The 143,084-nt window shown below is 41.7% G+C and overlaps 21 protein-coding genes across 21 annotated transcripts in view; 8 read left to right on the plus strand and 13 right to left on the minus strand.

Annotated features, from left to right (window-relative positions):
* Positions 1–531: 531 nt before the first annotated feature.
* Positions 532–1,569, minus strand: SERLADRAFT_432410 (uncharacterized protein; the record flags this gene model as incomplete). Its single annotated transcript, XM_007312599.1, has 1 exon — positions 532–1,569. The coding sequence occupies one exon, from the start codon at positions 1,567–1,569 to the stop codon at positions 532–534; it is 1,038 nt and encodes a 345-aa protein (XP_007312661.1).
* A 6,491-nt stretch (positions 1,570–8,060) lies between these two features.
* Positions 8,061–10,551, plus strand: SERLADRAFT_404796 (uncharacterized protein; the record flags this gene model as incomplete). Its single annotated transcript, XM_007312600.1, has 5 exons — positions 8,061–8,261; positions 8,598–8,877; positions 9,316–9,384; positions 9,444–9,620; positions 10,133–10,551. 5 exons carry the CDS (start codon positions 8,061–8,063, stop codon positions 10,549–10,551), a joined length of 1,146 nt encoding a protein of 381 aa, XP_007312662.1.
* Positions 10,552–10,694: 143 nt separating this feature from the next.
* On the minus strand, positions 10,695–15,911 carry SERLADRAFT_444441 (uncharacterized protein; the record flags this gene model as incomplete). The annotated part of the gene is made up of 16 exons (XM_007312601.1): positions 10,695–10,978; positions 11,029–11,079; positions 11,128–11,293; positions 11,345–11,498; positions 11,552–12,406; positions 12,460–12,655; positions 12,703–12,764; positions 12,823–13,654; positions 13,704–13,909; positions 13,963–14,301; positions 14,357–14,740; positions 14,790–15,014; positions 15,080–15,493; positions 15,550–15,617; positions 15,656–15,775; positions 15,809–15,911. 16 exons carry the CDS (start codon positions 15,909–15,911, stop codon positions 10,861–10,863), a joined length of 4,293 nt encoding a protein of 1,430 aa, XP_007312663.1.
* Positions 15,912–17,914: 2,003 nt separating this feature from the next.
* SERLADRAFT_339506 (uncharacterized protein) lies at positions 17,915–18,462 on the plus strand (the record flags this gene model as incomplete). Its single annotated transcript, XM_007312602.1, has 3 exons — positions 17,915–18,039; positions 18,095–18,224; positions 18,292–18,462. Coding segments are annotated over 3 exons (426 nt in total), but the record flags the coding sequence as incomplete, so codon positions are not given.
* A 933-nt stretch (positions 18,463–19,395) lies between these two features.
* SERLADRAFT_432414 (uncharacterized protein) lies at positions 19,396–23,204 on the minus strand (the record flags this gene model as incomplete). Its single annotated transcript, XM_007312603.1, has 10 exons — positions 19,396–19,618; positions 19,679–19,728; positions 20,896–21,185; positions 21,666–21,687; positions 21,746–21,995; positions 22,051–22,277; positions 22,339–22,721; positions 22,786–23,038; positions 23,087–23,129; positions 23,182–23,204. The coding sequence occupies 10 exons, from the start codon at positions 23,202–23,204 to the stop codon at positions 19,396–19,398; spliced, it is 1,764 nt and encodes a 587-aa protein (XP_007312665.1).
* Positions 23,205–23,531: 327 nt separating this feature from the next.
* Positions 23,532–26,097, plus strand: SERLADRAFT_404800 (uncharacterized protein; the record flags this gene model as incomplete). The annotated part of the gene is made up of 13 exons (XM_007312604.1): positions 23,532–23,600; positions 23,662–23,697; positions 24,095–24,145; positions 24,181–24,234; positions 24,257–24,551; positions 24,608–24,800; positions 25,022–25,128; positions 25,193–25,246; positions 25,302–25,369; positions 25,462–25,510; positions 25,566–25,588; positions 25,766–25,825; positions 25,882–26,097. 13 exons carry the CDS (start codon positions 23,532–23,534, stop codon positions 26,095–26,097), a joined length of 1,275 nt encoding a protein of 424 aa, XP_007312666.1.
* A 7,430-nt stretch (positions 26,098–33,527) lies between these two features.
* Positions 33,528–35,412, minus strand: SERLADRAFT_404801 (uncharacterized protein; the record flags this gene model as incomplete). Its single annotated transcript, XM_007312605.1, has 10 exons — positions 33,528–33,696; positions 33,747–33,853; positions 33,902–34,024; positions 34,080–34,103; positions 34,253–34,339; positions 34,397–34,507; positions 34,572–34,636; positions 34,694–34,896; positions 35,062–35,095; positions 35,271–35,412. The coding sequence occupies 10 exons, from the start codon at positions 35,410–35,412 to the stop codon at positions 33,528–33,530; spliced, it is 1,065 nt and encodes a 354-aa protein (XP_007312667.1).
* A 1,672-nt stretch (positions 35,413–37,084) lies between these two features.
* SERLADRAFT_404802 (uncharacterized protein) lies at positions 37,085–37,611 on the minus strand (the record flags this gene model as incomplete). The annotated part of the gene is made up of 3 exons (XM_007312606.1): positions 37,085–37,383; positions 37,441–37,497; positions 37,557–37,611. The coding sequence occupies 3 exons, from the start codon at positions 37,609–37,611 to the stop codon at positions 37,085–37,087; spliced, it is 411 nt and encodes a 136-aa protein (XP_007312668.1).
* A 7,613-nt stretch (positions 37,612–45,224) lies between these two features.
* Positions 45,225–45,695, plus strand: SERLADRAFT_444442 (uncharacterized protein; the record flags this gene model as incomplete). Its single annotated transcript, XM_007312607.1, has 4 exons — positions 45,225–45,243; positions 45,292–45,395; positions 45,454–45,589; positions 45,655–45,695. The coding sequence occupies 3 exons, from the start codon at positions 45,304–45,306 to the stop codon at positions 45,676–45,678; spliced, it is 252 nt and encodes an 83-aa protein (XP_007312669.1).
* Positions 45,696–49,681: 3,986 nt separating this feature from the next.
* SERLADRAFT_364590 (uncharacterized protein) lies at positions 49,682–50,194 on the minus strand (the record flags this gene model as incomplete). The annotated part of the gene is made up of 1 exon (XM_007312608.1): positions 49,682–50,194. One exon carries the CDS (start codon positions 50,192–50,194, stop codon positions 49,682–49,684), a length of 513 nt encoding a protein of 170 aa, XP_007312670.1.
* Positions 50,195–50,311: 117 nt separating this feature from the next.
* On the minus strand, positions 50,312–51,255 carry SERLADRAFT_404803 (uncharacterized protein; the record flags this gene model as incomplete). Its single annotated transcript, XM_007312609.1, has 3 exons — positions 50,312–50,371; positions 50,411–50,584; positions 50,854–51,255. The coding sequence occupies 3 exons, from the start codon at positions 51,253–51,255 to the stop codon at positions 50,312–50,314; spliced, it is 636 nt and encodes a 211-aa protein (XP_007312671.1).
* Positions 51,256–54,773: 3,518 nt separating this feature from the next.
* SERLADRAFT_455075 (uncharacterized protein) lies at positions 54,774–56,439 on the minus strand (the record flags this gene model as incomplete). The annotated part of the gene is made up of 2 exons (XM_007312610.1): positions 54,774–55,488; positions 55,540–56,439. 2 exons carry the CDS (start codon positions 56,324–56,326, stop codon positions 55,013–55,015), a joined length of 1,263 nt encoding a protein of 420 aa, XP_007312672.1.
* Positions 56,440–60,709: 4,270 nt separating this feature from the next.
* On the minus strand, positions 60,710–61,815 carry SERLADRAFT_404805 (uncharacterized protein; the record flags this gene model as incomplete). Its single annotated transcript, XM_007312611.1, has 5 exons — positions 60,710–60,748; positions 60,838–60,952; positions 61,205–61,360; positions 61,404–61,561; positions 61,612–61,815. 5 exons carry the CDS (start codon positions 61,813–61,815, stop codon positions 60,710–60,712), a joined length of 672 nt encoding a protein of 223 aa, XP_007312673.1.
* A 12,111-nt stretch (positions 61,816–73,926) lies between these two features.
* On the plus strand, positions 73,927–74,507 carry SERLADRAFT_432420 (uncharacterized protein; the record flags this gene model as incomplete). Its single annotated transcript, XM_007312612.1, has 3 exons — positions 73,927–74,072; positions 74,140–74,185; positions 74,262–74,507. 3 exons carry the CDS (start codon positions 73,927–73,929, stop codon positions 74,505–74,507), a joined length of 438 nt encoding a protein of 145 aa, XP_007312674.1.
* Positions 74,508–78,560: 4,053 nt separating this feature from the next.
* On the plus strand, positions 78,561–78,770 carry SERLADRAFT_343533 (uncharacterized protein; the record flags this gene model as incomplete). The annotated part of the gene is made up of 1 exon (XM_007312613.2): positions 78,561–78,770. A coding segment is annotated over one exon (210 nt), but the record flags the coding sequence as incomplete, so codon positions are not given.
* A 24,869-nt stretch (positions 78,771–103,639) lies between these two features.
* Positions 103,640–104,898, plus strand: SERLADRAFT_432426 (uncharacterized protein; the record flags this gene model as incomplete). Its single annotated transcript, XM_007312614.1, has 3 exons — positions 103,640–103,855; positions 103,915–104,257; positions 104,753–104,898. The coding sequence occupies 3 exons, from the start codon at positions 103,640–103,642 to the stop codon at positions 104,896–104,898; spliced, it is 705 nt and encodes a 234-aa protein (XP_007312676.1).
* Positions 104,899–110,589: 5,691 nt separating this feature from the next.
* On the minus strand, positions 110,590–112,057 carry SERLADRAFT_455080 (uncharacterized protein; the record flags this gene model as incomplete). The annotated part of the gene is made up of 2 exons (XM_007312615.1): positions 110,590–111,525; positions 111,587–112,057. 2 exons carry the CDS (start codon positions 111,972–111,974, stop codon positions 110,666–110,668), a joined length of 1,248 nt encoding a protein of 415 aa, XP_007312677.1.
* A 10,603-nt stretch (positions 112,058–122,660) lies between these two features.
* Positions 122,661–122,825, minus strand: SERLADRAFT_343012 (uncharacterized protein; the record flags this gene model as incomplete). Its single annotated transcript, XM_007312616.1, has 1 exon — positions 122,661–122,825. A coding segment is annotated over one exon (165 nt), but the record flags the coding sequence as incomplete, so codon positions are not given.
* Positions 122,826–129,584: 6,759 nt separating this feature from the next.
* On the minus strand, positions 129,585–131,336 carry SERLADRAFT_404808 (uncharacterized protein; the record flags this gene model as incomplete). Its single annotated transcript, XM_007312617.1, has 5 exons — positions 129,585–129,923; positions 130,256–130,384; positions 130,467–130,625; positions 130,811–130,893; positions 130,952–131,336. The coding sequence occupies 5 exons, from the start codon at positions 131,334–131,336 to the stop codon at positions 129,585–129,587; spliced, it is 1,095 nt and encodes a 364-aa protein (XP_007312679.1).
* A 7,009-nt stretch (positions 131,337–138,345) lies between these two features.
* On the plus strand, positions 138,346–140,491 carry SERLADRAFT_432431 (uncharacterized protein; the record flags this gene model as incomplete). Its single annotated transcript, XM_007312618.1, has 2 exons — positions 138,346–138,775; positions 140,196–140,491. The coding sequence occupies 2 exons, from the start codon at positions 138,346–138,348 to the stop codon at positions 140,489–140,491; spliced, it is 726 nt and encodes a 241-aa protein (XP_007312680.1).
* Positions 140,492–141,590: 1,099 nt separating this feature from the next.
* SERLADRAFT_404810 (uncharacterized protein) overlaps positions 141,591–143,084 on the minus strand; it is a gene marked incomplete at both ends in the record, with an annotated part of 2,985 nt that continues 1,491 nt past the window's right edge. Inside the window, 7 exons of the mRNA XM_007312619.1 lie at positions 141,591–141,790; positions 141,991–142,006; positions 142,061–142,360; positions 142,484–142,594; positions 142,656–142,820; positions 142,881–142,977; positions 143,033–143,084. The exon at positions 143,033–143,084 is cut by the window's right edge and continues 24 nt beyond it. Of these exons, the coding sequence (XP_007312681.1) occupies positions 141,591–141,790; positions 141,991–142,006; positions 142,061–142,360; positions 142,484–142,594; positions 142,656–142,820; positions 142,881–142,977; positions 143,033–143,084 (941 nt within the window). The remainder of the gene's footprint in view (positions 141,791–141,990; positions 142,007–142,060; positions 142,361–142,483; positions 142,595–142,655; positions 142,821–142,880; positions 142,978–143,032) is intronic.

The following is a 143,084-nucleotide window of genomic DNA, read 5'->3' on the forward strand; positions in this document are numbered from 1 at the left end:
TTCTGATAAGCCCGTGGACAACGGGTTTGAGACATATTCTGAAGTAGCTGAAGGGTTTCAATATGAATACCAAGTTGCACTGTTGAAGCATACAATTGTATTGGAGATGTTAACTACAATACAAGTGGCTATATATACTGTCCTACTTTAGGGTAGGTGTTTGTATTGAACAAACGACAACGGGTGAAAAACTATAACGAGTAATGAGTGTGGGAAATAGTAACAAGTAGTGGTAGGTAGCTACTCAAAGAAGAAATAAAGTTCGTATGAGTCACAGTTCGTAACATTACCCCCGTTTTATGTTCAGACTGCTCCGAAGTCTCCTAATTCTCCATCTATGTTGTACCGTGCGTCGTTGTCCAGGTCGTTATGTATGTTGTCCAATCCCCAACTATCCGGGGCAAAGGGGTAGTTGCGTTGTCGGTTACATTCATTAGCTCGGTGCCCTGGGGCATCTAACCTGCACGTAGAGCAAGTATGGTAACGACAATAGATGGCGCAATGGCCATATCCTTGACATGCATAACAATGTCAAACACGAGGGCGGTGTCTTCGTTCCAAAGAGGATTGTGAGTGAGTGGAATTGGAATAGTCTGATATGGGCGAGGGCTTTTTGCCTTTACTCCCGGTGGATAAAGTGTCCCCTTCATTGCTCCTCAACAACCTTCCATCCGGAGATTTGTCGCTGGTTGATATCAGGGTCTTCCCCTGGCCTGTGTGCGGTACTTGGGGAGTGCAGCCCGAAGGGATAAGGAGTACCGGCTTGGGGCGCTGTTGGTGTAGGCGGCGGGGGCAATGCGGTTGGGGAAGTTGGGGAAGGGGTGTCGTTGGTCGCGTAGGAATCAATGTGTCCTGCAATGCGTCAACTATGTTGGGAACGGGGGCTATTGAGTCGGTTGTAGAGGAATGTATTGGGGATAATGGAGCGGGCACGGGTAGAACAAGATCTGGTGATGATGGGCGAGATGCTGGTGGAGGCGGTGGTGGAGAGTGAGGGGGGTGACATCCTGGAAATGTGTGTCCCGTGAGACCTGGTAGGGATAACAAATCTGGGGGAGGGGAGGTGAGGTATCCTCGTTGGGCAAGAAGGTTCCTCACGTCTTCACACACCTTCTGGCCCCCTAATTGTAGGAAAGCCTTGACCGCTTCTTTCTCTCCATTCTCGCAGTTCTTCCTCAAGCGTTGTTCCAGGGATTCTATCTGCAAGTGTTCCATGAGCAAAGTCGCTCCAATACTCAATGCGGAATTGTTGTCCCGTGTAAGCTCGTCTACTAACGAAGCCAGTGAGACAGTGACTGCGTGTAGTTCATCGGCAATTAGGAATGATTGTTGCCAGCGATGGAACATGTCCAGAGGATAGGTAGCGTAAGGGCAATTGATGTTAGACTGATGGAATAGATAAAAGTATGCGCGCCTATCTGACATCTGTTCGGTGGCATCTACAATGTTGGTCTGTTCGCAAGTAAGGGCTAGTCGGTGTGTCCATTGGGCTTCGGTGACTACTGGTGGTTCGGTGAGATAAGGAGGAAACTGAGGGGGTTGTTGGTCAACAGGGGTGGTTTGAGACATCTTGTCTTGGGTAAGGATGTAGAAGTGTAGGAGGGAGTTCGTTGTTAGGGATGCTTTTACAATTTGTGCCTCTTTTTATACTCCGTCAAGGTCTTGGAGGCATTCTGTAGGTTTGCTTCTTCTTCCCAGGAATTTTTGGCCGACAAGTAGTCCTTCCATTTGATTAAATATAGATATCCTTTCCTGTTCTTTTTGTGCCGTAAAATGGCTTCTACTTCGTGTTCCTCTTGATTGTTGATTATCTCCACTGGTGGTCTTATGTAATTTTCTCCGTGGACTTTGGTTTGTTTGTACGGGGTTAGAAGGGTTGCGTGGAATACAGGATGGATTTTCCATGCGTCTGGAAGTTTTAGTCGGTAGTTAACCGGCGATACTTTTTTAAGGATGACAAAGGGGCCTTCTCGTTTCCAATTGAACTTTCGGTAGGGTGTTCCTTTCTTCTTTAGGTTTGTTGCTTCTAGCCAAACCTTTTGTCCAGTTGTGAATGTAGGTAACAGATGCTGCGAGTATTTTTGCATGTGTGCCCTTGCTAGTTCGTGTGCTTGTAAGGCTATGGTCCTTGCTTCTAGCAGGCTAGATAGTCTTTTGCTTACAGCTGGTATGTTGGTCGTTATTGGTGTCGAGGGGAGATCTCTGGGGTGGTATCCCATTATTAGATAGAATGGGGATTTGTTCCGTGCAGAGTGGGGTCTGTGGTTGTGGCAGAATTTGGCTGTTGTGAGATATTCCGTCCAAGAGTGTGGTAAATTATTGCAGAAGATCCGCAAGTACGTTTCTATCTCTTGGTTTACCCTTTCGGTTTCTCCATCAGATTGAGGGTGATATGCCGTTGATAGATTAATTCCGGTTTTGAGTAATCTGGCTAGTTCCTTGGTTACTTCTGATGTGAATTGTGGTCCTCTATCGGATATGAGTTTATCATGTAATCCGAATCTTCTAAACACGTGTTGGTGAAATAATTTAGCCGTTCCTAATGCGTCAATAGTTTTCCTGCATGGTGATAGTATTACCCCCTTTGTAAGGCCGTGGTCCACCACGACCATGAGACTGTCATATCCGTTGCTTTCTGGAAGATCTGTGATGAAGTCGACGGACAGGTTTTTGAATGGTTCAGTTATTTTGGGGCCTATAATCGGTTGAATGGGTACTTTGATTGGGTTTGTAATCACCTTACTCTGTTGGCATGTGGCTCACCCTGCAACATATTCTTTGATCATTTGCGTCATACCTGGCCAATAGTAATATTGTGTTACTAATTGGGTTGTTTTCAGTTGTCCAGGATGTCTGGCTGTGAGTGTATCATGTTGTTGTTGAATGCATGCTTTTCTTTCTATTCCTGTGGGAATGTACTGGCGACCTTTGTAATAGACGTCATCGTTTTTGATGGTCCAATCTGTGGGGTCTGAGTGTATTGGCAATTTGGTTCCATCGTGTAAACTGTCCTTTATGCGTGTGAGAAATGGGTCTGTAGTCGCTACAGTGGCAAAGACAGTTTTTGGGAGCAGTGGCATGTCTTGTTTGTCATCTTCCATGTATAGGTCCGGTCTCCTGGATAGATTGTCTGGAATTGTCATTTGTGTCCCTGGTACGTGTTTCAGAGTATAGTTGTACTGTGGGAGGAGAAGTTGCCAGCGTCTTTGTCGTGGTGTCAATTTTCTGGCTTCTTGCCAGTATGTGAGATTTTTGTGATCCGTCAATATCTCTATTGTGTGTGTGCTGCCTTGGATATAGTGTTTCCATTCTTCCAATGCTCTGATGACGGCCAGTAGTTCCTTGTCGTATATCTGGTAGTTCTTTTCCGCTGGGGATAGTGTTTTGGAGAAGAAGGCACATGGATGCCATACTCCGTTGTCATCTGGTTGGTTTAACACCGCTCCGGTTGCATGTTTGGACGTGTCCGCCGCAATTTGTGATGGTTTGTTAGGATCGGGTATCTGCATCACCAGTGATTTGCTAAAGCGGTGTTTCAGCAGCGCAAATGCATTTTCTTCGGCCATTGTCCAGCTCCAAATTTTTCCTTTTTCGAGTAGGGCATTGAGCGGTTTTGCAAGTTCCGAGTAGTGGCCAATGAATTTTTGGTAGAAGTTGCCAAATCCGAGGAACTTCCGTACTTCGTGTGTGTTAGTTGGGGTAGGCCAATTTTGGATTCTGGCTAGTTTTACTGGATCCATTTGTACCTGGTTGTGGCGAACAATCATGCCGAGATATTATATTTCGGCTACATCAAAGGTGCATTTTTGTAGTGTTAAATATAAGTCGTTTTCCTGTAGGCGTTGTAACACTCTTTTCGTCCGTAGAATGTGTTCTTCAGGCTCCTTGCTGAATATGAGCATATTGTCCATATATATGATAAGCCACCCTTCGTCTATCATGTCCGCGAAGAGGTCGTTCATCATGCGTTGGAAGGTGGCAGGGGAGTTGCACATGCCGAAGAACATTACCGTGGGTTCGAAGAGTCCTTTTCTAGTTTTAAATGCCGCCTTCCATTCGTCTCCTTCTTTTATCCGGACATTGTTATATCCCCATCGTAGATCCAATTTTGTGAAATGCGATGTTCCATGGAGTTTGTCTATCAGGTCGGGGATCATGGGTAGTGGATAAGGATCTCGGATGGTTTATTCATTTAGTTGTTGATAGTCCTGGCATGGTCGTAGAGAACCGTCCTTTTTGTCTATGTAAAAGAAAGGGGAAGCCATTGGGGATTTACTTGGTCGGATGTATCCTTTTCGAAGGTTATTGTCAAGGAATTCTTCGAGTGCCGTGTTTTCCTTGGGTGATAAAGGGTAGATTTTACAATCTTTTGGTTTAAATTCTGGTTTTAGGTTTATGGCGTGATCGTAGATCCTTCTTTTGGGTAATCTCTCTGAGGCCTTCTTGTCGAAGACCATTGCAAATTCTTTGTAGGTTTTGGGTAGTTTCGTTATCCGTTTCCCAACATTGTGCTGGATAGCTAATTCCATTGCGGTGTTAGTTTTCGCAAAGATCCGTGTTTCGTGTACATAATTGATCGATAGTTCTGGCTGATCTGTTGTGGTGGTGTGAATCATGGATTGGTTGGAGTGATGTCAGATTGTGCAAATGGCGTATTGGGTGTCTACACTTTTGGATGTCCAGTCTATAGTGGGGTTTACCTTGTGAAGCCATGGGTATTCAAGGAGAATATCTTCTCCTCCTAAGGCGGTGATAAGGAATTTGCACATAGTGTTCCTTCCTCCTGCTTCTACCCACTGATACGTGTAATGGGTGATTTTGCCTCCGTTGCTGACGGTTCTATCTACATTTTTGCATGTGATGGGTACTTCTAATTTGTTAAGGGGTAGGCAATGTTTGATGGCAAACTTTGCGTCCATAAAGTCATCGGTTGCTCCCGAGTCAATGAGCGCTTTGGTTTCCAATGGTTTTTTGTCGTAATGTGGTGTCAATTTGTAGGGAGTTCAAATTAATTGTAGCTATGGTTACAACGGCTATTTGGGACGGTACCAACATTGGGGTGGGTTGTCCTTTCAAAAACCCTCTTTTTCTAATTTGTCAATGGCAGAGGCGCGATCGGCTTCTCCAAGTTCTCTCCACATTTTGAGGATGTGGGAAATTCCTTTTCCATCTTCTACCACGGTCTCTGTGTCTTCTTTTCCTGTGATTTCGGCTGTACAAATTTTTCGTTCCGGCTGTTTTCCTTTTCTTTTATCCGGGCAAAACCGCGAGATGTGTCCTTGTTCTTTGCATATAAAGCATTGCCCTTCTCTTTTGAGCGAGTCTTCTTCATCTTTGGTTAAATGTTTTGCCGAGAATGATTGGCTTCTTCCTCCTTTTTCTTCTCTCTTCTTTTCTCCTTTCTTTCCCCATTTCCCTTTGCTGATGCTGTTTGAATTTGTCCAGTTGGCATCAAGGCCAGCGACGGTGCTCATCCATCCTGCAATGTTCTTTGGTTGGGTGGCAGAATTGAGCACGTTTCAAAGGAGATACGGATGTATGGAGCTTTTGTATACCATGATTAGTCCTTCGTCGTTCAAGCTGCTTTTTCCCGCTTCTACCATAAAACGGGAGTTAAATTTTACTGCCGTTTCTCCTGTTTCCATTTTCATTGTCATAAGGGCCGCAATGGCCGCTCCCTTTACATCCGCTGTAATGAATGTTCCGTTAAAGTCAGTTTTGAAGTCTGCCCATTTCGGGTATTTGCCCGATCTGGTGTATTCCATCAGTTTGGTCTCTTTCCATGCTAGGGCGGCTCCCTCCTTCATGTGGGAGAGGGCTTCGAAGACCTTCTTTTTGTCGGAGTCGTAAATGGAGTCGTTTACGTCAAAGTATGCTTTGGCTGACAACATCCAGCCATTGGCTCGGTCGGGCATTCCATTGAAATCGTCTATTTGTCCAAACTTGGTGGGCTTGGGTGCTGTGGCGTTGGACATGGTGCTAGTTGGTGGAATGGGAGATGGGTTGGGTGCAGGGGGAAGTATCTGAGGTGTGGGATGTGGCACTGGTTGGCCTTCTGCAGCAAATTCTTCAAAGTCTTGTCCGTTGTAGATGTCTTCTTCCGCGACCGGGGGATCGTGTTGGGTTCTGGGTATTAGCTGTGGGTGACTTCTCGCGTAATACTGTAACCAACGTGTTCTAGCTTCAATGAATGTGTTTGCTTGTTCTCTGGTATGAAGTCTGGTGACATCGGGTTGGGGAAAAGGGGGTGGTGCTGCTGTTCTTTCTTGTCTTGACAATACTGGGGGTGTGGCCGTCTGAGTAGGTTCTGCTCTGGTCTGTGCCCTGGTAGTGGGTCTTCTTCCTTGTGACGTTTTGTCAACTTTTTTGTCCCTTTGCTAGAAAGCATGGGAATGACGGTGTAGAATACAATTGTTTTGTTACGTTTGAGATGTACAAGCTTGGTAAGAAAAGGGTTTCTGGATATGGAAATGATTTCTGATAAGCCCGTGGACAACGGGTTTGAGACGTATTCTGAAGTAGCTGAAGGGTTTCAATATGAATACCAAGTTGCACTGTTGAAGTGTACAATCATATTGGAGATGTTAACTACAATACAAGTGGCTATATATACTGTCCTACTTTAGGGTAGGTGTTTGCGTTGAACAAACGACAATGGGTGAAAAACTATAACGAGTATTGAGTGTGGGAAATAGTAACGAGTAGTGGTAGGTAGCTACTCAAAGAAGAAATAAAGTTCGTATGAGTCACAGTTTGTAACACATTGTGCCTCTGACTGCTGTTTCTCAAGCTGTGGAGCTCATCCCATTATATGCACATGAAAGATTCCGCCATTGATGCAAGTAATTCACTGGAGTGCCGACTTGTTTTTTTTTGAACTGTTATTCGGACAAAACAGTGTATTGTTCAATGTTGGTGGATGACTGATGTGGGATGACTAACTCCCAATGCTGCTGCTGTACTAGTCCTTTTGTAAATCTTGTTGCATGATGCTATCATATTTTGTTACTTTTTGTTATTAATTATGAATATGTTACAGCATGATGCTATCTAATCACTGAGATATTGGTTATTGTTGTGAGATAAAAATTATCAGAGCACAATTACAGAGATCTCGCAGCAGAACCTCCCTCATCCTAATAAGGAGACCGACACAACTTTGCACCAATTGCATGAGTTGGCACCAGAATTTCAGAAGCGCCGACTTAGCCGCTGTCAAGTCATTTTGCAGATATTACAGCTAAATTCATATTGATAAACCACCACATGAGAGCACACGTACAGGAAGACAAAACAGAATGCAAATAGTTTCAAGTGCTGGCCACCTGCATGTGGCTCTGTCAGAGTCTAACCACATCAGTTTAGCCTTTTTGTTAAAATTTAGTCTAATATTCCAACTCAATTCAACTCAGTGGAAAGTCAGTCAAACTCCTATGCGTGTAATTTTTCAAAATATTGGTCTATCAATATGAATTTAGCTGTACAAACTATGACTGTACTCCTGACAATTCATTCCTGAAAACTAATAAAACAGATAGTCAAAGAATTATGTAAGCTGTAGAAGTGCTTTTCAATGCTGTGCAGCTGTTCAGACATACAGTTATTTACCGGCACTTGAACCACCACCAACACTTGGACCAAACACAAATTACACATGAATTCCAGTCACAACAAGTAAAACAATGGTTGAGGCAATAAAATACAATACTTTGCTATGCTTGGCCATAAGATAGGCCTCACTTGAGGCCACCATTAAACTAATGATTAGTATTTTACCCTTGAAATCACAAAATTCCATAGCTACTACAGGAAATACAAACACTGTAGCCATTCTAACCAATGGAATATTTACATTTGCTTCTTGGCTTCATGGTCCCAACACCTGATTGGAAGATCAGTGACTCCTCATCTTGCCACTACAATGCCAATGAAGAAAGTCAATAAGGGTGTTAAGTTGTTTATCAGTAAACAAGATATACCTATTATGGAATAGTCATTATTAGGGACTTGAATATTACGGCAAATAAAAATGCTCACTATGTCTACAACGCACTCAGGTTATGGCTGGCCGTGCAAAATCCAAGTGCAAGAAGCAACATACTGCAATTGTTGATAAAGAAAAAGGTCTTGCATATGCAATAAAAGTGTGGAATAATGACAAAAAGAAGCCAGAGGAAGATCAGAGGAGTCTGCAAGCAATTTGTTGTGAGGCAGAAGAAGAGATGAACAAGAGGAAGAAGAAGCATATTACCATTGACAGGGTTACTCTTACGAGACGACTTGGAGGTGGGAGAAGCTGTCAACAAGCAAATGAAGAAAATCATTCCTGGCTTACATCTGAAGAGGAGGAGAGCATCATCAATTATTGCCTTGACCTTGCAGCAAGAGGCTTCCCACTCAATTATAAAAGGCTCAAGTTTCATGTTGACACCCTCCTACAAGCATGACTTGGCAATTCTTTCCCAGAGACAGGGGTCGGAATGAATTGGACTGGGCATTTTCTTAATCGACACTCAAAGTGCTTGGGCACATATTAGAGTTCTCCACTTGATTCTGCTTGTGGGCGGGCAGTCAACAAGCACACATACAAAGCATAGTGCAACTTACTTGAGAGCACCATCAAGGATAATAATATTGTCGAGGACTGCATCTGGGCAGCAGACAAAACTGGCTTCCAGCCTGGGAATGGACGCAAACAGCGTGTCATTGGTCCTGCACAAATGAAAATGCAACATCAGCAGCGGGATGGAAACCGCAAGAATATCACTATGATGGTGACTATCTGCGCTGATGGTGGATCAATTGCGCCAACTATTATCTACAAGGGGAAGTCATTTTTGACAAATTGGCATCAAGACAATACTCTGAAAGCCTCATGTGTTTGCTTTGCTGGGCCTCTGACTAGAATACTAAGGACTCACATAATTATAGAGTTGCTCATTCGCCCAAAGGGTAGACTGATGGTGCAATTGGACAACTTTGGATTGAAGACTTTGACAACAAAACCCACCAGAAAGTGCACGGACGAGCTCATCTTCTCCTTGTTAATGGCCATAACTCCCATTACACAAAGGAGTTCCTAGATTATGCCAGGGAACATATTCTTCATGTTTTGTGCTATCCCGCACATGCCACTCACATCTATCAAGGCCTTAACGTTGTTGTCTTCAGTCCATTGAAGAATTATTGGACGGAGGCACGTGACAGCTTTGAGAGTTCTACATGTCAAAAAATAACTAAAAACAACTTCATTATGATCTATAAAACAGCTCATCTCAAAGCACTCACCCCTGAAATCATTTGTTCTGCATTCAGGGCAACTGGCTGACCGGAACATCATTACCGAAGAGATGATGGCCCCAAGCTTGGAGACATCATCTCAAGGTCAGCTGCCACTTCCACAGCCGAGCCCTGTTCATGTCATCACATCTCTTATGTGTCAGTATCGAAACAATACCGAAGATATTCAATGCACCCCATTTCCATCAACTCCCATGCCAGGACTGTCACAAACTCCCCATATGAGTCAACCCTCCAGCCAGGACAGCAACAACAATCCATTCATCAACTCGGGTTGCGGCAACACCTCAATACAGCGGCATCGACCACTTTGGCACACAGTGGTGACAAAACCGGATAAACCCGGTCTCTGCCAAAGCAGCCATTGTTCTCCATGGAGCATAGCCACCACTCCATGGAGTAACCATTGTTCTCCTAGGAGTCATTATACTGTAGCGAGTAGCACCTCCAACTATAAGTAGTAGGGGGTTTAGTATAGGAATACCTCAGTCGTTTCTATAGCCTCTCGGGCAGCGGCTGAGTTTCACTTAGTTTTATTAAGTGGCAAAAGACACTGTCAAATCACTTGCATCTACATCAGCTTTGTTTCTTGTTGCTGATACCCCACTCACCTCATCTCATCACCTCCCACCATTCACACCATCCCAAATCTCCCCAACACGGCGCAAACACAAACACCCTCTGCTAGATGAAGAACCAGCAAACAAAAAAGAGAAAGCTTACCAAATGGCATTACATGAATCCTATAAGCGAGAGCTTGCATCAAAAAATGCACTCATTGGAATGTAGTCAACTGTTGTTTTGCAGTTGATGTTTTGTGATTGTCTGTTAGGTCAGCTGGCAGCACAGGAGGAAAAACAGAAGAGAAGAAAGAAGGGTCAACTGAACAGTGATGGACTGCCGAGATTACTCACAGGTGATGAATTTTATAACCGTGTGGTTGAGCATCAAACCGCTTTGGATGCAGCAAAAGCGGCACAAGAAGATTGTTGTAAACAAAAGGAGGAACAATCTGGGGTGTTGACAGAGTGGAAGAAGTTAGAAAAATTGCGGAAAACCTGGAATACGGCATGCAGAGAAGCTTACCATGAGGCCATGCACTTGTGGAAGGAGGAAAGTAATCTTGCAAAACAGGAGCGAAGGCGGGTGGGGTGGGGCAAAGCCAAAGCTAGGAAAGCTGGCAGTGAGGATGAGCAAAGTGATGAGAACATTGATGGCATGGAGAGTGATGGTGAGAGCGCAGAGGAGTAACCAGTGCTACCGTGACAATATCGCTAAGATAATGCTGTTTGCTGTCGCTTGGTCACTGACTTACCCGTTTTGGTGATGGTTCAAGTGATGGAGCATCCATGATAAGCAGTCAATCCTTGTGCAAGCAAATCGCAAAAATACAGCATTCAAGTTTTATTTTATTTCCTTTATACTATATGCTCGAGTATATACTGAAGTCATCCTACCAGCTGATCTTAATAAAATGTTGTTGTTGTGAATACAGAAGCAATCAAAAACTTGGTGGTTCAAGTGTCGGTAAATAACTGTAATACTACATTTGTTAATTTACTATGAGTTGATGTTTGTAACTTTTTGAACCCATTCCATAGCCTTTACCTTGACGGCTATAGCACCTTCCCCATGACCGAACTTTTGCTCAAGATCTAGCCACTTCTTGAAAAAGTACCTGGGACAGGTCAACGAAAATTCGGATTTACTTTATGATGTTACACATACTTTGCATTGTGACCCGTCATATTGATTGCAAAAACTCGGTTGAAAATGTCACTGGACCCTTGTCAGAGAGTGGTAACCAGGATAAAAACTGTTGCTTACCGCAAATTTTGCATAGCACACTGACCTGCTTCCATGTCAATATATACTGACCATAAATCCCATCGCTTTGGATGCGAGTCAACCGCGCCTTCAAAGATTGTTTTCCCCCGTTCAGGATCTCCGAGCTTATATTCCATCTGAGCAAATCTGGATATTGTTTTCAAGTCTAGTATGAAACATTATGAGCTTTAATACGTATAACTGGGCTGGAACTTACGTTTATTTATCTCCAAACTATGTAAACTTGCAGAAAGTAATCTGCGAGCCTGTTCTAACTTGCCGCAACGTAGATAGTACTCGGCAAAAAGGGTCCATACTTTGGAACTGTGACTAAATTTCCTGCAGGCTCGTATGTACTGCTCTTCAGCTTTCTATACAGTATTTTAGTTAACATGTAAGTAGTCTCGAAAATGATTCCACAAACCTCATGTTTCTCGCTTTGTTCAAAAATGGCTGCCAGGCGGAGATGAAGAGTTTTGGCATCATTGTAGCGCAAGGCATCTTTAAAAGTGGTTTCCAGCGTATCGTTTGTGCCATATGTGTTTTCCAAGTTCAACATTGCAATCCACACGTTTAACTTCTCCTGTTCTTCACGGAAATTGATTGTTTGGATAGCCCGTCGCCCCAGTTCCCGCGCTCTGTCCAATTCTGATAATTGTAATTGAAAGGAAATATAACGTATCCATAGAAATGACGAATTCGGCGAACCCAATAACAGCTTCTCGAAATCTGCGATGGCCTCGGGGGGTTGGAAGTGTATGTCTGCTGTCAAGTCGCCGTCTTTTACTCCCTTGCGAAATGTCTTCTTGTTCTGCCCAAGATCACCGTCTTCGCTACTTTTAGAGGAAGATTCTGACAACGTTCCAAGGTCAAACCATTGGAATGCTTCCAGATTCAACAGGTGTGCAGAATTTTGGAGTAGCGAAGCTGTATAAAGCTGGGTCAAGGGAGTAGCGATATCAGCAAGCATGTCTTCGCCATCATTTTGTTGCTCTCCGCTGCTGACGTCTTTCCGAGAACTGTGATCACTATCGACAACTTCGCGAATGGCCAACAACTCCCCGTTATCACATACGACGCTCATAGTGCCTTCCCCACGATCTTGAAGAACTATATCCATGTCAGCTTCATGGTCGTCACCAACAAAATAAGAAGGCTTCAAGCCGAATGATATTCGTCGATTTTCTTGGTCGATTGATAGAATAAGGGCCTTTACTGGATCCCCTTCTCGGAAATTACCAAGAGATACTGTAACATCAGCATCTTTGTTATCTGATAACTATGAAAGACAGTCATTACAACACGGCAAACATCTCGTAAATGAACTTATACCTCAGACTTGTGGCATAGTCCACTGAGCGTTGATCCATCAATCTCAATGAAAAGACCATACAATTCGATTCGCTTGACACGGCCCGTGACCTTCTGCCCTTGATGTAGATCAGCAAAAGTGAACGAGTCCGTTCCATCTCTCGTCAAATCCCTTGACCGAAATGTCATCTCTACTTTTTTGGTCAGAACATCCACGCTGCGAAGTGGTGAACATTAATGTCATACTAAAATCGAAATACGTACCTCAGAATGCTGCCTTTAACTACTTGATTCGCCGTAAACCGGCTTTTCCAATCTTTGACAAACTTTGAACATAAGACCTCTTAAGTTAACGATTTAAAACTAAGTTAATGTGAGGCTGACCGTATTGAAAAGTTCCTTGATCTGCACGCGTGCGTCAATCCCACGTCCGAGCATCACAAACAAACCATGCTCTGAAACACTCTTGACGAAACCCCTCACTGTATCTCCGGTTTTAAGTTCTGCGAATGCCTTGATTTCCCGGTCAGTCACAAGTCCGGTCTTCACTGGTAAAAATCTCGATGGGCGAGTAGATAGCGTAGCATGGTTATTGGACTTATCAATGCCGATGACCACCGCCTTCAAGATAGAGTCAACCGGAAGAAAAGAGATGCCAGCGTCGTAATTGTCAGAAACATCCGTGGGATGCAGAGAGCCACTAATCCGTGTCGAAATTTTGACGTGCGCACCACTGTGACAATGGCGAGTCACTCTTCCCCCAACAACCTGTCCTATCTCAATCGTGTCCATTGATACTGCGCCCTTCTTGATCACCGCCCTCCCCCTCAAATTACCAACTACAAGAACAAAATCCTTTTCCAAATTCCGCGAAACAACAACCAGCCGATCAACCCGATCACCAACTTTCAAGGACATCTCGAGCTTAGCCGATGTTGTGCCATAATGATTTGCCAAATTTCTCAAGGAGATGAGAGCTGGCGCCTGAGTGGGCTGCAGTGAGAGGGCTATGTTCCTTGTATGTATTTCAGTAACGATGCCTTCAACAGTACTGCCAATTTCAACTCCAGTGATTGTCGCTGCCACAGACTGAACATTCAATGTTACTTGGCGTATACTGGCCACCATACGTTGATTCTTTGCGTCGATCGAAATGATGCGGACTTTAACAACCTTACCTACCGAAAATTCATCGGCCAGTTTTCCTGTAACTTGACTAAAATGTGTTGAGAAATGATCGTCAGATCAAAAAGACGAAAACATACCCAACCTCCTGAAGAGGTATTATGGCCTTCACGTTGTTATAAAATTCGACTTGTATGGCCTTATCTAAGATTTTGGACACAGCAGCGTCCGTCACCAAACCAATATTGTCGTCATCATAAGAAGATAGAATAGGCAGCGTAGATTCAACGAGGGTCTTTTTCGCAGTAAGCACTATACGCCGCTGTTCAGAGTCAATAGTGAGTACCTACGTTCCATATGAGTAAAATATTATGATCCACAAGAATATCATTTGCTCACACGGCATTTGATACTGACTCCTAGTTTGAATCTCAGTGTCGGATGCTTAATCGCTATATCTGCGTAATGGTTAGGCCAGACTACCCCGTCGACGTTAGCCGATATAGATATGAATAACGCGGACTTGGTCATTTGCTTTATCGTTCCTCTAAGAACTTCGCCGACAAGGATTTCACCAGCTTCCAAGAACTTCTGCTCCAGGACCGATCGGCGCAATGAAAGCTGCAGTATACCGTCCAAGGGGTGAAGACCTGTTACGCGACCTCTGTGGATAGTATTTAATTTCCAGGGTCCAGTAGCTGAAAGCGATAGGACGTGATCATCAGATATTTGAGAGATCTGAAAAATATATCTCAATAAGAGAACAGCTCATAGGAAAGGGAAAAATACTGACATGCACGAATCCCTCTACTCCCGGCTGCACTTCTACTATGAGTCCTTGTTCCCCTTCCAGCTTATTCACTCTGACTGCTTCTAATACCGTGCCTATCGGATAACTTTCGACCTCCTCTTTCTTTTTCAATCCTATTATGTGGTCCGCAAGGCTCACGGCAAATGTCGGATAAGGGCTCGAGTGGACGCTATAAAGCACTCTAGCTTTCACTTTCCTTCCAACTTTATATTCTTCCATTTCACCCGCAGGTAAGTGGAACTCGTTGACTACTCCATTAAAAAAGTGAAGTAGCTTGAGGTTTAAACCAGCGGGCTTTGCAGATATGATGAGCGATTGCACCATTGATCCCGGAAGGATTGACGAAACATGAGTTACTTCTGAAAGCTAAAGAATATATTAGATCACATTACACATTGACTACTGCGATACTGACCGAAGCAGACGCCAATAATTCTGGGTCGACCGATAGTGTGCAATTCCGGCCATCAGTGGACATCTCAGTGACACAAACCTCTACCAAGGAGCCAACTACGAAATGATTCGTGTTAACATGGGCTTTACGGTAGTCTTTAAATGATAGAAAACCAGAAGTATCAGATATGCCTAAGTCAAAGATATACCCATGATCCTCAACACTTCTGAGCGCTGCGGACATAGTCTACCAAAAATTGGACAGTCAGTTGGAAGTGCCCAACCGCATAAGATCAAAATAGGATCACATACAAATCCTGTGGTAAGGTCAGACTTCTGAACCCCAGCATTGACTCTTTCGGGGATGAGACTGAGCTCAATTCGTCGGCTGGCTCTGATGGCGTCGTTTCTGACTTTCCCTAATCCGCATACATCAGCGGACCCCGCCGCGTGAGTAGCAATGACAATAGCCCTGACGTATTGCCCCGGGTAGAAAAGGTGGGCCAGTTCAGGAATATGAAAACTGGAATTCCAGCCATTTTCAATGTGAGAGTACTCGCCCGGCTGAACTGTGTTCGCAGGAGTAGATTCTAATCGCTCTGTGAGCTGTGAGGTGACTTGCGTTACAGGAACGTGTGCCACAATCCGATTCGGTAAAGATACGATCAGGGCCAAAGGATGTATGAACATAATCTGACCAAAAATTTTCATGCCAGGGACGATTCGCTATAAGAGATGTACTTAAGGAAGATTTTTCTAAAAATTGAAGAGGGAAATGATACTTTGTAGTTTAGACATTCTTTTAGCGTTGGATTCTTGATCGAATCGACATTATTCTTCAGTATGTGCCCTTGCTGCAATGATATTCAGCCGAGAAGCAAGAGTCACGAATAAGAAAATTGACCGAAATGAGCTTGACATTAGCTTCATCAACTCCTTCAGCTCGTATAGCTTTCACCTCGAGAGGAGTGAAACTTGTACCACCACCACGAGGAAATTCAACTGCTTCTTCGGTAAATTTTGCAACATGCTCAACATCACTCTGGGTTGCCTGCTTTCCTTGGAGAGCGCCTTCTGAAAATTTCTTCTTCTTAGATTTCTGGAACGAAGATTTATCGTCCAAGCCGCGCTTATGACCAACCATATGGAATCGTCTACGCAGATGTATAGCTAATAAAACAATCGGAATGAAAAGAAAGGCTTGCCTGGGTCGATGAATGTAAGGTTAAGCCAGAGAGTGCGTCGTATAATTGGGATACTTGCGGCCTCCCATGGAAAATGCTGGCATTATGCCTCGAACTTTTTCTAGCCGTGAGAAAATGTGGGGCGGTCAAGCGTGGGATATTGCCGTTTGCACCAATTCGGCATGTTCCTGTGGAAGATGAAGATAATGTAGCTGGTCCTTCTAGACATGACTGGCAACATGATGAAGATGCGGAGGAAAGGGTTGAGGATGAAGATCACACTGCAGGTAATATTATCAGGATGGATTGACTGTATATGTGAAGTGGAAGAGAGTATTTTAGATGGTGATGTTGAGATGAAAGCTAGTGAGGTCAATAAGTTTGCGCCTTTTACATCTGAGGTGCATTGGAGGATTGCTTTCTGGGCCGTACAGGATGGAATTGGGCATAAAGCATTTGATAAACTAATGACTATACCTGGAGTGAGCAACAGAGACTCAAACTATGTCATTGTAGGTTGTAAAGAAGTTAGGCTTGTCTTATCATAATATACAAGGACTTCACAAGGTGGTCAACAATGTTTCTGAACATGCTACATGGAAGGAGAGAAAACTATGGCTCAAGAACAATCCAGAGCACAAACATGTAGTACATATAGTTTATCATTGTGATCCTGTTGACACTACACCGCAGAAAAAGTCGGATTTTCCATGATTAACATGTGGCAAAAGTCTAGACATTTTTGTCACATGTGGATCAGATGTTAATGAGGTGTTGAAGGGAAAAATCACTGCGTTTTGACTTTGTTTACCTTTGTTTACAAAACTTCGGACTAGTATTGCAGAGTCCAGTATTCCTATTCTTTAGTTACTCATACTGGACTGTAGGTACTGTACACATTCTGTACTCTCTGATAATAAAGTTACTCATACTGTACTCTAGTTCTGTCCCTGTTAGCTCTCGGCAAGTGGCTAGACACTTCGCAGAAGTTCTCAATTGGACAGAGTGTACCCTTCAGACTCTTCCGCCAGTGCCAAGTGCACCATTTGTGATACCGCCCTATTCAAATCCATGGACCTTTTATTGCAGCCTCAGTCTGACTCAAGGAAACCTTGCCCATGGTTACAGTGTCCTCAAAACCCGCTTTCTAATGCTCTGCTTTGATTACTCTGGCAAGATGGAATGGAAGCACATAAGGACTCTTGGTGTGAACAGGTGTTACAATTGACATACTAGCACCTACTTACGCTTCACTTTTTGTACTTTTACTTTTACTTTTCCCAAGTCACATGACCAGTTATGTGACCATTTACTTTACTTTACATTTTTGACTTTTCATAGTCACATGACCAGTCATGTGACACATCACCTGACCGGTGTCTAGGCTCACCATGTGACTGGTCACATGCTAAACATCGGACTTTAAACTTTAGTTACAACTGTACAGTACCTCATGTATTTTAGTATATATACAGGAGCAATACATAGGGAAGGACTCAGCGAGTCCTCCTGTTGTCTAGCACAACAAACTTGTTGAAACCTGAGGGGTGATCCCTCCTTTCTCTCTTCTCCTTTGCTTGTCTAAGTTGTGCACCAGAGTAAGAAACTCTTGGTCATTACAAGCAGAGGATCCACAAACTCACGGTTCCATGTTCGTCCCTGTAATTCTCGGGAGTGACAAGACCACTGTCTTAGTTGCAACTGGACAGAACAAATAGTATCCACTCTATCTTTCAATTGGAAACATTCACAACAATGTTCGTTGTGCCCACAAAAATGGTGTTGTATTAGTAGGATTTTTGGCCATCCGAAAAAGTAAGTCCTTTACTATGTTTTATTATTGTGCGTACACAAAAACCTATTAGCTGACAAGAAATACAGCAATAATGATAAGTTCCGCAAGTTCCGCCGCCAACCTTTCCATACATCATTAGCTTTTATGCTTCAGGATATTTGGCCAGGAATGACCAGTCCCGAGGTAGCACAATACCCTGATCAACATCTCCGACAAGTCATTTTTGGACCATATATAGCTGATTACCCAGAACAAGCATTGCTGGCTTGTATTGTCCAGGGATGGTGTCTACGGTAAGTCCAGTTTAATCCTTATATAGTAATTCATGCTCAAATATTTTTCAATCAGCTGTACAGTGCTACCAACCAACCTTGATGGAGAAAGCAAAAGACGTTCAGAAGAGCATACAGAAGTGCTTGTCAATTGTTTGGATTTAGGTGTATTATGGGATGAGTATGGCATTGTAGGGGACCTGGTAGTAAGTCCTCTCTTGTGTTTTCAATGTATTATCTGATCTTTAATATAATTTGTCCGGTTCCTCTAAGCCTTTTACCAATGACTTTCCACATGCTGATATTCATGAGCTCTTGGCTCCCAACTTACTTCATCAGCTTATCAAGGGTACCTTCAAGGATCATCTAGTCACCTGGGTCGAAGAATATATCACACAAAATTATAGCTCAGCTTGTGCAAACAAAATACTAGATGATATTGACCAAAGGTATGTTGCCTTTGTGAACTTTATATATAGACTAGCTAATGAACACTGTGATCCCTCCTTTTCTCTCTTCTCTTTGCTTGTCCATGTTGTGCGCCAGAGTAAGAAACTCTTGGTCATTACAAAACCTTCAAACCGAGAAAATGACACATGATACCACTCTCTGCTCCAGAAAGAGATGAGGTATGAACAGCTTAGGAAGGGTTACATTCCTAAAAAGGATGGAGTAAAGAAATAATCTAAGTCCATAAAAGGTCAATATATAACACCTGTATAATATATTTTATAAGCTCTCATGGTGTAGTGGATAAATGTGATGTGTGGCTATAGGTTGCTTAGTCACCCAAGAGCTGACTAGCAGGTTAAGAGTTCAAATCCTGTTTGAGTTAATTTTTTTCAATTAGCCACACAACAATTTCCAACATCTATAAGAGCATTTATAGAGCTATATAAGGCTCTATAGATTGCAGAGGTTCTATAACAGATTTGACCACTATAATAGCTTTATGAGTACTTATAGTGCTATAGAGCTCTATATAGCTACCCCCATTAATCTATCTTACCAGCTAGCGCTTGCAGAGGGGTTTGGGACACCTAAACCAGAGCAAAGAGGGGATGATTAGCATATTTAAACTTATGACATTTCTTTGTGCCACCTGAGTTTTGTTGTGCTGTAAAAAATATCATGGATAAAACTGGTATGTGATAAGAAAAATGGGATAACTGTGATAGGACAAGTCTGGTATAGCACGCAGTGGGAGATTACATTGAGTAGGGCACCTGTTAATTGTATTTGTAAGGTGTATCGTCCGCCAACTTGTAGGTGTATCGTCGGCCAACTTGTAGGTGTTGCATAACAACTTGAGCGGTCATACTCGAACTACAGGAGAAAAGGATTTTAAGTGTGCAGCTGTCCACCCTGGCTTACCTATTAGTCCGCGTCAAACTCCGGTGATTCCTCCATTCCATACATCTCAAACATCTCCAAATCATGTGCCAGTGTATTGTCTTCAGCATCCTCCCCTGTTGCTATATCGTTCAAGTTGTCCAAGTCCCAACCTTCCCTTTCACAATTTGCTAAGCTCAGTCCTGGATCCTCATCATCAATATTTTTGTCAGCCATGCCAGAATCATTGAAACGGGTTTTAGGAGGGCTGTGTGTTTGATTGGAGTGAGGTGAATGTAAATTTGTCCCAACATCACTCATCACTGACACAATCCAGTGAATGATACGTGGAGGTGCTCTGAGTATGTGGATGACATTCTGTGCCCGGCATGTTAGTAGCCTGTGATGACCGGATAAAAATACCCTGAGTGTAAATGTGTCTGACGGCAAGACCCCATTGATATCGCATTGCCATGCCGCGATCAACAAACCTAACCATTACTCAATTGACTGATCAAATAAAAGTAGTTACAGACATACCTGTTGATATAATATAGTTTTGAGTCTTGACCATCTTGCACGCATCTTGACAAACCAACACCATCCGGGCGTGATTTGCCCCTGGCAAAGGCAGGGATAAGATGACAAGTGCGAAGCACATCGGCAGGATCAACAAAGCCAAACACATCATTGTCGGCCATAGGAACAAAGTGTAGTGTAGCAAGCTGATGGGGCTCACAAGCTTGAAGCTCATACCACCTCACCCATAAAAATCCCATCTGTCTGGGTCGATAGTCAATGTTGGTAGAATCAATGGAAATTACATTTACATGGTAGATCCCTATGACTTGAGCATGCAAGAAGGGGTGTGCTGATGATGAGCTAGAGTCGGGGTGAGCTAGCAACATAATATTGCAATGGTTTGTTTGAGGATTGATTACGTCTTGGGCTCGCTGAATGTTGTAGGTCGTGTAGTTGATGCGGAAGATCTTATGGTTGTATATACAGTTATTCTTGAAGACAATTTGCCCCAGCATTGTGCTGGCACTATATCAGAGCAGATTGGCCGATATAGAGGTGTCCACCATACCAGACTGAAGGTTTGCTGTTGATACTGCTGGGATGTGAGTGCATTGAAAGAGATGTGCCTTTAACTTCAAGATGAAATCCTGCTCAATGGATAACATTATTTTCAGTGTATCAAGGGCTTCACAAAATGCCATCACCTTGTCAGCAGGATTTTCTGCATATTTATTTACCAACTTGCCTACGTGCTCTGGAGTATTCTGAGACTTTCCGATAAAATGGTGATCGCTTGGTTTAACATTGTTTGCTTCCTGAAGGTTCTCAGTTGCGGTCGCACAATATTTTTATATATATAGTAGGCATAGGCGGGCTTGCCGTCATTCCATACTTGTGAGTTGTTTGGTATACTGCTTGCAACTAGTCCTGGTATATCAAGACTTCCCCGTGCAATGTTCTAATTCACCCTGATTTGATAGGATATTGTAAGAAGCATAAGAAAGTAGTAGGGTATGTACTTACTGGCTTTGTAGAGTACAAACCTGTAGTGCCAAAACGCCGGATTTGAGCAGGGTAATCTCCAAGGGCATGAAGTTTGTAAGTTTGTAGGTTGAAAGTTTTGGGCCGATGTCTAGTATCTGGGACAGCATTGCTGGCGGTTGCGGCATTGGAAGATTGGTTATTTGATGCTTCCTGGATCTGGCGGCGCTGTTGAGCGTTAGCTTCTTGCTGAAGTTCTCGAGTGCGGAATGCAGGGCATGTTTCACTGGCAAACTTGTGTAGTCCCTCCCCAAGGACTTTGGTTGCTTTTTCTAGAATGGTGATTGTGTAGTCAGTATGCATTCGTAATTTGGCGAGAAAATGCCAGTGAACAAGACAAAACAGCAAATGAAGGATTACTGTGTTATGTGGCTCTGGAAGTAGGCCTTCAAACACAGGGATTGCGCACCACATATTATTAGATTGCATTTGTAAGTCAAATACAAGTATGCATACCTGCAAAAGATCCTCAAAATTGTGAGCCGCCATCTTTTTCATCTCAGAGTTCTAAATACTTTCTAGTTATTGTCAAGTCCCTACTTTCGGAAGGGATACAATCCAACGTTTTGCGACCAATAGTCACAATATAGAAAAGCTGCACAACACATACCACATATCCAATGTGTTGACAAGGCAAGTATTCACACATTCAAGGATCCTTAGCTGTATGAAAATGGATTTCCATACCCCAAGTTCGAACTCGTGCATGAGGTCAACAACAAGAATAGAATACACATTGAACCCAAATGGACCAAGCTTGTTCGAGAATGCATTCTGAATATGGCATACCGCAATCAGTAAATGCACATGTTCAAGGAACTGGTAAACTTACTAGAGTAGGTACCATGGACTCGGGCTTCAGGATATCATTGACTCTGACGCTAGTAACTGCATAGTTTTGTCCATAGATCATTTTTTGAGTTGTGATGACTTTAGAACATCGTTCACTGTTGTCCATGCGTGCTAACAGTGTTTGCCGTTGCATGTTTTCTTCTGACCCAACATTGGGAACATCAACCATGGAGATCAAACAACGGGGGCATGGACAACTGCCAAGATTCCTTATGCTTGCGATCAGAATCCTGTAGCCCAATAAACAATTAGTTATCTGTTAAGGAAGAAGGTGTAAAACTGTACTTCTCTGGATAGTCTGCAGAGTATGTGAAGATGCGTGGATAGAAACATCGCAAGACCTCATTATGACACATGATGACAATACCATGTTTGTATGCTTTAAGAAATTCTTCATCAAGAAGAACATTCCATTGAGCATGAAATAACTCGCGGTGACAATGTGTAAAAAAGGTGTCGCTCAGCTTGTCGCCCACATGTTTGGTGGCAAAATCTTTGAATTCATCAGGCAGCTAAGGACAGATGGCGGGTATCAGTAACCATGTCACAGAAGACTGCATAGAACAAACAAACCCCCTCAAAGTAGGCTGCATGATTGCAGAGATTACATGAAGGCTTGGAGTGCCGATACTTTGATTCATTACCAAAGTACACGTAGAGAGGCCATAGCTTTGAGTTGCCAAAGGAGGTTAAATGTGTAGCATCCAACCATAGCATAAGTGCTGCGACAACACGTGGCAAGCTGCAGCCAGGCTCTGGAGGTGAATTTTGCAGATCTTTATGGGCCTCTAAAAACGCATCCAAGGTGTATAGCTCACCATATACACGGCTTTTGCCAGACTGATGAGGTGGACACCACAATAGTTGGTACGGCTTGTAGTGAAAATGATGATCATCCTGTGGGTTCGCAAGCTTTTCACGGATCAAGGACACAAGAGAGCGGTGATACAAGTCCACTACACGACATTCGCAGGGCCCACGATTTTAAGACCTGGTATGGAAGGGAACAGTGATAGTTACTGCGAGGTATGCTTATCTCCATCCTGAGTTCTTGAACGAGCGTTGTCACCTTGCTATGCCCAACACGAGCTTGTTCCAACTGTTGAGAGGCACCTGGAAGCTGGGTGGAAAACAACTTAGCCTCCAAGTGACTCCGCCTTGCTCTCCTTTCAATAAACAACTGCTTGGCAATACATTCATTCTCTACGGCCTCAGCAAAGTCCATTAGGTCTTCTACAGAAGCGCCGTCTGCTCCCACCTGAAGCGGAATGGCCTACCAAAAAGTAAGTATACTCTCAAAAAACATTCAAAGATAACTCACCAGGGGTGCAATTATACTTTTACCCCTCAACGTGCCATGAGGACTGGACACAGGAGTCAGGCTGGACCGAGTACTAGTAGAATTCTTGCGTGGACTTTGAACTGCTGGTCTTTGGCATTGTAGGAGGATGGAGTTTGAAGTGCAAATGTAGTGTAGTGAGCTAGTAATCTTGGAAATTTGGGTGGGTTATTTGTACTGGCGTTTTAGGTCCACCCACCCAGACGTAGAGGCCTTGGGGTTGAAACAACCTTAACCTATTCTCAAACTTTAAATATGTAAGAACTATGTGAGAAACTCACAGGACCCCAAAATGAGAGGTATGTAAATGTACTCATATTACTACTCCAAGTCATAATTGTTTAACCCATCCGAGTCCACTGGCAGCACACTGAGGCAGTTTGAGTTGCCATTAATTCTAATTCAGTTCTATCTACACAGGTCCAATATGTTCAAAGAGGAAGAATCAACTTTTAAAGCAGAAACTGAAGGCCAGCTGCCAAAGGTTTTGGCACTGGTGTGTAACACATGCGGCTTCCAAGGCTTCCTGGAAAAAACTATCATGATCCTGTTTTCAGCTCGGGTCTTCTGATAAGGGCTGTTCCCTGTTCCAAGTACGTGCTTTGTCACTCACGCTACTTCCAAATTCAGGTTTATATCTGATTCTCTGATGTGGTGAATGCTGTCAAGGGTACATGAAAAATCACCTGCTGCATAATAGTTTCCCTCTTCAAGTTCATTGGGTATGCAAGACCCATTCTCGTAACAGCTATTAATCCTCATGGCCATTTGACGCTTGCAAACTGGGGCTATTAAAAAGTCATGGTTGCTGTTGTATATTTATATGCTACTTCTACCAAGGGTCTTGTATGCATGGTCAGGACATCCGGATCCATTGTTAACCTAGTGCCTTATTCACTGGCACAACTTCCCAACTTCCAATAATCTTGCAATCATCTGGGCCGGACTCTGACCCTTCGATGTTATCAAGACATAACAGCTAATTTTCAGGTTGGAGCAGTGTTACCTCAACCTGAGGTTGAGGGCTTCAGGACCAAGTCTGTGAGTTGTTTCTTTTTACTCTGTTCTTTTCTTAGCACTGGCATCTTTTGGGGTGCACTGTCCCTTTAGAATCCAATCTGTACCAATGCGTAGGCTGATATGATAGGTCAGTGCAAAGGAGACATATTTGTATCAACTTGCTTAGCCTCAATTGGTGCTCGACTCACCACCATGTCCAATCCATCATCATCAACATCCACAGGCAACATTGACGAGACTGACAATGTATCATTTCAAGTCCCTGGCTCTCTACAAGATCTTAGCGATGCTGGCATCATACCCAGCTCCTGTTTCTACGATGGTTATTTTGATGAAGTTATTAGAAGACTTCACAGCCGTTATGATGAGGAACTCGTTCACGTCATAGCTGCTAATGTATTTGGCCTGGACCATATTCCCGCTCATGGTGAGCTATATGTCATCACACTTGGGTGTTAAAACTCTTGCTCATCACCACGCTAGATCACTCTCTCTTGACTTCAGCATCTGCAATCACAGATCTGGGGGCACCTTTTGCAGCTGAAGACGTGGAAACTCAAGGTGCTGGAGCCAATGTCGCTCCCAACTTAGATCTACTTTTGGTGGCAGAGTGTTTATTCAACGGAGGTGGCAATCTGAAATTGGTCGGGGGGTTTAGTAGTCTTACACATCAGTTGTCCGTATCCTTTTCATCCTTACCATATTGACATTGGCCTAATTTGTAGAGTTTTGATTGTCTGACCCACCACTTGCACTTTAAGAGCCGGCATCTGCTGACGAACCCCAAGAACCTGCATCTGGTCCTGTACACTCTAGCACACGCCACTCCCATAAGGATTATACGTGGAGGTACTGGGCCCCTTTCACATTGTCATCAAAATTTACACTGTTGCCCAGAACTCCTGCACTTACACCTGTCACTACACCTGCACATTCACATGAAAGCCCTAATAATCAGCCAGGTCAACTTCCCGATGATGATCAGCAGGTAGACGGATCATATGGTGTGTGATCCTATTTTTGTGAGTTCATTTTGTGCTCTGATGATTCATACCGGTCCGACAACAGACTTGGATGGGGTTGGGGGACACTGGTTTGAAGGCATCTTAGTCAACTCCCATGGTACGTCCCTTATCTTTCACTCGCGCAAGGGCACACTCTTGTTCACTATATACAGATACCATACAATCCCTGTTAACGTTCAGAAATGTCACCCCTGGGTGGTACTTGGTGCAAGTTACAGCGGTTTGTTTTGTGGATGTCAAACTCACACTCATTTTGATGTTTCCCAAAAAGCAAGCTCTCCATAAAATCATTACATCATCCATCAACGGCAGTATCGCCTTGCATACCAGCAGGAACAAGTGTTGTCTCTAGAAGTCAATTGTGAGTTTATTTCTGTGTCACGTCATTCAACAAATCTACACTAACTATTTTACAGGTTTTGTCCTTGACTCAGTGTCAGTACGCAAACCAGGCTATGAGGCATATTGCCTCTACTGTGTCAAACTCATGTTGAGGGTCCAATTTCTTGTGTACAGAATATCCTACATTGATTTTGATGTAGCGTTCATCTGGCCCAATCAGTGGACACTAGCCGTCAAAAGCTCCATTGCCTTGCTTCTTTGATGGGATCCCAAGACCGCATATGGTTTCTTCCATGAAATTCCCACTGGAGAGGTAAATGATGTTGCCTTTTTGGTAAGTCCAGTTCACACCACTCTCTTGCCTTCAAGTTGCTTTACGACCAATGCTAGGCGCCGGCCACTGGTATACGCTACTTCAAGAGTTGCGCATTTTGCAACCTTCTGGACAAAATTGTCTTTTATCAGGATTCAACTCAGTTCATGGGTGTCCTGAGTTGGAACAAAGAAGCTCAAGATTGGTTGCCGTTGAAACAAGTCACAAAGCAAACCATATCTGACCTGGGTGCAATGGTACCTCTTCCTACACTCTCACTATTATTCAACTGACAAGTGTTTGAGTCAGGTATGCATTTATATTGAGGAATCCAAATACGGTTCTCGGACACCATCGTTTGTCAATCTCCTTGTAGATAGAGGATCCCAGTGTTGCAGGAGTTTTAGCGGACATATTCAAAACTGTCTTGATTGAATTCTCTCCGACAGCAAAATTAACATGTACAACGAAAACCTTGACATATTGCCCGGATCTCCCATTGCTACCAAATTGTTAGCCCTTCTTCAGAGGGAGCCTGACTCGGACTCTGTGCCTTGATTTTATGTATATATATGTCTACTATCCACCATCATTGTTCTCTCCATAAATGACATTCATTGAGCTAATGATGCTATGAATTAACTTTGTTGGTTATGTGATCATTTGTTTTGGATGTCATACACTACACCCTGTCACCAGAATGGAATGTTATTGTCAACCCTGCAAACAGATGTTGAAGACTTCCTTATCAATTACCATCCCTTGCTATACCGTTTCTGAATGACACAACTAGATCAAGCACACATCAACATGTTTTGTAATGCAAGAATTTATCTGTCTGGAAAACTTGTATATCAACCACTACGACTAGCTATTTTATTGTAATCCTTATGCTGCTAACTGGACAGACATTGACAGCCTGGTAATATGGTTGCATCAAGGTTGCATTCTGCTACAAATGAGACGTCTTTCTGACTTGCAATGGTCAACCTTGTTAAGTCGTGCTAAACTGCAGCCACGTTGATGCCCACATATCAACCCTGCCTGGTTATGCCAGCGTCTCCCCTATTTTCTGATGTAGCTGAGGTCTATATGAAAATTGGTATCATCTGGGGCCTACACCCATGTTAAATCAGACCCAGTCCAGGCTATCTACATGTCCCTACCATGCCAAATCCCACTCTTATATCTTTATTATTATAATGCAATTCTCTCCTCATTTTATCATTCAGAACAACGAGACTAGAATAACAAGATGATAAAGTATATATTTATATGGTGAGCTGTATCATACATCAGGCTTCACAGATGGTGACAGTCCTCGGCACATCTCAAATCTGCATAAACCTCTGACCAATTATAGACAATATTTCGAGGTCTGAAAATATCCATGTCAGTTTTTTGAATGAAGTAAATGAATTCAAGTCTGACCTTGCAGATAAATTGAAGCCTAAAAAAGTGGGCAAGACAACATGGCACAGAAACTCTTGCAACAACAATGTGCACATGACGCGGAGCACAACAGCTTAGAGTCCAATGGAGACAGAGACCCAAAAACCACATTACTAGCACAGTACCGCAACTCTCAAATAATGACACGCTCAGCACGTGGAGCAAAACAGCTCAGAGTGGGATATACACATTGGTGAGGGGTCTGAGAGACAGTGGCAAATACTGAGTGGATTTTTCAGCTTGTTCCCATGCTCTGCTCACATCCACAATCCACAGTGGTTCTGCTTTCTCAACCTGAAGCTCTGAACTGTAACTTTGTGTACATACTGACCATATTGACCATCTTGTATATAGCAACTTTTGAACACTCTGTAATGGTAAGCACCTCACTGCCCACATTTTGATACTTCGCTGATTTTGAGATAGCTTGCTATGACTGCCTCCCCAGAAAACTTACCAACACTTTGTGCTGAGAGCCTCAATGTCCCATCTATAGGCACTGACCCTATTTTCTCAAAAAAGCAGTACATCTATTTTACTTACCAATAATCCCATCAAGCACTAATCATGTTCACAGGTCAATTCAAGAACAGATGAAATCAAATGAAGAAAATGAAGCACCTGCACTCACTGAACCTTAAATCAAGCAGTGAGTATATATTGGTGTTCATCTGCATTCTGTATATATTAGCTAATCATCTTATTGTAGTCAAAAGCTTGTTTGCCGTGTATGCCCCAAGAACAGTGACCAACCCTCAGTTTTTGATAACCTTCCTTATGTTGACCTGATGGAGCCAGACAAGTCACTAATATTGGCCATACAATTCAGCCCTTCTGCCTATGGTCCATTTTCAGCTGCTCAACTTGATGGTGACCGCACACTGGTTGAAGCCACACAGGAAGTACCTCATGTTCAAGTCCCTCAAAAAATTTTATTTGATCTTATTCAAGCCAAGTGTGATGCTGAGGTTGCTCAATGTGTAGCCTTGTCCCAGCTTTAAGTTCTTCAGGTGAAAAGTTGTGAGTGAGAGTGTAAATAGCCTTTGTGTATTTCTTTGCCCCTTAATTATCAGACTTTTTTGGGTCCAAGCCAGTGCTCCAAGTTTGTCAGTTGCCTTCCACAAGTCTAGCTGTAGTGGTGTTACCAAGGTTTTGTCGAGATGAAAAGTAGCAAGTTGTTGAAGAGCTTTATAATGTTTACCAATAAGGCTATTGCAGTACTGGATTATATAAGAAGCACAGATAGGAGGGATAGATAAGCCATCTATTGAGGAGGATTGAAGGCAAGTGGAAAAAAGCTGGCACTGGGCCGGTGTCCATGCTGTGTTTGTGAGGTGCCAGACATACTTATCTATTCCAAGCAAGTAGGTATGAAGGATTTCCACAGGCATGTTCTGGTGTACATCAAGTGCTGTATGCATCAATGAGTAGAGTATTCAGAGTTTAAGTGTTGTAGACAATCACATTCAACATCAAGGAGGGAACTATAGTGATGCCCCGGTCAAATTTCATGTCTCAGAGGTGAATCTTCTGGGATGAAATTGTAGCAGTCAGCTGGTTGCTGATATAGCTAGTCTAGCAAGTTTTGCTGAATTATGCCTTCAAGTTCCTTAACAATTGCACTACACTCTTTGTTTTGAGGGACCCGGAGACAAACATCTTGAGTGTCTTTATTGTGAATCCAGGCCTGCTGCAAATTGGTGCCTTTGTAATAAGGATTTGAATCCAGTATTTGGCCAACTTGTCCTTTACTCCTGTTTGTTGTTGTATTATAGTGACTTGTTTTTGCACACCAAGTGCTGCTGTTTGAATCTGTTGAAAGATAGCTCTTCTGGTTTCACCAGGTGTACGTGGTTGGCCAGGCTGAAGTTGCCTTATTAATTGTTCAAATATAACAAATAAGTCTCCACCTCACCGTAAAATGTTGTTGATATGCTTCATCAGTTTCTAACTGCTGTTCTGTACCACCCAGATAACAAACACGGCACCAGAAATTTCCTTTAAGGCCAATATGAGAACATAGCTCTGATTGTTGTGTATTGTCTGCAGCCAAGGAGATAGGGATAATACGGAAAATTATCTCCTCAGAGACCATACAATTAAAGCCGGTGTGCCACTTTGTCCCTTTGTTCCACAGATTTGTTAGAGAGTGAGTAATGGAGAACAAAAAATACATATACATACATATTTTTGTCTGATATGAGAGTATCAAACTGCTCACATACACTCGCATGAGGTGATGTTGAGTAAAAGTGGACAAAGCATTCCTGGGAGAGTTGGGAAAATTTGCATGAGCAAAATAAATGTTACGGTTTTCATTATACTGCTTGCTATGGTTTCCTGAAACATCATCCCCCCATTCTTTGATATAACATGTGTACATCCGCCTGTCTTGTGCAATATCCCGTAAGGGACTGAGTCCATTATACTTATTGTGCCGGTTGGACAGTGATTCTACATAATAGAGTGAGTCAGGAAAGTGAAAAAGTGGCCAATACTGTAATAAAAGTACAAACCATCCACATTGTGCAAGGGAGCAATAAATCCCAGATTATAAAGGCCGTACCAATTAAGAATGAGATGCATAGTTAGTAAGACAAAAGATGTACAGCTGTGTCATGTGTCACAGGAACACCATCCCCATATACTGGGCCATTATCTGTTAGTCTGAATCATCACACAAATAAGTTGGCCATCAGCTGGCATAACTCCCCCAAGTAATAATGTGTATGCCCATCAGCCCACATTGGAGCTTGAAACTCAGGCTTGATATCATTGGCTACTTTGTCTGCATGCCATACTTCACTGGTCTTCTTGGTTAATACATCAGGAAAAAGCCTTTTGCTATATAGCAGAGGGGTTTATACATATGTGCAAATAAAGACTATTATAGCACCTATAGCACTTATAGCATTATAAGAGTAACTATAGTATGATCATAGTGATTAGAATGTTACATGAGCAATAAGAGCAATGGGAGCAACAAAAGCAATAATAGTATTATAGACGCAAAATTTAACATGCTATACTACAGTGGCTGCTTCTTGGGCTAATGTTGAGCCAATAAATGTTGATATGTGTCCAAGGAGCTGTATTGCATATACTACTTATCTGGATCTAAATCAAAGTCTAAAGTATAAATATTATATGTTTCTTTTATCCCCATTATCCAAGCAATGTTTGCAAACAAAGAGTCATCAAAACTCCTGAGATAGAGGGACAAATGCTTATAAGAAACATTGAAGTGACTTGCACTGGGCTCTTAGTGTTCCAATAATCAGCCAAGATATTCTGATTTTCCTACTGGGAGTGTTCATGAGTATTATTACAAGAACATGGGATAATTCCAGGACAAAAATAATATTGCATTTGCTTTATCTACTGATGGTGCCCAGCTTACAATGAAGAAATAGTGTGATACTTAGATATTGATTTTTATATTGCTCAATTTACCTCCAGAAGTGAGGTATCAATCCAACAACATTATCATAACTATGGCTATTCCAGGTCCCTGTAGCCCAGGAAATATTGAGTCATTTCATTTGTATATCCACTTTTCCAAGATGCAACAAAGTGCAGTGAAAGCATATGGATGTGGGATGCTATAGATTTCTCCTACTTCATAAATCAAATGTATATTTTTATGATACTTGGAGACATGCTGGGCTCAGCAAAGTTGAATGGAATAGCAGGGCATACCTCAAAACCTGATGATAGGTTTTTTTTAGTCAAAAGTGCAAGGTCCAACCTTGAAAAGGGTGCGAAAGCTCAATACTACCCTTTGTCACCACCTGAAAATCAAAAGTATAATCCTGATTGTCCTGTATATAACTTGAATAAATTACTAATGCACACAGAAAAACATTACTGGGCTACAATCAACAAACTCAATACTACAACAGCTAAGAGTCTCTGTGCTATGATTACAAAGGGGATAGGTATCTCCCCGATGCCTTTAGCAGCAGCAAGCCCTGCATTTGTTCACCCTTCATTTTTTCCAATGGATCCTTTCCATCTGTTTTTAAAAATATTGTTGCATTTATATGGGATTTATGGACAGTCCATAGCTCACCATCTGAGCCTATCCATCTCAACAAGCAAAAGGCAGAGAGGTTTGGTAAACTGGTTACTTTAGAGATGTCAACCTTACCACCATCATTTTATGGCCCTGTCAGAGATCCTCATCCGACAAGACAAAGTCAATACAAGATTTATGAATGGATGGCACTACTTTATTGGTACATGATACCAATTAGCATTGAGCTAGGGATAAACTCAGTGAATCAGAACTTCTCTCATTTGGTGGCAAGAATTGAATTTTGTATAACCATTAAAGCAAGGAGCACTGATGATTTAACTAAATTTCATCAACTTATGAAATTATTCCTGACAGATTTTGAAAGAATCTATATTGGAATAGACCCTGAGAGAATTTTGAGGTTTAGATTATGTGTCTCTCAGTTAATTCATGCTCCTGTTCATATTGAGTGGTATGGATCACCCCGCCTTGGATCACAAGCTACTGTGGAAAAGACTATTGGAGAAATGGTCACCAAATTCAGTCTAAAAAAGCACCCTTCTCCAACTTGGCTAAGATTATATATGAGAGAGAAATTTTGAAAGCCCTTCTCTTCTACTACCCTACATTGTCACAACCAAAGCAAATAAAGCTACTGTTTGCAAAATTTCCAGTTAAGAAGAGAGACCGGGCTTGAGTTGTTGAGTGAGGAGGAACTTGAAGTACAAAATGCAAGTACACAAGATGATGATAAGTATAAAGTATATTCCATGCTAGTTTCACTTCAGACTTATTTTTCTACCACATGTTCCACCTGTAACAACCAAGAGTTAGTTACTCTGGCGCACACAGAAAACACTATAAGGAAGATGATGAGGGAGTGGTTACCCCTTAGGACGCAGAGAGTTAGTTGGTATACAACAGGAGGACTCGCTGAGGAGTCTCCTGGATCTATTAGGGTATATATACTACTACAGGTTTGTTTGTACATGTGTACTATACAGTTTGATAGAGACAGTGGCTGATGATGTCATGGGGCCTAGCTCGCATGGCCAGCTCCACTGTGTGAGAGAGTTGCGTCTAAAATAAGAAAAAAGGCAACGCAGCGCGAGAAAGGGAAATGCCGCGTAGCATCATGTGTGAAGGTTAAAGTATAAGGTTAAGGCGGAGAATAAAAGTAAAGGGAAGGTCCAAAAATTGTGTTATCGTAACACCACCTTGCTTAACTAAGGATTTACTTTTATGTTTTATCTTCTAAGACCACACTGTTGGATATTTAAACCCTCAGGGCGCGGAAACAAGCGCAGGAGAAGAATTCTTGGGCAAACAAATGCTGTAATAACTTAGGTACAAAGCTTCTTATATAACAAACAGATGTAAATACCATGTGAAAATTAATAGCCACAAAAAAACGGTTATAATCACAGAATAAATCTTTGGGCAAAGACCCAAAGTTTGCTTACATAATATAATTTCTACACACACAGCTGGTCTATACCATAGTTAGTTTACTTTATTTATTTCAGACTTATTTTTCACCCCACTCAACCAAGGACCTACTTTTTTGCTTGATCCCTAAGGCTGCATAACCAGTCTATATCAAGTTTATGTTACAATGTTTCCTCAATATGATTTGATGATATTATAGCTGCTTGAAATTGAGGTTGATCATCTACAAGGATAAGTTCATTTAATGATGCAAGCTCGAATCAATCACTGTGTAATACCATAATATAACAATATGATAGTGAATTTTGGCAAGGAGTTGGTTCCTTCTATAGTATGACTTTTCTAGACTATGTATAACTATATTAGGACTAAAAATTCAAGGTTCTTGGGCTTTATTTCAACTGCTGTCAGTTCAGTGACTACAGGTTGATTATATGTGACTGTATCAAACTATGTATTGACTGTACTAGACTACATGTTGACTATGGCTGACTGTGGCTGGGTTGACCTTGCCCAACTATACTGCCAATTGTGGCTCAGATCCCATCCATCTGGCCCTGTCACCTGCCCCCACATGCGGATCTCAGATGGTACCAGGTGCTTTGGACCTGAGAACAGCCTGGGCCATCAGATCTGAATCTGATGTATATTATACTGTACATATCTGTTCTAGCTGGCTCTGGGCTCATATCAGAACATTTGCTAGAGCTGGCACTAGAGCTGTTGCTATATGTATTGAAAATGTAGAACTGTGGTAGGAGAAGGCTACAACTTAATGTACTACATATTCTAGTTACATATATTTCAATGGCATTCCCTTTTGTTGATATCCACCCCAAGGTTTATATTGTTAAATGACCCAGCACTGATAGCAGTGTCAATGTTGGTTTGGTCTTTGGATGCTTGAATGATTCTTTCTGCATTTCCAATCCCACATTTCATTCTGTCATCCTCAAGTACCCCCGCAAACCATCTCAAAAAATATCAGAAGGGATATCAATGTAAATAAAGAATAATGCTCACTTGGTTACCTTCACCGGAAAATTATGCTCACCACAAACCTTTTGAAGGTTCTGGTCTACTTGCAACCAAAAGCTTTCTTCATTTGTCAGTAATTCTAAAATCATCCGCTGAACTGACAGGTCAGATTTATCAAATAATGCAAGATGTACACTTACTATAAATGCTACTTGGGCACACATCTGAACAGTAATATTCACATTTGCTTTAAACTGGCCATAAGTTGGGAGTTTTTGGCAGCATGCTATGACATCCTTGTTTTTGTCTACTGCTTGCAAAATCTGTGTGTATGTGTTAATTGCGTACATAATATATCACAATCAAGTATTAATTTACCATTTCTTTGATGTCTGAGCAGTGCTGAGTAAGACAGTCACAACAATATTTCACTACCATTTCCCATTTCTCGACATCTTCATACAGTCCAGGATAACCCCACAAATGACTTGTTACAAAACCCTGGGATACAATATAACCGTGGTCTTTGAATCAGACCAAATGCCACTCACCATAAGCACTTTGACAGGCCAAGCCCCAATATAGCTGGCTGTGTTTGCCAATAATAAAATATGCATGGCAAATTTGTCAATTTGTTTCTGCTAAGGATAAGTTTCATGCAGCCATCACAGAGGAAGAAACTCACTCACTCAGACATGCAACAGAGCTTCCCAAGCTTCAGCACTCCCATGTCCCCCTCTTTTGGGATCTTCGGCCACCTTCAGCAGCAGTGCATACTGCATGATTTCACGCTCAGCTGCTGAAGCCTTGTATGTATATAGAGTCAAAGTCAGATAATTGCTAGTAACACAATCATAAAATGTGACATACTTTGACAAATTGTAGTAGTTCCTGTTTGCTTTCTGGCTTTAATTTTTTCTGGCACGCATGAATATCTACAAATTGTGTAGCCGCTAGAGGTTATTTCAGGAGGTGAGTTGTTGATAGTATACTTATCAAGGAGTGAGTTTTATCCTGAGTGGGTGTTCTTGATGCCATTATTTCTTCAGAGTCTCCTGTGCTGATGCCAAAGCTGCACCCTGAGATTGGGGGCTCCAGCTCTTGATGCACAGATGGTGTGCATTGTTTATCAGCATCACCACCTGGTGATATTGGAGGACTTGAAATATTGTAAGCTGTGAGTCTCTCCTCAAATCTAACCATTATGAGTTGAAGTGTGGGAGAGATTTCACAAAAGATGAAGTAATATGAGATATAAAAATCGGCCATCATTTGGCACAGGATATTTTTTGAAGGCCACATCTGTACAAGTCCCTGAGCCTTTATCTTGATTATATGGCTCCAAAGTGTAAAATTCTACCTGAAGGCAAGTTTGTTTGCAACAATCTTATACCCTATATCACACACCATAAAATAACCTCAACAACTTACAGGCTTGGGAGGAAAAAAAGGCAGCCAGATTAAGTGCTACTTCTGCATGTTTGTCAATTCTACAGGCCCTTGCAGGTTCTCACAAAATGCCCTCAAGAAACATCTTGAGCTGCCTAAATATCAGAAAGCTGTACTTACTACTACAAACATCTGGCAACATCAGCGCCAGCAAGATGTCACCCCCAGTCGCAACATAATGTGGCAGAAATTGCACAAGTGCACATATCACCACCAACCAAGGATCAAGAATCCCCTCCTCAGGGAAATGCAGAAGATCCATCTGTTAATGTTAGCTATCAAGAAGGCTTATTATATGACATGGAAGGTGATATAATCATGTTTTCAAGAAAATGATGCAAGTCTCACTAATGTGCAGGCTTTGATTGATGAATTGAGTTAGCCATCAATTGTGATTGCACATCATCTTGATCACTGACATTTTTGCTGCTATATCATAGCAATTGACTCTTCCGACAATGTATCAGACAATGGTAACAATGATGAGAGTGGCACCAGTGCCAATTGTAAAGCAGAAGAGGTATGGTGTCCATATGGTTCAAAAGTGGTATGTAACACCACATAAACTGCTGGCAAGCACCTATTGGCAAGCATTGTTATGGTGCTGTCAGCAGGTGCTCAACAGTGGTTACCCAACTTCTGCCATTTCTTTCATGTCTTCTCCAAACCACCATGTTATTAGATGTTCACATTAGACATGTTGGATAATCTCCCCAGACTGTGTTTGTTGACTGACCATCTAAATTTCATAATCTGGATGCTCAAACAACTGGGAGTATATGATGTTCCCTCACTCCAGTGGCTGCGTCATACACAAGATCACCTCACCAAATCTATTGGCATTCCGATAGGTATGAAGACATCCCCACAAGGCAATGTCTTTTATCAAAATGGAGTTGCCGAATTACTGGCACTAGTATGTATTTGCTCATTACATGATTCCACATGCTATTGACATTTTAATATCCAGGACTGGGCTAATCCCCAGGTGCGGCCTCATATGCAACTGTATCCAGTACATCAGGAAAAATACTTTGGCTATATAGACTCTAATAGTACTATAGTTGCAAATATAGCTGCCATAGTGATCATAGCTGCAATAGAAACCCAACATCTATTCAGGAACAATGTGCTCTTATAGTACTTTTATAGTTGGCTATAGCCTCTTATAGCATTTATAGCATATGGCTGACTATATGAGCTATGAGAGAGTTTGTGGCTGATTTTAAAAAGAAAAATTCACACACAAGGTTTGAACTCTCAACCTGTTGGTCCACTTTTTTGTGGACCAATCAATCTACAGCCACATACCACACATTTATCCACTACACCATAAAGACTTACAAAATATACTATACATGTATAATATATTGACCTTCCATGGACTTGTCATTTGTTTTACACATTTTCACAACTTATACTTGGATAAAGCATTGTTATAAATATGTACTATGGTCTTAACAGCTATATAGGCTATTAGAGTTATAAGAACTATTATAATGCCTTGCTAGCCATACAACATTGTGCTCAAACTTAGCATAAATAGTATTGCCTCTGCTATATAGCCAAAGTGTTTTTCCTGATGTATAGCATTTTAAATTATGTGTCTATAATACTATTATTGCTTTTGTTGCTCCCTTGCTCTTATTGCTCATATAGTGCTATAAGTGCTATAGGTGCTATAATAGTCTTTATTTACACATATGTATAAACCCCTCTGCTATATAGTAAAAGGCTTTTTCCTGATGCAGCTTGTGGACAGCATACAATGATAATATTTCCAGTTGAGTAGCTTGTTGCGATACTTGGGCATGCAGCTCATATGTCTTGACAGTGCCATTTGGCTTTTTCTATGCAATATAGTGTCAGAGGCTGTGGATCTCTGATTCTGTCAAGCCATTTGGCTCAGAAACAGAGGATAGTGGAACAATCGGTCACTTGTATTCACCCAATAGTTTTGCCTGCAGGTCTGTTTGAATAGTGGGACTATTTCCAATAGTATTATAATTTTGTATTGAGTTATTAACACTATAGTTAACTCCTCCACCTTGAAGGTCACCAGCATTGCCAATAATCTCATCATCATCCTCACCATTATCATTGGTGGCAATAGCATCATCATCCAAACCACCACTATCAGGATCAGAGAATGTCAAAATATCCTGGTTTTTAGCCTCTTCACTACTCTCATGATCACTATCAGGATCATCAATCTCAATATCCAGAGATATAGCTGCAAATTTAATGTAGAGTGTTTAATATGCAAGACAAAAGAAAAGAAAAAAAGTACCTTGAATATCAGCATCAACATATTTTGAGTTGCTGCTCTGATTGTCAGAGAAATGAGCTACAGATTTGACACAAAAATAATTATGATATGATACATAAAAACAATAAAATACATACACTGCTCAGTATCAACACTTTTGTTGTTCTGTGTATGAGAAAAGTGAACTTGCATCTCATTATCAACAGTATCATCTAGAAAACTATGTCAGCATCACTTATATATATCATTAAAATAATATCAACATACTATCTTCAGTGTGATGTGCATTATTTGATGAAAAACTCGACAGAAAATCATTATTGAGTCTGATGCATAGCTCTAAATAAGCTCTGAATACTGATGAAAGCTGTAAATTTGGAGTATCAATCAAGGCTATATCACTCTGAAGATGACTTTCAATGGTTCTAGTACTTCTTTCCTTTGAAGGAAAGCACTTGGCACAAAAAACAAGACATTGAGGGAAGAGACAAAACTTGAAGCTTTAGGCCTTGAGGCAGTATAATCAAACTGATCTGATTACATTGATTGGCAACTGATAGAATCATTTTCTGATCACAATTTCTGACAAATACATTACAACAAGGCCTCCCTCATTGTTTTCCACATTAACAACATAATTTTGCCTGTTGTTCTCAATTGACTCATTTAACTACCCAGGGAGCATTTATTATGGTATAATCTTTTTATTATCTTTCATTCAATCAGTTGACTATGTTTAAATAGAGTCTAATTTTCTTCAACAAACAGATACATTATCATCCGGCAATTCCAGTCTTTTCTTCCCATCCACATCCTCAATATTGCTGGATCCGCTCTCTGTTGAATCCCTAACTTTTGAGGACCTTCTCAGGAACCGCCATTTTGGCGAAACTATCCAAAAATACCAAAATGCAGCCAAACAATTCCTTGAGACCCAGGCCTATTAGAACAAACTTCTAGGTCAAATAAAGGGGCTGTTGGCCGAAGAAGAAGGTCATATTGAATAGCAAAAAGCCAACAAAAAAAAAGCTACAATAACTTGAGGATGATGTCTGGCAATTAAATAGCAAAGAAATCAAGACTTCAAACAGTCCTTAACAAGCGGGGGTACTCAGTGTAAGTCTTTCCTATTCAATGCTACCTATTTACTAATTATTTACTTGTTATTATGGTGGAGGAGTCTTGACAATCTATCCTAGTAACTCAGCCTCTTACATAGCCTATAGGACTTTGAGAACTGTACACACAACAAAGATGTGGGACTTATGGTGCTAAACCCCTCATGGCCTGCAATGGAGTGTGCTATCTGTCATAGAGACAGTACTATGATCACTGCACAAGAGTGGGCAGCCATCAAGGCCTCCACTTGTATCATTCACCACAAACTTGAACAGCTTCCTGACCCCAAATGTGGCTCACAAAAATGCTCTAGAACCAATTATAGGTAAGTCCATCCAATCCAGTGTGAAAACAGCCTGCAGAAAATAGAAGTGCTGCAGCCGTTGCTCGCACTTTGTTTGAATCACTGGAAGGCAGAGTTTACATTATGACAAATGTTGAGGTCTAGAAAACAGAATGAAGAGGGTGATAATAAAGATGGAACTCTTACTGGTGCTGTCTCATCAGGTATAGGAACTGAAATGCAAAAACAACGCCAAGCACGTTCAAGCCTTGATCAGAAGGCAAAAAAGCAATGGCCAGAGGGTAATGTTGTGGAAACAACAGATTCTGACATGGCTATTGACTTTCCAGGAGACAATTCTGCAAATGCCTCCGCCTACTTTAAGTAAGTGCTTTTATTCTTCCATTATTTCAATGTTAATCCTATTTTGCAGTACCTGTATGAAAATTAATTGCACCTCCATCATTCCTTGCTGCTGCCTTACCTGCTGGGTCAAAGAAGTACAATATTGATTTTATTAAGGTGGGGAAGGCCTTAGATAATCTGAGAGGTGTTTTCTTCTTCTTCTTTTTTCTTTCAAACTCATTCATCTTATTAGCTATTTTGTCTCAAGATTATTTCCCATTCTCTACAGCTGGCATCAATTTACTTGATGCAATGGGTTTGAACCCCAACTTTTGTCTGGTTCTCCATCGCCAGAGACACTTTGTTTTGTTGAGCAAATAAAACAAGCGGACCTGAACTCACCGGAATTTAATGAAGATAATCATGGCCTGTCCTGGAGACATCAACATTCAAGTCCAGCTGGATGAGGGTTTCAACTGTACTCACATCTTGGAAGTTGATAGGAAGTCATGAAACTGCCAGATATCTGATTGCCACTGCAATCAAGACATACACTGTAGCAAGGCACATTTGTTTCTAGGACGCTGGAGGGGTATATTCTTTTCTTTCTTTTTCATACTCTACTGGTATTGCTCTACCTACAGCAAACAGCAAAGGGAAAAAATTATTGTATCAAACACAACATGAGCATTTTTTGCAGCCAGTACACAGCCAATTCCCCAGCCTACGTCACCCTCTTCATCTATTGTCTTGTTGCAGGCACCCCAACCTTCATCCATGTCAGACTTATTCAGCATGAGCATCCTCACCTCTGTGGCTGCCAAGATTCTATCTACAAGCCAGAGTCAGCCCGTTAGTGGTGAATCTAACTCGCCAAGTGAAGAGGAACAGTGAGCAGAATTTCAGGTAAGCTTGTAATCAATTTCTTCAGTTCAATTACTCACATCAGATTTTCTTTACAGGGTTTTATGAAGTATAAGCTTATTGAATGGGATTAAAAGCCACAGTGTACACCTTCCCAACTTGAAACAGTGGGAAAAAAAAGGTAAGTCTATTTTTTATTCATTTGCTATATAGTTACATATATTTGTAGATCTTGTGACTGCAATCCTTGCACTGGCCCCTGAAAAGTAGCCCTCTAAGGCTGAGATCTCAGCGTTCTTGGGTAAAATGATTTTTTTTTTCTTTATTGATTCAACTTTTGTATTTTTTGCTGCAGTTGCATTTTGATTGTTTGTCTTTGCCGTTTTTCCATCATGTTTTAGACTTGTAATAATTTTTGTGTTATTTGTAAATTAATTTTTTTGATTGTGACTATCTCAGACTACCATTGGACTAAGGGCAACTAGAAAATTGACTACAAGTGACCAAGGATTTGACTACAGATAACTGTGAGTGACTAGAAAATTGACTACAGAGCACTATTCCTTGACGCATCACTGGACTAAGTCAAAGACTACATGGACTAACCCGGACTATAGTTGGACTGGGATGGACTACAATTTAACTAAAATATGGGGAGACTGATTGCTGAAATGTGACTTAATTGGACTATCCCTGGGTGTTTCAGTCCACCAATTACACATTTCTTGCAGAGCGGACTATTGCCTGACTATATAGGACTTGACTTGACTACTTTTTTTACTGAGTGTGACCAGAACCAAACTTGGACTCAATAATCAATAAATTAGAAAAATTGTGAGCTTGCAAACAGACTGGTAATTGTGGACCATAGCATAGCAGGTCACACATTTGTGATATGGGACTTAGCCAGATTTCAATGTTGCTAGCTTGTAGGTTGTGGTTACTCAGTAGAACTAGATTGGAGTAGTAAAATGCATCTGGTTACATTATTTTAAGCCCTCCACACTGTCATAACTGAGAAAACCATCAGAATTTATCTGATTGCAACCTCCATATTCCCTCACTATCAACATGTCCTACAACATAGATGTAATTCTTCCCCTCTGCTCTGCCTGTGTTTACAAGATGCAAAAACGGGTGGACACAGAGCCACTGGTGCAGCAGATAGTGTAAATTTTGTACAAAAGGGGGCCACAGGTCATTATCATTGTTGTAGCTGATACTTAATAAATATTTTGTGATATTCCTATCTGTCACCTATTTGAGACCCATTATCACTATGTAGTCCATTGCAAACTACAACTGTAACATATACTACTTTTGTTGTGATTATTAGGTTCTGCTTGCTGACTAACCAGCTTCACCAAAATTCTGCTAAGTCCCGACTCACATTTGGTGGGATGTCCGGCATACTGCCAAAATGAGGTCCGTGTGTACCAGCTGTTTCTGATTTTTGTGTTAGGACTGGTTGGTTACAAGCCTAGTCTCCCATAAGCAGACCTAGTCTGGTCCGATTTAACAGTGGTGCTGCAGGAGCCCTCCCTTTGGTCCCTTTAAGTGAGCAAACAGTGAAGTCCAAGTTTGGCATTCATTGGCATAAGAGAGAAGAATGTATAGGCCATCAAATGGATGCCAAAAAAACTAGAATACTACAAAGTCTACTGCATAGTGTAGCATATATGCTAATACCAATATTAATACTGTTCTAAACCATGCTTCTATCAACTCCAAGTTGGCTGTTGCTCAAACAAAGGACTCTGGTGTGAGGGATTATAGAATGCCACCCCAAACTACAGCACTGGTCAGTTGGTGCTCGTCAGTTTTAATTTAATAGTTGGGTACACTCACTGGCAGGTTCATCAACAGGTACCAGGAGTTGGACCCATACCTAAAAACCCAGTCCTCCTGCTCATAACTCCCCTCATTGCTCTAGGGGATACACAAGTAAGGCATCACAGCAACCAAATTACAACAGTAATATTGCTTACTTATTTACAGGCTGCCAAAATGTGTGCACTAGACACCAAGGCCATATCTGTCAACAATGATACTGTCTTAAAAGCGCGAGCAATGGGCTGGGACCGACCTTGTGGATGAAGTACATCGATGCAAGTGGTTAATATTGCTTTGGAGTCCTGAGAAGCTTACTACACCCAAAGCAGACCTCATAGACCGAGACAAGGTGTACTGCAAAAACCTTATCATGCTGGACATAGATGATGCATACATTGTATCTTCATAGGGAGCCAATTTCTGGAAAGTGTATGATCAGATGGGGCAGCTTCACAAAAGGCTACCCAAGAACATACCTCTTATAGTGGTCACTGCTACTCTTGTCCCAGGGGCAGAAACAATGGCAGTTTATAGGAGCTCTAGTTCTACTTTGAGCGTCATTTATGTGAACATCAAAACATCTGGATTATCATCCAAAGACTCACCCATAATATCAGCAGCTATGTATTTCCAGATATCCTATGGGTTCTAAATTGGGGCAAAAAAGTAGTCATCTACTGCAATACCAGAGAGTTAACATATTGAATAGCTCAATAATTTTCCAGCTTCTTACCTGAGGGTTCTAAACAAAGTCAAGCCATCCAATTTTGGTATTCAATCACCTCCACCTCATACAATGACAAAACACTTGATATTCTTGCCAACAACCCATCTACACAAGTTGTAATTGTTACTATTGCATTTGGGACGGGAATACACCGCCCCAATATTCTCAAGGTTGTTAATTATGGCTTAGCAACTGGGTCCGACAGACAGGTTGTACTGGCTGAAATACAGACAATGTAGTGCAGTGCTATACATATATTGAGGCATCTATTTATCAGCAAGCTCACCTCCAGGCTGAAAGGCAAAAACAGCACACACTGCAAGTTGTCAAAACAAAAAGAGATGACAATTGTAACAACCAAGAGTTGTTTACTCTGGTGCACAACTCAGACAAGCAAAGAGTAATGATGAGGGAGTGGTTACCCCTTAGGTAGGACCGAGTTAGTTGTGGGTATACAATAGGAGGACTCACTAAGGAGTCTTCTGGATCTATTGGGTATTTATACTACTACAGGGTATTGTACTTATGTACTGTACAGTTGATGAAAGCAGTGGCTGATGATGTCAGAGGGCACAGCCTGTGTGACCAGCTCCACTGCGTGAGAGATGGAGTTTGAACAAAAAGGGAAAGTGCCGCATGGCACAGCGTGTGAAAACTACAAAAAAAAGTTGAAGAGGAGAATAAATATTAAAGGTCCAAAAATTGTGTATTGTAACAACAATTGTGGAACCTGAAGCCAAAGCCTTGGGAATAGAATCAGGCTTGGCCCGGCTTCTCACTGCTCATGCCAACAATACTTGCCTGCAGGTAGCCATTAACTTGGTCTATCAGAACCCAAGTGAACACACATTTACTGATTGCCTCATCGCAAGGTGTTCATTTCCGTGTAGTTCATGCGAGCCACTCCCACCACCTCAAGCCATGTCAAAACCCCCACTGCCTCAATGTTTGCCTCCCAGCAGCCCTCAAAAACCTGTCAAAGTCAAAGTGGGACCATTGCTACCACCTCCACTCCCATAAAAAACCAAAAAGCATGCAAAAAAATCTCTCAAGGAGTTTGGAACTCAAAAATGGGCCCTCAAAGCTGAACCTCACTACAATTGGATCCCTCACATCACTTTTTGGACTGATAGTGTCCTCATCTGCCTTGTTAACAGTTTTTGCCTCATACATTCTCAGATCTACCTAAATGACCTGATCCCCAACTGGAAGTTTCTTGCAGATAACGGTGCAGCTTTATTTTCACTGATTGAGGCTCTGAATAGTTACTATGATGTGTGGGCAATAACTCCAAGGCTAACTGTACTAAAAAAGTGGCTGCAACAAGAGCTGAAAAGAGTATAACAATAGGTGAGTTCTCTCAATTGCTTACTGTTTACCTATCAGTTTATGTGCTATGTTTTCTGGTGAATAGGGCCAATAAGGAGAATCTTCCGCCACCAGCCACTTAGTCAAAACTTGATAGCCTTCATCCATGTTCTGAGTCCCCTCTACTCCCCAACCACATCTCATCCTTCTTTGCAAGCCAGTCCATCCATTCACTTCCATCAGCTCTCTTCCACCTGTGTGACATCCCAATCTATACTTGGTTGATCATACTTTCACAGGACCATCTGGTCCCTCCACCTTCAGCTTTTGCACTTGCATGCAAACATCAGCACAGGCTTATAGAGCAGGCCTCAACTCACACACAGCTCAAATGGCCCTGCTTGCCAAAAATGGTAAGCTATTTTCTCTTTGATAATGGGACAGGACAATGACAGTACATTTTAGAGTCAAGGTCGTTCATCTTCAATGGACACTCAACAAGTTTTAGTTGCTGGTGACCAAGTGGTAAGTTTTCTCTCTATCTTGCATCTTATACCAAGCTAATTTTTATTGACAGTCTCTGCACAGTACTAAAAATAGTTAGGTGCTTCACCTGGAGGCTCCAGTACACTACACTGAGGCACTAATTCCTTATCTATCACATCCCAATCCCAGTCATCATTGGTGTCTTCCGTACTTCCCTGTTTTTCACTATTAGTCCTTACAATACAATGCAATTCTGTTGGATTTAGATGTGCTGTAGTCCTGGCAATGAACTTATGGATTTTTCCATTTTTGAGCATTTCAAGGCCTGCAACAAAATCACCTTGAGCTACAAAACCAGGATTACGACCAGGATGGCGCTTGTCGATTTTTTGTGTGTGTAATTTCTTCATCATTACATTGAGCTCATTACTTGTTTCTCTAGCTCCATGGCTTGTTGTGCGTGGCTGCAACAAAACAGTCCCCTTCATTTCCTCTTCCAGCCAAAGAAAGAAACAGATATACTATTATAATTGACATACCAGCACCTACTTATGCTTTACTTTTCTGTACTTTTACTTTTCATTTCCAAGTCACATGACTGATTATGTGACCATTTACTTTACTTTACTTTACTTTTTGGACTTTTCATAGCCACATGACTGATTATGTGACACATCACCTGACCAGTGTCTAGACTCAACATGTGACCAGTCACATGCTGCACATTGGACTTTGAACTTTATTTACAACTGTACAGTACCTCATGTATTGCAGTATATACCTAAGCAATACATGGGGAAGGACCCAAGATTGTATCTTGTTGGTGTTGTCTCACATGCATAAAAATGACCCAACAGTAGTAAGTATTGTCAAACTCTTTCTCTTTATGCTAAACCATTTTTTCCAGCCAGAAGTTAAAATGCTCTTGAAGGAGATCAAATTCAATGAAGGATCCTGGAGTTCCACAAAGATTGACAAGCCAGTTACAGAATATAGCCCCTTTCAGCTCAGGTGAGAACTCCCACTTAAAATTGCAGTAGAGTTTGAGCAGGTACTGAGAATAGTACAGATTACCAGAACCTACAAAAGTGAATATCCACACTTTGAGGACCTCCCAAACTCGGCCTGTATCACCTATAGTATTTGCCTCACAAACTTCACGCCGTAGAAGCCCATTCCATATGAAAAGTATAGCATTTGCAAAGGTAATGTCTCTCTCTGGATGAGCTGCTTTTGGGGAACTCTCTGACAAGTCTGATAATCCTTCAAGACCATCATCTATGTCTATATCTGAGACATTATTTTCCCCACTATCAACTGTCCCTGCTGACATTAAATCCACATCCAGTCTTGATATAGGCTGCCATGGTGAGCCAAGCGGCACAGCATTCAGCCTATCTGTGTTCATTGTGGGGTTTTGAGCAGAACTGTGGGTTTTGGTTGTAGCATACAGTTGTACAAGGATCCTGGCTGTATCAAACAACAAAGCAAAAGAAGGTAGGCTGTTCCTTGTGTGCACTGTAGAAAAATATTAAATAAGGTCATCACATGCAAGATAGTTTCTAGTAAATTTAGTGGTCATTATACACCACTTTGGCTAGCACCGTTCAGGTAACACTCACTGCCAGCAATTCAACAGAGGTGCATCTAAAGCAAGCTCCAGTAGATGTGATCCCTGGCAAAAATCAATCTTTTTTAGGACATTGGGAGTAGGTCATTGGGCTGTGTGTGCCAAACAACTCAAGATTGATGCATCATGTGGAAAGTCTTTGCCCCAATAGGTTCTAATAATTTGGCTGAGATCAGTCCATTTTGTGTGCCATAACTCCAACATTAGGACAATACAATGCATGGACTCAAAGTCCCCTGTATGCATTGATAAGTATTTCCTGAGCCGTAAAATCTGATCAAATACTTTGCCATCTCCACTAAACACAACAGCTTGCTCTCTAATGTTTCATTGTCCAGGATCATCTGCGTTTACAAGAAGTCATAGACCGCATCCTTCATGCCCTGCATATGCATTTTGTCCACAGCATTGGTTGCCAAGGGTATAATATTTGTACAATGTGTAGGTGTGACTTGATTCTTCTCAACAGTTTCCTTCATATGCTGAACATCATTATTATTCATTGATGGTACTGGGACAAATTGAATCAGAGTCTCGAAGAAATGGAGTGTAGTTATTTGTTGGATATGAGAGAATTTGATGTCATTGAGGATGTCATCTGGATGTAAGTCCTTTTGTTCACATAGCCTTTGACGCCGCACTAACTCGTCTATATCAAAAGCGGCAGGATTGAAATCCTGCATTTCAATAGCCATCCCAGCAAAACCCTTGATCATGTGGCTTTCCCGCCCTATTATATAGTCTCATTGTCTGGAACAGGCTTGACTGTTGTTATCAACCACTTAAAAATACAAATACCTGCCCAAGCCAGGTTGTGTGGCCTCTTTGAGCTGGTCCTGCATAGCATAGGCCATCAACTTCAGGGCCTCATAGACAGTATTGGACAATAGATCGGTCAAGGCGGCTATCAACACAAAATTGGGAGTAGTGTGCTTTGGTTGCAGAAAATTATAGGCCACAACAGAGGGCTGACAAGTTGGAATGGTTAGACCTGATAAATGCAAGAGCCATCAAAGTGTCAATGGTCCCCTATTAACTAACATGTCAATGATGGGCTAATTGGGCACAACTGTTCCTTACCAGGTGATTGGGGTGATATGTCCTGGCTACTTTAACAACATCACCCCGGCGAGGAGTCTGCCTGCTATACTTGGATAGCAGGAACCACAAAGGCCCATTAGCAAATTTAACATTGGAGCGATGCGAGACTTATGTGGATTGGCCATAAACAAGTCCCACAAGGTGGCCCATTGTTGGAGCAGATGTCCCATTGAGGAGGAAGGTAAGTGCTTACATGTGTTGCTAATTTTGTACTATCTTCCCATTATCATCTCTCAGGCAAAATAGATGCTCAAGGAATCTATTTGCCTGAGGAAATAACCAAGTATCCACTTTGCATCTTGAATAGAAAGTAAAATACTGTCAAGTTTTTGTTCTGATGCACAGGGTGATTTTTGAGGGGTTGGAATGCTTGCCATAACACAATAGCTCGAGAAAGATATTAGTATTCTCATATTTTATCTATATACATACCCGTTATCTGATGTTTTAGAGCTACTACAAACCAAACAACCACTTTTTTGACTTGACATGAGGCAGAGACTGTGATAAGTGTGAGTTTGCGGAGTCTGATTGGCATAATAATGGAAGCATGATTTGACTTAATAGCACCAAAGGGAGGGCTCCCACATGCCACTGTTAAATTAGAGCAGACCTTATTTACAATATATTAATTGATTATCATCAATATTAATATTGAATTAGGTCAGCAAGAGAGACTAAAGCAGACTATCGATCCAGAAGGGAGACATTCTGGAAAACAAGGTCTGCCGCAGTTGGCAAGGGTGCAACCGTTGCTCAGGCCTTTGGTCTTGAGCTGTTGGTGATAACAGTTTTTTGATGTACTTTACCTTAGTAATACAATCACATGTCAAAAATTTTGATGTGGCACTGCGATAAAGTCAAGAGATTAAGCCCCTATTGAGAGAATCTACTCTCTTGAAGAAACACAGTGGACAGTGCTCATTTTCTCTGTTTTACAATCTCAGTCCCTAATTTTTCCAGTATTCCACCATTTCCTCAGATGCCATCAACCCCTATCAGCTTAGCTCATAACCACTCCAAGTCTCAATTATTACCCCTTTTTTTCAATCAACTCCCCACCCTTTTTTTACTCAGCCCTACACACCTTCACCATCAATGCCAACGCCTCAAGCTGGTTCCCAGCATTAAACACATCAGCAAAAAATACAAATAACTTTATATATAATTGATAAATAGGCTCACTAGACTTTCACTGTATGAGATCTTCTGAAAAAGATGATGGTGTTAAAATCTCTTGCAGCTGTCAACATGCTAGCACAGTAAGTCAATTTCTAGGGGGCCACAACTCACATTTACCTGTGCATATCTTGCAACTGTGGTTCAATCATCCTGATGGTCATCCAAAACCTAATCAAGACATCAGCTCAATAGTCACTAATACCAGCCATACCACGAGGCCAGATATATGTACAATTAAACATTTACCACCATGCTGCTTCAGCATGGTTTTCTCAGACGCTGTGGCAGCACATTTATGTTTCACAGCAGGTAGTTGTACTGACTTGAAGTTTGGGGCCAAGAGTGGTGTTTTCCACTCAAGGGATCTAACAGGTGAGTAATTCAGTGGGAGCAAGGAGGCCAGGACAAGACCACTTACATATTTGTGGAGCTTTTTGGCCTACAGATGAGACTCTCCTGTTGGTAGCTAAGGGTGCTACTACATAGTTGATCAGGTAAGGTTGGAGGTCTGAATGCACACATCTGCAACTCTTTGCTGACCCAGCCCTGATGAAACCCATACATGCAGCCATGCTCTCATTGGACTCTCCTGCTAGTTTATTGTCATTATTATTACATTTTTGCTTCAATTTTTGAGCGCTCAATTAACTGATCTGTCTCTGAATGTCATCAACAGATTGCCACAGAAGATGAAGATTGATGTGGGGTACAAGGAGTTTGTTGGTGTGGATCAAGGCTAGAAGGTTAGTGGCTAATTGGAGCTTGTGGAGGTGGTTAAGAACCTCCTTGATGGTTTGATCAGGGAGAAACAAGGCCGGTGGGAGATATTGGTGGTGTTGAGATCAGCAGCCTTTCAGATCTTGTTGTGTGTTATAATGAGCCAATCAGAGTATTGCTGATGCATATCCGTGGTAAGTTGATCTGATGGTGTGAAAAATTTTGTTTGTTTCTTGATCACAGCAGGTAGAAGAGGAGGTGTGTCAGGGCAATAACCTGAGCAGTTGCACTGGGAAGTTGTGGTGATCTGTGGTGTCTTCTTGCACGTACAACAGAGACAAGGTACATTAGAGGATGGATTATTGAAGAGGTTGTTTTGCTCAATAACTTTGCAGGGAGCCACAATGAACTTGGCTGTGTGGACATTGAGTTGGTTTTTGATGGTATCCGCACTGTCTCCACTGTCTGCCAAGTTGGCGGCTACCATTTTTGACTGGGTAACGTACAAGATACCTTGCGGGTCTTTCACTCTGTTTTTCTGATGTCCAGCTCTGCCTTGCTTCTGCACGACAACTGCAGATGTCTGAGCTCCCGCTCCCAGGACCACAACATCAGTTACATCAAGGGGATTAAAACAGGCACAGATGAAGTCAGTGGCAGTGATGATTTAGGCCCTTGGGTCCTCGCAAAAGAGACACCAGGTCTCAGCATTGGACAATGGTGAGTTAAGTGAGTTATACATGTGGATACTGATTTTCCGGTCACAATTGGCTGCCATTAATGTATTATTCCACAGGTATATGTGCACACACAAACTAATGTGAATTGTTTCACAGAAGATTATTGTTTTGCGGCAGCTGTCAAGGATCCAGATCAGATCTGGGAATGAGTGGTTCCCTATCCCTTGGGTGCGTTCTTGAATCACAGTCCACAAATTGGCATATATATTTGATCTATGTACTAAATGGAATGAGACTACTTTGAGCCCTAGAAAATTGCAGACCCACTGCATTAGCGGGCCAGTGGGCAGTGTTGCTGTCAGGTCAATCATAACAACCTGTGATAGAAAATGTGAGGTCACATATCCAATTTGTTGAAAGACCTGACAAAATTCATTTCCCCAGGTGTCTAGGAGGTGAATTTTGTCTATAGACAGTGCACATACTTGTGTCCAGAACATAGGGTGACAGAGTAGGCGCTCAGATGGCTTTGAGCTAAGTTGCTTAGGCAAGATTAGTATCAGCAACACCTGCTTGCTAACAATCTTCCACAGGTCCTTGCCTTGCTTTCATGCTTCTCATATGGTATATGAGTTGATGGCTATGGCATTTAGGCCATATTTTTGAAACTCAAGTTCCTATAGGCAATATGAGGTAAGTTAAACCTGGTCACTCACCACCACCTCCTCTAGGCCATTGGTTGGAAAAATGGCCACCATAGCTGGGTCTTTTGGTACAATTTCCTTAGGCTGGCACAAAGTTGGAATATTGGCAAGGGCGGATATGATTAGCATGTACATAAATATGTATCCCATTTTGCCTCCACCCATTGGTACAAGGGCCATCAAATCCTGGCCATCCAATGATTTACAAACAACATCCATGACATAAGCTACAAAGACTCAAATGACTGCCTCACAGATTCTACTAGTAAGTTCCCAGTCACCCATTCCACTGCCAGCTATAAAGACTCTCACAGATTCAAGCACCTAAAGCATTCCTAATTTGACATTGATTAGTATATATATCCCTCTGGTGGTTCGAGGCCACCACGGCATGGCAAGAGTTCTTTGATCAGCTCTGGCCAGTCCCAGTCCTCATTGTCATCTCCTACTCTTACAGTACTACTTTCTTGTATTTGTGTTGTTCTTGTAATCAAGTTTTGCAGCTTCCCATTCTGCATCAAGTCCAAACCCACATCAAAATCATCTTGTGCCAAAAATCCTAGATCTTGACCTGGTCTGCGCCTGTGTACCTCTTCCTTCCACAGCTTTTTCATTATTACTTGCAATTCATTCTTGTCCCCCCGGGTGCCATGGCTTTTTGTCCAAGGTTGCAACAATACCATGCCCTCCATCTCCTCTTTCAAGTGCAGGAAGAACAGCACATGCATGGAGATCACCCAACAATAGTAAGGGTCATCAAACTCCTTTCTTTTATGCTGAACAATTTCTTCCAGCCAAAAATTTGAATGTTCTTGTAGCAGGTTGAGCTCAATAAACCGACCCGGCAACCCATACATGTTCACCAACCAGTTGCTGAAGATGGCCAATACCAAGGCCGGGGAGAACTCCCATTTAAAATTACAGAAAAACTTGAGTGATAGGGATTTTTCCCTCCTGCAAATGTGAAAATCCAAACTTTCAAAGCCTCCCAAAGCCTCCCTGTATTGCCCGATGATATGGCCTGACATATTTCCTGCCACAGCATTCCATTCTGTATGAGCAAAATTGTGTTAGCTAAGGTGATGCCCCGGTTGGGATCAGTTGATCAAAGGTTTTACCATCCCCACTGAAAATAACCAAACGGTCTCCTAGCGTTGTATCATTAAGAATAAGCTGAGTTTTGATTAAATTGTATACTGCATCTTCCATGCCACTAACATGCATTTTGTCTGCGCTGTTTGTAGTCAGAGGTATGACATTTGTTTTCTGAGTAGGTGAGATTTGATGTCCCTGTATATTTTTTTCGTTGATCCCCAAGGCCGGAATGAAATCAATCAAGGCCTTGAGGAGATAAAGAGCTGTGGCTTACTCTAAGTGGGGGAAATCAATGTCTGTAAGTATTACATCTGTGGATAAGTTCTTTCTCTCTTCCAGCTTTTGTCGTCTAATGAGCTCTTTAATGTCTAGTGCTGAATCATCAAAGTCATCATCAAAGTCTTGCATTTTGACAGCCGTACCAGCAAATCCTTTAATCATGTGGCTTTCTCTCCCTATCCTGGGGTCCCAGATCCTCAAGTATGCCTGAACATTATCGCCAACCACTGAAAAGAATCACCCTGACCCTGAACAAGTTGCTTCCCTCAACGTCCCATGCATGGCATGGGCCATTGTCCTAAGAGCCTCATAGGCTGTATTGTAGCTTACTGAATGGTGTAGACAGCTCTTCACATGGAATATGGATCTGTGTGCTTTCATGGCAAAGAGATATAGTTCTTGAGCTAGAGCTAGCATGTTTGCACGGTTGGATCCGATCAACATCAGGAAAAATGGGGGTAGCTATATAGAGCTATATAGCACTATAAGTACTCATAAAGCTGTTATAGTGGTCAAACCCGTTACAGAACCCCTGCCATCTATAGAGCCTCATATAGCTCTATAAATACTCTTATAGGTGTTGGAAATTGTCGTGTGGCTGATAGAAAAAAATTAACACAGACAGGATTTAAACTCTCAACCTGCTAGTCAGCTTTTAGGTGATGAGCAACCTATTACCACACATCACATTTATCCACTACACCATGAGAGCTTATAAAATATATCATACAGGTGTTATATATTGACCTTTCATGGACTTATATTATTTTTTTACTCATTGCCACTACTTATATTTGGATAAATCATTATTCTTATTTTATAAATATCAAAGATACAAACTACTATCTCACTAATACAGGCTATATAATTGATTAATACTGTATGATTTATTAGCCCTTTTAAGCACCTTGAACTATATTATAACTATGAACTTCACAGCTATAGGAGCTATGTAGGCTGCTATAGGCTATAAGAGCACTTATAGTACCTTGCCTATAAGAATATACTTGACTCCAAACACTTTTGGCCTCTTTCTATTATTGAACAAATTTATTAGATTAATCCAGAGTTTGAGGGAATTATAGATACTTCTCCCCTTAGTTAAGATTTTGCCTACTACTATGCTATAAGAGCTATAAGAGCTATGATTGCACTGATAGTACTATAGTTTCTATTATCATAACACAATGGGATCCGCACCTGTGTACAGTGATTCTGGACCTTCTGGGCATGCAACCAATCAGTATGCTTTCCAAGTACGCCTTGGTAGCTTAGTTGGTAAAGCACCAGACCATGAAAGCTGGAGTCCCAGGTTCAAGCCCTGGCCAATGTATGTTTTCTCATACTATAAACAAATGACATAATTTGTCATCTTTGAATGCATTTATATATATAGGTGGTGGCTATATAGCGCTATATAGCAAAAGGGTTTTTCCTGATGCACCACTAGCATAGATTAACACCAACTAAGCATGTTATTCTCAACAAATTGCATCAGTTTTAATCACCCATTGTACCAGGTGCTATTGACTTTCTCACCCAGTAATTTTTGGCAGGAATTCACTGAGGGCTGAGTTGGGCTGTCTTTGTCTGAGTTTCCTCTGAGCTTGAATAAAGCCTGATGATTCTTAGTATTGGCACCAAAGGGGGCACTGCACACACCACTGTTAAATTGGAGCAGACCTTATTTACAAGATATGTTCGACTAGTTACAAAAATGATTTTCTATATACTGACTTTTGGACACATCTTTCATGATTTCTAAGCCCTACAAAGTCCCCAAGTCATCCCCAGTAAGAAACGACAAACTATATACTGAATTACATCACAATTTGTTGGATATTCGATGTGATTCGGTATATGTCTTAAAGCTACCGTAATCCTAGATTATTTTTGAATGTAAAAAACCCGTATCCAACCACAGTGATAGCACAGAAATCATTCAATTTAGTTAGATGGTTCCCGTTATATTTTGCTTATTAAATAGAATATTTGAGTTATAGCAAATCAAATTGAATTTAAAACTAAACTAATTACATTGAATTAAAACAAATGGTACCAAATATGAGCAATATGGAGTAAATAAAAGTAAATGAGAATGGGATGGGGGGTGAGTTGTCTGGCTCCCCAAAAACACAACTTCATTATTCCACTAAAAATAACCCTTTTGGCACTGCTATTCCGTTTCAAGGGCCTTCGCTGTAAGTTTCTAGGTAGATGATGAGATAAGATGCCTCAGAAACAACTGTGTACCCACATTGTAGCCTTGCAGGTAATCATCTGTATAACTTATTGGTTAGAAAGAAGCCACAACCTGTTTTTTGAAAGGAAGTCTTGAGTCTTCTTTGACTTTCCCGTGGCCATTTGAAGTAGCGCAAACAATAAGATAGCTATAATGAAAAAAGAATATCTGAAAGATATTTAACTGAAGTAGTGGGGCCACTCCCACAATTCTACACTATTCATCAAAATCCCTTGTTAAGTGAGTGCAGACCTGTCTGATAGCAAGTGGGAAATACAAGTGTTAGTAAAGATTGTGGCTGAGATGGTGGTACAGGACAAAGGATGAAAATGAACATGTGCAAAATATGACCAAATATCACTGTGGGCTTTGGCTTATTTAAGCCCAGCTTATATGCTGAAAACATTCAATTTTTGCTTTTTCTAGCCAATCAGAACTCAGGATATAAGGTGGGCTTAAATAAGCCAATGCTCGCAGTGTATATGGGCACACAATTATGCAAGCATGACTGCAGCACTGCACGAACTTGCGACGCTGCAGTGCATTGCGTTTTGTGTACAAGTGCATGAGATCACACACAATTGCAAGTTCTGTTGACTCGAAGTCGCACCCCAAAATCGTGAGAAAATTTTATGATTAAATTAGATTCAATGTAAATGGTCTGATTCTGAGTCGGGATTCTATTTAATTTGGTGTATATTGTCGTTTCTTACTGGGGGGGGTCATCTTTGGTGGAGATTTCGTCCACTTCACAAAATTGCGACGAGTGGTCCCATTCGTTACTAGGTATTGTCAAGAGACAATTTCGGCTATGTTAAACAAAACTTTACCCAGGAACAGCTGGGGACGAGCCTAGATGATGATTTTATGATTCGAGTAAATCAATATTGTAAGTGTATGAAACACATTCGTGAACGAGATAGTCAAGAGGAAAGTGCAATGATAAAAAAGAATATTGCACAATAAATATGTTTTGCCCAGTAGATTAATCTCTTTAATCACCGTTGCTTTGGTGGCTGTGAAGGGCTAACTTCATATCCGGGAAGACTCTCACCGGAACGTTGGTGCACTGGCGACCCGATAACGATATGAGGGGACCTAGGGCCTTTAACTGGGCTCGTGCTTTGCTCCCCAGAAGCGAATTTCGTGAGCATTGGGGAAAGTCCATGAGAACAGGGGAAGTATGACGACTGCTGTGCTTCGGGAGGGCTAGAAATAGCAGGGATTGCGCTGCGACCGTACCCACCACCTCCGAGAGTGTAGCTAGTATGACCTTGATGGACAGGTGACGGGCTGGGTGCGTATGCATTGGAAGATGATGCATGAGAAGATTGGTTTGAAGCTCCATACATTGCCCCAGATGAGTTACAGGTATCAGGGTTGAAGGAGAGTTCCTGGCGGAGTGTTTGCGGATGGTGATTATAAGGGTCATACTCCTGGCCAATTCCGTACTGCTGGCTTAATGGGTCATTATCTAAAGATAAAAATTGTGAGACCGTGGTGGGTGGACTTAGAGTGTCCTTACAGATAGTAGTTCCAGTTGGAGAAGTTTGTGCGGAGTAGGGTTCCGGGTTATGGTAAGTGTTTAGCATTGGGTACTGTTGACGCTCTGCAGCCACAACAGCTGCCGCCATTGTAGTATTTCCAGCAGCATAAGCGTAATAAGACGGTGCATATCCAGATGTTGTCTGAGTATGGGAGCTGCCATGATGTTGGGGTTGGGGAGGATATGTAGGGTTATTATACTCATCCATTGCACTTGAGCCAGCAGGGGCTTGGCCATAACCACCAGGGGCATAGCCAGTCGTAGATGGCTGCCTACCGTACGACCCGGGCATCTCGCCATTATGGTTGTCATGATAGGGAACCCTCTCTTCTTCGTCCGCGTAGGCTTCATCACCCGAAACGCTGGCCTTCAAGGGCTCGTATTCTTGGAAAGCTGGAAGTCCAACCTCTCCCTGACCCTGCCTTGCTTTTCGATCAGCCTCTGCCTTGACAGCGCCCAACCGCATCTGATCTGCATGTGTATTGGTATCGCTTGCTCCAGCTTGATCTCGACCATCCCACTTGTTACCTCTCGGACGTCTGTTGACACAGCAGCGACCAATGGCATAGAAACAACCACTAAAGAATAGGAGGATCCAAGCAGCCAACGTGATCCATACAGCGTTGCCAATCTGCGCAGAGCCTCCTGACACACTGTTCAGGCGGGATTTGGCGATGAAGAACAAAGCGATATCAAATATGAAAGCGACGAGTGCCACAGCAGCTGCGAAACCTGCAAAGCAACTGCTGAAACATGTCATGGCCATTTCCCGAATGTGGGCAAGAAGACCAAGTAGAGCTGATAGAGCGGATAGAGCGAATGCCACGATGTGTAGTACCAAGGCATACGTGAGCCATTTGACAACGACATCAGGTATTTGAATTGGTAGATTGTTCCCCACGAGTTGATTAATATCTGGTAAACGTACAGGAAGGTGAGCTGCGCAAGTGCGAAGTCGTAACGATACATACTGAGCTCATAACCAACAGTGGCATTCGAGCAAGTTGTTGTGCCCGATATGTTCAAACAATAGCCCAACGTCCCAAATGTTATATATCCATTGACTTTTTCAACCACGAGAGAAGCCTTCAAGAAATATATCGACCTCAGGAGGGGGACACAGAAAGATACAACAGCGAGAAGAATGGTCGCGGCAAGGGTTATCAAAAAACCAGGAGTGGCTGGTCGTATTATCCCCATGTTTCAAATAAAAAAGGAGAAACTAAGGTGTTCTGACAGTTCTGACCTATACAACCCACCAAGGCACTTCTATGATGGGGCGTGCTAGATAGTTCTTCTTAGCGATTCGTTTCACCTGTGCGGAAGCAAGCAACTGCAAACAACGTATTCCTAGTTACACTGCAACGCTAAATTTGACTCACGCTTCAGTCATGTTTGACGAAAAACGTTGGTCATATATCAGTAATAAGCCCGATTAGCGCTTGGTGAAAGGTTTACCAAATAATTCAAGCCTAGCTTAGTACAATGTTGTGTCAAAGTCGTTTATGGATAGCAAAAATTTCAAGGTCTACCAAAGGTATCTGGGTGGTATCGGAAGTATAGAGTAGCCGTTTCTAAGATATTTATAGAATTGATTTTTTTATGGCTGAGCCAGTGGCGTCTCTTCAGTGTTTATTATAGATGTTTTTTCATCATTGTACAGACCATGCATGGTCATCCATAAGAGCTTCACTATGAGTATGACTACAATGTAATTCTATTCTGGAAAGCAATCAAACCATTTCACAATTCAAGCACATCTCATGTCCCAATAGATTTACAAACTTATCAAAAAATTCATATTACATTATCTGTAATGAGGACAAGGCAAGTACACGAAAGGACGAAGACCTAGATAGACCACAGCTTTGCCCAGCTCTATTGTGTTTGCGGAGACACGGAGCTTAAATAGCTTGCTTAATAAGTCTGAGTTTAATTGCCTTAAAATTATTTTCTTTGCTTCCCAGCCAGAACTCGCACCTCACCAATTTTCTTTCCCAATGGCAGGTGTTAGCATTATACATTCATATTTCTTATATCTTTCTTTCTACCTATGTTTGCAGACTTCATTCTATCCTGTCCGCTTTTCTAGCATTACCTAATACATAATTTTCCCACGATTACACCAAAAAACTCGTAGATTTCCATTCTAGAGCCTTGGTCTTTTACACACAGACTGAGGTATGTTATTTCATTATAGTCACAACAACATTTACTTACAGGTAGATATCAATACAGTCTTTTACACACAGACTGAGCATTTAACATTATGTTTACAGAGTATATATCAGTTATCAGCAGGTTGATTGTCTTTGCTGTCGCAATTCAACTGATGACATGTTGTACTCTTTGTACTTTGTTCTAGCTATGGGCAAGTATTCAAAAACAGCAAGATCTTACCGCACCGACCAAAGAAAGCACTTATTCCACCTGGTCTGATGGAGACCGCTCTCACTGGGCTAGAATTACTTTCCTGGTATATCCATTTGTTCATGCATTCATTTATTTTCTGTTGTATGGTACAATAATACTGTGGCATGCTGTAGTACAAATTATCAATTATGATGAAGCTGTCAGGAAATCTGTCCACATGTCAAATACAAGTGCTTTTTTGCGTGTTACTACAGAGGCCCACAAGACACTACTGAGACATTCACAAGGTGTTAATATAACATTGTGGATACCGTATCAGTAAAACAAACGGACCGACTACGCCTGTCAACATACTTGGATCACTACACAAAGGCCTTATGCAACCCTTCTGTACTACTGTGTGGGATGCATTATTAATACCTATTTTACTGTTGTAGGTCATATGTCAACAAATCATGTCTTACAAATAGCTCTGCAGACCTTTGCGAGAGGTTGTGCTCGTTTACCCTTTCGGGGAGGTTGGACCAGATTAGCAGTGTAGGCTCGTAACCAACCGGTTCTGACACAAAAGTCAGAACCGGCTGTAACACGCGGATTGTAACGCCCAGTCAAAAGTGACAAGAGGCTGTGAGTGTGAAGTAAATGCGGATAGTGCATGAACGCGCTACCAAATACAATTGGTTGTGACCAAAGATAATAACACATGCTTGATCCGTTTTCAACTTGTTTCGTTTCATTTTCCAGCTTTGTCCATTGGTATTCTGGCAGCAAAGCTAGCAAAGCATACAAAGCACATAGCTCTGCATGCTTTACTAGCTTTGCTTCCTCTCTGTGATATCCCTTCCTGTGATACCCTTCCCTCCCTTCAAGCTTTTTCTATCGATCAAGGCAACATCTACCTTCAATATGGCAAAAGAGTATCTTTGTGACTGCCAAAGACACTGCAAGGGCGTTCTCACAAAGGTTTCTTGGGGCACTTTTCACTGGCACAAGAAGTTTTGCAAATCCGAGGGAACTGCCATCCCACCTTCACTGTGAGAGCCACGAGAAGAAGCTGGCATTGCACTGAAAGCTCGTGCTCCGCCTTGTAAATGTCGCAAGGTTCGCACAGCTGGCACTCCATCCCGAAGGACCACCCCTATCTCCCCAGATACACCAGACAGCCAACAGCATGAGCAGCTTCAACCAGAAAAGGATTCTCTAGCTTTGAGTGGTCTCTTCCAGATTGCTCCGGATGAAATCAATGATGATTTTGGCTACTTTCCGGTGTGTAAAGTCATACATACACCTTGTTAACTATCCCTAATCTTCACAGCAGCCAAACAAGCGCACCACACCCACCCCCAAACCAGCCACGCCTGGCACTGTGCCATCTGCAACAACAGGATCTGAGCACTATTGTACGACCATAGACAAGGAAGATGATGAAACAGATGAAGAAACAGGTCGCCACCCTCGTCTGCACCGGAAGGCGAGACTGGCAAAGACTCAAGTACAAATGCAACATGGCTTTTTCCACCGCACAGTGTGATACTGTGTCTCTCCCTCTTTCCTCTTTACACTACCAATATCCTGCAAGACCTATCAACTAGTTCATTAATCCACCGTGTTATCTCCTCCCTGTCTTTCCGCATGCCTTAGCTCTCGTCACTAACTAGTTTTTTTGACGTACACTCTTGTTTTTACTAGTACCAGCAATCCAGTCATTTTCAAGTGTCTCTAGCAGACTCTAAGTAGCTCTACTGACAACTTTTTACAAAAGTGTGAAATTAGAGGCTCTTAGAGGCCTTTGATCTGGTTGTATATTGATAGCTCTCTAATGGAGTCTCATCGAGATTTTGGCTGTGAATTAGTGGCTAAAAAAGGCAAAATTTACTACTAGGTTCCTCTACCTGCCACTCACAGCCTCTTGTCACTTTTGACTGGGTATAACAAGGCAGAAGTCCAAATTGATCCGACTCACCAGGTGCTCAGCGCCTGATCACGCTTCTTATTCATGCGGACACGTATCTTATCCTACACTCTCCTTTGACGCTCCTCATGGACTTGTTGCTATCATAGTGTTGGCGTTGCTCATTTGCTGATCCCCGTCGTTACCATAAAAGTATAAAAACGCACTGTAATCTATAGGGAATGGCAGCTTGAATTGACTAGACTTACACCAGTTATAGTTGAAAAAGCTCGAACTTGGGCGTTAGCGTCACACAAATGTCACACGGACCTTAGTGTCATGTGAGTTGGGACTTAGCAGAATTTTTGGGAAGTTGGCTAGTCAGCAAGCAGAACCTAATCATCACAACAAAAGTAGTATACATTGTAGTTGACAATGGACCCGCTCTCAAAGCAATATCATTATATTCTATTAGTGGCCGTTCTTGTGAGATGAAGGGATAATAATAAGGAATGGGTTCATAGTGGGAGTGTAAGGCCACCAAAACTGGGGCATGTAAGCCTCAGGGGGCACAGTGGTAGGAGTATAAGGGGGTAGAGGAGTAAATAACGAGGTCTGCATAGACCGCAAGACCATGGCAACCTCATTGTGAGTGTCTATACATACCACAATGTCTGTACAATCCGAGGAACTAGGCCCTGAACAGCCTGAACGAGCGCCCTTCCCACAAGCCCTCATGTTTGCAGCTTCTTTGTTTCCCACATCCTCCCTAACCTTTGTCTCTCGTTCCCCGCCAATGTTGATGACTCCTCCTGCTTTTCTTTTAATTTCTTTTATTTTGGGCTGCAAATTTTTGAATACTGGCATGCCCAATTTGGTGAGTAATTAAGCCAACTTGTCTCCATATTTTGCAGCCCACACCCACTGATCACCCAAGATAGCAAGTCAATGGTTTTGTTTTTCAAGATCCCCTCCCCTGAAAACATCCCACCACTGAAGTCACACTGCTGAACCTCCATTCTCCATTCATACAGCATATCTGTGATCTTTTCACACATGATTCCTCTCTTTACCAACAATTTCTTCTTCTTTACTAACATTTTCCCAGGGAGCGTTTTGTTAAGGAGTCTGGGTGCACAGATATCACAATGCGGTACAATGTTATTGAAATATACCTCAAAATTGCCATTGTGCTCGAAGTACGTAACAATAACTTGCTTCTAATAGAATACGCTTGCATAGCAAATAGACAATGTGAGGGTGTTGGACTTGGAAAATGCTTGCTTGCATCCTTTAAGGTCTTTGAGCCCAAGGCCTTTGGTGTATGTAGCTAGGTGATCAAGCTGGCAAAGGTGTCTGTGGGTGTGTCCATGAAAGTACCTACTAGGCAGGTGTGGTTGAGTGCCTTTGCACGTGCACCAAGGGAACTCTTCCAAAGCATGCTTTTTGAATTTACAATTGATATCAAACCAGCCAGCCAGGCCATTGCCAAAAACATCCCATAATTTCTTGACAACAGCAAGAGGATATTTTGCTCTGAAAATCAGTATGCAAATATCTTTAGGAAATATTGACTCACAATTCCCCACTCTGTACCATGTCCACAATGAGGGAGAAGCCATGGCAACAGAGAGCCAGGAAAATTCCGGTCTCATCAAAAATGTCCCACATTTCTTTTGTAATGTTGTCTTTCATATTTTTCCATCTACCCACATAAGGATTTTCTTCTGCTTTGCTCTGAAATTATTTTCATAAATATACAGGCTATTGCAGATGAACATACTCACCCCGTTAAGCACCTCCATCAGCATATTGTCCAATATGTTATTCACCCACTTGTCAATGCTCTCTCTTGGCAAATATTGGTCCCTGTAGATCTTTTGTGGACTCGCAAGTTTGGCAGAGGGTCCTAATTTGTTGCCCTCATCTTCTGAAAGGGTGCGTCTAATGATCCTCTTCAGGGTGTCATTTCCATCCCTAGTATACAGCATCTTGAACAGAAGAGGTTGCTCATTCTTGAGAGTGTAGGTACACACCGGACATGTGTGCTTCAAATACCACTTTGGTGTGTCCTGCTGGAGAGCGCTCTGGACGAGTTCTTTTACACATTCTCAGATTTCCAGGTAAAAATTAAAGGTGATAGAAAATTGACGGCAAAGTTATTTTTTGTACTGGATCTGATGAGCTATTAGTGTAGCCTAGTAAGGAAGAAAGCTTAAAACTCACTTTCTAAAGATCACTGATAGTTTTTACCCAAGCTTGTATTGAGAAATAAGGGTTTTGTAGCTTTGCAGTGCAATATAACTCCAGAGTGTCGACCATTACACAAACTGAGGGGAACATAGGGGAACATGGGATGACACCTTGACAAACAAGAGCAGATGTGACAAAGGTATCACCAGGCAGAATTTGGAGACTGTAAGTGTAAGCATCTGTGTACAAGTTGGGTGAGTGGGCCGTGAGCATTCCTATCCTAGGGCTTACCAAATATCTCAAACACCCTGACCTTCACAATACTTGAGTCTCAGCACGACTTGGAAGCAGACCTATCATTTAACACTTGTTCTCTCTGTTTATTGACAAAACATCTAGCTCTCCCACCTGATTTTGCATGCTTGGTGCTCCACTCCATGTAGGAGTTGGTGAGTGAATTTAGTTGCTGGTTGAATGCCTGGACTTTCCGCATGACACAATCACAATGATCACGGTAATGAATTTGGGGGAGTCTGCAATAATAATGACTAGTGACTCTATGTTTGTATCCCATTTCCCATCAGTATAAGTAACACTGTACTCTTTCCATAGATCTCCTCTAAACTCCTTTGAAAGCACATCAAACTCACCACCAGTGTGACTAATACTCAGTGATTCTAAGTCATCAAGGACATCACATTTATATCCATGAGGTTGACTTGGTTTTCATAACTGTCATAACCATGTGTGCTGGGCAGTTTGTGCAGTGCTTCCAAAGCCTGTCATTCTTTGGCTGTCATGTCTGCATAGTAAGTTTGATCAAATTATTCCAGGTTTATGTGATAGTACTAACACACCTTGTATCCAAACTTTGTAGTGATAATTTCTGGACTTTTGGGAGGATGTGATTGGTCAGGAGCCTGATGAAATTGCACAGTTGTTCGAGCAATGGGGATATTTGAGAAACCAAAGTATGTTATATTTAATTTACTACAACAGCATATTGACTAGTACTTTTACTTTGTAAATATATCAGAGCACAACAACCTGCAAAACTGCCGTTGTCAGTACACAAGATACTGTAGGAGTGGCCTTTGTAAGACCTTACATTTGCCCTGCTTAGTGTTCCTTACTTATCTACACTTATAGACTGACTTGTTGGATGAAAAGTAAAAATGGACTAATTGAATATTAAAATGGCCATTATTGTCTTGCATGGGGTCAAGATTGTTGGCTGGCCTGCCAATATTTCATTTGGAAACCCATCTGCCATTGGGACAGTGGCTGAGATCTGACAACTTCAGGATGCATGGAAATCTGGTAGCTCAACTAAAAGACTATGAGGCTAAGTTAGAAAAGTATAGGGGCACTGAATCACAAGAAAGGGAAGAAGAAATCAGATGCAGAAGTTCCATGCAAACAAAAATACAAGCACACCGCAAATCAAGACGAGGAAAATGTTTTGGGCACTGCAGGCATATCTGAGCGAGCCCCCACTGGTCTACCTGCAAGAAGGTGTTCAACCACAACAACTACAGCAAAGTGTAAAGCTCCACTCAGCGCCAACTACATTGATTCAGACTGCAAAGACTCCAAGGGACACATGTCAAGAGTCTGCAATACTTCGTGTAAGTTTCCTTTCTGTTATCAACACAGCTACCTCACCATTATACATCCTAGGCTTGTCCCTTACTGCTGTTTATGACCCTATATTGTATGCTTTATGCCGCCTCACTCCCCACTCCCTTGATCCTGCAAATTCATAGCCTACCATTAAGCACTGATTATGTTAGATACCATATACATATGAGAAGACAAGCTAAAATGGCCTTACCACTGCACTGATTCTATCAGATCACTTGCAATTATGTCGTATAGCGGAGACATTGTTTATCTGAGTGTATTAGTGGGCCACGTGTTGCACATCACATGAGCGTTTTGCTTGGCATGCAAGCTCTTGATGAGCCAGCCATGGATTATGCTGTAGAACTGGGCAGTTTATAAGCTTAGCTAAGTGTCGTGGAATTGATTGTGAACCTTACTGGAGAGTCTGTTATGTAAGACACAGTGGCAATCATAAACTGCATAGTTTATTGTTTGCCAAAGTGAGCAGAGCACCTGCCACCCGGGGCACATTTTTTTTGTTGATCACAAAGTCCCTAAATAATGGAAAAATAATGAAAGAGGCTGGGGACAGAGCTAAAACCACCTATTTAGAGTGGCATCAGTTAATTGCTAGGTGCTCTAATAAGACTGTAACTGTAACTGTGGGAATTTCAGGTGAATACATGAGGTACTATACAGTTAGTAAGTGAAGTTGAAAATACAATGTCCAGCTGGTCATGTGACTATGAAAAGCCCAAAAAGTAAAGTAAAATAAATGGTCACATGATCAGTCACGTGACTTGGAAAATGAAAAGTAAAAGTACAGAAAAGTGAAGCATAAAGTAGGTGCTGGTATGTCAATTGTAACATGGATACACCACTGGACCTGTTAAAACCGTGACCTTACGGAGTACAGAGATGGAGTAGGGGGTAACGGAGTACAAGATGGGGAATTGGCTTAGCTCGTGTGGAGCCAGTCTTAGGCATGGTTTCCTGGTGTGGCCCAAATGAATTACCAAGCTGGCTCTATAAAGCCAAGAAGGCTCAAAATGTGTGCCCACCCATTGCTCAACTCTATGAAATGGTACCTCTGGTGAGCATCCCTGCAGCATGACATGCAATACTCTGGTTTCCCCAAATATTTTGTGCACCAACAAGTTCCTTCTCTCACTAAACAAAGGCTGCAAGTCTGTTCTAGGGACTACCCCTCTTTCTGCATGAGGACATGCAGATACTCTTTATGAGGAGTTTGACGGTGTGTTGACAAAGTTGATCAGGGTATGTGGTCTTTCATACATATTTGTTTTGTCCGCACACCTCTGCTTATTTTGAACTCCTTCCAATCTACTTGTTGTGACACTGGAGCCAAAAATTGGGAGGAACTGTGGCCCATGCTAAATGATTCTGCAGAGAAGAGATGATGTTGTTAAACCAGACACCAGTTTGAAGATGCTCATACAAGATATTTATGATAGAAGGCAGTAATTGGTATGGAGCCCATTCTTCTAGTTTATGTTAGCTTCTATGATACCTAGGTCTCACGAGGCTAATAAACTCGATGAATGTGGCATTAAATATCCTTATATAGAAGCAATATATTAGGGAAAACATTTGCTGGGAGGTACCTGACACATTCCGGGCCTTAGCAGAAGACCCGGTAGGGAGTTAAGGCAATGATATCATTGCTCAGATCTGACAGAAGAGCCAACTGTTTGCTTGGAATAGATGAATGTGGTATTCAATTGACTGAAAATTTGCACTCAGACGGAAAAGAGAAAGATAGCGCTCACCTTCAAACATGCACCTCATTTTGTAACTTGTACCACATTTAATCATGCCTGAAGTACTTTTTAATGACGCCCAGATTGAGATACTCATTACACATTTGGAAGAGTTCCGGGGTGCAAATTCTCTACAACAAGAACGTGTACTTGATACTTGGAATGAAGTCAGTGAAAACTTGGGGGGACATGTACTAATCAACATCAAGGAAGTAACAGACATAAAAGAGGTATGGTCACTCTTAATTGTTAGTTTTGGTGATTCTGCACCTTTGTGCTACCTATATATTTTCATTCCTTTCTCTATCTATTCTTCTATCATTCACTAATGATTGTGTTCTCTATTATTTCGCCTTTATGGCTGCTTTGTTTACCTTTACTTAAAAAACTTCAGACAGTACTGCAGAGTCCAATGCTTCCTATTCTCTAGTTACTCACATTGGACTCTAGGTACTGTATACCTGTCATACTCTCTAATAATATAGTTACTCACATTGGACTCTAGTTCCAGTCCCTGATTGCTCTCAGCAAGTGGCTAGACACTTCCTTCAAGCTTTGTTCTTAATAGGTTATGAGCCCTGTGCTCTAGCCATCTTCCTGACCTCATATCTCACCATCCAAGTGTCCTACTGCTTATCCATCGTAACCATCGTCTTCTGGGACTCTTATTATCTCATCCATCACCTCAGATTACTCTGATCTCATCTTGATCTCCAACAACAACTCCTTGTTGCAAGTTACCCCTATTTCAGACACTTTTTTGGTCTTATCTGCACCATATCTCGCCCAATCCTTATCTGATCGTCCTGTAACTTCTACCATCGTCTTCTACCGCCTAAATAAACCTAGGAGACCTGTCAGAGCGGTTGGATTTGAGCTGGATCTTTCTGTGAGCCTTCATCATCATTTGACCACCTTTTGGCCCCCTATTCCATATCTCCACATCCTGTGCTCGGATCTTGGCCCTATTTGAGCCATCTACTACCCTATACTATTGCACTTTACACCCTCAATTTGGGGGCAATCCATCCACTCCATCATCCTCTGTGAAGTTCGCATTTTTGGCACTTTCACCCCTATTGGACCCCTATTGCATATCTCCACATCCTGTGCTTCACTTCTTGTGATATTTGGGCCATCTATTACTCTATAAAAATGTTCCATATACCTCTGATTTGGTGGCAATCCATCCATCTTATCTGTCTCTGCATCAATTTCGACTTTTTGCCCTATTTTTTGCTTTTTGGCATATCTGGTGTGTGCATAAAGCTCCAATCTTCTCTACTCTGTCCATTATCAGATAGAACAAGCCTATAGACTGTGAAGCTCGCCTGCATTGCCTCAGTTTGCTGTTGCCTAGAGCCTCTCTCAGTCTGCGGTGTTTGGGGAGCTTAAGTCACTTTGTTGACTCATATACAAGCCCTATTAACCAACACTGTCTCGAGGCGATTTCTCTGTTAATATCAGTGTGGAATTGAAAGGGGAACACAGGCGTAACCCTGTAGCAGCACTAGGAAGCCTTAGCACCCTCCTGGATCGCTTTTGGACGCTTTTTGGACCCTATTTGGACCTATCCTTGCGCTTTCTGACCCTCTCCATATCCTCTCTCTACCGCCTCACCATCTTATCTGCTCGCCTCCTACTGTTGCCCATTGTCTTTGCCACTATTCCATCGCCTATAGCCGTCTCCTACATCATTTATCATTGCTCTATTGTCTTATACAACACCCATCATGTCTGACTCTGATCCCAAGTTCCATCCCTTGTCTGGCACTAACTACCCCCAGTGGAGTGGTGAAATGCAAGCTTGGTTGATGACCAAGGGACTGTGGAGGCTCATCTCTGGCGCTGAAAAGTGTCCTGGGACTGACGCTGAAGCAATAGAGAAATGGAAGTTGAGAGCTGAAAAGGCTGCTGGTGCATTATACCTCAATGTCACCAAAGAGCAGCGCATCCATTTTGATGGCATCATTGATGATCCTGTCAAGATCTGGGAGAAACTGGCAATTGTGCATGTCTCTAAGAAGCCTGGGACGAGATTTAATGCCTATGACGACTTCTTCTCTATCAGAAAGAAGGAGGACGAGTCCCTGCAGTCTCTCATGACCAGAATTGACGAAGGCATGCATCAGATTCAAAATCTTCGTCCTACTGGCTTCTCATTGTCTGAATTGGACGATGAATTGACATGCATGGCCATGATTAGGGCGCTTCCTGATCAATATGCCCACTTCACTTCATCTCTACTACTTCTGGGCACCTTGGACAAGACCCAGCTCAGGGATGCTTTCCTTGCTGAAGAGGTCAATTGCCGTCATCGTGCTGAAGTCGATTCTGCCTTGCATTCTTCATCTACCACTGCCAATAGCACCTGCACCCATTCTAACTGCCATCATTGCAACCAATCCACCACCTCTACTCGCGTTCAGTGTGATTTCTGTGGTTTACTTGGTCATACCCAAGACAAATGCCACAGATACATTGCTAGTCGCCAACAGGCAGTGGAGGGTGCTAAGAATCGCTACAAGCGTGGCAATAAGGCTCAGGCAGGCTCCAGCAACTCTCAGAATACCTCTCAGCAGCCCAAATCTTCGCCCAACAATGCCAATTCATCTACTGTGGTCACTGAATCAGCTGGGAATGCAAGTCTTCATCCCATTCATCCCTCTGATCCTCATTGCCCTCTCCAACTTGATGCTGACATTGATTGGAATGCAGACACAGGTGCCACTTCTCATATGACACCTCATCGTCATTGGATGCACCACTATACCCCATATTGTGTGCCAATCAAGCTGGCTGATCACACTGTTGTCTATTCAGCTGGTGTTGGTACTGTGGTGTTTAATCCTGTGATGAATGGCAAAGTGGCTAGGGCTGTGGAATTCTCTAGAGTGCTCCATGTACCAGATCTTCGAAATAATCTCCTCTCAGTCTTGTATTTAACTCGTCAAAGTGGTTTCAATGTCACTATTTCGTCTCATTCCATGTCCTTTATGCGTGACAACACTCTCTTGTTCACTGCAACTATCAATGACAACAATGCAGCATTCCTTGATGGATCTACTGCTGCTTGTGTTGAATTGGGACATTTTACTGCGACTATACCACTTGATTTGATGCTCTGGCATCGCAGATTGGCTCACCACCATCATGCTGATGTCAAGAGACTGATACAGAGAGATCTGATCACTGGGCTTACACTGGAATCCAAGGCTGCTCCTGACCCTGTCTGTGAACCGTGCTTGTCTGGCAAGATGCATGCCAATCCATTCCCCTCATCTGATACTCGCTCTGCTCATCCTTTGGACCTCATCCATTCTGATGTACACCAAGTCTCTTCCCCCACATTCTCTGGTTATCGCTACTGGGTCACCTTCATTGACGATCACAGTCGATTCCGTGTTGTTGTGCCTCTCAAGGCCAAGTCAGATGTCTTTGATGCTTTCAAGAGATTCAAGGCTTATGCTGAGACTCAATTGGAGCGTAAAATCAAGGCTCTGCGCGATGACAAAGGGGGAGAGTACATGTCCAAGGAATTTGAGCAATTCACAGATGATCATGGGATTGTCAGACAGCATACCACCAGGAACCGTCCTCAGCAGAATGGTGTGGCAGAGCGAGCAAACAGACTTCTGACTGAGCGTATCACTGCCATGTTATCAGAGTCTGCATTGCCTAACAGCTTCTGGGGTGAATGTCTGTCCGCTTTGGTGCACGTCTGGAACAGGTGTCCCACTGATGCAGTGGCCCATGCCACTCCATTTGAGTTGTGGTATGGACGCAAGCCTGACATGTCTCACCTTCGCGTTTGGGGCTGCACTGCCTATGTGCATGTGCAAAAGGACAAAAGAGGCGTCTTTGGCTCTCATATGGAGAAATGTGTGTTCATTGGTTACCCTGAGGGATACAAGGGATGGAAATTCTACAATCCTACCACCAAGCACACTGTTATCTCTGAGAGAGCTGATTTTGATGAGCGCTACTTCCCTGGCTTAAAGAGGTCTTCTGACGATGTCCCGCCTCCACCTCCCACTCCACCTTCGCTATCCATGCCATTGGGCCTGATTGAGGATGTCCCTGCACCAGGTCCAGGGGGAGATATGGGCCCACCAGCTGCGCTTCAGCAGCCTCAACCATTGCCTGACAATGGGCCTCATTTGGACCTTGATGCAAAACCACCTGTGAATCAACCTCCTGAGCTTCCAAATCACCCTCCTCATCGCTCACCTTCTCCTGACTTGCCTATTGCACTGAGACGCCCTGTAAGGGCTAGGAGACCACCTAGACCACGGTGGCTTCAACACAGACAACCTACTCCTGCCATTGAGAGTGATGACAGTGATTCTGAGGCAGTTGATGATGAAGTAGCACACTTTGGAGACTCTGCTGAGCCTAGGTCATTTGCAGATGCAATGAAGCGTCCTGATGCAGATAAATGGAGAGAGGCAGCCATGGAAGAGCTTCAAGCTCATGAGCGCAATGGTACTTGGTCACTAGTGGAACTACCTCCTGGAGTCAAGGCTATTGGTGGCACCAGTGTGGCCCCAGCGAGACAAGCACTAGGGTGCTTGATTCTGGTAAAAATAAAAATAAAAATATAGAAAATTGTAAAGTAGAAAAACATGTTTCTTTTGATGTCTCTTCTTCTTCTTCTCCGGAGCCACTTTCCAACCAAATCCCAAGGTGTGCGTTGATGTGCACATATTTATTCCAAAGAGACATCTATTCAGATGTTGGTGTGGAAGACCTTGCCTGGGGCATAGTACACCCAACCAGCACACTGCTTGATTCAGGGGCTAACAGTATCTTCATAGATCAGGTCTGGGCAGAGCAAATTAAACTCCCCCTTGTAAAATTAGATGTATCTATTCCCGTCTATAACATTGACGGTACACTTAACGCAGGTGGCTGCATTACGCACAAATGTTCTTTTGTTGTCGAGTACCAAGGACACAGAGAATGAGTCACTGCCAAAGCTACCCAACTAGGGAAGATTAATTTAATCTTAGGCTGGACCTGGTTATTTAAACACAATCCTGAGATCGACTGGCAGACAGGGGTTGTCACATTGTCATGTTGCCCTCAGGAGTGTGATGACTTGGGTAAGCCGAGTCAAGTCCGTCAAACTGAGCTTGACAAAAGGATAAACACTGGTCACGTTTATGCCAAACTCAGATCTTTGGATAAAATTGACAATGACAATGACAAAGTGAAACCTGAGGAAGGGATTAAGAGGCTGGTACCTCCAGAGTACCATGACTTCTGGAAAGTCTTTTCAAAACATAAATCTGAATGCTTCCCAGACATGTTCAAACCTAGAAAGGGACACATACCTCTCTGCTCCCAAAAGAGATGAGATTTCTAGTTTCATAGATGAACAGCTAAGGAACCTTAGAGCATGTTGTTGTGGCCCTTCAAATCTGGTCTGATGCCACAATTCACAGCTCCCACATCCTTTTCAAGATTTTTGTGCATCCTATACTGGACACAAAACATCTCCTTCAGCTTTCATGACACACTGCCACCATGAATTCTTCTATCATAGGTACAGTGGAAATACTATGATGAAGAGTTCAGAGAAGCTTATAAACATGGTATCATAATACCCTGATATGGTGGGATTAGATGTAGGTTTTTCCCTTGCTTCTTTACTTACTCAGCAGACTATCCAGAAAAGTGAGTAGTCCATTTTACAATGCTCACATTGCTATCAATTCATCCTTCATCTAAGGTCTTGTTGGCTAGCATTCAAAACTTGGGGGGTGACCTTTCCCATGCTGCCTGATTTTGGTCACTTGTGCACACAACTTTGTTATGTCACACAATTCAATGCAACAGACTTTACTTGCTTGCATACACAATGAGTGCCACCAGCAAAAAGTTGCCAATGCTCAGGAGCTTATTTACCACAAGCAATATGCAATAAATAACACCATTGTGGAGAATTTTCTTAAGGAAGAGTCACTGGTTGCGACAGCAGTAAGTTGATTATTTCTAAAAGCCACTCACATGTCATGTCTAATAATTCTATCTGGGCTGCAGATTGCACTTTCTGGAAACTTGTCATTCCTCAGGGTTAACATGTATATCATGTTCACTGTAGACCTTATGCACAAGATTGAGCTTGGTGTTTGGAAAACACTATGTTCCCACCTCCTCAGAATGCTGGGCACCTGCAACACAAGGCTTCTATATGAGTTGGATTACAGGTGTGCTAAGTGCCATATCCATGCTGCAGGCTGTGGTTTCCGGACCTCCAAACAGTCAAAAACCCCCAAGTCCAAACTCCCAAATCTTCAGCACTCTCAGAATTATGCTCCTCGTGCTCTGTCATTTGGCATAGCCCTGCACCTTACCTCCACATGGTACTCCAGATATCCACTCTGATTCTCCTGCCCCAGATTTCTAGTCTGCCATACATTTCCTCCACACGTTCTATATTCCTCATGGACTCTGTATTTAGACCTTATGGTATACTCACCTCACATACAATTTCCTCCTTGCTAGATAGTCGTCTGCATGGAACTCTGTACCTACATTACAGGTTACTCATTACAAACTCCAATACCTCTAATAATATATAAGCTGTAGTTTTTGTACTCTGTTCCCGCAGTTCAAATATCAACTAATTCCTCCACTTTTTTACCCAAGTCTTCTTCTAAGTTTTCCTGTCTTTCTCCAAAGGGCCATTACTCCACTCCACTTTTATCCTCTACTCTCACCATTCCTGTCAGAACTATGACCTTACAGAGTGTTTGAAGTTATGGAGTACGGAGATGGAGTATGGGGGCAACGGAGTACGAGATGGGGAATTGGCTTAGCTTGTGCGTTAGGCCCTTCCGTGGACTTTGGTCCCTAACTCGACAAAAATGGACAGAGCAGAGTAGAGGATGAAAAGGGAGCAGAGTAAAGATCCTTTGGAAAAGGATTAGAAAGACTTAAAAAGGAAAAAGGTGAGGGAGTGTGGTTGATATTTGAACTGCAGGAACAGAGTACAGGAGCTACAACTTATATACTGTAGGAGAAGTAGGGGCTTGTAAGGAGTAACTCATAATGTAGGTACGTAGTTCCATGCAGACAATTATCTAGCAAGGGAGAAACATATGTGCAAGAAGTGTATCATAAGGTCTAAACTACAAAGTCCATGAAGAGTACGAGAATGTGCATAGAATAGCATATGATGGACTAGAAGTTTGATGCAGGGGTATTGGAACAGGAGTCCAGAGTACCATATGGGGGTGGGGCACAGGGCTATGCCAACTGGCAGGTTATAATCCCGAGAATACCAAAGATTTGGGAGGTTCAGACTTGAGGATACATCTCCTTTGGAGATGTTGGAGTCCTATTCTCCGGTACGGATATGATAATTCCCTCTATTGAGTTAGGAACCAAAGTCCACGGAAGGGCCTAGCACACGAGCTAAGCTAACTCCCAACCTCATACTCTGTTCCACTCCCCAATGCACCTCTGTCCTCCAAACTCCAATTACTCCAAAGGTCAAGGTTCTGACACTAAGTATCAATGCCCTAGTGTTCTCCACTAAATTGAATGATTTACAAGATACAGAGAAGTGCCAACATTTGGTAGTTCTACTATCAGGTGTTTCCTAAATAATTGTTCAGAAATGAGAGAAATGGTGGTACACAACTCCAAAGACCTCTTACAAGTACATAAAACTGTGTTGTGGCCCAATACTAACATTATTCTAGGGTCAGCTTGAACATTGCACACTGAAAGCTTGGTATGCACGCACAAGCTGTAAGAAATACCTCCAGCAAATTGCCCATATCAAATAATGAGAATACTGAATATGTTGTATTTGTGAACAGATAGGCCAAAATAAACAGGCAGAATCTCAGGATAAAGCTTGCTTTCTAGAAATGCACCACACTATTGGCAAAACTCAAAATGATCCTATTGGTATTCTTCATAGATATAGTGGTGATCCAGCAGTTAAGGTCAAAATTTCTTACATATCCATATCACTATCCTCAAACTCACATCCATTCCCAGGACTTTATAACAAGACTGAAACAATACTTACTTCTTTGCATCTGAGAAAAAATTCAAGAAGAGATTGAAGCCAAGAGCAATCAAGATATTTTACTGCCACAAGCTTTCCCCAAAAATACAGATAGACAGAGTACTACTGGGGATGCTCCGATGTGGGACCATGTACTTTTCAAAGGTAACCACCTCTACCAACACAGTATCATTCAATTTAACTATACAACTTAAAATGCCCGGCAGGCACAGGATATAGTCAATCCACACACTCCACACCAGGATATCATGGTTCTTGCCAACACAGATGCAGCTGATGACAGATCTCCCACACTGCATCCCTTCCTGTATGCACGGTCACTCAGTATCTTCCATGCAAATGTTGTGTATATAGGTTCCAACTTGCTTGACTAAAATTCTGGGAGAATAAAGGTGCCGTGGGTGAGATAGTTCAAGCTGGCAGAGAAGGAGGATGGTCAGCAGACTCATAATTTGGATCAAGTGCATTTTCTTCCAATGGCAGATGAAGATAAAGATGCATTTGGTTCTCTAGATCCAAAGGATGTGCTCCGTAGCTGCTATTTTATCCCATCTTTTGCAGAGGGCAAGGTTCACGCAGATAGCATTGGTATTTCTCCTTACACTTTGGATGCTAACAACTGGTGCCTCTACTATGTAAACTGGTGTATTCTATTTATTACTTGCTAATAACCTACTAACTATTTGTAGTTTTGTTGATCACAACATGCTCATGCATTACCATCTCAACCTAGGAGTGGGCCACATGTATAATATTGGGGCTGCTACATACTTGCATACCCGCTAAAAATCTAGCATATAATGTTAAACAGCCAAAAACAGCTGGCATATATGACTCTGAGCAATACCCAGAGCCGCATATCCAGGACCATACTGACAGTAGCAACATTCTGGAAATTGCTGATTCAAACTTAGTAAACCATATCCAAGACTTCAACTATTCCTCTGACAGTAATAGCTCACAAACCAGTGATGCTAGTGAGGTTAGAGAGGAAGACCTACTAGCATTGGATGATATGTATGGACCTAGTTATGGATATGAAGTCTTCTATGAATAATGATATATATATATATATTGGCAGCTATGACCATAAACATTGTGACACAATGACTCTTGCTACAGTTGGTGATTTGATAGTCTTGTGTCAGGTCAGCCAACTTTACTTGGCTGACAAACTTATAATGCATGTGCAAAGCCAATAACATTACCTTCTCTGACAGATCAATAGATGGTATGAAATGTACGTGACAAATCTTTGACAGTTTCACATTAGTCTGGTAAACCATGGCCATAGCTGATAGTTATTAGTTGGTTAAGTAGTATTGGTCTGAGTAATATGTACTATTTTTCAGCCATTTATCATTTTTTGACAATCCTTATTTTGCTATAGCCCTGCATACCATTGCGACATTGATCTGGTATGCATTGATATATCCTGATAACTAGCTATGAATACATATCACATTGGTATCTGCCTGTCACATGTGCCTGGGAACACTAGGTTCTCCCCATTTTCCTGATGCCCAGTCCACTTTGGTCAGGCATTTTTGGCACATCCCCCTCTCTGCACTAATCTCTAGGGTGCTTGCAGCACCTGTGTCCACTTTGGTAGGGCGCCTTTGGCACCTCCCTCTCTGTACTGTATTTCTCTGTCTAGGGTGCCTGCCCTAGTCCACATCAGGCATCTTCAGCATTTCCCCCTCTGTATATCACTATACTACTCTCTAGGGTTCCTGCATCCCCGTCTCTTTTGGTGGTTAGCACCCACAGTCTCAACCACTCCATCTTTAGGGTCAGAGGACCATGAAAGGGATCCCACATGGGAAACCATGTGAGCATTGCTGAGCTAAGTGTTAGTTTTGGTGATTCTGCACCTTTGTGCTACCTATATATTTTCATTCCTTTCTCTATCTATTCTTCTATTATTCACTATTGATTGTGTTCTCTATTATTTCGCCTTTGTGGCTGCTTTGTTTACCTTTGTTTACCAAACTTCGGACAGTACTGCTGAGTCCAATGCTTCCTATTCTCTAGTTACTCACATTGGACTCTAGTTCCAGTCCCTGATTGCTCTCAGCAAGTGGCTAGACACTTCCTTCAAGCTTTGTTCTTAATACTAAGTGACAGTCCCACCCTTGGTCCATTCTAGTGTATGATTAGTGAAAATTTGACAAACTATTACATGGAATTATCTTGTACAATAAGCAATAAAATGAACGACTCAAAGATAATTCCAATAACACAGTCAATAATGTTATGTAATGGATAGCTGCCTTTATGATTTACTGGAAATACTACCACATATACAGTATTTTTGGCATCTATTTTTACTTTCACTTTTATTTCCCTTGTCTTTTTCTGTTATTATTCGGGCTTTTACTTTTGGAAGTCACGTGACTGATCATGTGACTGTCATATCCATGCCACAAGCTATGATTTCAAAAGGTCAGAGATCCTCAAGTCCAAACTGCCAAATCTTTAGTACTCTCAGAATCACGCTCCTCGTGCTCTGCCACTTGGCATAGCCCTGTACCATATTACTCACAGACTCTGTAGTTAGACCATATGGTACACTCCCCTCACATATATTTTCCCCTGGCTAGATCATTGTCCGCATGGAACTCTGTACCTATATTACTAGCTACTTCTTACAAACTCCCATCCCTCTAATAGTATATAAGTCATAGCTCCTGTACTCCATTCCTGCAGTTCAAATATCAACTAGTTCCTACCACCTTTATTCATGTCTTTTCTAAGTTTTCCAGTTCTTCTCTGAAAGACCTTTAGTCCACTCCACCTTTCATCCTCTACTCTCACCTGTTCACTCCATCGAGTTAGGGACCAAGGTCTGCGGAAGGGCCTAGCACACAAGCTAAGTCAATTACCAACCTTGTACTGCATTCCGCTCCCCACCTCATCTCCACACTCTGAAGGTCATGGTCCTGACACAGACCTATCATGTGTTAGAATATACTCTGACATACCAATACTCCATAGGACAATACCTCTGATTTGTAAGCCAGCCCAGTATGCAGCAGCTATTCTGTGTAAGATGTCCGTGGTTGCATGTCATGTTTAAGATCCTACATTGTATAACCTTGGCCATATAGCTCAATTGATAGAGCAGCTGGCATGTATCCAGAAGGTTCCAGGTTCAATCCCTGGTCTGGTCAATATCCAATTTTATCATCATGTGGCTGGTCACATGATATGACATCATATCTTTACTTACCCAGCAATAATATCATATAGAATACAATGGAACACTATAGAATATTTACCCTATATTACAGTACCACATGTATTTAGGTATAAATACCCCTACTATTCTGAGTCTACCAACTATATCTTCCATTCATCACTACTTTTTGAATTACTGTGTGTGCACCAGAGTCTACAAGCTTTGGGTATTGTCACACTGGGACTTGCTCTACCATTACTCCCTTGCACATTGTGCAAGAGCCAGACCACAGGCTCAAGTGGAATTATCATATACTCAGACCTCAGAGTTAACAGGAGTTTCCCAATATTGATGGTGAAGATTGTTTGCTAGAAAACCATATATAAACAAACTAACAAAACAATCCTCCCAGATTCCATGGAACTTATTTATGGGCTTTGCCTCCTAGAACAGTGGGTGGTCTGGTTGTTTGTGGGATGGTATATATAATAATCCTTCTAAGTAAAACCCTGAGATGTGTGTCTGTGGGTTTGGAGGAGGATGGATAGTTGGAAGTTGGAAGATAGGGGCTTTTTTAGACTATACTTTTTACCTTTTTCAACTATCATATGTGTGGGTAGTCAGAAATTGAGATCCAATATCCTGCTGGGAAGAGGTAGATCTACAGAACAGCTAGCAGGGACGCCCAGTTACTTCCTTTTATGTTACACAAAGCAAACAAGTCATTATATCAGCGCAACTAGCACAACATATTGACATCAATGCCCTCCTTCATGGGATGAGGCAACAAATTGTGCAGTTGAAGGCACCACTTGGCCAGCTGTAGGCCAATCCCCCTCAGCAAGTTGGAAAGAAATCCAACACAAGGGTTGAAATCATCACTGACCCTGGTGCTTTCAATGGAGACAGCAAAGATTGCAGAATAGTGGATTAAACTGCAAATTTGGATAAAAGCAAACTGGAATGCACTCACAGATGATTTTGAAGTCGCAACAGCAGTAAACTGGCCAACATGGGACAATCTCAAGCTATAGGTTGTCAAATATTTCAAACCACAAGCCAAACAGACTGGGCACACCAGCAGATCTAATTCTTCAGACAAGGAACCATGAGGACAGACAACTTTGTTAACCAGTTCCTAGCTCTCTCTATCCAAGGGGGCTTGGGAACAAACATGCAGTAGAGGTGTTGGAGCAAAATGTAGCTCCAACAATTGCTCAACAACTCTACCTGCAAGGGAAACAACAGTTGTAGCTGATAGCCACAGCAGAAGTGGTTCAAGAAATTGGTAGGGCCCCAGAGCTCTACCTAATGTAATTTGGTGGCAGTTCCACCAACAAGAACAACTTTTCCCAGAGGTGCCCTGGGTTACCAAACACAACACAACAAAAACAGACAGGGTTTAGGCCGTACAGGCTGCAGCTAGGGCACGGAGATCCCATAGATATTGGCACAGTCAACCGGGGGACAGTGTTTTTCTATGATCAGCAGATTGCTGAGATGAAGGCTCAGGGAACAGAATTTGGAGCTTAGATGACTTGGATACTGTAGCTCCTTGATATGGTGAAGTAAACCACAACAAGGTGGCTCCCAAATTTTCTTCTTAATATTGCTTCTCACCCCTTGAGGGTTGCATAACAGATGACTCCAATAATTTTGATAGTATAAGTTATGATACCAATGTAATTGCTGTACTGGCATTTCAAAATGAGCACAGCCCTGGCAATAATAAAACTGGGGTGCTTAATTCCAGTAACAAAATATAAAATAAAAAATAGAAAAGAACATAACACAAAAACATGTTTCTTTTGATAATAATATGCTGCAGTTGAAAACCTTGCTCAAGAAACTATACACCCAACCAGTGGACTACTTGATTCAGGCGCTAACAGAATATTTATAGATTAGGTCTGGGCGGAGAAGGCTGGACTCCCACTCCAAAAATTAAATGTATCAATTCCCATATATAATATTGATGGCACACTCAATGCTGGTGGATACATTACACACAAATGGTTGTTTGTGGTTGAGTACCAAGACCACAGGGAACACATTACAGCAGAAGTTACTCAACTGGGAAAAATTAATTTGATATTGGGCTGCACCTGGTTAGTTAAGCACAATCCTGAAATAGACTGACAATCAGGGGTGGTGAAATTATCATGTTGTCCTCAGGAGTGTAACAACTTATTTAAACCAAGTCATGTATGTCATTCCAAGACTGAAGAAAAGATAATCACTGGTCATGTTTATGCCAAACTCAGATCTTTAGAAAAGGAAAAGGTAGACAATGATGATGATGAGGTGAAACCTGAGGAGGAGATTAAAAGGCTGGTACCTCCAGAGTACCATGACTTCTGGAAAGTCTTCCCAAAACATAAATCCAAGTGCTTTCCAGAGGCTCAACCTTGAGACCATGCTATAGAGTTAAAAGATATTTTTAAACCAAAAAAGAGACATATGAATCCCCTCTCTGTTATGGAAAGAGAAGAGATTTCAAGCTTTATAGATGAGCAACTCAGGAAAGGGTACATCAAACCTTTCAAGAGTCCCTAGATGGCTCCTGTATTTTTTATACCTAAAAAGGATGGTAAAAAGTGCATGGTAATAGACTATCATTATATAAATAAGCACACAGTTAAAAATGCATATCCGCTATCATTTATTGGGCAGCTAGTAGACAATTTGGCTGGTGCCAAACTATTAACGGGGATGGATCTCAGATGGGGCTACAATAATGTATGCATCAAACAAGAAGACACTTGGAAGGCAGTGTTTACATGCCACCACGGATCCTTTAAGCCCCTTGTCATGTTCTTTGGACTTACAAACCTGCCTGTGACATTCCAAAGCATGATGAATGAAATATTTACTGATATAGAAAACTGTGTGGTTATTTATATTGATAATCTCCTAATATTTACAAAGTCGAACAATGAGGCTGAGCACAACAAATTTGTGCAAGAAGTCCTTTGATACTTACAGGACCAGGACCTATTCATAGAACCCGAGAAATGTAACTTTAAATTAGGGGGGGGGTTGATTTGTTAGGTATGATCATTGGCCAAAATGGAATCAGGATAGGCCCCAAGAAGGCGGCCCTGGTAAAAAATCCTTTAAGCACTTAGGAAAACACATTTCAGCCTTCATGGTCAACACTGTACCAGAGAAAGGTCATCATTGCCTAACAAGAATGGAAGATGGGCCTGCTCCATAATAAATCTAAGTGAAACTCAGCCACTGCCTAAGAGGCTATAGAAACGACTGAGGTATTCCTGTTACGATAACACAATTTCCGGACATCTCCTTTCCTTTTTATTCTCCGCTTTAACTTTATACTTTAAGTGCCACGCGGCATTTCCCTTTCTCGCGCCGCGTTGCCTTTCTTTTACTTTTAGACTTAACTCTCTCACGCAGTGGAGCTGGCCATACGGGCTAGACCCTATGACATCATCAGCCACTGCCTTCATCAACTGTATAGTACACATGTACAAACAAACCTGTAGTAGTATATATACCCCAATAGATCCAGGAGACTCCTCAGCGAGTCCTCCTGTTGTATACCAACTAACTCACTGCAGCCCAAGGGGTACCCACTCCCCATCTTCCACTACCTTTATAGTGTGTTCCTGTGTGCGCCAGAGTGACTAACTCTTGGTTGTTACAATTCCTATACTAAACCCCCTACTACTTATAGTCGGAGGTGCTACTTGCTACAGTACAATGTGTTAGTTTTGGTGATTCTGCACCTTTGTGCTACCTATATATTTTCATTCCTTTCTCTATCTATTCTTCTATCATTCACTAATGATTGTGTTCTCTATTATTTCGCCTTTGTGGCTGCTTTGTTTACCTTTGTTTACAAAACTTCGGACAGTACTGCAGAGTCCAATGCTTCCTATTCTCTAGTTACTCACATTGGACTCTAGGTACTGTATACCTGTCATACTCTCTAATAATATAGTTACTCACATTGGACTCTAGTTCCAGTCCCTGATTGCTCTCAGCAAGTGGCTAGACACTTCCTTCAAGCTTTGTTCTTAATATAATGACTCCTAGGAGAACAATGGTGACTCCATGGAGTGGTGGCTATGCTCCATGGAGAACAATGGCTGCTTTAGCAGAGACCAGGTTTATCCGGTTTTGTCACTCCAGACTAGGTAGAATTATTGACTTGAATTGTGATTATGCTGACATAAAGAATACAAATAAAAGATGTTGGAATAGTCAAGGTCAAAGCCTGTTAACCTTGTTAGACAACACATGTCATGAGTTGACATTAGTACAAGGTTCAATCCCCGGCTGGTCCACTTTGCTTTTATGCACTCCCTGTGGTCAGGTGGCTATGTGAGGTCACATGGCTAAATCCAATAAAAGATACCTCTACAATTTCCATGTCAACATTAGCAGAGATTGATATCACTGACTGAAGGATGATCATACACTCTTAATAAATTCATCTGCCCGTATGGCAACTCAACCATTATTTTCACCCATTGAAACAACACCTTTGCATTAGAAACCCTGATCACATCTTGTAAACCATGTCGCAATATTTACACTATTTATTGTTATTTTCGCATTTACTACACCAGACATGGGAATAGCAAAAAATTCCAAATTTATTGATGAGCATAGAATTTTTGTCAACGCTTTGCGATCTTTTATCTCAAACATTTTGAATGGCCCTGCCGAGCTGAATATATCATGCCTCCTCGTTGTAAGTTGTAAAGCAGTACCCCACATTTCTGTTCCTGACATTGCTTGAGATCCAGTTTCTTGGATTAGAATCATTACTATTGGCACTCATAAGTGTCGCCTCCGGTACGACCCTACTGTCGAAACACTCAAGTACTCCCCTAAGGTAATATAATCGTCACGGTGGTGCCATTCTCCAGCTACAAGTACGAGGGACAAATGCGTGCGGAATAAAACATACTTCGTTTATTAATTTCCACATCAACGCGACCAGCAACATCAGCCTCGATTTCATACATATAGCTCCTATTTAGTTGGTGGTGGCATCGGTGTAAGAGGTGGTGGCGAATCCTACACGACTGTTGGTGGTGTCGAATACGGAGTAGAAACGCTCAAGGAATGTGTAGCCGTTGATGAAGTCCAATCCCTCACCGCTGGGTGTGCCAATGCTGTTCACAATGAGGTAGACGTAGTTGCTGGTACCACCGATGTAGGTGTTGAGGGAGCGAGGCCAAACTTGACCGTTTGGTGTAAGAGCATAAGTGGTCTGAGAAATTAGGACAGGTTAGGCACAAGAAATAACGAGGAAAATTATGAGCCAACTCACTCCATCCACATTGAAGTTCAAGTCCTCAAGGGCATCGTACTGGCTGGTGGTAATGCGAAGGAGACCGGTGGTGTTGTCTTCAGTGGCTCCGGTGGCAGATTGGTACTTAGAGTATGCGTCTAGTGAAGTGAAAAAATCAGATTATTTTCGAAAGCAAACTTGACAAGTGACTGACTAGTGGCAATGAGGATGAGGGTGGTTCCAGTGTCAACGATGCCAGCAGTTTCAGATAAGATTGTGGTCGAACCGTAAGTAATGCTCTCGTTAATACCCCAGTAGTACGACGCAGGATATGTGGTAGTGAGCGGGCTATCAAGGAGCGATCAGAAAATGCACAGGGCAGACTACAGAGTATGAGCTTACGTGTAGGTAATGGCACCGGTGTACTTGGTTGAGTCGGTGCCACCGAAGGTTAATTCACCATTAGTAACTTCCTCAGAAGTGGTAGGCTCGAAGGAGACACCAACGACTGCCTCGGGGATGGTCCCCTGGCTATAGAGATTGTCGGTGACAGTGGGAATGGTGGCGTCTTGCTCATCGGTAAGAGTACCTTCCGTCAAGTCGAGAGGGCCGATACTATCAAGATATTCTAAGCACAAAAACCCTTGAGATATATAGAAGTAGCACGCACCCCAAAATTCCATCAACGCCCGAAAAACCCGTTGAAGTTTGCGCGACACCAATGGATTGCGTAGTAATTGTGAGAGATCCGAGAGTGACAGTGTCGGTATATTCTGTGCCTATGAAAAAACTATTTAAGCGTCTGTGGGAGGAGCATGTGGATAAATTGTTTACCGGAGAAAGAACCAGAACCATAGGTGACGGACTGAATGATGGGTGATTTCTGTAAGGCTTCGAACCCAGTAGACTAATTCACATACCACTGGCTCATCGGTATCAACACTTGTACTGGTCTCTTTGTAAGCAGTTCCGGCACCGACCCATGTGTTAGAGCTTCCAGTGTCAACAATCAAATCGTCTGAACGGAGATATTGTAAATTGCACAAGAATTCATTATTATATGCAGAAAGCTTACAGGTGGTAGCTGGGTTACCGACGCCAACTTGAGCGATGTAAGATGTTGCCTCGTTGATCACGGGGATGCTGGCAGCAGCAGCACGGCGGGACATTTTGCCACTGGAGATAGCCTCAGCGCGGTCGCGGAGAGCTGCAGCACGAGCCTGATCATGTTGAAGAAGGTTGATGGCACCACCCGATGTGTTCAGCCTCCTTGCGATGGGTAAAGATATGGGCGAGTCAGGTACAGCGACTGGCTTGGCCGCTACAGTCAAAGCAAGGAAGATAGTGGACAGCAGGGAAGCAGTGGGGAACATGGTAGGTTCTGTGCTGAAACGTGAAGTTCATGCGTTTTGTCCCCATTTTATACGAGCGCAAGAAAAGACACAGACTAGTTATAACTAGTGTGAGCACATGGCGATTCTCCTCCCACCAAGATATAAAGAATAGTTTCTAACTTTCCTACCCCTTGCTTGGAATAGGATGCGTTCTGTCGCGTGGAGATCCCAGACCATTGCAAGAATTCGAAGAAGCAGGTTGTTGAGAGAATGATTAGTAATAGATCCCACTGTTCGATTAACAAAGCAAAGTAGGACCCCTGTTTATCCATATAAAACCTCCAGATCCGGACAAATCCCTTCCAAATGGGGTATAACCTTGATGAAATCGCTCCTTGTTCGAGATACTGAATAATGATGGCTGTGTAATGGTATAATCGGTTCCAGCTAGGTGGACGGAGCTTAAAATTCATGCAGAATTTCCCATCCTTTCCGAGTCGATCTAGTAGAGTGTAGATCAGATTGAACCATTGTGATATAGCACAATGCTATCTTATAGCTTTGATTCAGGCTCTAGAAGAAAAAAGTAGTGAAATGGAGGATCAGGCTGAGTGCCAGTGTCCAGGTTGTCTAAGCATTGATTATGTAGATTCTTTATATGCTGAAGAACACAAGTCAGCGGGTGGAAACAAAACAAAGTTTCAAGGCCAGGATATTGTTTCAAAAGATTGAAATATGCTCAATGATATCTGAGCAGAAGGCATCAACTTGCCATTGTTCCTTGACACTCTTAGCTGGGATGATAAGCCTGGTCAAACTCTCAGATTCACTATGTACAAAACTCACTCTTGCTCAGTGAAGAACTTGACAAAACCAAATAAACCCGGTCTCTGCCGAAGCAGCCATTGTTCTCCATGGAGCATAGCCACCACTCCATGGAGTAACCATTGTTCTCCTAGGAGTCATTATACTGTAGTGAGTAGCACCTCCGACTATAAGTAGTAGGGGGTTTAGTATAGGAATACCTCAGTCGTTTCTATAGCCTCTCGGGCAGCGGCTGAGGTATGTTACATTACATTTATTAGAGATCACCTTAAACTAACATCTATTGTAGTTTCACTTAGGTAAATAATAAAGTCGTTTCTATAGCCTCTCGGGCAGCGGCTGAGTTTCACTTAGTTTTATTAGAACTCCCAAATATCTTATGCCAATGGTATAGGTCACCACATAACAAGGACAAGGGAGAGTGGTTGGCAGGTATACATTGGAAGAATTTGGGGTGGAGGCCATAGAGTGGGATCTCCAGAAACTTGCATCTCTGTTTGTATCCAAGCCAGGACACTTCTCAAAGAAAAATCTCACCTCTTTCAACTTTGAGAATTTTAGGACACAAGTCAAGGAATCTACCTGCTACTCTGGGATTACTTACCAGTATGGCATACAGTAAGAAACAGAAGACACGGAATGGTTCTACTGATATGGTGTATCACTATTTGGATTTCATGTGCTTGATTTTTATGACTCCAATTACAGTTCATCTTTCATATTATCTCACAAGCTCAATATACCTGTGTACACTATCATAACAAAGTCACAAAGTTGTGGTCTCTGTATCTCAAAGCATGCGGTCTTTCTGCATAGGCATTTGATACCCTATACTAACTTGGCTTGTAATGCCTATAGTGATATCTCCAACAATGCTATGCAGGCTGTTTGTCAGTAAATGCAAGAATCACCCTAAATTATATTGCACAGCAATGTTAATATACCTACACGGGTATTCTCCCAGCGACTGAGCAATTAAAGTTATTTTACCAGTGGTTACCCCACCATCCAAATTTGGCCCCAAGATGCTCAACTCCCCCTTACCATAAATTGAGACTTCCTCAAGTACTGTGCAGATAAGAGCAAGATTCCATTTTCATTTTCAGTATTACCATGATACTTTTGCAAGACTCAAAAAATAAAGTATACATTATATTAAATTTATGTGCTTCTTTCAAGTCCCCAGCTTGAGCAGTACTTGCATCTAGACCCTATTTTCAACTGGCCATCACCTGTGCAAGAACTCAAATGCAATCAAAGTCAACTATTTGAGCAGTTTATACATAGTACAGCAAATATTGAAGGAGCCAGCTATGAGGGCAACAACTACAGTAAGTTACTTCCATGTGCTTTTGATCTCTTACATACATTGAGCTAGTTAATACTATCAGGATTGGTGATGTGGGATGTATGGAGGGACATGTTACACATATTGCTTTTTTATATTGTTGGTGGTGGGAGCTCTGAGTATAGTATTGAAATATTTGAACTTCTGCAAGGACTACAACAGGGATGGCCTAAAAGCCTTAAGTGTGTTAAATTTTCACTTGTAAAAAGCATACTATTCATGATGTTTCAATAAAGCCTATGGGTTTTTGCCGCTGGATTAAGTGTAGGAGCGAAATATCAAAGACATAAGGTATGTATATTACACTATTCCTAGCACAGACATGTTAGTGAGCAATGTTCCAATATTATTGAGGTCACTTATAACTCTTTGGTGCCTGGTATTATCTCCACAAAGTATCATCTGCAACTCCTACACTACTTGCTTTACAATGACATATAGAAGAAGAAATCAAGACTGTTATATAAGGAGCACACTATGGGGCTCCAAATGCTCAAGCTGACATAACAACATTCACTGAACAATATGTCAAGTTAGAAACCCATGTCTATGATGCCAGCCAAAATATCAAAAGCAAGAAGAACAGAGCAGAGAAACATAAAAACAGGTATAATAGGTAAACCAAATGTTTAAATAAGCAGTCTCAGAAATCGATACAGATAATAGTGTTATTATGGATAGTTTGTAAATACAAAACAATAAAACAATATTATTGTTTGCTGCTAGTTTTTTAGGTGATAGTTATGCATGTTACAGCTGTCACAGTAGTCACCTATTGGTGTTAAAAAGCATAAGTTTCAAACACCTGCATATAATCTTTATAGACTCATATTGTCTTCTCACACAGCTATTGGGATATACTTCATTTTAGTCTATGATAAAAACTAAACATTCCTGTTGCTTTTGTAACAAGTAGTATTTTTATACTAAAAAAACTTGCCGAGGACAATTGTCTTCAATAGGGTTGTGCACTAAAAGTGGTAGATAGCTATTTGGTCCCTTAATAATTCTAGTGAGTTTTCTTCTAGCCATTTGCTTGTACTCATCAAAATATTAATATTGTCCCCAAAAACAAGTATTTACTTGAAGCCTTGACCCTCAATATTTCCACCACAGCTACAAGGTAGCAATAACCAGAGCAACTCAAGATTTGACTTGGCACCATTTATGTACTGAACTCTCCAGAAAATGTTAGGACAATTGGTCCCAACGTTAACGTGGTATGTGCTATTATGCATATAAATTGTTGAGTATAAGTGCCAGAGTGAATTTGGAGGTAGTGTAGCCAATATTACAAGTATAGGAACACAGGTGCATAAATCATGCCCAACTTTGCATATTGCTCACTGAACTTATCACCCCATTGAGTAATGCAATGGGTCTTATCAATAATAATTGCAGCCAAGTAGACTATAAACCAGGGGAATCTGGGTAGTACTCAAAATCTATCATGTTATAGGCACATCTCAGGCAATGTAAGTAGTATTTGATATAATCAAGATAGCAATTGCTAACGAAAGATCTTTCAGCTAATATTGTTATGTGGTCTTTGCAAATAGAAATCTAACTTATGCAGGCCACCACTGTATGCATATCTATTAATAGCCACAGCCAAAATGCCTGAATATCTAATTGTTTTTACCCAGGTTTATTTAAGGTTAATGCAAGCCCTGTAAAGATATAAAAATATAAGCATGTATCTGGTCTTCTTCAAGAGCATTCATTAGCAACACAATGATAACTTATTTTTTTGGCTGAAAAAATAGAGGCATAGCTTAAAGCATGCTTTTGCTGGCTCCTATTCTTGTTATAACTGAGCAGTCTAGTCCAAGGATGGAAAATTTAGCTACATCTACCTGCCAATTGTAAGGCCCAGGTAAACCCATCTATTCCCTGGACTTATCTTGAGTTTTCTGACTAGTAGCTTGAGAATTATAGTTGTTATTCTGGCTGGCACTTTTGAAAGCTTCCTCAAGGATCTAAATAATTTTCTGGTTTTCTTTGTTATATTGTTTCTGTCAGAACATAGGGGCCATACTCTATATGACAAATCTGTTCCCAACAGGTCAACTACTAGAGGACTCCCCATAGCAGTGGCCATAGTGATTTTACTTCCACTTTATTATTTGACACCAGAAACCATTTTAATATCAACTGAAGATAAACTCTCTTGCAACTTAGTGATAGTACAAATTCTAGTTGAAGGACATTCTCAGCATATCTAGCAGCTAAAGTGCAAAATTAGTCCAAGCTGAAATAAGATAAAATAAAATATACCTTCACCCCATGTGACAAAATTGATCATTTAGAGAAAAATTGTGGGGAGAAAAAAGCCATTAAGTTGGCTTAGCAGAAAAGGACAGGACAAAAAAAAAATTACCACAAAGGTAGCCCAAGTAGCTGTGGAACCAAAGCTTCCAAATCAACCCTTTATGACACTAGTCACTGCAGAGAGACAAGCTACATCCAATATTTGGCTCAGATATTGACTTAGGGATCTGTTTTGAGAGCCCTAGATTACATTTGTGCTCACCTGGAGACTCTGCCAACAAAGGGAGGTAATAGACCTTGTGCCAGGAAGAGATATGGCAGAAAGTAATGTGGGAATTGAAGTAGTGGATGTCCCTATTTCAAGAAATAGACAATGCCAGCATGGCTATAGTTGGGGTTGGTGCAAGAGTGAGAGGCTGATTAAGCAAAAAAACTAAGTATACAGAAGGAGTCAAGGAATTGAAACTATCAAAAAATACAATAGAGAAAGAGGAATAGATGAGAAAGGGTGGTGGGTTCCTATATACATGGTTTTTGCTGAAAGACTAAGTGCTAACACTAGTATACTGCAGCTGGGGTGCGCTTGAATGATAGTGCTGCTATTGAAGGGTAGGTGTAACAATGCCAAAGTTAGTATACTTTGGCACATATACAGACAAGGAAAGAGGGTAGAAGGTAAGAGTTGATAAACTCCACTTAGTAGGAATAAATGTGTTATAGGTAGGCAACAGGCGGACTCCCTGAGAAGTCTCCAATTTGTTAGTGGGTATATATACTACCTACTATAGTGTGTTTGTACATGTATACTATACAGTTAATAGAAAGTGGTGGCCAATGATGTCATAGGGTGCAGCCTATAACCAGCTCCACCACATAAAAGGGTTGTAGCTATAAATACAACAGATACTGTGTAGCACAAAAAATATAAGTTTAAGCTGAGAACAAATAAAAGAGGACAGTGCCATGTGGCACATGTGTCTGAATTGAGAATAAAAGTTTAAATAGAAGAATGAAAATGATATGGCTGAGAATTGTGTTATTATAACAATAGGGTAATATATGCTATGTTGTAAAGCCTCAACTAAACTACTATTTTTCATATTCTATGAGGTCTCTATCATTATTGTGTTCTGGTCAGTCCTTGGACTGAATAGCGTTGTCATAGTACCACTTTCATGGTTTTGGCAACCACTTGGGTTTTGACATCTACTTTTGTGATGACTTCCAGATTGCATATAGACAATCTCACTATCTGAGCTCCCCACAGACTTTGTCTAGATTTAGATATTTATACAATTTCAATTCTGAAAACCTTAACTACTTTAAACTTTGCCAATAGGGTTGCTAACTCTTTAACAGATAGTCTAGTGCATGTGCTCCTTATTTTTTTTTCCCCAAGGCATCAAAATTATTTGGCATATTAATATCATTGTTGGTTAAGAAGAATATGTAAATATATACTGCTTGAGTCTTATCTGCACCAAACCTCTGTTTATTTGTCCAATTAATGCAAGATGGGGACTGCCCTGGGGTGTAAGAATCTTCACTAATCCTGCCTTGCAGCTTGTAAGAGTCTTAGCAATATTGCTATTTTCACCAGAAAACTGTTGACTATGATGGTTGTTGCTATTGATATTGTCAACATGACAGGAAGACATAAAGAGCCTCCAGGTTTTAAGTAGGGCTGCAAGTCATCAGATAAATGGGTGTCCCCACTGATGAAGGGATAAACTAGTGCTTCAATATATTAGTTTTTTCACAAATATCTGCTTCCACATATTGGAGTAGCAATGACATGACCTATATAGCACCTATGGGTCAACAGTTTGTAGCTAAGTGTAGCTATGTGAATATTCTCTGAACAATGCTATCAATAGATCAAATCATATATCAGTCATAATTACATGTGAGATCTGAGAAAATAATATGTGTTATGAATTGCGGTACTATTGTTGGACAATAGGTGCAATTTGTCTGGGAAGATTTCCAGTAACTCATTGGTTATTAAACTTGAAGCTACAGTATCAGAACTTGACCAGTAGAGATTATTTTTAGATTTATAGCTGCTTATGTAGAAAAATAAGAAGGGATTTAAAGCATTGAGCCAGCAGAATGAAACTGAAAGACAACACACATTTTGGAATGATTCCACAATTTTTGGTCACACTGGGGCGCAACAGCACTTACAGACAAAATAAGGCAGAGCTCATCGGTTGGCATTGGGGTTGTAATCTGAGACAAAAAAATAGTAAAGTTCACTTGTTGATTTCTTCTTCTAAGGGTTTGGTGTATGTGATATGGCAAGGGGTAGGCCCGGCTATGTGATTATACTCTGTTGATAAAAGAATTACTACTGTACCATTTCAACCATAGGTTCACAGAGTGTGATATGTGATGGCTGTGAACACTATAAGTTAATGGTCAAACTTGAGTGTGATGTGTGATGCATGCAATTTTATTCAGTTTACTGATTAAGGCCTCTCACAACCGCTTAAGCCCTGCATGTGACAAGATGGTCCACCACAAAAAAAAATTACATAATGTATTATAAAGTGTCACAGATTTGTCAGTAGTTTATTATGGTTTGTGAGTTGTGATGAAACCAACAATTATACGATTCAGTTTTCTTTGTGACCTGTGACTGAACCTATGGTCAAAATGGTACAGTAGTTGGCAGTTTTAATAGTATAGACCAAAATTATCTGCAAGTTTTTGAAGATATTGACAGCTGCAGTAGCTGTGACTGTCCAGGCTGTCTTATAGCTGACAACACAAATAATTTTTAAAAATCCACTATTAAATGTTTGTAATAAAAGAGTGACTAAGAACTACTGTGAGTGTGCTGTGATGATCTATACACAGCAAGCATAACCAACTTTTGTCATACTCATAATTGATAGAAAAGTCTGAAAGTAGCTGAAATATTTGATTGCATTTTGGACCTACAAAATGATGTCTTTTTGTTGACATATTCCCATAAATACTATATTTTTGTGTGGATATGTAGAAATATGTTAACAAAAAAATAAAATATTCTGATAAAGTCTTGTAGGTCCAAAATGCAATTAAACGTTTTAACTACTTTCAGACTTTTTCATTGATTTTGGGTGTGACAAAAGTTGGTTATGCTTGCTGTGATAGTAACAATTCAATGTACCTCAGTCTATTTGGAGAAGACTAAGGTTGTTGTTACTGTGTTCCAAGTTTCGCTATGCAAAAATGGGAAAATTATGTAATATACAACAAAGCAAAAACATGGAGAAAAATCTATAGTGTCTACTGATGGTTTGTATAGTACAGAATGGATACTAAAATGAATGTAATGTAGTCCATACCCCAACAATAAACCCAAATCCTCCATTTAACTTGAGCAAATACATCAAATGAAAGCAAGACTAGAAGGTCTGGATCTAGTCCAAAAAGTAGACAATATCCTTGCCACTATATCCTGGGAAGTGAATGAACCTACCTCCTTTTCTTGATGCTCTTAGCTGAGGAGATCCTGGTGGCATAATGCCACAGTAATAGCATTATCTGTTGCTTCAGTGAGCAACTATCTGAGGTTCTATTTTGCTGTAGCCTGGTAGTAGCCCCCAAGGAGTCAACAAGACTGGAACTCATTGATCTTGTAGCTGGCAGATATGAACTTGTATTTTCATGTTTTTTACTTGTGCTTGCAGATATTTTGGCTGGACTACCCCCTTCTACACTAGATGCACCAGATATTATAGAGTATCACTGTGCAAGCAACCCTACCATGCTTTTGCCTCAGATTTAAAATTTACTCATAGGCACTAGGATATCTTGTCCACCACATGCTCTATATTATCTGGGGTAACAAAATCCTGATGCTGCTGATATATGTGGTATGTGTTGAAGTGGAGCTAGCAGGCCTTAATTGATTATCTTGGTGTGTTATTACCTGGGACTCCAGCATTCATGGTTTGGTGCTTTACCAATTAAGCTACTAAGGCATACTTGGAAAGCACACTCATTGGTTGCACACCCAGAAGATCAGTTGTGATGTTTACATCTAACAAGGTTTTTGTACAGCAATTGTTAAGCCTGTGTAGGTCCAAGTGCATCATGATATCTCTTAACAGTTGCATCCGGTGTCCAAAGATAGTAAGCCTGGTTTAGCTGGAGGGGGGTCTGATGAGTGCCTTACACGCGCGGACTTATTCGTGACACCATTCCATCAAGTCACTTCAATCTCTGTTGCTTGTAAGGTACCAGACTCTTCCCTACAGCCTCTGGCTAGCTGGGGGTCAATGACGAATCATCACGATGTATATATAGGCGCTATAAATTTTAGACATTGATCACCTATCCTTGGATGTGACCATCATTTCGCATGAACTTAGAATGGCATGCTCCGGCGCTGTCACAGGACATGCTTTGGTTTCTCTCGAGAATGGTAGCTATAGATAAGAGAAATTTTAACCATGACTCGAAAAAGGTAAAGGCACCAATGGGAAAATGGGAAACGCACTGAGCTCCGCATCTTGCCGTGTCGATGGTGTGTTCGTATCGCGTATCGCACAGTATATATATGCCGTCGATCGTTTCTAGGCGGCGGGCCCGGTTCCCCATTGAAATATCCCCCAAAAATCCAGCATTCATCAAGGCCTGTGGGTTCAGATCGAGGTAATAGCTACATATACTCGCTTGCTCAATCTGGTTTCAGTTACATTCGTAAAAGAGGTTGCGAAGTAAGACACTGAGAATTTTCATTCATGATAGAAGTCGAAGTTCTGCACCTTATGGTTGTAACTTTTGCTAATGTTGGATCTAAAAAATTCACACGTCCTACATTTAGGTCCGTGGATCACAACCACGTAGGCCTTACTTAGGCTTGGATGAATTCGAACGACCAAACCCCTGAATAAAACTACCAATTGTATGCCAGGATTCGACAGTTGTGCCTAACACCACATGCTCGAATCTCGGCTTCCCATAGGCTGTTTTGACCTAGATGTGTAGGCTCAGCCCACTTGACAGTCAATCTGCATATGATATAATACACATCTTTTTCTTTCGTTGTCAATTTATATATTCCTTGTAACTGGAAATCCTATACTTCGGTATCAACGTCACGTTCTATACCAAAGTTAGTCCGTGTTGATTGATAAATGTATGATATCTTGGCAGACTGTGCCGAGCGGCTGCTCCCCTGGATGTGATACTCTTCGCTCTCCCTGGGTTAGATCGCCATAATATTATAGTCTGGATGAAACCGCTTTTGCTGGAAACATCTCTGGCTATTTGTGGACGCACATGATCATGTTCATGACTCATATGCAATACATGGCACCTCATGGTCACGGTATGGCAGGCTTTTTTTACTGTTATCAAGTGATTTAGTAGTCTCCGATAGTGCCTTGATTTTTGGGGAAACCGGTAGCGATCGTGCTACATGCGTTCCCACTACTATAACAACTTAGTCTCGAGTCAGAAGCTTTGGGAAGGCAGCGGATTGACAATGCCGCGTCCTTCCCAAAAACGTCTGGTTCGAGAACAACTCATGTCTCACGGGTATGGGAAGAAATTGACCCAAATTCTCCAAAATGTGTTTACAGTACACGTCCGGAACATCCGCTGTGGCATTCGACAGTTCTGATTTTAGTGAATTTATAGATGTTTAGACTGTACTATTAATTGAGTGACCGAAGTTGATCCGATTGATTTTCGATTTTCGAAGACCGATTGGTTACGTGAGTCGATTTTATTTGCCCCACGTTTCAAGAGGCTACCAGAAAAAAAGCCCCGACTCCCAGAGTTGTACTTATTTGTATGCTCGTCTCAATCCTGGTTTTATGCTATCTTTTTATTAGTGTATACCAGACAAACCATTCAGCATATGTGTATAAGCTACATTCTAGAGCATGTAGCCACAATGTAAATGAGTTCCAATCTGTGGCTCTACCACTTGGTGCAATGTTTTTGCCACCCTTGGGGGTTCCCATACATTATCAGACAGGCTTCTTTGTAGGGAGTGATGCATCTAAGAGACCCGATAACTGATATATACTCTGTAAGGATAATGTTAAATGCTATGATAGATGTAAGTAAATGTTGTTGTGACTATAATGAAATAACATACCTCAGTCTGTGTGTAAAAGACTGAGGCTCAAGAATGGAAATCTACGAGTTTTTTGGTGTAATCGTGGGAAAATTATGTATTAGGTAATGCTAGAAAAGCGGACAGGATAGAATGAAGTCTGCAAACATAGGTAGAAAGAAAGATATAAGAAATGTGAATGTATAATGCTAACACACCCCCTCAAACCAAAATCAGCCCCATGAGCTTGACAAAATATTCTAGTTTCGAATGAGAGAGAGGTTTAGTGAGACAATCAGCTGGCATGTCATTTGTAGGACAATATAGTAGGTTGATCTTGTTGTGTTCAATGGCTTCTCATACGAAGTGAAAACATGTGTCTATGTGCTAATAAAACTAAGTGAAACTCAGCCACAGCCCGAGAGGCTATAGAAACGACTTTATTATTTACCTAAGTGAAACTACAATAGATGTTAGTTTAAGGTGATCTCTAATAAATGTAATGTAACATACCTCAGCCACTGCCCGAGAGGCTATAGAAATGACTGAGGTATTCCTATACTAAACCCCCTACTACTTATAGTCGGAGGTGCTACTCGCTACAGTATAATGACTCCTAGGAGTACAATTGTGCTCCTAGGAGAACAATGGTTACTCCATGGAGTGGTGGCTATGCTCCATGGAGAACAATGGCTGCTTTGGCAGAGACCGGGTTTATCCGGTTTTGTCACTCCCACTCAAGTGCAACCGTAGTCCCATAGCTTTAGAGTGATTACTGCCTCTCCCTTTGATACTAAGTCATCTCGGATAAAATGATATTTCCGTTGAATGTGTTTTGTGCAAGCACGGAACTGTGGATATCGTGTAAGAATGATAGCTGCTTGATTGTCACAGTGCAATGTTGTAGGTCCATTTTGAGCATGTCCAATTTCTTCAAAAAATGTCTGAAGCCATGCAAGGTGTTGTCCAGCATTACTCAATCCAATGTACTCTGACTCCGTGGAGGATAAAGCTACCATGCTTTGTCTTTTGCTTGTCCAGGAGATTGCTCCTCAGATGGTGATAAAGACAAACCCTGATGTTGATCGAGATGTGTCTGGGTCTCCAGACCAATCTGCATCTGAATATCCATAGAAATCCATGTCCATGGAGACATCTGTGCCATCATATTGTAGTTCCATGTCCCTGGTTGCTTTCAGATATCGGAGGACACATTTTGCAGCTTCCCAGTGATGGCTCCTTGGAGCTGAGCTATGCCTGCTTAGTATTCCAACAATGTAGGCAATGTCTGGGCGGGTTCCGAGCATGGCATACACGAGGGAGCCTACAATTGAGAGGTATGACACTTGGCGCCCTTCAATATGCATCTCATGTTGCACAATATCTTCCCCTGGAGCATTTGCAAGGAGTTTTGATCCATGGGCCATTGGTGTCCATACTGGTTTGCAGTTCTTCATTCCAGTACGCTCCAGGACTGTGTCAATATATTGGTGTTGCAATAGGGATATTGTTTTGTTTGAACAATCACGTTGGATTTCTATTCTGAGGATGTATTTTGCTTCTCCAAGGTCCCGCATTTTGAATATGGATTTGAGTTTGGCTTTTGTGATATCCATGAATTTTCGGGATGAAGCTCCTAGGAGGAGGTCATCTACATAGACAACAACAAAGCATATTTGTTTGTTGTCCCGGAATACATAGAGACATGTTTCTGCATTTAGTCTTGTGAAATCGAGCTCCTGGAGCTTATGATCAAGAGTTTTGTTCTATGTACGATCAGCTTGTTTTAACCCGTAGATGGATTTTTTCAATCTCCAGCAGTATCCAGGTTGGATAGGAATACCCCCTGAAGGAAGCATGTACAGTTCTTCTTCAAGTTCTCCATTGAGATAAGCTGTGGATACGTCCATTTGATCAAGTTCTAGGTCGTACTTTGCTGCCAGGGCTAGAATAATACGGATTGACTCTAAGTTTGCAACCAGAGCAAAAACCTCCTGGTAATCAATCCCCTCCCTTTGAGTAAAACCTCATGCAACAATCCAGAGTTTGTATCTCTCAATGTTTCCGTTTTGATCAAACTTGATCCGGAACACAGGTTTTGATGTGATGGGTTTTACTCCCTTTGGAAGTGGAACAGTGTCATATACTGCATTAGTATTGAGACTTAGGAGTTCCTCCTCCAAGGCAGACTTCCATAATTCTCCATCCTGACGTGATAAGGCTTCCTTTAGTGTCCTTGGAAGGTCTGTGTTAGATGGACCGGTACTTGCTATTCCAGCAAAGAATGTCTCCTCTGTATCAGATGTTTCTTCATAAACCTCAGGAGTGTTAGGTTTCTCCATGGAGTTGTCATGCTGCTCTTTTCAAGACTGTTCCTCATCTAGAGTCCTTTCAGTTTTTGTCTGCAGGACGGGTCTGGTGACTGCTTCTGCGTACTCCTAGGACTTCAGCAGGCATGACTGCTCTTTTAGGAACTTGTGCAGATACTCCAGGGAGTAGACACATTTGTGTATTTGTTGCCCCACTCACTCCTGAAGGTGTTGAATCACTCCTCGGCGGCGTTGGATGACTCCTTGGAGGTGTTGTATGCCTTCCAGAAGCTGATCCAATGGACAGGCTGTCTAGCTGTATTCGGACTTTTTCCACATCAGCTGGCTGTATGTTGAGGGGCTGTCCTCCCATTGACTGTAACTCTACTTTGGCTTTCCGTTCTGAAGATGGCCAGTGTTCAGGTCTTGGTTGTAGAGACTATTGTGGAGGGTGTCTTAGCTGATCAGGTGCTCCCACTGTTCTCGGAACGTCTCCACGGAGGTATTGCCCCACTGCTCTTGGAACATCTTCATGCTGATATGGTTTCATTGCTTGTGGAACATCTCCTTGGAGATGTGGTTCCATTTGCAATTCATTTTGATCTCGGATCCGAGGGTCAGGATCATCCTCCTCCAATGTTTTTTGGTCTGGATAGTGAGCATTCTCTGGAATGAGTCCCTCCCACTGATCTGTGCTAGTGTCTGTGTTCCAGGAAGCAGTGTTATCCTTTTGTACCTTTCCGGATTAATTGAATATGTCATGCCGACTGGAAAACACAGTCCATTTTTCAGTGTCTAGGAGTTTGTAGGCTTGCTTTCCATGTGTGTAGCCAATCATTATGGCTTTGCGCCCCTTGGAGTAAAACTTCCCTTGCCTTTTGTCTTTTGGAATCAAGGCATATGCTTGGCATCCGAAAGGGCAAAACAAAGTTGGATCAACTCTCCTTTTAAACAGTATTTCATATGGGGTCTTTCCATGGAGTCCTGATGCTGGACTGCGTGCTGTGATATATGCAGCTGTTTGCATGGCATCTACCCAAAATGACTTTGGGAGCTTGGAATCATGGAGCATAGTGGTTGCTAATGTAGCCAATGTCTGATTCATGTGTTCTGCAATGCCATTTTGCTCCAGAGTATCTGCAGCTGTAGTTTCTTGGATGACACCATCTCCTCGGAGTTGATTTTTGAATGCATTGCCAGTATATTCTCCTCTCCCATCGCTCCGGAGGAATTCTGTGTATATTGGAGTGAAGTTCTCTTCTCCCAAATGAGTCCAGAAGAATGTTTGGACATCTTCTTTCTATTGCTTGTATCATTCCAGTGCTTCACTTTTATGTTTTAGGAAATATATCCATGGAAATTTGGAGAAATCATCTACAATGATAATCCAGTACCAAAAACCCTCCCTGGAAGTTGGTTTGATTGGTCCTCCAACATCTGAGTGCACAATTTGTATGGGGTGCTTGGCTCGGTTTCCTCCAATGGACTTGAAAGGTAATTTCTTTATCTTTCCTAAAGCACAAGGTTCACAAAACTCCGGGGTTCCGGTAAGGGTGTCTATGTCCTGGAGCTGTTTTTTTGTAACCATTCGTTGCAAGCGGTCTATTCCGATGTGTCCCATTCTCCTGTGCAATCAATTTACATCTACTGCTGCAAAAGCTGACTCCGGGTTGATTTCGGGTTTTGCTTGGATGTGATAAAGTCCTCGCTTTTGTAAGGCAGTGAGGATAAGTTCCTCCTTTTTCTGAACTTCACAAGTGTTTGACCCTGCTGGAAAAAGTGTTGATAACCCCGTTTTGGACAATTTGTGGACAGAGACGAGTGCTAAAGTGAAGTTTGGCACAAGTAAGACATTTGACAGTGCAATATTGTAGTCCTTTTTGCCAACAGTTGCTTGTAGGATTACTGTTCCAATTCTGATAGCATTTACAGAGCATTCATCCTCAAAACTGATTGTCCTCGGAGGATGCAGAACATGGTATGTTCCTGGCTCAAACCAGGAGCAGTGAGGGACCATGTGGGATGTTGCTCTGGAGTCAATAATAATTGTTGTTTTGGTCTTATCGGGTTCCGACACAAGGTAAGCTTGAATGCGTTTAGCAAGTGGCTTGGAAATATGTACATGTTCTAATGCAATATGACTCTGTTCATCCTTGGAGTCAGATCCAGATTATTGCTCCGCTGTATTTGCCTTTTCCTTCTCTTTTCTTTTATCCTTGTGTCTTTCTTTTCCCTTTTTCCTTTGACTTTTTCCAGCTGACTGAAGTGTTCGACACTCTGAGGTGTTGTGTGATTTGACTTTGTGGAAGTCACACCACTTCTCCTCGGATTTGAGTGCTGATTCGGAACCTCCAGGGGCCTTCCCTGACTGTCGTGCAACTTCTGCAGTGATCCAGATCTCAACTGCACCAAAGGTAAGTTTATTTTCTTCAATTGTGTTGATTACCGATGACTGATATATTTGCCATTCAGGAGTGCATGGGAGAGATTGGAGAAGAGCAAAGGCCATGAGTTTGGTATCATCTCCTAGTTTCATTCCGGAGAGGTGTGAAGCAATTGTCCGGATTTTCGCAATGTGGTCCTGGATAGGTGATGTCCCATCCCAGGACAATTTTGTGAGTTGCTGGAATGAATAGAAGGCCGAGGCAATGTTGGATGTCTGATGGAGTGAGACAAGTTTATCAAATAACTCCTTGGAGCTGGTGAGGTCTCCAGTCCTCATTAGGAGGGCATCAGAGATGTGGTCCTGGATGATTCCATGTGCCTTCTCATCCTTAAGTATCCAGGTGATTTCAGGATCCTCCGAGGAGGTAGGTTTTCCTGGTGAGGGCTTAAGCTCCTATCCGGTAACAATCCGGAGAACTTTTTCCCGACGTAGCTTTGAGATGATCCAGAGTTTCCATATCTGAAAATTGTTGGGTCCAGTGAGAACTGGACATGCAGATGTATTGTGTGCTGTGGTCATGGTTCTGAGATTTCTGTTTCAAATAAGAATTAATTCCTGCGTAGCTTTTGCACACCAGGGCTCATAACCTAATAAATCTATGTGAAACTCAGCCGCTGCCCAAGAGGCTATAGAAACAACTGAGGTATTTCTAAACTAAGCCCCCTACTACTTATAGTCGGAGGTGCTACTCGCTACAGTATAATGACTCCTAGGAGTACAATTGTGCTCCTAGGAGAACAATGGTGACTCCATGGAGTGGTGGCTATGCTCCATGAAGAACAATGGCTGCTTTGGCAGAGACCGGGTTTATCCGGTTTTGTCAATAAGTTATACCTTGTTGTCCTGAATAAACCTCTCAAATTTCTGTGTCAGAGAAGTGATTCCAGCAGCCTTATCTGCTTCCATCTGTGCCATCTGAAGTCTTGGCCATTCTTCTTCTTGTTTTCTCCAGTTACCCTTGTCAGCAGTTTTTTGTGCTTCAACTCCTACTATGTGCTGTTTCAGAGAGTCTTCCAATGCGGCTTTCTCAAGAAGTTCATTCACTTTGTATCTGGCTTTTTGCTCCTCTAGTGCCTTGGTGAAAATGGCTTTAACACTAACTCTCCATTTTATGTGCTCATCTTGTGTATTTTGAGTGTATTGTCAAAGCTGCAAGGGGCAGTACATTATCAGTGCAACTCTCCAGTATATAATACTGTTCACTACTATACTTACTTTTGTTTTCATCCAACTTCTCTCTCTGTTCTTGTTCTGCTCTGCAATATACAAGTGATCATGAAACATACTGGATTAGTCTACCCATCATACGAGGGAAAGATCAATAATGAGATGAGTTTGCTTACCTGGGGTTTTGTGGGCGGGCTCATTTGTATTTCTTGCTCATCATTGGAGTTATGGTAGTACATAGATCTATTTAAACAATCATTGATTTGTTTGTCCACAGATTCCCTTTGCACGTCTAGTGTGAAGTGAAGTGGTGAGATGGTAAGTTTATTCTGATAAAAAGACAGGAGGGGCTCTTATGATATTAGCTGTTAGTTAGTTAGAATGATGCTATTCCACTGTGGGCTTTGGCTTATTAAAGCCCAGCTTATATCCTAAAAACATTCAATTTTAGCTTTTTTTAGCTAATCAAAATCCAGAACTCCCATATTTTCAGGATATAAGCTGGGATTAAATAAGCCAATGCCCACAGTGTTTATGGAGTTTGTGCTGCTCAAAAAGTTCTCCTAGTAGTCTAGAGCGGCATGGGGGCATTTGGGGTGGCTCTTATATAAATGAATTGTTGTATTTTATCTGTACAAGGCTTCCCATCTCCCCATCCCAAATTTACATGGAAACTTTCAATTCTGATCACTCACCCAACATAGCAAAACTTCTCATCCTCCTGGGTGCAGGTGTTTCCCTTGCTGTTTGCATTTGATTAGCAGAAACTATTGCATGGTTTCATCTCCATCCTGGCTCAGAGCTTATCATCTGACGGCCAATATTTCTCTTCTGTGTTCTACCTTTCAACAGCTCCCCTCATATCACTAATATTAAAGAGATATGTGTTATTATTTGTGTAATATTTTGTTTACAGGCTTTATTACTACTAAACATTTACACTTGTGTTCCAAAGAAGGCTTAGTTAGTAGTAGTGATAGTATGAAATACATTTGTAACTAGCCATATATGTTTGATACTGACAAGAATGGCGTACAATTCTATTGAATACTAAAAAACTGGCAGCTATTTACCCTTCTTGACACTATTACTGATACTAATGAACCTGAGTACAAGTACACTGTCAATTCACAGCATGAGGGGTGAGCAAAAGAAAGGAGTGCATATTTACTACATTGTTGCTTTTTGTTCCAACCATCATCATCAAAAGGTCACCAAGGAACTCTGTGCCCCTGTCCAGATGCTTGTCAACCAGTCCTTTTGTTTTGATAGAGGTCCTTAACTGCAATCAAGATGGGCTGTCCATACCAACAAATGTTTAACAGAAGTAAGAAGTACACCAGCGAAAAGGTATAAATTATTGCAAGTTTTCTCCAAAAGCTTCCAAACATAACTACACACGGGATGTTCAACTTGTCATATTTATTTCCCCCCTCTAATGGATACAAGCTCTGCGCACATTCAAAGGACACACATCTGCAATCTACGTTGCCTCTATATTGCAGGATGGGACTCTTCTAGCCAGTAGAGGTAAGTAAGCCTATGTGAGTACTCCAATATTGCTGACAGTGTCAAAGGCTATGATGGACTCATGGTTTGGAATCTTGAAAAGAAAAAAGAAACTGTTAATACGGTCCCTCTTTGGCCTACAAATAACATATGAGGCTCTGTTGCATGCACAACATGGACTACAATAACTGAAGATCTGTGTGAAAGTCTAATCCATGGAACAGAGCTTGGGTATTTGATTATATGGCGCCAGGAATTATAGCCGATAAGCTTTGGACAGACAATAAAGAAATAGATTCATGAACTGAGCTCCCAAAACTTTTTCTAGGGATACTTTGAAGAAACATGCATAAAACAACTAGTTCCTCCCATCTATATTAAAGTCTCCTTCTAAGTTTTGTGGTCCTTCTCTGAAGGACCTTTACTCTGCTCCACCTTTCATCCTCTACTCTCACCTGTTCACTCTATTGAGTTAGGGACCAAGGTCTGCGGAAGGGCTAGCGCATGAGCTAAGTCAATTCCCAACCTCATACTCTGCTCCGCCCCCCACCATATCCCCATACTCTGAACTCCGCTCCTCCAAAGGTCACAGTTCTGGCAGTCAAGCATTACAAAAGCCACTTTGAGTAGTAATTTACAGGGATTGTTCTAATGGTTAAAATTGCTCTACATTGTCATTGTCATATTCTTATTGATGGCTGTACACCAATCACTTGTAGAGATATGTGGCATCAATGACAACAAGGAATAAGCACTCACCAACACATATGAAAAATTTATACCTATCAAATTTGGACTTTTAGGATTCTGTCTTATTTTTGGACTTTAGTATATACTTGACACCTCCGTTCTATCTACAAGGACTGAGGTGGGCTTTTGGCAGTTTCATATTTACTACAAAACATTTTACTTACATAACACTTAGTTATATTTCATTATAGAATATCTCATGACATTTCATCACCACAATGCAAAGTAAGCTAGATTCATAGTTCCCAATGACAGACACTTACCTTCCTTAGTTTGGTTTATATGATGCACAACTATCTGGGAGCAAAACTTGGGCCCCAAAATTCAAGCTGCTCAACCTCAGCAGCTCAGGTGTTGATGAAAAAGGAATCACCTCATAGATACATAACTAATATAAAAAATGGACCAAATTGCAAAGAAGAGCTAGCCACATCCATGTGAAGGAGAAAATGGATACTGCAAAGACATCATGTGATCAAGAACATGTTAGTTTTGGTGATTCTGCACCTTTGTGCTACCTATATATTTTCATTCCTTTCTCTATCTATTCTTCTATTATTCACTATTGATTGTGTTCTCTATTATTTTGCCTTTGTGGCTGCTTTGTTTACCTTTGTTTACAAAACTTCGGACAGTACTGCAGAGTCCAATGCTTCCTATTCTCTAGTTACTCACATTGGACTCTAGGTACTGTATACCTGTCATACTCTCTAATAATAAAGTTACTCACATTGGACTCTAGTTCCAGTCCCTGATTGCTCTCAGCAAGTGGCTAGACACTTCCTTCAAGCTTTGTTCTTAATAGAACAATCTGTAGGGAATGCTGTTCAAGCAAAAAATAGGTTCAATTAGGGATATATTGGAAAGTTTGGTAAAAGAGATACAACCTTGGAATAAACCATCTGGCCAGGGTGGGATAGGAAGAAAAAGATACAGACAATATAGTAGTATGGATAAACAGAATGGACAGATTAAAGAGTCAAAAGCAGGAGAGGTAATATTGATAAAGTGTTTAGGCATTAGAAACTGTAATCTCTAGAATTCATCTACCATCTTCTGTCATATAGCTGGGAGGTAAAAACACCCCAGTAGCAGTGGTAAATTTTGACCTTGCAAAGGTGAGTACTCAATGTAGTACTAGGAGGTAGAAACCCCCCAGTCACTGTCATGTTTGCTATGTTGGACCATCCACTCCTCTTTTTCTGTAGTGTTTTCACACCATAGTCATCCTTCAGAGGCTTTATACTATAACAACCAAGAGTTTGCTACTCCGGTGCACAACTCAGACAAGCTATAGAGATGATGATGAGGGAGTGGCTACCCTTTAGGCTCCAACAAGTTAGTTGTGAGGATATAACAGGAGGACTCGCTGAGGAGTCTCCTGGATCTATTCAGGTATATATACTAATACAGAGTGTTTGTACTTATTTACTGTACAGTTGATAAAAGCAGTGGCTGATGATGTCAGAGGGCACAGCCCGTGTAACCAGCTCCACTGCGTGAGAGACTTGTAGCTAAAATAGAAGGTGGAGTTTGAGTAAAATGGAAAGTGCCGCATGGCACAATGTGTGAAAACTACAGTATAAAGTTAAAGAGGAGAATGAAAATTAAAGGTTCAAAAATTGTGTATCGTAACATATTCCAGGATTCTCCCTATCTACAACATAGTCCTTTTTGTCTGTAGTGTTTTTACATCACAGATGTCCTCCAGAGGCTTTCACTATGGATCCTGCATCTAGAGGCCTCAACTGTGCACAATCTTTGCCTCCCCTCACATCACTAGGGAGCATTAATTCAATGTTACTTATCACCAAAGTTCTCACTAATGTTCACCTTCCCCATCTTTTTTCTACTAGTACAATTATCCCTCTCACCAAAAATTCCACTCACTCTAACCTCCTCCCCTCCTTCTTACCCTTTCCACCAGTATATCTTACTGTAAGTCTTGATCCAATATTGTGCAAGTATCATTGTGTTCTGACTATTGAAACAGATAGACGCAATCTTTCTTATGCACCGGAATGGCACAGTCAAGTCACCCAATCTTCATTCATCTGGACAATGTACCCTTTGTTTATGCCCCGCTTAATTCAGAAACAATCCCATATGTCCCTCCAAAGAATAACATCCTTTGTGCTACTATGCATCCTCAGGAGACACTTTTTACACGTCAGGCAAGTAAAATCTACTCCTATATTGGATTTACACCACTCAAAATTCACTTTGAAGGCATGCTCCTTGGTTGTCTTGCTCTTCATTCCAAGGTTCCTGTGGAGTACGTCAATGGCAAATACTACCTCACAGCAAACTTGCAAGAGTTTTGGTTGATGCTAGAGGATGGTGATTTATACACAATATACCATCTTGAAAAACTTCAGCCCATCCTTTGGCCTCTCAATGCTGAGTTATATCCATACCCGCAAAATTTTAAATACCTGCTTGGACACAAAACAGAAGTGAAAGCAACTAAAGCTGTGCTACTTCGCCTTCCTACACTTTTTTGGCTTTTGCTCTTTTGCTTTAGCCATGTTAAGCAAAGGTCAAAAGTTAGACATCCTATACCCTTCTTGGGCTTGTGCACTACAAGACCTTTGTGGCCTTCATCCTGAGTGGGTGAAGGGATTATGCCTCTCAGTTATAGGCAATTTTTCCAAGTCTTAAACAGGCTGGAGTCTTCATGCATGCTGCACAATCACACACATGGATTGAAACAGTACAAACTCTTATTGGTGCTAATGCCCCTGTGAGATTTTTTTATGGCATATACCAGCAATATATGTAATCTCCCACCCAAAACCATGATAGCTCCCATTCAAAAATACTTCCCTTCTCCAGAGCAAGCCAAAGCAGCAAAGGCGGATAAGGAGAGAACTGAACAAGAACACCTGGAGAGAGAGCAACTCAAGATAGAGGCTGTCTACACCGTGTACCATGAGCAGCTGCTCTGTGAAGATAAACATAAACTCTATGAACCATTATGATACTAAGTGGAGTACCAAGTAGAGAAAAGGAGCAGACAAATTCCTGGGGAGTATTGGAGAGACTTCTTTGGATGCAGGGATGCCAAAAATGCTGTAATACATGCTCACAAGTCTCTTTACAGTCAACAGCTGTGCCTCAGCATGGAGAAGAACATGGTAAGTTTTCCAATGCCAGAGACATGTGAATGTTATAGCTTGTGAACACTGGTCAAATATCCCAAATTGACACAAATATTACAACGGCTTCTCTCACTGCTGGGATATATGCCCCAACTTTGATCCTGAATTGAATGCGGATTACTTGTTGGAATCACTACAGGGCCATCAGAAAAAATTCAGTTAACAAGCCCCAATGTTGCCAGAGTATTTCCAACAGGCTAACAATTTCTTGCATTAAGGTTTGACATTACCCGCAATTGACAAGTTATCCCCCACCATAGCATATTACTGTTACGATTCAAGTTTACTCTCATTTTATCCTTCACCTTTTCCTTTACTTATCAGACTATATTCCTTTATCTAGTGGTTATCACTCATCATTATCTTTATAATCCTATATGTACACTTTTATATCTTATCCCTCTATCCCTTTGTACACATTTCTCCTTATTTTATCTTATCCTTCCTTTTCCTTTCTTGGACACACAGCCTTAGCCCTATATCTTGTGATCTGCGGGCCTTACAAGGATACTCCTTATAGCTACATTATGGTCACACGTCCTTGATCTATTCTTGCTATTTCCCCAAAGATACTCCTTTGGACTACAAACCTCTCACCCTTAACCCTGGAGGTCTTTACACTATTGGCTCTTACTTACAAACCCAGCTTGGAGCTGAGCTTGGATTCACTACCTATTCAGTATATAAACCCCTGTATAACAGTAGAATAGGACAAGTTGAGTCTACTCTACAATTTCCTTCTATCATCTGAGGAAACTCTAACATTCATAACCCTATCCCTGCCAACAATAGAAGACCATGAAGATGGATGGTAGCATACCTTTAGAGTTGAATGTGATCTAATAGCAAAGCAGATTGTAACAATTACCATTAAGTGATTTTCTGTTGTATTGCTATGGTTTCAGACAGAGGGATAATTTCTTCCCTATCTATGATCACACATTCAACCTCACTAGATGGAACAATGTTAAGGCTGTCTTTGGGGATGTCAACTCAGATGCAGTGCCCCTTAGCTGGGTGGACACTGCTTATTATTTCACATCCTCCTTTCAAAGCCAGTACAATAGAACAAATGATGCTTTGTCACTTATCTGGGACATATTACCCTCATGTCCTGACTACATTTGAGAGCACAAATTCCCCTTCATTATCAGTACCATTTGATTCAAGGGTAATTTGCAAGACAGCTATCTAATCAGCCCTCGTGATACAATGAAATTCCCTCCATGGGTCATCTGCTTGCATGAGGTTTTGTCTGTTTTAGAATGTGCAAGACGTGGTTTTGGGCCAAGCATATAGGATATCATATTAGAGCTTGTAATGAAAGGCATTCCATTTCACACTCTTGAACAGGTGGAGCCCCCACCTGCAACTGTCCCTTCATATTATGTGACCTTGGGATATCACCAAGAAGGTTACAAACCTGACGCCATTGACTATAGCTGCTACAAAAATGTTCATGATGAGTTGTCGTGGGCATGTAGCATTGCTGGGAGGTGGGGTGGCATGGCATATTGCAATTGATGTTATTTCTCCAGAAGTGGTCTTATCATGACCTTTGAGCAGTCCTTGGAAACCTAAAGAAATCTTTCAGGCTGTTGATGGTCACTACTTTATTGTGACTGCTTGTCACAAGAAGAGCTTGACCTCATTGTGGGTGTCTACAATATCTATACTGGACACGGGCCTCAAACCTCCCAGTCATCCTGGTGGCCAAAGGATTTTATGTTTATAGGCAGTGGTCTAGATGCAGACTTTTGGTCATCCTCAGCAGAATAATAGTTTTACACACATTTGGAGCATATTTATCATAGACAGCTGAGTTGAGAGGTGCAAAACAGTGGAAGAATAGTTTGGTGATGAATAAGAAAACTGCCAAGTGTCTCAAGTTCAACAAATAGATCACTTGTGAGTGTACTTCATTTTGGTTTTAGCTTTCTTTCTTTCTTTTGTTGTGTGAATACCCCATTGTACTATTCAATATGTCACCCAACTTATAAGCATCAGGGTAGTGTCATGTATCAATTCTTTGTAATAGCAATATATTTTCTTCCAATTTCTTTAATGTACAGTACAATAAAAAACATGTGTGATTGTTCAAAATTAAATGAAATTCCATGACAGCATATATTTTACCATGCTGTGCAACAACAACAACAGTAAGTGATCCGGATAACATTAGAGGACCACAATTTATTCACAATAATTAGATCCAACAACTAGATCCTTTGTATAATATCTATAAAGAAATCCCATATCAAGCGTAGGAACACATCATAGCATTACCCTGCCATGGGCGGCCACTAGCTATTGATTATGCAGATTTCTCCGTGTCTGCAAAACCCTGGTGCTTTCCATTACCTTCCCTCTTGTTACACTTTTTTTGTCATTTTTCATTCTTTTTAATTAGACTGCTGGCTATTCAGTCTAATAACTCTTCTACATAGCTGGCTGTTACAATTTGTAGTGTTTCTACACTGTGAATTATTCTCATGATGTATTCAGCCCTGCATAGATTCAATCTTCAACTGCTTAGTGGGTCATCCCCTGGTGTTATCAATCTGTTATAACTGTCATTTGTGCTTCAAAATCCAGTCTACAGGCTTGTGTTTGTTGACTTTGACGAGTTTACTGCCAACAGTACACTTGTTGCCCTTGAAGACCAAGGTATCAATCATGTAAGAATTGTGAATGAAGTATTCCCTTCTGGAAACTTATTCTGGAGATATGTTCCAAAAGCTATATTGGAGCCTACAGTGGAAGGTGAAGGATCTTGGCCTCAAGTGGTTAACCTAAATGGTTGGATTGTTTCTCATACATTCTTGTTTGATTCTTAAAATCTACAGCGGACTTGTCTGTTGTACAATAGACCAATGGGACCTATACAAGGTAGATCCCACCTACAAATGTCATGTATATTTAGCGCCCCAAATCTCCAACATTGCTCCATCACGTGAGGACCCCGCACTAACGACAGCAAGTAGTGCAATGTCTGTTGACAATGATAATGCTGCAGAGTTTGTAAGCAATACTAGTAAGCTCCCCAGTACATCACATGGACCTGGAAAATGAAAATGTTAGCCTTCTAACATAGCTTCCTCATATATAAGATTTAATAAACCTTCTTGATAGCATTGGAGACAGAAGAGGATGGGACTTATGTGGATGAGTTTGAAGGTTTAAGTACAATGTTTCCTCCTTGCCAAGGTCATAAATGAGCCCATGATCTTGCCCCCAAGTGACATAACTCAATGATTGACCCACAGTACCTTTAAACAACGACAGAACTTGAACATGGCTTGGGATACACAATGGAAAAATGTGGAGATAGATTGTTTGAGGTTTAATGACAAGGAAGTGTTAGCAAAAGCAGAACCACTTGCTTCCATGCAAGAGGAGCAGAGGAAAACAGTGGCTTGTTTGTTGCAAGAGGAGATGCAGAGGAATGATAGGGAACAGGGGGAGGCTGACGAGGGAAAAACCTATCCTTTGGTTCATCACAGTTTGGGAGTTCTTCAATACATTCAATATCTTTGTCAGAACTGTGACCTTTAGACTAATCAGAGTTTGGAATATGGAGATGGGGGGGGGAGTGGGGCAGAGTATGAGGTTGGGAGTTGACTTAGCTTGTGTGCTAGGCTCTTCCACAAACTTTGGTCCCTAACTCAATGGAGTGAAGGGGTGAGAGTAGAGGATGAAAGGTGGAGCAGAGTAAAGGTCCTTCAGAGAAGGACCACAAAACTTAGAAGGAGACTTTAATAAAGGTGGAAGGAACTAGCTGATATTTGAACTGCAGGAATGGAGTACAGGAGCTACGGCTTATATACTATTGGAGGAATTGGAGTTTGTAAGGAGTAACTCATAATGTAGATATGGAGTTCCATGTGGACAATTCAATTATCTAGCAAGGGGACATCATATGTGAAGGGAGTGTACCATAAGGTCTAAATTACAGAGTCCATGAGAATGTGCAGAAAAAATGTATGGCAGACTAGAAGTCCAGTGCAGGAGAATTGGAGCGGATATCCAGAGTACCATGTGGGGGTGAGGTACAGGGCTATGCAAAGCGGCAGAGTATAAGGAGCATAATTCTGAGAGTACCGAAGATTTGGGTGTTTGGACTCGAGGATCTCTGACTTTTGGAGGTCCAGAAATCATAGCCTGTGGCATGGATATGACAATCTTGCCCTTGACCAAAGAAGTCCCTTGGCCTATTCTTGCGCACCCTAGCACTGTGACACTACAAAATATTCGCTGGGACAGTATAAATGCATTCTTTGTCAAAGAAAGATCTTTTCCTGAGTTCCAGAACATCCTCAAAATTGCAAAATGGAAGTATCACCGGGATAAGTGGGCAGAAAACACTCAGATCAAAATTTTTGAATGTAACTAGTATAATTTCACAGGTAGAGAATAGTATTGAGTGTGAATAGACCAATACACAATTTTTGGGCCTTTAAATTTCATTCTCCACTTTAACTTTCTTTTGTAGTTTTCACACACTGTGCCATGCAGCACTTTCCATTTTGTTCAAACTCCACTTTCTCGTGCTGCACTGCTTTCCTTTATTCTTAGATACAAGCCTCTCACGCAGTGGAACTGGTCACACAGGCTGTGCCCCAATAGATCAAGGAGACTCCTCAGCAAGTCCTCCTGTTGTTTACCCACAACTAACTCGGTCCTATCTTGAGGGGTAACCACTCCCACTCAATTCACTACTGCTTGTCTGAGTTGTGCGCCAGAGTATACAAACTCTTGGTTGTTACACTGTATGCACTGATGTTGTGTACTGCATGTGTGATTACCAGGTGATCAGTGGGCAGCAAGTGGGTGACACATTTCATTTGCCTTGAAATGGCTTATTTTAGTTGCTACCAGAATGGCAATGAAAATTTTTACATTAGTATGACTGAACATATGAACCAAAAAGTGCATATTTGCACTGTCATTTTAGGTGTTTTACATGGCAGATTTCACAAAACAATAAAATATCCAAGTAAATTACAAACACAATTCACCTGGTAAATCCAAGACAACATTTCTGCTTTTGTAGAGGATTAAATATTCACTACAATAATACTATTGTTGGACAATAGGTGCAATTGGTCTGGGGAGAAGTTGGATAACTCACCAGTTGTTGAGCTTTAGACTGTCGGAACTTGACCAGTAGATATAATTTTTAGTTTTCTAGTTGCCTATGTAGAAAAATAAGCAAGAACTTGAAACATTGGAGCAGCGGAACAAAACCAAAAAGACGACACATGTTTTGGAATGGTTCTGCAATTTCTGGTCACACTGGCACTCACAGACCAAATCAGGCGGAGCTTACCAGTCAAATTCCGCCAGGTCACCAAGTCCTGACGCTGGTGGTATGTGCGGTACGTACCGAAGCGGAGCTAGCGGTCCTTGATTGATTATCTTGGTGTGTGATTGCCTGTTTCGGTCGCCTAGTCACGACTCCATCATTGTTTTCGTTAAATATTACATTTAGGTTGCAATTTTCAATCACATTTTGCAGGGTGAAAATTCTCCTCAGTCTCAAGTGTAACGTTCTGAGGACACCTAATAATGAAGCAAGATATAATCACTACAATATGATAGGACAATCAACCTGCTTCCCCGATGGAGCCGTTTTACCTAACAGCCACCCCACTTTTGAAACCCATTTGTCTCTTACGTTTCCAAACCCATCACACTCCTCTGGCCATCTCACTTCAGCCAACTCATCTAACGTTCTTTCCCATCCTCTCACTGTCTCTCGCCCGAACATACCTCCTTTTTCATTTACAATCTCGTCTACCACATCAACCCAAGCTTCCCATTCGTGTGTCAGGCGAGGAAGAAGTAAAGGGATTAAATAAGACCGAGTGAGTGGTGGTTGAGAAATACAGTGGTTGGTAAGGGCTGAAAGAAAACCGAATGTTTCTGTGGGATGTACATTGAACGTATATTGAATATGTGGATCGAGGATTGAGGAACTGGGAGATGACTGCGAGTGTCCAGAAGTCGGTTTTTGAGAGGCATTGGTATGGGAAAAATAAGGGAGATAGGACATGGATGTAGATACAAATTCCTGCATGTGAGGCTGTATTCGAGTTATGATATACGATTCACGGATGCCGCTGCGACCGTGCATATTGGAAGGATTGATTGGCGGAGAAACCAGTCGTGCAAAGTCATCTTCTGAGTTGCCGGACGAAGCGAAACGATTGTAACTGCCTCCAGGGGCAAAACCAAATGAAGTCGTTGACGAAGCAGCGGGGGAACATATATATGCATTAGAATAAGGATAAGCATCCCTTAACTTCTTCGCCGATAGCGCTAGAGCTTGGATAGCCATGTCTAATGTTGGCCGCGGTATGAGGGGCATCATAAATGATTTCAGCGACGGCTTTGCGTGGATTAAAGAATTCAGGAGTGTCAATAAAGAATGTGGTGGCAAGCCGGCTGGTAACAAACTGCAGTCAAAACAAAAACAAAATATAGCAGCAGAAGCCAAGAAACTTACCAAGCAATACACCCACATCAATATCATCCTGAATGCCTGTACTTTCCTTTCCAGTGCTAAGGACCTCGGAGGCCATTGTCGTTTTGACACGTTTCGATACCCCATAACGAGATCTTTCAGGAGCGGGACATTGATCCATGCCATCGTCTCTTTCCCCTGGTGCACTATCTGGTTCAAATGGATCCTCTGTTTCGTGTCGCCGTTTCTGTAGGCGGGGGACAGTATATGTATCATTGTAAGCTAACTGCTGAAATGAAACAGGTTGGGAATATCCTGGTCGCAATCTGAATTCCCGGCCCACGTCGCCCGCTGGATTTGATCCATAGGAAGAAGCTGAATGGATGGTAGACCAATAAACGTCCACCTCAGGACACACTACGTTGGCCATTCTTAACAAAGAAAAAACTACGGGTGACTCATCTGCAAGTGTGTTGATGTGGCGTGTGCTTTTGTTAGCATACACTTCACCGTGAGGAAAATTTTGACCCCCCAAAATGGTGTCGGTAATGAAAATTTACCGGAACATTTCAACCATACAAAAGTAGTAACATTGAGCTGTCCTAAAATACCATTGTAAATGTCAAATGCTGATAAACATTTCATTGCTATTAAAGTTAATAAAACTAAGTGAAACTCAGCCGCTGCCCGAGAGGCTATAGAAACGACTTTATTATTAACCTAAGTGAAACTACAATAGATGTTAGTTTAAGGTGATCTATAATAAATGTAATGTAACATACCTCAGCCGCTGCCCGAGAGGCTATAGAAATGACTGAGGTATTCCTATACTAAACCCCCTACTACTTATAGTCGGAGGTGCTACTCGCTACAGTATAATGACTCCTAGGAGAACAATGGTTACTCCATGGAGTGGTGGCTATGCTCCATGGAGAACAATGGCTGCTTTGGCAGAGACCGGGTTTATCCGGTTTTGTCAAAAGTGTGACTGAAAATTAATTTTAATGGGCACAAAATCATTCAATCATATTTAAAATTTGAGAGAGTGTTTCTTATGTGACTTTCAATGAGCCATAAAATGGGGTCGAGAATGTGATATTTTGTGTACAACGTACTAATGATGCCAAAATGTTATATTTTATTTGCTATTTAGGGGGTGGGTGGAATAATGCATTGTGGGATTGACGAAATGTGTCGCCCACTCATCGCCCACCTATCACCCACCTGCTGCCCGTTTGTCACCCACTCATCACCCAATGGTTGTCCGCTCACTGGCCACTTAGTATCTTACGTGTCCATAATTGTCAATTATAATTCACAATATATCTATACAATTGATTAAGACTAAGACAGACAGACATAAGACTAAAATATTAGAACCACTTTAAAACAACATCGAGAGAAATACTGTCATTACAATCTATAAACTTGATGGCTACTTTAGTCATGCTCATGCCATTTTTCCACTGCTTCCCATTTCTAAGGTCTGCACCATCACTACCAATATATTCCAGGTGGGTATAAAACCATTGTTTAGCAGCTGATGACCAGAAGCCAATATTCAGTCCACTGGACAGATATGCAGAATGCCTGGGCCACCATGAAGAGAAAGATACCTGAGGGCCTTGTCCAGTATAAGTGTTGTAAACTCCACAAATAAGGTTGAGCTCTTCCTGAGAGAGGCAGTCATTGATAAAGATACAACCATCAATGGTCTCATCAACTTGCTTCAGTTCTTTGGGGTCACTCAATGGCCCCAACAAAACTATATCTGGGCACAGAGTGTCAATTGATAAACACCATTTAACACCACCCTGCATCAATGCCGCACAACCACATGGGCCTTTAAGGAGTTTATTGTGCACTTCCTGGTAGCATGTGTAGTCAATGTTGTCTGGCTTGTAACCCTCATGACGGTATCTAGGGTAATGCTTTGTGGAGGAACGGATGGGGGAGCAACCTTGACTTTGAGAAGGGTCTTGAAAGGCATCCCTCTAGATGCGAGTTTCAATACTATGTCCTTGATTTTAGGCCCAAAGCTTTGTCATACACACTCTAGTACAGTTGATACTTGACTCACAAAAACACCCCACCCAGGCACTGAGGCTGTATCACAAGGTGGGAGCAAGAAGTTCACTTTCTCAAAACCTGATTTGTCCTTGAAGCGGATAGGATCAACAATAAATAGAAGGTCATGGGCTTGCATGTGTTTGGGGCAAGATGGAACCATGTCCCAAATAGGCGGCAGGACATTTTGTGCTTTCTGATATTGGGGGCAAGATAGGAATGTGGATGTAAAATAACGCGCAGCTTCGACCCAGCTTGGAGTTTTGTCTGGAGATATATCTCCGAAGATATGTTTCACCTCAGATCACTGAATGAGAAGCGCTCTGTAGGGAGGAAGCTGTATCTGTACTGAAGGGTATCAGACACCTGTGGTAAATTGTGCTTCATATGGGTGATCTGACGTTCACAAGCGGATGATGATAAGTCTTTATAGACCGTGGTTATTACAACAACACAATTTTTGGACCTTTCCTTTATTTATTCTCCGCTTTAACCTTGTACTTTAGCCTTCACACATGGTGCCACACCGCACTTCCCCTTTTGTCAAAACTCCTCTTTCTCGCGCTGCATTGCCTTTCTTCTTATTCACAACTCTCTCACACAGTGGAGCTGGCCATGCGGGCTAGGCCCCATGATATCATCAGCCACTGTCGCTATCAACTGTATAGTACACATGTACAAACAACCCTGTAGTAGTATATATACCCCAATAGATCCAGGAGACTCCTCAGCGAGTCCTCCTGTTGTATACCAACAAACTCTCTGCAGCCTAAGGGGTAACCACTCCCTCTTCATTTTCTTTATAGTGTAGTTCTGTGTGCGCCAGAGTAACTAACTCTTGGTTGTTACAGTGGTCTTGGACTTGGCGCAGTATTCTGGCCATATCGGCCCTCTTTGGATGAAAAGTTGCAGGGTATCCAACAGTACACCTTTGTTTTTCTTCATGTACAATGGAAAATCACTGCGAATATCCCAGGAGTGCCAGAGACTATCATAGTATTTGTGTTGGTTAGGTATTTCCAACCAACGCCAATGGACAATGTTGAAGGGCATCCGCAGTCACACCCAGTACAATCCACAGTCATATTCTCACGTCCATTTATAAATGTGACATTCTCTCATCTCTGGGACAGGAAAGCCTGCCAGTTTGTCATTTCTCATGAGACATTGCCAATGGCTATATCTTGATTCATAAGCTTGTAAAACAGCATTCCCTTCATCCCTTCTGGAGAAAAAATCTATTCAATGTTCTCTAGGTCTCTGACCACTTCCCTTCTCTAGTTGAAATAGAAGTGGTCCAGGTGCAGATCCAATGTATGCATACTCATCCTCAAATTCCATCCTTGTCTCCATTTCCAGCTGTTCCTTCATGAGCATATCCTGTTTCATCTGCTTCTTGTTTGAAATTGCATCTAGCACTTGGGACTCCGAGGGGAAATATTTTTTGAAGCAGGGCATTGGTGAATGAGTATAGAACTTTCCATAGACCCCACAAAAAAGCTATACAGGAACACCCACATCAATTATAACTGATATTATATCAGTCCACAAACAGTGGTCACCAACACTGACAAACATCCCAGTGTGCTTGATGGACTTGGAGAAATTGCCTATAACAAAAGCCCCTAGTCCTTTGACCCACTTTGGATGAGCTCCACAAGAGCCCTGTAGCATACAAGCCCATGGGGGGAATGGATTTTGCAAATTGCGACCTTTGCTCATCATAGCTAAAACAAATGAGCACAAGCCAAAAAGAGGCAGGAAAGCAAAGCAAGATTTCAGGATGGCTCTGTGTGCATCCTCCTCCATCTTGTGTCCTCAAAAATAGCCGAAGGTATAGGGGTAAGGGAAGGCCTTGGCCTCTTGCTGTCAAGAGAACAAGTGATGTAGCCTATTCCATCCTCCAGTCTTAACCACAATGTGATTAAGTCCTTTTTGAGGTAGTACTGGCTATTCAAACATTGTAAAGGGATTTGGGCAGGAAGGGAGAGTTGACCGAGCAATGGCCCCTTGAAACCAACTTCATCTGGTGTGAATGCAATGTGGGGATAAATATCAGATGCCCAGCAGGGGACGAGTGTTTCACAAGTATGCATATAGTGTTCAAGTTTCTGTTCTTGAGGTGGGATGTATGGTAGAATATCTGAAGTAGGCAATGTATAAACACCTTGCTGCTCATCCAAATGCACAGTGAATGCCAAGTGGTCAGTTTGTCTTAAAATCTGTTTTAGATACTAGTATAATTAAATAGAAAAAATGATTCAAAAAATGAAACTTACGCGGTTCATGCTGGAAATAGATAATCTTTGGGTAATAGGTATCACTGAGATGGTGTCTGTAGATTAGGACAAACATTGGTTGTTGTTTTAAAATGTAGTATTTCTCCTTGAGTGGCCCTTGAGAACGTATATAGTGTATGCACAGTGTAAACGCAGAATTGGAGTGCCTGGAGCGTTGGAGCGGTGGGAGGGGACAATTAATTTATTGATAAACATTTACAATGTATGCACAATGTAAACACTAGCCTGAGGCAATCAGTGGTAGTTGCAATGGTTAGAAAGGATGGGTATTAAACACCCCAATTGTACACCACAATACATTGCATAATCATTTGATTGGGACCAGGTATTTACAGTATTAGTACACTTATATATGGCTGACTCCTTGCCCACTTACTTCAAACCACCTAAATTGCTCTTTAAAAACTTTTAAAGTCATCTTGTGATAGCTGGAGCTCTGGCTTTCATACCAGTTATCGTCATATAAGATCTGGGGAAGCTTGCAGACCGGATTTTGCTTAGAAAGGGAGTTTTTATTGCTATGTGTCCGCCTGGCAGATTTAGATCCTTGTTGGGAGTATAAGTTGTCATCCTGGATTCAGGTCTTATCAATAATACCAAGTTCCTTCTCAATATTTCTTCTCCAAAACATTACCTTCACTCTGTACACTTTTTGCACTATTCCTTTGTCATCTCTATCCACATTACTCTTCTCCAAACTCATCCCGTCTTCTTCTTTTAAATATTCAACTAGGTCCTGCAGCTATTCCCAAACAGCAATGTCTGCTGCACTGTGTTGTTCCTTCATCTGGATTATCACCTCCGAAGTCTTTTTTCTACGTTTTAATTTCTGCACATACATTCAAAAAAAATGTTGCAAGCAACCTCGGGCACTCACATTGCTTCTCCTCTCCCTCTGTCTTGCCTGCATCAACCTGTCCTCTTACTTGGCTACTAGTCTGTTTTTTATGTTGTCCCATATTTCTAGTTCATCTTTGGCAGTGATCTGCCTTCCAATGTGGTTTGATCCTGCCAAACTTTCTATGATTAGGTCTTCTAGGTAGCTATCTGGAGCATCAGGGAGCCGCCATTTGGTCTTCTCTTGTATTAGCTCCTCTAGCAGGTACTAAAATATCTTGTGATTCCACTTGGAAGTCATATTGCCTCTCATGTCAAAACGCAGGTGGTCTTTGCCAGATCCGACAGCTCCATTATCACCCCTATTTAATGCAACTATGTCTTGTCTTGTTGCAGGTTCGTGCAGTGCAAACTCTTCATTCTTTCCAACATCAAATTTTGTCTTGAATATACACTGCAAGAGTCTCTATTATATTGTAAGTTCCATATTCTGTATAAGTGCTCATACAGTGATTCACCATGTATTTTTTGTGTACTTCTTTATTGTTTCTAGATTGCTGTATCTCTGCCACTTTCCCTTTTTGCTGTCTACGTGAGTAAGAGCTGCTTTGATGCTGTAGACCAATTTCAGCCTGCGCAGAAGGGAAAAAGGACAAACTGGGGAATGCCTGGCGCATCACCCTCTCTATCAAGTTAACAAATCTTGCATCTTCTTCGTCTTCATGGGTCTGCCATTCTGGAGTCTGGGGGGATGAAGATTTGAAGGTAAATTCTGGTTGGTCCGGCCACTTTGTTACAGAGGTCCTTTTATTAGTATTGGTTAAGGTATAGTACCGGTTTATATACAACTTTGTGTCCCACTAAATTTATTTGTGCAGATGCCCTAGAGATGAACAATTGGTGCTTTGTGTCTGAGTCATCCTTTGGGAATGGTCTGTAGGCGCCGGGATACTGGTAAGGAGGTTTTCTCAAATATAGGGGTTGCAACTCAATTGCTGAGGCTCAATTGTGAAGGTTGCCCCACCATGTCCCCCTAATTCAAGGTTTTGGTATCATCTACAGATTGATATTGGGCTTGGTGACTATCTGTTCTTCCAGAGGGGTCAGAGGGGTTTTCTGGATTTTGTATCCTAGTTTGTAACCTCTTGCAAGATTATCAGTGAGTGCAATTGTATAGATTTTGCCAAAGGTCTCACCTCATTTTCCCTAGCAATATTCTCGAGCTTCTGAGCCAGAATGGCTATTTTGGCAGCCTTCTCTGCTGCTATTTGTTCCAACTGTAGTTTTAGATGCTGTTTGTGCTTTTCCCTTTCTTCTGCTTTTTTTCTTTGTTTTTCCTCTTGTTCTTGCCATGCCACAGAATGTTGAGTTGAGAATTATTGAGAGAAAAACTCAGTCCTGTAACAAGAAGACTGATTTATTGGATAAGTACCTATTGAGAGAAAAACTAAGATAAGATCAGTAAGTGTTGTCATAAGGGAATATTATAGTATCATACCTCAGTCCTGTAACAAGAAGACTGAGGTTTGCAAACGAGGCAATTACATGTTTTTAGACAGAACCATGGGAAAGTAAGTGACTATTATGTAAACAGTAAAAAAGCGGAAAGTAGAACAGGCAGTCAGCATGTTCAATTTAGAGAGAAAAGAAAGAAAATAGTACATGTGCATTGTAGAGTAACTATGATGTTTCTATAGCTAACACATCCCCTTAAACTGAACAGCAGTGGAAATGTCGAGTTTGAACCGAGCAAGTGGCTTGATAAGCATGTTAGCAGGCATTTGATCAGTTGGACAGAAAGTCAGTGAAATGACTCCTTGATCAGCCACTTCTCAAATAAAGTGAAAACGGACATCTATATGCTTGGTTCTAGCATGGTAGACATTATTTTTTGATAACTCAATAGAGCTGTGGTTGTCGGAGTATAATATAGTGGGATGAGCCAGGTCTGTTGTGGTAATGTCTTTCCATATGGCCTCCTTGGTGGCATGCACTATGGCAATGTATTCAGCTTCGGTGGTTGAAAGAGCGACTATAGGCTGTGTTTTAGAGTTGCACGAAACAGCACCACCATAGGTACAGAAGTGTAGGCAGAGATTGAATGCCTGTGGTCGTGGGAAGCAAAATCAGCATCAGAGTGGCCAGTGAGTTTGTCTCAAATTTGACCAATGACTAAGCAAAAAAAATTTGTTGCCTTCAGATAGTGTAGAGCGTGCTTTGCCGCCTCCCAATGAGTAGTGTTGTGGTCTTGGAGAAAACAAGATAGCGAGGAGACTGCAAAAGAGATGTTGGGTCTAGTGCATATGGCAGGATACATAAAGGACCCGACAACTTCTTGTTAGAATATACTCTGACATACCAATACTCCATAGGATAATACCTCTGATTTGTAAGCCAGCCCAGTATGCAGCAGCTATTCTGTGTAAAACGTCTGTGGTTGCATGTTATGTTTAAGATCCTACATTGTATAACCTTGGCCATATAGCTCAATTGGTAGAGCAGCTGGCATGTATCCAGAAGGTTCCAGGTTCAATCCCTGGTCTGGTTATTATTTAATTTTATCACTTCTCTGTATGGCATGTTTTTCACTTTGTCGGTTTAACTAGCAGAAGATGGAGTTTGTGATTTGACCAGTAGTTTGCCAGGCTCCATAGGTGTTGTGGTTAGTTTGCAGTCGGACATATTGAAGCATGCAAGAATTGTGTCTATCAAAGCCTGTTGGCCAAGACTAATTGTACGAGTGTTTCTGTTTTGCAGGATTTCTATGCCCAGTAGCCAGTGTGCTTCACCAAGGTTGGTGATCTCATATTCATCCTTAAAGCCAGTTTTAAACTCTTGTATAGTCTCAATCTTTTTGCTGCAATTAGCATGTTGTCAACTGAGACTATAACAATGGTCCTGTCATTTTTGTGATGTCGAATAAAAAGAGTGTGGTCATTTTGTGATCTGGTGAATCTGAGTCGTGTAAACATTTTGGTAAGTTTGTCATACCATTGTTTTCCTGCTAGTTTAAGACCATAGTCCTTTATTCAGTTTACAGACAAGGCCAGACTGTTCTTTTGTTAGGCAGTATGGTGGAGGATGCGTGTACATCAGGAAAACATGATTTTGCTATAGTTGGCTATATTTGGTACTTTTAACAAATATAGCAACTGTGGCAAAAAATAATGTATAAGTTGCTATAGAAGCGGTGGCCATGGTATTTATGACATTATATTTGCATCTAGTACCATCCAGAACAGATCATAACAAATTAAAGCGGATAATGACATTAAGTGCTCCTAGAGTACAATAGAAATAGTAGTTGCTATTATATAGCAGTATATATACATTTGGTACCAATAAGAACTGATTAGAATGAATAATAATATTAAGTGACTTTGGAGTAAGATACATATAAATTTCAATCAAACTACAATTGCTTTACCTTATATGCATTATTACATCAGTAACAATTTCATCCATTTACCTATCCATAACCCATCCATCCATCCTGCCATCCATCCATCCATCCACCACCCACCCATCCATCCAGCTAACCAGTCCATCCAATTTATCTGTGCTTCAGTGGAGGGCAAACTTGGTCTCTGACCACTTCCCAAGGCATTTTAAACTCCGCTTCAATATGTCCAATATGCTCTGCCATATTGGAGCGGAGCTTGAAATATCTGCAGAGCACTCTACACTGTCTACAACAGTGTGGAAGGCTCTTCAAGGTTGTGGTGTACAATGGGCAGGCTGTAAAAAGGCGGGATTGTGCTGCCAGAACAATCCCTCCCCCCGACTACCCCGCTCATTGTGTTGCATGACCTCCAAGTGTGGGAAAAATAAATATCATTGGCTGGATGATGACTTCAAATTCAGAGAAGTTTTAAGTACCTATACAATTTTTCTAAACTAATATAACTTCATCAAGATAGCTTTAAATTTTAAAAGCCTTCAACGCTGTCTACAATGTCTCAAAGGTTGGTGCTAGTGTGGAATTTTTTATCTGGTAAGTTATGTTTCTTTATACACAATTTATTTGTTTCTGATTTTTTAGTAATGTATTCAAGCTTTACATTTGAGTAGTTGTACATTTCAATATACTATACTTGTTACTTTGTACATTAAATCTATAGTATAATGATTATAATATACTCTGTATCTGTTTCAGAGTGAAATAAAGCTTATTAGAGCAACTAAAGCACAGTCATTTTGGGTTTTGACACTGTGCTTTAAATCAATCTAGATGCAAAAAGTACACACTAAATGCAAAATAGTATGATATAGTATGCTATAGTACAAGCAACTGTCTACTAGTTGTACTAATTGATATGAACCGATATGAACTGATATGGCTAATATATTTGCTATAATAGCAAAAATTATGAACTAGTGTGTACTTATTAGCATTACTTATAGTAAAACCATGTTTTCCTGATGTATATATTTTTGTCAACTTGTGTATTAAGGTGAGCACTTTTAATGACAATCTGATGGATTTTGACATTTTGATGTGCTGCATATGCCAGAACAAGACAATTTGTTGTCATCCGAGATACAGCTGAATATGTTTCAGTGTAGTTGACACCTTATTGTTGGCCATTTCCATTTGCTACCAGCCTAACTTTGAATTTCAAGAATTCATTGTTGGGTCCACACTTGATTTGAGGCACAAAATGACATTGAATAAGGTTTCCGTTTGGTGGTGGCTTGACCAGTTCCCACATGCGTAAGGTCTCAATTTGTTTCAGTTCATCATTTATAGTGTCTAACCATTGCTTCCTGTGGGGGCCCTTTGAACACTTTGCTCATGGTCAGCGTGTTATATTTGGGAGTCGCTATGGTGCGTGTTATATTTGGGAGTCGCTATGGTGCGTGTATCTGCAGTTTGGGCGCTGAGGTAAGTCCCGTTGACCTCACTATAGCCGCTGTTGTCATCTGATTTGTATTTGCCAGTTATAGCCGTGACTGTTGCTGCAGTGACACATCCTTCATGTAGAGCTCTATAGAAGCCTGCAGGCTTCAGCTCTACACATTTAGGATGTGGTTGAAGGTCTTGCTTGGGTTCTCCTGGTAGGATTGGGTCCTTTGGAGGCTCAAGAGGTGGCTGGTTGACATTTTGAGGTGGATCAACAGCAATGGGTTTGAGAGGAATTGGATGAGGTTTGAGTGGAGGTGTGACTAGGTGGTGTACAAACACGAGGTAAGTCCAGCACATTTATTGCTGTGTCCAGCAAGTTGTGCAGTTTGCTAATATTGTTTGTTGCAGTATCATCAGGATCAAAAAAGAACTGGTAGTCAATGTTGTCTATATGGGCTGTAGTGAGTTGTTCTTCTGGATTAAAAATGTCATCTTGTTCGACCGTTAAAGTGCGTCTGTCTGGCCAGTAAACTCTATAAGCCTTGGACTGACCATCATATCCTACCCATTTCCCTAGTTTAGCACATGGGTCTAATTTCCCTGCACCTATGGTTTTCACATACACTGTGCATCCAAATTCATGTATATCATGTAGGTCTGGTTTTACGCTATGTAGAATTTTGTATGGTGTTTTGCCACCTAGTGCTCTGGTAGGTGCTTGGTTCTTGATCCAGACCGCATGTTTTAATGCTCCACTCCAGAGGAATTTAGGCAATCCGGCCCCAATTATCATTGTGTGGGCACACTCAACAAGAGTGCAGTTTAAGCGTTCTGCGACACTGTTTTGCTGGGGTGAGTCATGTGTGGTGAGTTCTCTCACTGTGCCTTGTTTTGCAAGATGTTCATCATACTTTGCACTCATATATTCTCCCCCGCAATTAGATCTTAGAACCTTTATTCTGGTGCCGTCTTTTTGGGTATGTAACCATGCATCGTAGTTCTTATAGATGGCCAGGACTTCATCTTTTGTTGCGAGAAACTAGACATGCATTTCACAGGAATAGTCATCCGTGAACGTCAGCATGTACTTTTTTCCTTTAAAGCCTTGTACCGTTGCAGGTCCCCAAAGGTCCGAGTGAGTCCTTTCATTATAAGTTTTTGCCCTGGTATTGCTTGCTTTTGGAAAAGGCTTTCTGACTGCTTTAGCGCATACACAGATTTCACAGAAGATGATCTTTTTGGCCTCATCTATGGTTATGCCCCCAGCTAAACCTGATTTAATAAGGTGTTTGAGCAAATTGTGGGCAATATGACCTATACAACAGTGAAGATCATTTATGGACATTATTACAGTGAGGTGGGCAGATCTTTGTATGTGATCTGATTTGAGTATGTGATAAAGGCAATATAAGTCAGTAAAATCACTTGGCAAGATGTTGTAAACATATGGTAGTGCCTTTCAAACCCCCCTTAATCTGCTAGAGGTTGAAATTAGGATCTTTGACTATATTGTCACTGGATCCTTGGCAGCCTGAGGTGGGTCTGGGATAATTTTATCTTGGCTGGCATTCTCATTGAACACTTTTTTCACAATATAAAGAGATGTGTTATTACTAGATGAATAGACTGAGCACTGAGAAACTAGATTTTTAAGTAGTAGTAATCCATAAACTTACTATATGTGTGCCTTGAAATGTCCAATAATTGTATTATTGTCTGCATGGCACTGTGCTTGGAAGAACTGTAGATAGCACTATGAATAACAGACACTCATGAAAGGTTGGTTTACTTACATCCTGCACACATTTGGTAACATGTATTGCACCAAGTGACACATCTTCATTGACTATACCACTACACATTGTGATGGCTGCTTGAAAACCATACAGCAGTCTGCCCAGGGCTCTTGCAGAGCATAACATCTTGCTCTGACTCGAGGATTTGTTGCCATGTGTCAGGGTAGGCTGCTTTGAACACAGTGTAACACTATTTTTGTACTTCCACATTATCTATTACTGATATTAGCTTCAAATGAATATTATTGTTATGCTTTTATCTCACCAGTAACACCTTCTGAAAGGCCCACACTAGGGACACGCTTAAGTTCCTCAGTAGTGTCAACAGAAAAATACCTTGTATATATATTCCAAAAGTTGTATTTAACATTGGTGGGGCCCTTGGCCTTGTTCTATAAAGTAAGGGGTCTGGTGGTTGGTTGTCACAGGATATCCTTACAAGCTATCCAGAGTGGTCAATACTGCTAGCCTCAGGTGGTTGCACTGGCGGAAAAAGTTTGTCAGCAAGCTTTTGTGCAGGGTTGGGTGGTGTCGTTGGATTTGATAACAGTGTTTGAGTTGGTAAAACATTACATTTGATGTCAGGATATAGCCTTTTACTGGTCCATCTGCACAGTGTTTTGAGGGGTTGGGGGAATTATGTCAGTTTTTAGGATAGCTTGCACATTAAGAAGGTGGAAGTTAAGAGCAGGGGAGACAGAAGGCCAGAAAGACATTGACACAGCAAATGGAGGTCCAGGACCTACAAAGGGAGACTGTGGAGGCTCAAGGGAACCCCTACCCCAATAGGGTGTTCAAAAAGCATCTAAAAATATGTTATCAGCTGTTCAGAATACTCTGGTGTGAGTGAGCCTACCTGCATATGCTACATTGGAGCCTCCAGGAGCACTGTGAGGATGCATCTCAACCTTTTGCATTCCTTCCTATGGCACATTGTAACCTCTTGGAGTGTCTGGAAAAATCCATAGTCCGGCTTAATTATGGCCTTGATGAGGCTGGCCTGAACCTTGCACGTGGTGGGCTGAATACTGGCCGGCTGGTGTAGGCAGATATATATGCAATTGTTGCATGGGAAATGAAAGGGGAGGAGAGGGGTGTAGTGCAGACAGTTATTGAGGCTGGTGGAAATCATATGTGCAAATATGAGCTGATGGCAACTGTGTGTATGTGACAAAATATTCTGGTGGGGCTCCAGCTGGCTCATCTGGGAGCAGTGCATGGCATGCCTACATATAACACTCAATCCCACTGTCACAATTAGTTGGCTTAATGTGTGTAGCTGTTGTGTTGGGGTAGGAATATCCAATTTATTTCCTCCGCCTACCTGTTCGAGAGGAATGGTGTGTTCTGAATCTTAGAGGTTAGTTAGCAGTGAGGACACCTTTGCATCTCTACAATTTACAGGCATACTTTGCTGAAATAGTATATCAGTGTTAATTAATAAAACAAAGATGTCCAACTTGCTTTGAAGGGCAATTTGGTATGGGCCAGATAGACCTAAAATCATGGGGATATTTGAGTTTCTGCATAAGTAGGGGACTGAGTAAACAAAGATGGGGACAGGAGGGGACAAAGGTTCAGATGTACTATCTTTCTTCTTAAGAATGAAAAAATACAGATACCCTAAAAGAGACATATTAAGATTCCCTTGTAATAGGAGTTAAGGTCTCAGCAATACTCGTAATACAATTCTTATTTACTGTATTTAAATGCTGTAAAAGGCATCTCTATGTTGATATCTGGTGCCAATAGACTACAATGGGCAACAAACATGCCTAAAAAAAGAGAAAATAAAACCAATGAAGATCTCAATGTGACTAAAATCAACAAGATAAAGATGAGAGTGTGACACTTTTGGACATTAATCAGAAAATATACTTATTTCTTTGCTTGCTCTCCTCCAGTATATTTCCACCACTGGATCTGGCCATCCTTCAACTCCAAGAGGTTAGTCTGGGGGGGATTTTTTGATACCTTGAGTGGGAGCTTGATGTAAATCTAGTTGTGTTGATACTGACAGGAAGGTTTCTGAGTTGCAGGCCTGCCCCTGGCCTCAGCGGTGCTATCAAGATTAAGACGGGGTAGTGGGAATGCTTCCAAGACTGTTTAAATTGGTAATATGTTCTTTATGGAAAAATATAGGCCTCAATACGACAGATATGGATTTCTTGAGATGAGCCTTGGGCCAGGTTTTTTGAACTTCTGCCATAAAAGACCTAAAAACTCAATGACATTTGACCTAGAATGGTAAACCTCATATAATGGCACATTACACATAGCAAAGCCATAATATAGTGTGACTATCAAAAGGTCAAGCACAGATAAACAACACAAGAAGATGACATATAAAGCAACACATTTATTGTACATTACCAAGTACTAACAATTTTCAGGCACCAGTGTCTTATCATTTGTTGCTTCCAAGGCATCACCAGCATGGCTAAGCTCATGGAAATTTGCAGCTTAATGCATATCTGCGAACTCGAGTGTATGAGTTTTGAGGGATCCATCATGAGGCTTAAGGGACTATGCTGATCCTTCTCTATGAGAAAGCTTGTGGTGTTGTGCTGATCCTATTAGAATATACTCTGACATACCAATACTCCATAGGATAATACCTCTGATTTGTAAGCCAGCCCAGTATGCAGCAGCTATTCTGTGTAAGACGTCTGTGGTTGCATGTCATGTTTAAGGTCCTACATTGTATAATCTTGGCCATATAGCTCAATTGGTAGAGCAGCTGGCATGTATCCAGAAGGTTCCAGGTTCAATCCCTGGTCTGGTCATTATCCAATTTTATCCAAATGATCTTTGGGCCAGTTAGAAGGGGTACTATGTGTGCCATATAAAGTTGTAGATAGCTTAAAGATCACTCTGAGACGTCCAAATTCTTGTGCCTGGTACAATTTTTAAACAGATAGTAGATAAAGCTTTATATTATAGAACTTACCTGTCAAACCTGTTGATTCACAGTCATTGGAGTTTATTACTATAATAGTATCAAACCTAGGATGCTGTCCACCAACACTTGAGGGTTTTGCCTTTACAGCATCCATTTGGTCATCAAACAAGTCCACATTGTTTCCAAGAGTCTAAAAGGAGAATTTGAATAAGTGGAAAATATCAAGGTTTCGAAATGGAAGAGGATAAGATCTTGTTTGTACTCTGGAATGGGGCTGCTGTAATTTTTAATTAAGATAGATTTTTAGTACGTCCTCAAAGCCTGGGCAAGAGCACTTTTCCATGACAGATATAAGTGATTGCTGGGATTTGCTTGGATTCTTTGCAATAATGATATGATGATCCTGAGACTTGGCACAAAGGAAAACATCTTTATCGTCTTTTTCCATGCTCATTTTAAGATAACTCTCAAAAGCAATTATTTTTTCCCTATGCAGCAGCCAGGTAATCATTGATAAAATTGGATAATGACCAGACCAGGGATTGAACCTGGAACCTTCTGGATACATGCCAGCTGCTCTACCAATTGAGCTATATGGCCAAGGTTATACAATGTAGGATCTTAAACATAACATGCAACCACAGACGTTTTACACAGAATAGCTGCTGCATACTGGGCTGGCTTACAAATCAGAGGTATTATCCTATGGAGTATTGGTATGTCAGAGTATATTCTAACAATCATTTGAGGAGCTTCATTCCTCTTATTGGACCTCCATCTATCTTTAGCAAAGTCTATATGAAATCTTTCAAACATCTCCATATTGTAGTTGTTGGTGGTGCCAAACCATGTGATAAATGACAAAACTGGATAAACCCGGTCTCTGCCAAAGCAGCCATTGTTCTCCATGGAGCATAGCCACCACTCCATTGAGTAACCATTGTTCTCCTAGGAGCACAATTGTACTCCTAGGAGTCATTATACTGTAGCGAGTAGCACCTCTGACTATAAGTAGTAGGGGGTTTAGTATAGGAATACCTCAGTCGTTTCTATAGCCTCTTGGGCAGCGGCTGAGGTATGTTACATTACATTTATTAGAGATCACCTTAAACTAACATCTATTGTAGTTTCACTTAGGTTTATTAATAAACTCCTGGTAGTGTAAGAGGGAATGAAATTTAGGTATTGTAGCAACCAAGAGTTAGTTACTCTGGTGCACAACTAGAACAAACTATAGAGGTAGTGATGAGGGAGTGATTACCCCTTAGGTAGGACCGTGTTAGTTGTGGGTAAACAACAGGAGGACTCGCTGAGGAGTCTCCTGGATCTATTGAGGTATATATACTACTACAGGTTGTTTGTACATGTTGTACTATACAGTTGATAAAGCAGTGGCTGATGATGTCAGAGGGCACAGTCTGTGTGACCAGCTCCACTGCATGAGAGACTTGTAGCTAAAACAAGGAAAAAGGCAGTGCAGCACGAGAAAGAGGAGTTTGAACAAAAAGGAAAGTGCTGCATGGCACAAGGTGTGAAAACTACAGTATAAAGTTAGTGAGGAGAATGAAAATTAAAGGTCCAAAAATTGTGTATCGTAACAGGTATGTTGAAATGGTCCCTGATGCCAAGACAAATACAGATATCTTTGTGTTGGTGAAAAATATTGAGAGATCGGGCAAGGTAGCCCGAGGTGGTATCATCATGCATTGTGTATTGTGCTATCTGAATAAAGTCTAAAAGTGATCAATAGGTAATTATAGCATGACATGGAAGTTTGCCAATAAGGCATCCCAATAGTATCTTTGCCATATCTTTCCGTTCCTTCCCCCCTATTTGACCAAGAGCAGAAAGGCCATTCTTGAAATAACAAACACCAAAGCAGGGAGGAAGTGCTCTAATGCGTGCATCAAGGTCTTTAGGATCTAGTAGTTTCTGGCACCAATGCACCATGTGCTTGAAAATGCCCTGGTATAACTGCTGGAGGACATCAGGAGTGATTGCAATATGGATGTTACAGTTGTGTATCTTCCTTAGCCTTGTTAATTACTGACTCTGTCCATTGATCAGTACGTGGCTCTCCTGCAGTAGAGGCTGAAAGCTCTTCTGGAGGTTGTTTGTATTTGGGGTAGGTACCATATTTTGAGCACATCACCAGACACTGCTCTGGATAATCTGCCACATAGCAGGCTAGCACAGAGTATACTCTTCTCACTGCTCCATCTCCTCCTACCACCTCTATTCCATCCCTCCCAGCTTTTGTTAATGGGTCCAAAATAATCTTCATTGACTCATGAAATAGTCTCTGCACTCTGGATGACTTTTCTCTCGGAGTGTTACATGCCTATGATTTTGCTTACAGACAAGTAGCCAATTAAGATACAGGCATGCTGGCTTGGCCTCCGTTGTATTGCACGTGGAATATTGCCCAAAGTTAGATACACAGGATAGGCAGATTTGGAATCTGAGAACTGTGTCAATTGTGTTTTGTCTGTAGCAATTACGACTGGTGAAAGAGCTGCTCCCTTAGGTAGACGTACTTGCACACATAAGAGTCAACGTTCAAATAAAATTAAAATTCCCAGCATAATACTGACCTGGATTGCATGCCACCGCTTTCCAGTCCACATTTTATTGTAAATTCTATTCTCTTTCTGTGCATTACTGAATATCTTCTTAGGTTTGTAGACAATGTGTTTTGCATGGGCTGGGTTGCCAAGGAGGCTACAAATGGCAGAAAGGATATCACGGTAATGAATTAGATGCTTGTCATCAGGGGCATCTGGGAATGCAATGGTTTTTGACGTCCAATCAGCTCTGGATAGAATACCAGAATCAACTATCTTGTGTAGCCCTTTAATATTGTGATAGGACAATCCCAGTCTCTCTTTGACCTGAAACAATGGCTTCTTTAAGGAGATCCAGGAAGTAAATAGAATAAAGACATACCACTGGAATAGCTAACAAACGGTCAAATGATTTGTGACCTATTCCATCCTGGATCGCCCAACAGGCGACTCACCAGTCTGTTTCTGATGCAAATGGAAAAAACCTAGTATCCTGTGGTCCAGGGGCATCTGGGAAATTATTATCCATATCCACATCGACATATTTGTCTACAGCCCCTCTTGCCCCTTCAAACTCTTTTCTCCATCTCTTATGCAAGGTATGGTCCATACATATTATCTGACCTACTGTAGGGTGGTGAATTTTTATGCTCATCATCATTATCATTCAGAGAAATGGCATTTGGATGATTATAAGGACCTGCTGCCTCCCCTGGCTCCAGATCCTCCTATTCAGGTTGCTTGAGTAGGATGAATGCAAATAGATCTTCTTCAATATCTTCCACAGTATCTCCAATGGATTCCTCCTGGAATGGATGTGGAGGGCCATAGGGATTATCTAAATTTTCTTCCACTAGCAATCCTTGCCTCTCCAAGTTGCCATCCTGCTGGGTTAGGACCTCTCTCAATTTACCCTTGCAGTACCAAGCACAGCTTCTTGCAGAGCCAAGGTGCGTATTGAGGGCACGGGTGCTGGTAAAAGCTCTGCCACATGATGCTGGGCATGGGTGAGGAGTATTACGGTTGACAAGCATTTTGTTGGGTTGGAGAATGAGGAACAATGAATGCTACAGAGAACCCAATTTTACAGATGTCAAACAAGGTCACATTACAAATACATAATTATTTAGTACAAGGGTGCTTAGAATCTGCAATATCAGAAGCAAAGAACAAAGACAAGGCATTATGATGGCGTTTAAGAGATTGGAGAGTAACAGCTTGCAGACAATTGGATGCCTTGACTGCCTGAAGAGAGGATGCGGAGGAAGTGATCAAATTCGAATACCTTGCCATACTTCCACTGGTCCTCTTTGCACCTGAAACATAGCTCAACACCAAAGGGGCCTGGAATGCAAATCACTCGTCATCAGACCTCCAAAGATCCAGATGATGGACAAACCCTGATGATCTGCTTCCACTTTTCATTGCATTGAATTTCCTCTAGAGCTTCCCCGAGGATATCAAAAACATTGTCATGGGAGGCATGCAACAGTACAAAGAATGGTGGCGGACCCGCCTCTACAAATCTCTTTGAGAGGAACAATGTGGACCCAAACAAAATCTTACAGAGGCGCTTGAAATAAGGGGTTGTAAAGGCAAAGTTCAGATACATTATTTTCAAGAAACAAGCTGAGACCATCGACTCTGCCAAAGGTCTGATACTTGTGGAAAGCAGCGTCAGAGCGGGTAAACATTGAAGTGAAATCGGGATTTAGCCATTCCTTGATGTTGTCTTTTTCTTTAGCATCTGCATCTTTCATCTCATACGGCTTTACCATCAAGACACACATGGCCAGCAATACGTAATAAAACAACTCCAGGTCATGATCGGCAGTGTGTCAAATCCAGTCACCAGGCTGTGTATTTTGCACTTCCACTGCCATAAAAGGCTCTGTCCCCTGTAAAAAAATACATCAAACAAAATAATTTAATGATGGCCGATATAAACACTTACTGTACACTCAAGAACATGATTTCCATTACCAACCTGCCAGCCCTCCTTACTCAACTGTTGTATAACCTCATCAAGAGTACCCTCTGTCCAACGTCCACTCAGGTTGATTATTATGTAAAAATAAATCCAACAAATAGACACTCTGGTCAGAGCGGATTATTTCTTCCTCGTGGTTGAAGGTGGATAGCATGGACTTCACCAACTCTTGCAGCTTCTGGACCCCACCAGATTTGAATCCAAAATAGTGGTCATTCTGGTCTGAATCTTCAGACACGTTATCTGTACGTTTCTTTGAGTCGTCTGAATGCTCCGCTAACTCTTCAGTATCTTCAAATACAGCTACAAATCCCCAGTCTGCAAGTAAACCCCTCCGTATGTGAGTATTGGGAGGTGCACATCCCTCTGGAGCTTTCAAAAAGGGCCAGTCAGACAGTGCTTGATCCACAATAAGGGAGTTGCTGATTGAGCCATCCTGGTGTAAGACTTTCACAGAAACTTGGCCTGAAACAGAGGTCACCATTGCCATATTGTGACCTAGTTAATGTCAGTATAGACAAATTGATAGTGGGTATGATACTTGCTTTTGATGAGATCAATGATCACGACAAGGAGCTCCTTTAGGCAATTAAAATCTGTTATAATTGCACCAGCAGGTGTAGTCATTGAACAAATGTGAACACGCAGTTAGTAAGGGTGGTGTGGATGAGCCAAAACTTGGGCCCTCTCCTTGTTTTTCAGGGATAATGTGGAGCCAAGGGCATCATGAATATTGGACGTGGAATTATATTCTGGACTTTGGCTTGATTGATCATGCTGGGCCCATCACTTTGAGCTGCAAACTTTCTCTTCACAAATGAGATGTGGGACTCCCTTTACTCCTTTTGCTTCAAGCAGGCGAAAAATTGTACCCTCAGTAAGACTGCGGTGAGTATCATGCCAAGTATCCTTCACTATCAGATTGACACCTTTTAACCGCAATATCCATGGGTCATCTGATCTCCTTAATATAGGTATTTGTGCTTGCCTGACTACAGTTCCACGCCCATGGATGCTGTCAGAAATAAAGAGAATACAGTGAACCTTCAATTCACCCAAAGTGCTGATGCGAACATAATTGGGGTTAGCCCCAGTATTGTAGGCCAAACACTCGTCTGAGCCATGGGAACATCCAAGGAGAAGGTGTTAGTTACTGGTGAAAATTGAGTTCAAATGTAATGATTGAGCCACCCTGATCCATGTAGAGCAAATTGAAGGAAGAACCTCATATAGAAAGACCTTAAAAGTGCATGAGATCAGTAGGAAACTAGATAATAATGTAAGGAGTACCTAGAGTGTAGATATATCAATCTTGTGCAGCCCTAACAAATGACAATCTTCCCATAAGCTGTTTGTGTACCTTGTCAAAAGAGGCTTTATTTTCCTCTTGGTCCTTGAGCTCACCAAGACTGTTGGCATTTCTTATACTTGCAGGAGGGAGTTTAAGGGGATAAAATGTGTCACTGTAGGATATGAGCTCAAGATCTGGGTGGCGCCTTCCACCAGCATCACCGACTACTTGGATAGCATATGCAGAAGTCCACCATCTGAACCTCTTGAAGGTGCCAGAATCCACAAGCTGATCAACTTTGTGAACCAGATAGTTCAGAAAATCTGCGACCTCTCCTTCTGAGCCAGGGCTCCATGGTTTAGTCAAATCAGACCAAGAATGGCAGGTGCTCAAACACCTGCTCAACTGCCTTTTTTGGCTATCCCAAAAATGCTATCCATATTGGAATGTGAGCTGCTGGCATGTGCACTGAGCATGCATAGGAATGACCTTATGCATCTGGTGGAAATACTCAATAGTATCCAAGACCTGAAGGCCTGGTCAACTTTCAGAGCAACTTATCAACATTTCTATTGTACCCATCAATTTTGGCTGCATTGCCAGGTGAGTTTTCAAGTTTGATTTCTGATCTGGCTATCCTCAGCTGAAACTATATATTCGTCAGTTCTATTTGAATCCGAGTTTTTGTTAGGTGAAACCTCACTAGGTACGTTTACATTTTTCTTTCCAGTTCCTCTTTGGAGAGCCAACGGCACCATTCAATACTACATCTAATTTAATAACCTACCTAAAGAGCAATCAGCACTACCAAACATGCTTCCCTGGTTGGACAAGTCTCATCTTTCTACTGGCACTGATACACTTCAAGATTCTGGTTCTGAATCAATCAACCTACCCAATACCAGCCTTCCAAAAAAAACCATTATGGCTTCCAAGCAAAGCAATCAAGGGAAATCCAGAGCAACAAGACGACAAACCCAACAACCTCAAGACCTGGCACCAGCTTCTGAGCCCCATCGCCCTTGTCCTAGGGGTGGTATTACTTTTGCACTGCAGCGTCAGGGTGGCGAAGGTACATGGTGACAATGAAGTAGTCCCTGGATCAACGCAAGCAAGGATGTCAGTGCCATCATTGCCACTCTTTCATCCGCTTGTTGGGGCTCTGACACGCACAACCTTGGCTCCTAAACGTCAAGTCTGCAATCCAGGAGGGAGCATATCTCAATGAATCACTTATGTCAGTTGTTGCCCGTTGCAAGGGACTTAGTGGCAAGGACATAGCAGTCAACTTTCTTCTGATGGTTAACCTTATGCAGCTTGTCACAAAATGTCAAAGGTAAGTACACTTGTCTTTCTCTCATATTCAATATCCTTCGCTCATATCTCAAATTGTAGTACCAAAATACAAACAGGTCTCTCTCTCAATAGAATATACAATCAAGAAATTACACATCTGTCCAATAAACCCAGCAAAAGGGCATTCTAAGACTGGCATTTCACTGGAAGCAAGTTTGCAGCCCTTGCTGGTGGAGGCTCCATATATTTATTAGTACTTCTTGCCGGCTGGGTCTTTGTGTTTCAGTTGCTGCCATGGAGGGCACTTCACCATGGGACCTTGCCAATTTGCTAAGAATGCCAAAGAAAAGAATTGAAGATAGTCGCCTTTTATACACCTCTGACAAGCTTTAAAAAGAGACTATCGAGGGAAATTTAATTATCGACCAAACCATTTCTACTATCAGTTGCATGCACCTCTCTTTGCCCATTAGCATGGCATTAATGTTCTCCCTGGCTATACTTGCGGAGCATCAGCTAGCCAATGAATTTGGTTGCACAAATATCAGCTCTACAGACTGTTTTTTTGATTCTGTTATCTTCAAGTGCGTGCTATAGTTTTTAGCTTTATTGAAGTTTAATAGGATATCCTTGCTAATGACAATATACCTAGTAACTTTGTTTTACTTAAGTGTGACTGTGTCGCCTGGCAGTCTTGCTACACTTCCACTATTTGCACTGGTAATCCAGCTATCCCTCTGCACTAACTGGGTTACAACATGCTTGCACCACTGGAACACTCATTTCTGAGTAGGCCATACAGTCCCCTATCAACTGAAATCAATGAGGAAAAGGACTGTCCTCTTCCCAACTCCTATCCATCTTGCTTTCTCAGCGAGAAAAACATCACCACCATCCTATTAAGAACAAAGCTTGAAGGAAGTGTCTAGCCACTTGCTGAGAGCAATCAGGGACTGGAACTAGAGTCCAATGTGAGTAACTTTATTATTAGAGAGTATGACAGGTATACAGTACCTAGAGTCCAATGTGAGTAACTAGAGAATAGGAAGCATTGGACTCTGCAGTACTGTCCGAAGTTTTGTAAACAAAGGTAAACAAAGCAGCCACAAAGGCAAAATAATAGAGAACACAATCAATAGTGGATAATAGAAGAATAGATAGAGAAAGGAATGAAAATATATAGGTAGCACAAAGGTGCAGAATCACCAAAACTAACACATCCCTACATCATATAATCATTCTTTGGCTGCAAACAAAGTCTTTCAGGAAGAACACGGTCGCAATGCCAATGTCCTGTGGACTGAGAAGGAAAGGGAACAAGCAGTGAGGGGCCATGTAGCAACAGACACTAATGACTTGCAAACACAGGTATGTGGCTACACATTGGGAGCCTTATCCGATCATTTACCTGAGTTATTGCTAGCTTCAGTCTCTGTATCAAAATGATGTAAAGGCTACATGTGAGACATACCTGAGGATCCCAGCAAACATCATTTTGGGGTAAGTTCATTGTACACTATTCTAATAATCACTCTATCCACAAGATTGAGCTCCAGCTGCCTGAGGAGTATGAGCTATTGGCTGAAGTTGCGTCGATTTTGCCTGGCAACAATTCGTCTCCAATATTCCCCTTCCTTTCACTGGTGATTAACCTCAATGTCTCTATCAGAGGTCATTGAGATAGCAAAGACAAGGACTTCTGTCTTATCCTTCCTATTGGTAATATCTAAGGTGAAGCCCTACACACAAAACAAATTGTTGTCGAGAATTTGCACATTTTGCATTACAAAAACTAACAGCCATTATTGACCACTGTGACAACACCAACAAGACACAGTCTTGAGGCAGTGGAGCACAATAAAAACAACACTCAAAAGAAGAGGAAGAGGTGGGAGTGGTTATCCATTAGGTTTTGACAAGTTAGTTGTTGGTAGACAACAGGAGGACTCGCTGAGTCCTTCCCCATGTATTGCTTCTGTATATATACTAAAATACATGAGGTACTGTACAGTTGTAAATAAAGTTTAAAGTCTGATGTTTAGCATGTGACCAGTCACATGGTGAGCCTAGACACTGGTCAGGTGATGTGTTATATGATTGGTCATGTGACTATGAAAAGTCCGAAAATGTAAAGTAAAGTAAATGGTCACATGATCAGTCCACATATTCACTGGAAATCAAGCATATCATAGTGAACTATAGTGAACGTGTTCACTATATCATGGCTACAAGGTGCAAGAAAGTCAAGCAATCTCTAGCTTCACAACGCTGGCTAGACAAACCGGGGTGAGATCATTTAATTTTCTCTGTGATTCTCTTTGATTCCATTATTAACATATTTTATACTTTAGTGTACGCTATTCAAAATGATAAAGCCAGACTCAGGTCAGCTAAGTACATATATTTTCCTTTGACTCTTGACTTAACACTTCATTATTGTACAATTTGTTGGAATAGGAACCGCGCAAAGTGAGTTTGCGTCTTTTTACAGTGGTGTACATGCTCTGATCTATCTAATGTTGTACAGAAAGATAGAAACAGAATCTGAGGCAAGCACCACTTGTGCTGGAGCCATGAAGAAGAGAGAGAAAAAGGAAACCGCCACTCTCTGTAGAGGTCCCTCTGCCTTCCAACCTTCAGCCTCCCAATTATTGAACCAGCTTCGGAAGAGGATAGTTGAATGGGAGATTGGCTGGGAACCCTAAAACACTTGTTTGAGCCGTTTGAAGAGGGCCTGGGTCAAGCACAAAAGGAGAATATGAGTGGCATTGAATATTTTTTTGAGCAGTGCAACATTCATGCAAAGGAAGGGCGGACAATCCTACAAGACTTCAAGGCTCACATGACTCACGGTTTTGACTACACAGTGTCACCAGAGGAAGTACAAGATTGGTTTCTGACAGTGTATGATTTGATGCTGAAGATTTCATTTGAGGTCAAGTTCTTCAAAATCAAAGTGTCCGAGTACGTGCATGGTACTATCTTGCCAGATATATCAGGTAAGAGAGACCTGTAATGCTGGAAAGATGAAGTATATATTTTTGGACATTATACTCCAGTGTGCATAGCAAAAAAATCCTAGAGAATCAGTCATATAGCAAATTTCCTAGTCATTTCATAGGGATTATCCTGTTCAAGTTGGCAGGCTTGCCAGAAGTGTTGTACAAAAAAGGCAACTATCTTTGAGGCGTGTGACAGCATTGTATGTACATTGGCTGTGAGTGCTTGGATTTCCAACATTGTTCTTTGCCCAATTCATTCACCATTCCAGTAGCAGTTCCCCCAAATCCCAAGGCATAAGTGTTTGTGACAGTCGGGTGGCTGGTTTTTTCTGCAATGACCAGTAAGTCCATTACTGGTGTTAGTATCAGTTTAGGGGCATACACTCAAATCACACCCGAGCGCTGAATGCTGAGCTGTGGTGGGTGCACATCATATGCAATCCTGACACGCCTATTTTTTGGCAATGCAACCATAGGGGCAATCAAGAATCAAGCACACCCTTGGAGTAAACATATTACAGTCCTACATGGTGACATGATTAATGCCTTTCTCCACTATTCTCACTACTTACATTCATTCTTGTGCCGTTCAATGATGGATCAAGTGTTTATCTATTGTTGTATGTGCTACATTTCTTCCCCAATCTAGTAATCATATTGACTCACTGCAAAGAGGAGCCGATGCACTATCATCACACCAAACCTTCCACGCTCACCAAAGGTAAGTACTCGTCACTTGGTGTTATAACTTCTAAATGAAACTAAGCTAACTGTTATCATTTATCAGAGACTTTGGCTCACTTTTCACATGACACCAACATTTGCCACTGTGATATTGTGATGATCTTTTGCGATTATTATATTTAGTTATCATATATTTCTTGCCCAAAAGTTTATTTAATGTTGATGCAGGTTTAATATTTGGTGGTCCTACTAGGCCGTTTTGGCCAAAACACCGGCATATTTTTATTTTATTGGCATATATGCAAGTAAAGAGTAATACAGAAGAGGTCAGCTCCTTCTCCCCTCCCCCCCCCCCCCCCAACCAGAGACCCCCCAAGACACAATTGTCACTTCAAAGAAGCAGCCTCCATCCATCCATGTCCAAATTCAATTTCCCTCCTCCAAATGAGATGTTTCAGGGAATGGCGCAGGATAAAGGCGAGAGGGAGAGACTTTGGAACTTCTTAAATGATCCTCTGGAAGTCCCCCCTGCGCTGATAATGTCCAGAAATAATGGTTTTCGGAGGAATGAGCTGGAGGATCGTACAAGTTATGTACTGGATGCAGACTTAGACAACACGACATTTCGGAGACGGACCTTGGCACTACGAGCAATTGCCAAAATAGCAAGTTGCAACAGTCTAACACCAGAGATGCAAATGGAAAACTTTCACCGGTGTGCTCCAAGATTGAACAAAGAATCAAAAGGTAAAAATATACATGTTTGGTCTTTATCTATTCTTCACTGCTAGTCTTTGTGGGATTGCATTTCCCTGTCACACAAAGGGAAAGATAAGTGGCAGCTCTGGAACAGCCAAAATTATCTGCAACAGTCAAAGAATAGGCTTACTGTGATTATGATGTTACGGCCATATCCTAGAACGGGATGGTTTGGCTCATTCCATAAAGGAATAGTTATGCAATATTAGACCCATTGTTTACCTTTTCACTCCCAATTATGGTCCGGAGTATAGCCATAGTAGGCTTTCAGTCAGCGCTGTGCTTTTGGTATGTCGCACCGAGTGATTTCGGCGAATGCTCGTAGTGTGGACCTGTTGTTAGCCTCTTGGCCGAGGGAGACAAGCTCATCCACAACATTACCTATGATGCGGGATACACCATACCCCTTTTGGTTCAACCCACTTTTCTAAGAGCCCCAGTTCCCTGTAGATCACAGGCCAGACAAGATGCCTAGCAACCCTTGGAGCATGCATGAACACCCACCAGCAACCTCTCCACTCCCAGACACCCTGGCAAACAGCACATCTAATCAGTCAGCCACAGTGAAACCAGATGTGTCAGTCAATCCATCTGACACATTATCCCCACCTGATCCATCTGGCATGTCGCCCCCACTTGATCCATCTGGCACGTTGCCTCCAACTGATTTATTGCAAGGTGAACCAAAAGAGGCTTTTAATATATTCAGCGGCACATTGGGTGCGTCTATCCCTCTCGGTGACAGAGCGACACTCCCTTCTGGCAGTGTTCATCCTACAGAGGGGCAATTGGCACAGGCTGATAGTGCGACGTGGGCCTCACACAATCCCACTAGAAGGACATTACCTGTTTGCCCTCCTCTGCGGCCACTTACTGATGCTGCAAAGGCCTCGAGAAGTATTCCAAGGGAAGTAAAAAAAACAACATGCTCAAGAAGCTCAATAAAGACATCATTACATTTGTAAAAGAGCAAAATAATAAAATTACGGACATCGCCAAAAATCATGATGTAAAGGTGGAAAAAGTTAAGAATATGGTAATTGCGTACACCCACTACACGAAGGTGCGAAAACCACAGCTTCACAATGCTATATTACATGCCAAAGCATTAGAAATAAATCCAAGTACATACTTTACACTTTGCCTGTGGTTATAAACATACCTTACTGGTTCTCATATTTAGGTCTGAGTCCGGGAGAAAGGAAGGACCTTATTGAGCTACAGAACATGGCCACGAAGGACAAACAAAATCTGTCAGAAGAACAAAAATAGGAGCTCCTCCAAAGATTGGCCGACAATTGCATATACAAGGCCACAAGCATGTGATTGAACAATGCCACAGCAACCAGAGACGTTATGTGCACAGCTGATAGCATGACTAAGGAGGTATGCTCCTATAATCATCTATTTTACATGTATTTTGATTAGGTTTTCTGTTAGCTTGATAACCTTTCCTTACAAACAGGAACGTACAGCTTTTTTTTTGTCACGCCCGGGCATATCAACAATCTTGCGCAGCCAACGTGGTACGGCAGTGATAATTCACTGAATTTTCTTTAAGATGTGTTAAAATTGATCCCATCAAGGTTTCAAGGTTGTTCATATTGTGGGCATGCACTTGTAACCAGAGTAAGTCCTTTCCCGCTCCACTGGCAAGCTAACTGACAATGTATTGTAGACACATCGGAATGTAATACACTTGCTGTTGTACGCAGCCAATGTGTGGAGTTGATTTATATTCAACAAAACTCACTACAGACTTCATAGAGTGCTTACTCAACAATGGAGCAGTTTCCATGAACTGTTACGATAACACAATTTTTGGGCCTTCCCTTTATTTTCATTCTCCACTTTAACCTTGTACTTTAGCTTTCACACATGGTGCCACGCGGCACTTCCCCTTTTATCCAAACTCCTCTTTCTCACGCCGCGTTGCCTTTCTTCTTATTATAGACACAACTCTCTCACACAGTGGAGCTGGCCATGCGGGCTAGGCCCCATGATATCATCAGCCACTGTCTTTATCAACTGTATAGTACACATGTACAAATAACCCTGTGGTAGTATATATACCCCAATAGATCCAGGAGACTCCTCAGCGAGTCCTCCTGTTGTTAACCAACAAACTCTCTGCAGCCTAAGGGGTAACCACTCCCTCATCATCTTCCTTATAGTGTGTTTCTGTGTGCACCAGAGTAACTAACTCTTGGTTGTTACATGAACTATGTAAATTATGAGACCGCCATTGTGCAAACCCACAAGGTCCGGTTGGCCAATTGGCCCACTGGCCTGAAATTTGTCAATCTATCCTTCATAGGAACTGTCGGTGATATACAAACCCTTCACAACTCCCTAAGAACTGGTGAGTGCCATTGGGAGAAGCTCACAAGACTCCAACAAATTGCCCATAAACTCGACCTAGAGAGACGTCAAGAGGCTGGAGAAATCGTTGGGAAACCACAAAAACAGCGCTCAGACGCTGGTACCAAGCGCAAGCAAGGAGGTTCCTTACAGGGTGGAAGAGGAGCTGCCCCAGCACAAAGAGGCCATGGAGGGGTGCCGGGTCAAAGTGCGATGAGCCGAGAGATTGTTGAGAGCTCTGGGGATGAGTAGGATAAGTAGATAGTACAGTACTCACTGGCTCAAGGAACATGTCACTATATTCTCTCCAATCACTCAAAGTTGGTCTTTGTCTCCATGTTCATTGAGAAAAGGTGCAAAGTGTACAAGAACAATATAAATTCTATGCTAAGAAGGGCGTTCTCGAGCTTGCTGTGTCAGACAACGAGCTTGAATCTTTCGAACATCACAGTGTTGTGTAATGTGTGTGACATTCCTGCGATGTCAGGCGGTGCTGACGTGTACAGTGATGACTCTAGACTCAGACATGTGGCATTCCGGGTTGTTGGTCCTTTTGAGCGTGGCTGCCAAATCCCCGCCGCAAGAATAGCTCACAAACCTCCAAAGTCTCAGATTTATCCAAGAGATATTGAAGGAGGCCTGCAAAGACAATTTGGGAGGCTAACTAGCTGTGCAATCAGCTGGAGGTAGCAAGGCTAATTAGCGGACTTGCATGGGAATCACAGGTGTAATTACCAGTGAATATTATATAATACACTAACATAAGTTCCAGTGGTTATTATAATATTGTCAAAAATCCGACTACTCAGATCATACAAGTGAAAATGTGTTTAATACCTGGTTGTGATCTACTTGTAATGTGTATAGAACCTGTTCATTCCAACTCATTTTGATGTGGAGTGATCTGATCAACATGTGGTTGGAATGTGGTGAATATGTAGGGATTTCCGGGACATTGCAACATTGTGTCAGAAAAATCTGTTTAACCAGATCAGACCTTTCAAACGTCTGTAACTTACCTGGGCCACCTGATGATCTGAGCCGTTGGTGATCAGAATCGGATCAGACTTTGAACAGATTACAATCAGGTGGATCAGCTGGGATAAGAAGATAAGGGACTTGGATTGTGTCTGATGAGAAACATATTGGAACTGGGACAGAAAACGATCAGGCGGATTAGCTGGGGTAAGAGGGATATGAGCAACAGATATTCTCTGACCAGACATGACCAGATTAAAAGAGAGCATAAATGGGTCAAAATAGATGACATCAGACAGACTTAGCTCAATGGTTCAAAATGTTAATACAACTGAGATTTTACTAGTGTAGTTAATAATACAAGCTCTAGTTGTCACTTCCCAAAATGTAGGAACATATCACCGTCAATCAAGTCACTTAAGTAAAACCGGCCTTCCTTCAGATCAAAAGCCTCAATCATATGAGCTCCCCGAATCAGGGACCCAGCCATGACCAACTTGAAATGTCTCGCTTCATCATATAAAAGTGCCCCCAACCATCTGGTCCTCGGAATTCCATTTGATGGCTTGAAATCTTGACCGATGCAATATCAAACAAAGAGGACTGAAGGAAACATCAAAAGAGAGTTTGGAGTCGAGCAGGAACTGGCTCCAATGTTTTTGTGTTAATGAGAACACAGTCAAAGCGTGATTCTTTGTTGAAATTTGGGTTGCAGCAAAGGATGTCCCGTCCTTTGCTCCAGTCCTCGTGTGATTGATATTTGAGATAAATACATTCATATTTCCTAATCTGTGGAACATGGAACAACATTAAAGCTGTAAAGTATATCAGAGATCAGCTTACTATGATGGGACCGTCTCCAACGGCTACATTGCAACTTGAGACTAAGAAACTCCGCAGACGCTTGTGAAATCCTTTGAGGCCCTCGCAATGCTCTATAACTACCAAGCTTGTCAGGTTTGTGGGAGATCCTAGCATCCAGTGGTTACCGGGGGTAGGTTGCATCAACCTCTGGTCATCATTACTGCCAGCGTCATCTCTTAAGTCTTGGTCCTCAGTGTTGTTATGGTGGGCTTTATCATAGTTGTCAACGGTCATTCGTATGTGGGTGATGGCTTCCTGGTTCTTGTCAATGCAAGCCATCTGTGGAAACTGAACATTGGGCTTTTGGTACGCATAATTATGTTTGCTTATCTGGCTGTTTGTATCTTTCCGGTTTGTCTGCTCTTAGGCTTCTTGTGCCTCTTGATGAAAGCCCTCGCTGACTCGTGTGTCGTAGTTTTCTGTCGCACCCTTCTGCCAGATTTCTGTGAGCATATGATATACAGTGTGTTGCTTGCTAAAGTGGAAGTCCTTCTCGTAATTGTTTGAAATGTGCTGTATTATAAGAGCCATTAGGAAACAATCAAGATACAGTACATGTAGAACCACTACTTACTTCACAACATTGTTCATATTGAGTAATATATTCTTTAAGCCGGTGTGTCCTCCCTTCGGTCATACAAATGAGGCCAATCATGAGTGGATATCTAGCATAGGCTTGGATACCATGTACTAATGTTGAGTTCCTAGGGAGAATTTGGACGATGCAGTGGAGAATACACTAGAAGAACAGAAAAGTTAGTATATAGCGCTAATAAATAATGTATTAAAGACTACGCACCTTGAGTATATCATAAAACACTTGACCATCCGCATATTTGACTGTGGTGACGTTCATGAAGTGTTTGAGTCCAGGCCATCTTGATACATTCCGCATACTATATATTCCAAGTTTGAATGAGACATCAAGTTTGACGTGTAGTTGAAACTTACTTTCTGGCCATATGGCCTTTGTTTCCGTTTTCTGCTAACACTGTGAGGAGGA

The sequence above is a fragment of the Serpula lacrymans genome (genome assembly GCF_000218685.1).
Source record: "Serpula lacrymans var. lacrymans S7.9 unplaced genomic scaffold SERLAscaffold_1, whole genome shotgun sequence".
In the NCBI taxonomy this organism is placed as follows: Eukaryota; Fungi; Basidiomycota; class Agaricomycetes; order Boletales; family Serpulaceae; genus Serpula; species Serpula lacrymans.